Source organism: Mesocricetus auratus, unplaced genomic scaffold (genome assembly GCF_017639785.1).
Source record: "Mesocricetus auratus isolate SY011 unplaced genomic scaffold, BCM_Maur_2.0 Super-Scaffold_100676, whole genome shotgun sequence".
NCBI classification, from domain to species: domain Eukaryota; kingdom Metazoa; phylum Chordata; class Mammalia; order Rodentia; family Cricetidae; genus Mesocricetus; species Mesocricetus auratus.
In genome coordinates this window covers 180417360-180561538 of record NW_024429266.1, presented here as the reverse complement: position 1 = coordinate 180561538, position 144179 = coordinate 180417360, and the positions used below count along the sequence as shown (strand labels likewise).

Genomic DNA, 144179 nt, shown 5'->3' with positions numbered 1-144179 from the left:
AAGGGTAAAGAAGATGCCTACCCACACCCTCATACCAGAAGGGTGACCTGCCAGTAACAGACCCTGGCTAGTCAGCTCAGGTCTCCACATGGCTGTTGAGCTGCCTATGGTAGCATGTACTTATATCCTAGTTTCTCAGGAAGCCGAGCTGGTCTCTTCAAGGCCAGCCTGGGAAACACAGAAGACTATTTTAACAGGCCTATGCTCCTTCTTTTCTTTTTAAAGACTTATTTATCTTATGTATACATGACTGCTCTGTCGGCATGTACACTCTTCTGGTATGAGTGTACATGCCGAAGAGGGCATCAGATCCCACTGTAAATGGTTCTGAGCTACCCTGTGGCTGCTGGGGATTGAACTCAGGACCTCTGGAAGAGCAGCCAGTGCTCTTAATCTCTGAGCCATCTGTCCACTCCTGCTCCTTAGGTTTCAATGTGGCTGTTAGACCAGGTTTCCCACTCATATCAGATGGGAGGACCAGGAGAAGAAAGGCAGCCAGAGGCTCCTAGCCAGGAGCTGCTGGCCTCCTGCCTGCCTCGTCCGTCTGAATGGAAGGAAGGCCACCTGCGCACGCTCACCTGCACATGGTGGTGGCAGCACCAGCTAGACTTGCTTAGAGAGAGTGTGACGTTGACTCGCTGGTGGAACTCGTCCTGTTTGGGCTGGAGAGAGAGGTAGAAGCTGGGTAAGACCCTGGGGTTGTGCTGGGAAATGGACCAGTGCCCCATACAGGAGCCACAAAGAGAAGGGCTTTTCTGATTTCTGGTCCAGAAACCTGGTGTGTCTGCAGGGTGAGTAGCCTGTGGCGAGCTCATCTGCACATTTAGCAGTGGGCGTCTCCCCCTTTGCTCTGGCTGCTGGGGACTGGGGCACCAATCAGGTGTGCAGCCAACATAGCCTGCGTTCTGCTCCCGCCTGGCCTCTTCCTGCCTATTCTCCTTCCGTTCAATCTCCTCATTTCGTTATGCATTTCCAAATACATTTTTGAGAGAAAGTAGGATAAATACAGGACCAGGCAAGAATGTGAAGAACACGGAGTGGATAGGGTGTGGAAAATAAGGGAGGGAAGGAGGGAGGGAGGGAGCAATATCATCACTGCTTTACCAACCGAGGATTCAGTCACAAGGAGATCCTCAAATAGTTAACTATCAGGAATACAGAAGACAAAGGAGCAGCCTCAGCAGAGACAATTTTTCTACTTTCAATTGCAATCTGATATGAACTTCTCTGCAAGGCATGGTAAAAGAAGAACTTAAACTTCTGGCTTTAGATTTACAAAATGCCTAAAGCTTACTCAGTCATTTTACCTTTGTCATAAACTATTGTCGAGTAACTGCAAAGGCAGGTGGATCTCTATGAGTTCGAGGCCAGCCTTGTTTACAGGCTCCAAAGCTACACAGAGAAATCCAGTCAAGAAGAAGAAGAAGAAAGGAAGAGGAGGAGGAGTAGGGGGAGATACCAGACCCCTCTGCCTACTGAGAGGGAAAGGTAACAGCCAGGGGCACCTGAGTGAAGTGTTGGCCCCTGGCAACACGGTTAGCTAGGACCAGCAGGAAGGAAGCTGGAGGATTTGAGATATTTTAGTCTGTGTCTGAGGAGGTAAGAAAGACAACTTACCGCGGGTATTTGCTGGATGTCATCAAAGCAGTTTTGGTCTCCTGAGTGTGGAAAACTATCCAGCAGGATCTGGTAGGGGGTGGATTCATTCCACAGGGTGAAGCTCACTCGCAGCTGCTGGGTGTCTAAGGTCTCCACAGTGATGTTGGGATCCCACAGGCTGCCTGCCAAGAGTGCAGAGTAGGCTGGGAATTAGGAGGGTAAGTGTGCCCATGGGCATGTGTATCATACAAGTTAACACGCCCGGGTCAAGATCTCCAAGGCCAGCCAGTTACCTGAGCTCACACATGGTGTGGTCACCTTCATCCTGGGGTCCTCACAGTCTGTCAGCCCCAATAAAAGAGAAATCAGTAAGTTTCTGCCTCTAGCGAGTTTGTTCTGGAAGATTTGGGGTTTTCATTTTGTCTTTTTGAGACAGGCTCACTTTACATAGCCCTAGCTGTCCAGGACCTCACTATAGACCAGATTTATCACAGAGATCCACCTGCCTCTGCCTCCCATGTGCTGGGACTAAAGGCGTGTGCCACTACACCCAGCCTGTTCTTGCAGGGTTTTGACATGGGAGCCAAGGTTTCTGTGCCTCTGCAGATCCTGTTCAAAGACATACTTCACAGCCTGCTCCAGGCCCAGACACCTGGCCCTGGCCAAAGACCCCATCAAACTGGGGTAACCTAGCTCCTATCTTAGGGAGCTCCCCTGACGCAAGCACATTCCTCCCGAGCTCAAAGCTTGCTTCACATGGCCAGAAATCCCGGTTTACTCCAATGTTCTTCCATACACATCCTTCCAGCCAGAGTAGCCTCTGCCTTTCTGTTCCTCCTGTCCTCCACCTCGGCCTCTCTGACCTCTCCACACACTGTTACTAGGGTCTTGTTCAGGAGCCCTGGCTGGGTGCCAAAAATCAGCATTCATTCATTCATTCATTCATTCATTCTTTTCTTCTTCTTTTTTTACCCATAGAACTGAGGATCAAGCCCAGACAGGCACCTTGTCACTGAGCACTTGGGAAGTCCCCAGGGGCAGGGGAGGAAGGTAGAACAATCATTTAGTAAGTACTTATTGAGCTCCTGTGTGTGATGTGGCCCTGGGTACGGCGCATACAGTGGGAATTACTGTGTTTTGCAGATTAAGTCTATAGAAGAGACCACTAAAAGTGGAATGACAACATTCAGTGTCATGTGAGAGTAAGGGGATGTGTGTAAAGGAATCGGGAGCAGATGTAAGTGCACCTGTGTGTGTGTGGTTCTGGGTGAGGAGTTGTAGCCATCTTTAACAAACATTTCCTGGGCTGGGCTGTGGCTAAGTGGTGAAGTGTTTGCTCAGTGTGTGTAAGGCCCTGAGTTCTCTCCCCATAGTCAGAAAACGAACAAACAAGACAAATTATCCTGACTACTAGGTACAATGAGAAATGATGTCAGTGATGCCTAAGGTTCTGGGAAGGCAGAGACAGAAAGTGACGCAGAAGAAATGTTGGTGGTGCCCAGAGATAGACAGCATGGATTGGTGGGGCAGGAGAGTAGGATGCGCAGGGTGGGTGCCGGCCAGATGCAGGTGGGATGTGCACAGGCAGCACCTTCCAGGACCTGACATTTCTGGGATGTGCACAGGCAGCACCTTCCAGGACCTGACATTTCTGGGATGTGCACAGGCAGCACCTTCCGGGACCTGGCATTTCTGGGATAGAAGTGCTTCTCTGCTGAGAGGGAGGGACTCTGGCTGCCAACAAACCCCTGAGGTCTCTCTGCCCATTTTATGTTGTGAAAGGGTGGCAAATGCTGCCTTCAAGGCATAAAGGCGTTGGCCTCAGCTGGGGATCCCAGGACCTGGATCTGCAGCCACTGTGGAGCAGCTTGGATTCTGCTGCCTGAGGCCCTGCTGCTTTCTTCACGCAGAGCCCAGGGCCAGCGGACACTTGGACAGGCACTCTTACCAGGCACAGAGATGAGCTTGGACTTGTGGTTTGGGTCTCCATCAGGGATGGGCTTGGGCAGGTGGTGAACTGTCACCTCATACTTCTGGCCAGGATCTACCACAAAGTTGCTGAAGGAAAACCGCCACTAAGGACACAGGAAGAAGAGGGGATGGGTCATACAACAACCTCACCCACTTATATCCAAGGTCCCAACCTCACACCTCCCCACAATCAGCTAAAAACAAACAAAAGGATAATCACAGAATCCAAAATTAGAGACATGATATCTTTGACCTTTCTACCTGTTTAAAAAAAAATCCATCAGCTCAACTGAAGAGTGGATAGGGAAAATGTGGTACATTTACACAATGGAATACTATTCAGCGGAAAAAAACAATGGAATCTTGAAATTTGCAGGCAAATGGATGACACTAGAAGAAACCATCCTGAGTGAGGTAACCCAGTCACAAAAAGAGAAACATGGTATGTACTCACTCATTTATGGATTTTAGACATGAATCAGGGGAGTGCCAGCTTACAATCCCACTGCCAGAGAGTCTAGGAAACAGAACCTTCATCCAGCAACTGATGAAAGCAGAGGCAGATACCCACAGACAAACACTGAACTGAACTCCTGGAATCCAGTGTCAGAAAGAGAGAACTGATGGGCAAAGGAGTTAAGACTGGGCTGGTTTAACCCACAGAAACAGTTGACCTGAACAAGGTGGAGCTCTTGGACTCCAGATTGATGGCTGTGTGGAAGCATGGGACTGACCCAGACCCCCTGAATGTGGGTGTCAGTGAGGAGGCCTAGGCAATCTGTGAGGCCTTGGGTAGTATTTATCCCTGGCATACAAATAGACTTTGAGTGCCCATGCCACAATATGGGAGGCTCTCTCAGCCAGGACTCTTGGGGGAGGGCCTAGGCCCTGCCTTGGATGAAATGACAGTTACTGGAGATCCACCATGGAGTGCCTCACCCTCCTCGGGGATCGGAGTGGAGATTGGGTGGGAGACTGGAGAACCTGGTGGGGAGGGCGGGGGAGGAGGAGAGGGAGCTGGTATTGACATGTGAAACAAGAGTGTTTCTAACCTAAATAAAATAGTAATAATAGAAATTGTGTACATGTACAACAAAACCTTCCTTGGAGAAAAAAAATCCATCAGTAGACAACCATGCCATTCACATGCTGAAGAATGATGGGGGTATGAACACACACACACACACACACACACACTTTCAGAATGCCTGGGTTCCACTATGAATTTAAAGAAAGGAAGGAAGGAAGGAAGGAAGGAAGGAAGGAAGGAAGGAAGGAAGGAAGAAGGAAAGGCAGCTAGGTCCAGTGGGCATAATAATAAGCAAGGGCAGGTTCACAACAGGTAGCCATCTTGAACTCATCCTTTCAATTAGATGTACCTTTGGGGACACTGTACTGGTGTCACTTAGGAACACAGTTCAGTCAAGCTGCCTTCTTACCCGCCTATAGTGATGCTGCAGCTTGGTCAGAAACTCAAATTCAACACATAGCCGTTCGTTGGTGTTCAGCTGCAGGATGGACAGCTCTGCTCCTTTGAGGTACAGGATGCTGGCTGCAGGCCAGGGAGGAGAGGGGCACACAGATGCAGACCAGTCCCACCCCCAGGGTGGAGCACTTCCCCATCTGCTCTCTTACCTAACCCCCCACTTCCCCACTTGCAGAAAGTACCTTCTAGGGGGACAAGGACAAGGGACACTCTATACTAGGAAGTGCAACTATGTGGCCAGAGCCCAGGCAGCAGGACAGGGTCAACAACAGCCACCTCCTCGTCCTCCCAGAGACTGCTGCAGTGAACATCTGCACACCAGCTAGGGACCTACAGAGAGCACTTGCTGTCCCCTCATTCACAGATCTGGGGCTCGCTCTGTTCAGAAATTCTGTAGTCATTCACTCCTAAAGAGGTTTGGAGTATGTTTTAAAAAGTGCTTGGCTCCTAAGCTAAGAGAAAGAGCAGTTGGCAAACTACCACCATTTTTTTCTAGTACGTATTTGGAATTATTTATATAATTAACTACTTGCCTTTTCCTTTCCATGTAATAAAAAGTTGATGCAAAAGAAGGTCTTTCGCAAAGATACTGTGGGTAGAAGATACTCTGTGGGCACACATCTAGCACTGGAAAAGCTCTCGCCATGTCAATGATGGAGCTTTCCAGCACTAAACATGAGAGTTAGCAGTGGTGTCTTCCGAGAGCAGACCCAAGCCCTGGCTGCTGTGGCCACTCACCGTCCGTCTGCAGTGTCCATTCGACGTGCAACACAGGGACCAGGTCTCCTTGCCGGGTGGAGGAAAAGTTCAGCTGGACATGGACGTGCTTGGGGGAGGATGGGGTCAGGTTCTGATGGTGGATCCAGCTGTCATGCAGGCAGGTACCTGGCCAGGAGAACAGCTATCACAGACTGCAGCCTCTAAGACCCTGAGATCCTCAGAGGGTCCTGAGAGCTGCTACGAATTCCCACGTGGCTTTCTGTCTGCAGGTGCTCTCAACCTTACAGCTGTGACCTTGGCAAGCCCTCTGCCCAGCCTGCTCTTTCCTAATGCTGTCCGGGTTGCCCACAAAGCTGGGCATCTAAAGAATATTCGGGGTTCTGAAGAGAAGCAGTCATTGGAAATGGGGGCACAGGAGGGAGGGGCAGGAATGAGAGTTTCTTTGTTTTTATTTGTAATAGCCCCTAGTCAGCACTGACATTTGAAGTATGCACCCCATCACTTAAACAAACAAACAACCAGGGGCTGGGGATTGTGGTTCAGTGCTATTTGTCTATTGTGTCTGAGAGATTGAGTTCTATATCCAGCATAGGAAAATACGTCTCATAGACCAATAAACAAACAGATAAAAAACTAAAAAAATTTCAAAAAGCAAGCCATCACCATGGATGCCTGTGACAATCTGAATGAATGGATTGGGTACAAAGTCAGGTGGACTAGGGTACCACCCCAGGCAACATCTAAAACCCAGGTGGCAGCTGGGTACTGCCTGGCTTTTGCATAGCAAATCAAGGTTTTCCTAAAGAAGCACTGTGCCTGTATCCAAGATGGCCCCAGGATGGTGACAGCACCCATCCAGAGCACGCAGGAGGCCCCTGCAGAAGTGAGGCCCTCACTTCATCAGCAGAGCAGCAGTAAGTGGAACAAAAAAAGAGAACTTACTATTCTTGACTCTGCAGCTCAGCCCCTGTGGGAAGAAAGCAAGTGGTGATTACAGATGAGACAGAGCAGGCTCACAGTGGCCCAGCCCTCCTGGTACACCCCAGGACAGTTCACACAGCCTCCTGGTACACCCCAGGACAGTCCACACAGCCTCCTGGTACACCCCAGGAGAACAGTTCACACAGCCTCCTGGTACACCCCAGGAGAACAGTCCACACAGCCTCCTGGTACACCCCAGGACAGTCCACACAGCCTCCTGGTACACCCCAGGACAGTCCACACAGCCTCCTGGTACACCCCAGGACAGTCCACACAGCCTCCTGGTACACCCCAGGAGAACAGTCCACACAGCCTCCTGGTACACCCCAGGACAGTTCACACAGCCTCCTGGTACACCCCAGGAGAACAGTTCACACAGCCTCCTGGTACACCCCAGGAGAACAGTTCACACAGCCTCCTGGTACACCCCAGGAGAACAGTCCACACAGCCTCCTGGTACACCCCAGGACAGTCCACACAGCCTCCTGGTACACCCCAGGACAGTCCACACAGCCTCCTGGTACACCCCAGGACAGTCCACACAGCCTCCTGGTACACCCCAGGAGAACAGTTCACACAGCCTCCTGCCTCCTCACATCTCACTTTTGGGAGCACCTTTGCCCTCAGGTAACAGAAGTCTCCCATACGTACTTCTCGGTTCAGTCAAGGAGAGGGTTGTGGTGGACAGACAGCAAACAGAATTGGAGGCTTTTTTACTCATTTTTATTGTTTTGGTTTCTGAGACAGGGTCTCACTATGTAGCTTGGATGGCCCAAGGCTTGCTATGTGGAGCTTGGAATTTAAACCACAAAAACAAAATAAAGCCAAATAAACAAAGCAAAACAGAGATGGTTTTCTGGCAAAGAAAAAAATCCGAGGCTTCCAATTTTCCTAAGAGGTGAAGGACCAAATTTACATTTTGTTTGTTTGTTCAAAACAGTGTTTCTTTGTGTAGCCCTGGCTGTCCTAGAACTCACTTTGTAGACCAGGCTGGCCTTGAACTCAGAGATCTCATATGCTCACACACACCTTACTAAAGCCACCACTCAACATAAAATCAGAGTGGCCTAACACCAAGTTCACAGCATTGTTGGGAATGCCCCAGGGCAGGGTGTGGAGTAGGAGGTGGTGAAGGTGCCCCTTCACTTCACAAACACTTCAAACACCAAGCAGGGTTCTCAGACTGGGCATCCACACGCAGCTCACTGAACGTCCCCCTGGCAGTGTCTGACACAGGTGCTGGGGACAGCCTTTAGAGCTGCCATCTGCGGCTCCACACAGTGCTGCTGAGGCAACAAGGAGAAGCCCTGGAACTCAGGCTCTGCCCCTTCTGGGTCTTTGAATTGCTCAGACTGGCCAAGTCATCCTGTGGCCAGAGTAGGATGTGAAGGGGAAGGAAGAGCTGGGTATTGGGTACGGGAGTGATGTACTAGGTGTAGGATGGGTGCCTCCCTGGAGGAGGCAGAGTGCAGGACTCAGGGTAACTCCATGCCCCAGGGCTCACTCACAAAACAGGCCAAGGGACAGTCCTGATGTCATGTCATGTTAGGATCCATTCTGTGTCTCCTATTTCATCTGTGCCCTATGTGTTTGGGACACCAGTTCACATGCTCTTGGGTCCAGACTTCTTGTACCTGACCCAGTTCTTGGTGATTAATTGTCCTTCACTGTCCCTGGGCTCACACCACAGCCTGGCACATGTTCCTTGCAGGTTTACAACAAGACCCATCTGGCTGTCTCTGCTCACGATGGCAAATGCCACTATTTCCTGAGATTAGCTCCTTTCTTCCCATGTGCAACTCCTGTGATCTGGACACACAGGGACAGAAACTGGCCTGGAAATTGGGAACTCTTACAGAAATGGCATTTGGGGTAATTCCCTGCTACCCACACTAGCTACTTAAAACCCAGGGCAAGATGGCGCCCATCCTGACAAGAAGAGGAACTGGGAGGGGCTGGGAAACACTTGGTGGACAAGCGGGCTATGACTGACAGATTGGCAGAAATAGCTGTTTCAGTTTTGCCTGCTGATAATTGGATTATGATCATCTATGAACAGGAGTGGGGAAAAACTACCAGAAAAAGTTTTATCAAGGGGCTGGAGAGATGGATCAGTGGTTAAGAGCACTGACTGCTCTTCCAGAGGTCCTGAGTTCAATTCCCAGCAACCACATGGTAGCTCATGACCATCTGCAATTCAATCTGGTGTCTTCTTCTGGCCTGCAGATAGACGTGGAGGTAGGATGCTGTATTCATAATAAGTAAATAAATAAATCTTTAAAAAAAGTTTTATCAGAGCCCACCTGTTGCCTCACCAGAGACAACAGTTGCCTTGCTATAACAATACCAAGCAATGGTGAGGAGAGATCAGGAGGAGGTGGTGTTTCACTTGTTCCCAGTAGGTGAGTAAAAAGGAACATTACAAATCTGAGGGGGTCAAAGGAAACAAATGGAGCCATCAAAAGCAACTGCCTTTGGCGAGCAGATGTAGGTGTGATGCAGGGAGCTATTGTTTCAAATATCTCAGTAGAATTTTTAAAAAGGAACCCCTATATTACTTGATAAAAATGAATTTAACATGAAAGTTTATGATATTAATCTAAACAAACGATTCTAAAATTAGGTAAGCAAATTAAATTGTTATTTAGGGAAGGAAATAGGGGATTTTTTATAATTAAAAAGTTATTTTATGTGCCTGGGTGTTTTGCCTGCATGTATATCTGGGTGTCACATGTATGCCTGCAGCCTGCAGAAGTCAGAAGAGGGAGTGGAATCCCTTGGAACTGGAGTTCCAAGAGTTATGAGCCACCATGTGGGTGCTGGGAATTGAACACAGGTCTTCTAGAAGAACAGCCAGTGCTCTTACACTGAGCCATTTCTCCAGCTCCTGCTTGTTTTTTCCTTATAATTGAATTCCAAAATATAATCTACACTAAAGTGTGTGAGATTGGGGTATGAGTTTGCACATGCATGTGTGTAAGTGTGTCTCACTCTCTCTCCTTATTAATTTAATTTTAAGACAAGGTCTCTCACTGAATCAGGAACTCACTGTTCCAAGCTGGCCAGCGAGCCCTCAGAACCCACTTATTTGTTTTCTAGCACCGGAGTTATAGGCACAGCTGCCACACCCAGTTTTTTTATGTGGTTGCTAGGGATCTGAACTCAGGCCTTCATGCTTGCTTAGCAAGCATTTTACCCACAGAGTCATGTTCTCAGCCCCTGTAATTTTTTCAACTGTAGTTATTGTGTGTGTGAATGCATGTTGGCATACATATGAAGAGATCAGAAGACAACTCTCATGAATTGGTTCTTTCCTTTGACCCTGTAGATCCCACGGATGGAACTCAGGTCATCAGGCTAAGAGGCAAGTGCCTTTACCCACTGAACCATGACAGCCCCTGTAGTCTTATTTATTTGTTTGATTTTTGAGACAGGGTTTCTCTATGTTGCCCTGGTCCCTTTAATCTTCTTAATAATATAAAATGCATTTGATATCATCTTTGGACCCTAATAATATAAACCTTGTTCTCCCCAGCTGCCTCCTTAACCCTTATAAAGTTCCTATTCCTAGAAATAAGGGTATCATTCAGTAGGAAACATTCAGCACATGTACAGCCTGGTTCAATCCCAACAGCACACATGCAAGCATAGACGCCACTCCAGACACCAACACCAGCCAACCATTCATCCCCCCAGAATAGAAAAACAAGACTATCATTTATCACTGGGCAGTGGTGGCTCATGTCTTAATTCTAGCACTTGGGAGGCAGAGGCAGTTGGATCTTTGAGTTCGATGCCAGCCTGGTCTACAGAGTTCCAGGACATCCAGTACTACACAGAGACATCCTGTCTCAAAAAACCAAACTAAAATCAATACCCCCCAATCATTTATTAGCTACCTCCTCATGAATGGCTTTGTTAACCATCTTATAGAAATTAGAGAATATGAAGACTGATGAAGAGCTTATGATAGCAGTTAATACTCACTGAACTGCCCTTGTTTAATCATTGTTTTTAATCACTGTAACTTAAACTGTAATGCTGGCAGCCCCTTACCATATCTTTGGATGCATCAAGAGGCTACGCAAAGCCACTGATGGCACCATCCAAGTCTCTGTGTGTCTACTCGGTGATGTTCACATGAGGGTAGTCATCTACCAAGACATTCCTCAGAACATCTCTCTACTGTTAGGCGATTCATGCCTGTGGCACAGGGAAATTAGCCAGGCAGCTCCAGGTTCTAGAGCTACAGTAGGCTTGCTTTGCTCCAGAACCATGGCCCAGCACTGTTACCCCGACCCCCAGTAAAGGGATGCTTACACAAACAGGCCTCTCCTCTGTACTCAAAGCAGGATGATTAAAAGAAGTGAAAGACTGGTTAGCTCTGGGCGTTGAACAAGCATCACCAACAGCCTGATGCAGTTAGCAGACACCCCAGTGTGCAGTCTGAGGCCTTCACAGACAGCACAATGCTGACACCCATAGGGAGAGCACCACTTCCGTTTGAGGTGAGGACACAGGGCTGCAGTGGGAGAGATGCAGAGGCTTGCCTGGAGCCAGGTCTTCGGATTGGGCTCCCGGCTCCTGTTGGCCAGGGTCTTCTGCTGGCAAATTAGCCTGACAAAGGCAGTGGGCAGCCAGGGTAAGATGGGGTCAGCATGAGCAGGGACAGCTCCCTGCTGATTACATCAATGGCACAGTAGCTGGAGAACATGCACCATAGGAGTACCCACAGAACACAACTTTTTAACTTAGGGAAGAATGGTAAGGCTGAGCACAGCTTCCGGCAACCACAAGACAAAAGGGCGATGCCAGTCATTCTACTACAAGTCAAAACCACAAGCACTCAGGAAAACGGACTGATGATGGTAACATGCATACATCCTGTCTGTCGACTGTGAGTGCTCATGCTTGCAAACTCCCGGGTGCTGCTTGCTGGCTTTCTTAAGAATGGCAGAAAAGGGAGACCAATGAAAAGACATCCAGGGGAATATAACTACTCATGGTGTCTCCAGGGTTGGTTTCTTGGGAAAAGTAGTCACCCCGGTTTTGAGGTGCTAATTCCAGGCAGCCAAAATAAGAGCAATGGCCTCAGTTTACCACTGCTTGGATCTACCCTCTTTCTTCCTCTATTCTTTTGTACTTTCATGCAACACATATTTACCAAGCCTCTAGGCTGTGCTTCCAGCAAGGAGCAAGGAACAGAGCGGGTATGCTGAAGCCTCCTTCCTTCCAGTCATAGGAGAGAATGACTGAGCGCTAAATCAGTTAGTTTTCAACAGTCATTTTCTTATGTTTACAAAGTGGCAGGCTCCCTTTGAGATGTCTCATCCAGTCCTCTCATGATGGAAATAAACCACACTGTGTCCAATAAAGCAGTGTGTGTGTGTGTGTGTGTGTGTGTGTGTGTGTGTACAGTGTGGGTTTTCCTTTTTGCATTTGTGGAGATGGAACCCAGAGACCACTGAGCCACACCCCGAGCTCTAGTCTCTTTTAAAAATGACAAGCCAACAGGGAAGCTGGCAGACTGTGGGGTTGAGTTGTCTGTGAGCCGGCAGAGGGGAAGAAAAAGAAGGGGGCCACAGAGAAACGGGGCCACCAGCCCCTCTTCAATTAAAGTCAAACCCTTTAGGGGGCTGGAAAAGTAGGGGTTCAGCATGGAAAAGCAACTGTCCTGAAGACAACCAGGGTGAGAGTCCCAGCACCAACATGGTGGCTGTCAACTGTCTGTAACTCTAATTCCAGGACACGCAATGGCCGATTAGCTCCACAGCCACCAGGCATACATGTGGTACACATAAATAACACATGAAGGTGAAACACACACACACACATAAAGGAGAAAACAAACAAAATCTAAGTTAAAAATAAAAACCAAAAACCAAACCAAAGCAACAACAAAAACCAAAATGTTAGCCAGGCGGTGGTGGCGCACACCTTTAATCCCAGCACTCGGGAGGCAGAGGCAGGTGGATCTCTGTGAGTTTGAGGCTGGGCTGGACCAACAGCCTCCAACAATACAGAGAAACCCTGTCTCTAAAAAACAAAACAAAACAAAACAAAACAAAAAAACCAAAATGTTTTTGGTAGGGACAGACTAGAGCATAGATTCGCTTTTGTAGGCCTCACAACCCCTTGAGCTCAGTTCTCACCCCATCTCCCTTTTCTGCTCCACAGACACCCACATCCTCCAGCCAGACACTTAACTCTGCCTCACCTAGGGACATTGGCCTAGGCACCGTCCACCAAAAGGAATGAATACTTTAACCAAAGTTTCTGAGACTCCCATTCTGGAACAGAACCTCCCAAATGTCTTTTCAATGAGAAACAGCCCAGCTGGATTCTGCAACCTCACGGTTTGCACAAAGAGCATGTGCTCTAGGCTGCCTTGCAAACCAGCGTCTATATCCAAGACAACTCCACCCTGGACCCTGGAGCACCAGGGGTTATTTCTTTAGTTTCAGTTTACTTGTATTTGGAAGGTCCTTGGCAAATGACGAGCCACAAACAGCAATTCTCCATGGTGTGACACTTCTTTCTTGTCAAAGATGCTTTGCCCAATATGGGGATCACTAGGACATTTCCCAACAGCCCTGAGACTTTTTAAAAACACATTTTTCCCCCTGTAAAATAGTCACCCTCTCTCCACCCTCTTGGTAAATCTACAAAATTAGATATGGAGACCTATCCTTTTGTTTCACATCCTCTGACTCAGCTACTGAACAGTTTCTGGGGTCAGCAGTGGAAGTGGAGGGGAAGGGGCTGGGAAAACCAGTGGGGGAAATTTCGAGAAGGCTGGGAGGGGAGAAAGGGAGAAAAGTTTATTTGTGGAACAAGCAGTCTGTTTTTCACCGGTTAGGTTTTTTGTTTTCTGTTTTTCTTTTCGACAACTATCCGGTTTAACAGCCCTGTTCAGCCGACAGGGGTGTGTCAGTTTCCTACGAGCGCAGCGGGGGTCCTTCTTAGTAGTCACAAATTGGCAGCCTTCCAACTCGGCCCATCCCACGAGTTAAAAGTCAATTCTGGAATTCTCGGTTCTAGGACGCACATGGTGGTGAAGAGATGGGATGGGCGGTATCTGTCAGTCCTCCGCTGGTGGCCAGGCCACATCCTGTTTGATTCCCCTGGGCACCGGATTTGCCTAGACTACCAACCTAAGGGGACCCCCGGGGCCGGGCTGGTGCAGCTGAGCCTGGTACAGCTGGATGACTTCCCAGGCAGAATGGAGTTGGGAGCCGATCCAAAACCGGTCCAGCTCCTGCCAAGGCCCCTTCTCCAGGTCCCTGTCCATCCACAGTTGCCTCTGGTGTCTCGGTCGCCCAGTTCTGAGGCCCCGGCGAAATTGTCACTCCCGCCTCGCGCTGCCCGTGACACCGCCGCCCGCGTAGTTTCCCTAGAACTCCCTCTCATTTCGCGACCACACCGCGACTCCACTCCCGGAGGGAGTCGTTGCCAGTGCGCCTCCATGTCGCGCTCACGACCGGGGCCTCCTCTGAGTCCCTCCGCAGGCTCGCATCCCCGACGGCCCTCAGCACCTTCGACAGCTCTTTGCACTCGGGACCGCCCTTCCTACCGCCGCCCCTCCGGAACCCCTCCACCACCCTCCGCTGCCCTCTCCACCACCCCCGACGGCCCCAGCATCCTCGCTACTCCGCCGGGTCTCAGTCTCACCTCCTGCGCGCACACCGGAGCTGGGACGTCCAAGAGGCGCGGGGAGGCGCGGCCCGGGGCCAGCACGCTCAGCAGCAGAAGCAGCCGTCCCAGCGCGGGCCCGGGAGCGACCCGCGGCCGGCGGCGCGGAGTCCCCATGGCCCCGGCACTGTCGCGGAGCTCTCGCGGCTGGCTCTGCCGGACGGCAAGGGCCCGCGACCGGCTTTCCCAGCCCTGGACTCGCGCTCGTCAGCGGCCCTCTTCCCCCGGCTTCCGGCTCCTCCGGGGGCGGGAGGGCGGGGCTTGGGCGGGGCTTGGGCGGAGCTGTCCTTCCTCTGGCCCCGCCCCAGTCACTGCCCAGGTGCGCTCTTGGCCTCCTTTGCTGGGCAGGGACTGGAGCCCTTTACCAGCCCCGCCCGCTGCCAACTTGCTGTGGAGCCGGGACTGCGCTCGCCATCGTACCCTCCCCGTTTACTCTGTCTGATCCTGTGCCGATCTATTTCTCCATTTAGTCATTTTAGTCTAGTGCCCGAGTCAGGACTCAAAAGAGTCTTGTTTCCTCAGTCTCTTTCCACTCCACGTTTTGTGCCTTGTAAAGCTGTTAGTAAGGAAATGAGCCTGTCTCATCGTCGTAATGTTCATTTGTTCTCATTTTTCTGCACATCTTTCTAGTTTAAGCCATAGTTATCAAGTCCATGAAATTCTGCAGTTTCTCCCTTTAAGCGATGTATCATACATTCACACACTCAATAAACACTGTGAGACCAGTTTATGTGACTCACGGAGGATTCAGCGCTAAACGGTTGCATGCAGGTTTTTTTTCCACACTTGCGGTATGACTCACATACCATTTCTTGAAATTGCATAGTAAGTTAAACACGATTGAGCCAGGTTTTTCTATTCTTGTCTATCTAGAAATTTTCAGTCCAAGGACATTATGGTAGTTTAGAGTATGACCTATGACCTTAAACAATAAAACCAGAAATATTTGGAAAGTAAATGCACTATGAGCCCCATTAATGGAATTACTCTAACTGAATTTGGAGCTCTGAACTGTCAGGTGAGTGAAAAATGAAAAACAAACAAAAACCTGAACGGTGAGTTAGTCATCTCATGGTTTGTGTAAGGCAAGCATATCACTCTGCGAAGAGATGGGCAGGCTCTGACCTTGCTGACTGGGGAGGGTTAAAAGTGGGTCAGAGGAGGGAAGTGGAGACAGCTTGTGTAGACAGCCATCTCTGTCAAGGAGCCTTGCTGTGGAGCACTGCGGAGTGCAATATGGCTGGGTAGGGGCTGCAGCACAGGAGAGCTTGCTGCCACGCTGAGGTGCAGAAGGGTGGAGGCGGGGGGGGGGGCGGAGCGAGTAGTACCATGGACAGGGTCCCTGAGGATGCCTGGGATGTGCTCCAGAGCTCTCTGGAGAGACTGGCCTTTACACCACTGCCGACAAGAGGAGACAGGAAAGGCAAACACGGGTTTGTGGGTTTGGAAGGAAACAAGGGTCTTGGGTGATGATTTACATGCTTTCAGTTTTGAAGCAGAAGATGGAGAGCAAGAACCAGGCTGAAGGCCTGGAAAGAAAGGAGAGGCGTTGAAGCTGCTTGGTGAGCAGGCTAATGACTTCTCCCAGATCCAGACATTGGGACCCTGGAATCCAGGTGCATATTGAAGAAAAGGGATAGAGCCAGACAAGACTAGCACCAGGGCCCAGGGTTATTCTTGGAGCAAGTTCCTGACACCAAAAATCCTACCTTGTAACCTACAAAAGGCTTATCTTTATATTCCCTTTGGCCTGACCAGTCAGTGGGTGATTGGCAAAGCCCAGAAAGACACAGCCCATGGGGTAGCTTCCCAATAGAGCAGTTGGCAGAGTAGCAGTTGGTAGGCAGGAGAGGGTCCCAATACAGAAGTGGGCTTCTACAAGAGGCTAAGGGATTCAGCCATTGCCCCAGAAGCAACACAATCTAAGCACCAACTGGTTGGTTTAGAAGTAAGTCTTTTAAGCAGAAATGAGACGTTTTCTTATCTGTAAACAGTAACAGATGTGCCCAGTCTGTAAGGTCAATCTAAGGAGTGAGTCCATCACTGTTCAGTTTGTAGGAAAGTGCCTGGCACCAAGGTGCTCAGTGGGAGTGTTTCTCCTTGTCCCCATCTATCCCTTTGACCCTTCCTGACCATGCACCCTCTGGACAAGGCCATCAGCTAGTCTGGTGCTCACCTGTCTTGCTGCCTGTGCATAAACCACACCAGTGTCCCCTGACACATGGAGTGGTTTGCAATAGTCACACAGTGCATGTATGCAGAGACTCTTCGGTAGTGGCTTGCAGTAAAACTTTATTTTTTGCTTTAAAAATTATTCTTGGACAATCTGATACATGTATACAATGTAACTTGACCACACCCACCGCACTCTTGACTTCCTTTCCCCTGCCCACCCCATGTCTCCCTCCCATGCTCATATCCTGTGTTTTTTCCATTTATTTTTTATTCATTTATTTTTTTAATTCCAATCCCAGTTCCCCCTACCTCCTCTCCTTCCACTCCCCCCACTCCCCCCCACATCCCATCTGTTCCATGGAGAGAGTAAGGCCTTCCCTAGGAAGTCTACTAAGTCTGTCCCATCATCTCATTGAGGCCGAACCAAGGCACCTCCCCACCCCCACACCCCTGTGTCTAGGCTGAGCAAGGTATCCCTCCATACAGAACAGGCTCCACTAAGTCAGTCTGTGCATTAGGGTTAGATCTTAGACCCAATGCCACTGGCCCCGTATATTGTCCCAGTCTCATGTCCTCTGTCTTTAAAAATGACTCATTGAGTCCAGTCAGTCCTGTCCACGTGCCCCTGGGTGTGGGGCCATTCACTGGAGCATGGGCAATCTGCCAGAGGTCCCACACACCCAGAGAAAATCGACTCAAACCCTCCAGCAGTCATCGACTTCTCAGCTAGGGGCGGGGCCTTGTGAGCTCCTCCCCCACCAATGGGGGAATGCTGGTGGCTGCTGTGAGGTCATGAGGGCAACAGTCATGCCATGTGCAGAAGACACATTTCCCAGTGCTCCTCCCCAGCCTCTGGCTTTTCTATCCTTTCTACCCCCTCTCCACGCCTTGGTGGGGGTGGGGGTGGGGTATGTGGGTGGGGGTGGATACAAATGTCTCACTTAGGACCTGACGGATACTCAACAGCATTTACTGCTAAAGGAAGCTTCCTTGGCCAAGGTTGGGTGCAGCAGTCATCCATGGGTATAAACAAACATTTAGAAGGCAGTTTCAGAACATGTGCGTTTAGAAGAAGAAAAAAAATTAAAAGTTTTCCTAGAAGCTCTGACCTCCCTAACTGTGGGCTTTCGTGTTTACAGAACCAGGTATGAATCTCTTCCTGTGAGACAGGTCTCAAATTCAACCAGCAGCTTATGATTATTCCCGTAAGAGTCATAGAGTCATGTCACTATTGCTGCAGTGGTCACTGCACCCACCCCCCTAGCGGGGGAAAGCACTGTGAAAGCTAGCCAATAGCAAGTTTTCAGGTCAGTTCCAGATGGACTTCTCTGTCCTGAAAACGGAGTTGTGTCTTCAGCAATCCCGATGTGTCTTACTATCTAGTTTAGGGGTGCAGCCAAGATCATTGGCAATACACAATGTTGTTTCGGGAATCTCCAGGGCCTTCCAGACCTGACACTCATAGGGAAGTGTGACATACAGACACTGAGGTTTTTGTTTTTTTAAAAAAGCATGTCTTAAGTGTGGGAAGTGTAAACAAAATGTACTGTCTTTTCTATCAAAAGCCTAACTAACACAAAGCTTCTTTTAAAAGAAAATTCAAAGAAGCCACTTGGTGGGAATTCAAATTCTTCCAGGGCCAACACTTCTTGTAATCAAATATATGCTCACAGTTGCACTCTCTGATAAGAATTGCATTCTGGGTATCATCAGTATGTCACCTTAAACTTGCTGGTCACTAAGAATTTGAGGCCAACGTCTGACCACTCAGAGTGAGGCACAGGACCCCTTAGGAATAAAAACCCAGCAGGTTTGATATGGCTGTGCAGACATAAGACTTTTTTTTTTTTTTTTTTCGAGACAGGGTTTCTCTGTAGCTTTGGAGGCTGTCCTGGGACTCGCTTTGTAGACCAGGCTGGCCTCGAATTCACAGAGATCCGCCTGTCTCTGCCTCCCGAGTGCTGGGATTAAAGGCATGCGCCACCAACACCCGGCTTCAGACGTAAGACTTTTTACCTTGCTGAAATGCTTTGGGTTGTGTGGTCATTTTCTTGACATGCACCCCCAGACCCAACAGGGGGCTCTTTTTTTATTACCAAGGATCCTGGGGAGCAGATTCCCACCCTGGATGTAGAGACTTGAGTTCCAGGACTAACAGACACCCCCAAACAGAAGTAGACTAGAAACACAGAGACCCAGACAAGCCCCACCACAAGAAGCAAGTTAGAGCAGCACTACAGCCGTGGTGGCTGGGGGTTTTCAGAGGGTGACAGTGTGACTGAGGTGTCGTCAGTCATGAGGCTGAGCTGAAAATGGGGAAAGGATCCTGGGGGAGTAGGAGAACTGCCCTGTGGGCGGCGGTGGTAGAAGAGGGTATTGAGCAAATCCAGGGTGGGGTGTGAGAAAGGGGAGTGAAGATCACTGCGCCCACTCTCCTGATAGTCCGTTAGGGTGGATGCTGGCAGGACAAGCCACGAGGAGCAGAGGAAATTTGGTGTCTCAGTACTGCTTGGTGGCTGAGGCATCCCTGAGGGTGTGTGTGATTGAGATGTCTGTTCAAGCTCAAAGCAATTGCAGGCTCCCAATCTGAGGTTCCAGTCTCTCAAGAGACAGAGGCAGAGGGAGTGATTTGGGCAGGTACAGGAAACCTCCACGCAGAACTAAGGGGCCTGACCTGGAGGGATCTTCACACAGCATAAGGACGCTGGGGGCGACTTTGTCAGGAGTTTATACCAGCCCATAGGTAGCCACCAAAGGCCTCTGAGGGTTTCCACTATAGGAACAGGAGGGATGAAGTCCCTGATCCAGACATCACAACACAAGCTAGGCATGGAAAATCAGGCTTCCTTTGGTGAAAAGGAGAACAAAATATCAGCGACCAGTAAGAATGAGACCCTCAGGGCTAGAGAGATGGCACTGACTGCTGTCCAGGTTCAATTCCTAGCATCCACATAGTGACCCACAACCACCTATAACTCCAGTTTCTGTAACTCCAGTTCCAGGGGATGGCACCTTCTTCTGGCCTTCTTGGGCACCAGTCACACAAGTGGTGCACATACATACATACAGGAAAACACCCATACACATAAACTAAAAAAAAAAATTGCTCTCAGGGCTGAAGAGATGGCTCAGCATTTACAAGCACTGGCTGCTCTTCCAGAGGTCCTGAGTTCAATTCCCAGCAACCACATGATGGCTCACAATCATCTGTAATGAGATCTGGTGCCCTCTTCTGGCCTTCAGGAATACATGTAGACAGAACACTGTACACATAATAAATACATCTTTAAAAAAAATGTCATGGGACTGATCCAGACCCCCTGAACGTGGGTGTCAGTGAGGAGGCCTCAGCAATCTATGGGGCTTCCCTCAGGTAGTAGATAAGTATTTATCTCTGGTGTACAAATGGACTTTCCACATGGAGGAATGCTCTCTTAGCCTGGACACATGGGGGAGGGCCTAGGCCCTGATCCGGATGATATGACAGACTCTGGAGATCCTCCATGGAGAGCCTCACCCTCCCTGGGGAGCATAGGGGGGATGGGGTGGGGGGCTAGGAGGAGGAGGGGAGGGATCTGGGATTGACATGTGAAACAAGCTTATTTCTAATTTAAATAAAATATTATTTCAAGGAAAAAAAAGTCTCTTATATAATAACCCAGGAAAAGACGATTAACTATGCAGAGGTAAGCTAGGACTCCGAGGGGCCCAGAAGCAGCAGTGCAGAAAGCAGCCTCTGAGGCTCGCAGTGAAGATAAGAGGGAAGGTGGCTACCACAGAACAGATGACCTGTGGGGACAAAGTCAGAGCTTATCCGCAGGAACAGAGGGCCGGCAGAGCCTACCATAAGAGCCAGTCCATAACGGCTGCTTGGTGAGTGCTGCCAAGCCCCTGCCAATAGAGAACCAGCCAGGAACCAGCACAGGGGAAGGAACCACCTTCCTTCCTTCCTGGCCCCAGTGTCTCTCCAGGATTTCCTATTGACTGTCAACCACTAAGGCATCTGCCCCACTGCAGTGCAGAGGTCCTGATCTGTCTCTGTCACCAAGGCCACTTTGCTCATGAGTCCATGAGAAAGCAATGTGGTGGCTGGGAAAGCTGCCGGCGTGCACAGAAAGTACCATTTTGTCCACTTCATTGTCAAACCGGGGGCGAGCGGGGTGCATCTCCCTCTAACAATTCTGAGAGGCATCTGTCAGTCTAGCAAACTGGACAGCCAGCAGTCAACCAGGGTATTTGGATTTTCTATTCTCCCCTTTCCCCCAGAGTCATTCCTGCTTTTGTCGTTCTATTATTGTATGTGTGTTTGTGTAGATAATTTGGAGGCATACACATTGTACATGCCAGTTTCAAGTGCATGCGTGTGCAAATACACGTGGAGACCAGAGACCCATTGAGTGTCTCCCTCAATTGTCCTCCACTCTATTATGATTTTTAATTTAGATTTATGTGTATGAATATTTTGCCTACATGTATGTATGTGCACCATATGTGTGTCTGGTGGCCTCAGAGGTCGGAAGAAAGTGTCTGATCTCCTGGAGCTGGAATTGCAGCTGGTTGTGAACTACCATGTGGGTACTGGGAACTGAACTTGGGTCTCTTGGAAGAGCAGCGAATACTCTCGACCAGTGAGTCATGTCTCCAGCCCCTTTAAGATTTATTTCACCTACCCTCCCTCTCCGCCTCCCCCTTATGTATTTGATGATTGGTTTTTGTCAACGAACTAGAGTCACTTGAAAGAACAGACTCCACTGCGCTGGCCAGTGGGCATGTCAGCAGGGTATGCTGTGGACTGATAACTGACACAGGAGGGCCCAGACCATTGTAGGTAACGCTACTCCTGGGCAGGTGGACCTGAGTTCTACAAGAAAGCAGGAAGCCAGTGAGCAGCACCCTCCATGCTTCCTGATTCAGCTCCTGTCTCCAGCTTCCTGCTTTGGGTTCCGTGACCATGGACCCACAAGCTGAAGCCAAATGGACCTTTTCCTCTCCACACTGGGTTTGGTCCAACTGGTTCTTATTACAGTGACAGAAAATAAACAAGGACAGTGCTTGTATATGCATCTGTGTGAGCATATGAGCACATGCGTGTGCAGATGTGCACACTTCTGACTGTGCAGAGACCAGGTGTTGGATCCCTCGTAGCTTAGTTATAGGTTTTTGTGGAACACACGGTGTCTTAGGGTTGCTATTGCTGTGAAAGACACCATGATGACTACAACGACTCTTTTATTATTGTTATTTTTTTGAGACAGCGTTTCTCTGTGTAGCATTGTAGACCAGGCTGGCCTCGAACTCATAGAGACCCACCTGCCTCTGTCTCCCAAGTGCTGTGAATAAAGGCACACTACTACCACCTGGCAGACCACAGCGGCTCTTATGAAGGAAAACAATTGGGGCTGTTTTTACAGTTGAGAGGTTCAGTCCATTATCATCATGGTGGGACATGGTGGTGTGCAGGTGCTGGAGAGGTAGCTCAGAGTTCTACATCTTGCAGGGAACAGTAATAGAACTGAGACAATGGGTGTGGCTTGAGCATCTGAAACCTCAAATCTCCCACCCCACAGTGACACACTTCTTCCAACAAAGCTATGTCTCCTGAGTGCGCCACTCCCTCTGGGGGCCGTTTTCTTTCAAACACCACACAGGATTCTGGGGTCCAAACTCTGGTCCTGAGGATTGCTGGGAAAGTGCTCTTAAGTACTGAGCCACCAGATAGAATCTGTCACTATGCCTGAGCTCATTGATTCTGCTGACTGGCCAAGCAGCTTCAGGGATCTACCTGTCTCCATTCCCCTGGGGCTATAGCTACACTTGTGACAGACACAGTGTGCCCAGATTTTACATGGATTCTGGGCATCTCAACTCAAGTTCTCATTCTTCGTTTGCTTGTTTGCTTGAAACAAGGTTTCTATGTGTAACAACTCTGACTGTCCTGAAACTCACTCTATAGACCAGGGTGGCCTTGAACTCACAGAGATCCGCCTGCCTTTGCCTCCCAAGTGCTGGGATTAAAGGCGTGCACCACCACCTCCACCACCAGGCTATCAAGTTCTCATTCTTGTGCACACGCTTTACTGACTGAGTATTTCCTCAGGTGTCTGAGTGGGCCTCTTATGCTGAAAGTGTATACCTTTGTGTGGTCCATGTATCCTGCAGAACCATCTATAAATCAGCCTCCTAGTTCTTTTATCTTCGCGCAACGTATTTAACGTAACTCTGGATGAAGAATACAGTCTGGACTAAAGGAATTAATGTGGAAAGTGTCCGTGTCAAAGGAAACTGGTTCATAACTTTCTTGCGTTGTATGTTTTTATGAGCTTAGAACATATATGAATAACCTCTGCACTTGATGACAGATTGTTGAAATGCACACCTAACTTTATGGCTGATGCAATATGACACAAAGTTCATGGCAGGAGGCTCTCCACATTTTCATGGTTACCTGTTATCACTGACCAGATATATAATCTTTTAACATTTTAATTAAAGTCACGGTGCTCTGTCCCAGAGGGTTAAGGCACAGGTGATGCTTAATGGAAATGCATAGTTTGTGTACCCACAGCACACGTCCTGGCTCCTCCCATAACATATCTGGAGCCATCACCAGCAGTGGAGATGACCAAGGCTGTCACCAAGAGAGTGGACTAGCAGCTCTGGGAAGGCATATGACTCCAAGAGGATTGACTACAAGTGGCAGGTGACATTACCTTATAGACAGGCATTCCAAAAAGGAAAGCCAGACTTTTCCTTCTTTCTACTGCTAAGACCTCACTGGACAGGTAAGCTGTTTTCACTTAGAGAAACATGAGGCTTAGTATTTCTGTGGCTTTCCACTGTGAAAAACAAAGCTAAACCCTGTGTCTCTGGGACCCTGTGGGAATTCCCAGGAAGTAGAGAGCTGTATATGCAACGCAAAGGGGCCTGAGGGCCTGGAAAATGCACCCCCGTTTGGGTTTTTTGAGACAGGGTTTCTCTTTGTAGCCTTGGCTGTTCCATAGAGACCAGGTTGACCTGGAACTCACAGAGATCCGCCTGCCTCTGCCTCCCGAGTACTGGGATTAAAGGCTTACACCACCATCACCAAACTAGCAACAACAGTTCTAAAAGTTTATTCTAGTTACTTTTCTATTGCAGTGACAAACACCATGACCAAGGCAACTTGTAAAAGTATTTAAAATTGGGCTTATCATTTCAGGGAGTTAGAATCCAAGATAGTGGAGCAAAAGCATGGTGGGTAGCTGGGACAACTGAGAGTACACATTTTGATCCACAAGTAGGAGGAGAAAGAATACTGGGAATGGCCTGTGTGTCTTAAGGTTTCTGTTGCGTCACCATGGGAAACTCTCTTTTGAGACAGGGTATCTCTGTGTAGCTTTGGAGTCTGTCCTGGAACTCTTCTCATAGACCAGGTTGGATTTGAACTCATAGAGATCTGTTGGGAGATGTCATTCTGTAAAAATGTGTCTGATTGGCTTGAATAAAGCACTGTTGGCCAATAGGGAAGCAAGATAGGTGGGACTAGGAGTTGAGGAGGATTCTGGGAAAGAGAGACACCATGTAGGTGCCAGAGGAGTAAGAGGTCCGGGCCCTTTTCTCCGGTAAGAGAAATACTTAGATTAACAATTATAGGTTAAATACTTAAGTCAGAGATAGCCAGTAAGAAACCAAGGAAACTGCCAAACAGCTTTATAATTAATATAGTGTCCTGTGTGTTATTTGGGGGTTCAGACAGTGTGGCAGGGCCCAAGACGACTGGCAAGGAAGACTACACTCTACAGAGATCCACCTGCCTCTGTCTCCCAAATGCTGTGGATAAAGGCATGCACCACCACCACCTGGCAGACCACAGCAACTCTTACAAAATAAAACATCTAATTGGGGCTGTTTTACAGTTTAGAGGTTCAGTTCATTGTCATCATGATGGGTCATGGTGGCACGCAGGCAGACATGGCTCTGGAGAGGTAGCTCAGGGTTCTACATCTTGGCCAGGTAACAGGAAGTGGTCTGAGACAGTGGGCATGGCTTGAGCATACATGAGAACTCAAGCACTCCTCCACAATGACACACTTCCTCCAAGGCCATACCTACTCCAACAAGGTCACACTTCCTAATAGTGCTACTCCCTATGATATTATGGGGGTAAATTACATTCAAACAACACAGCCTGTGTCTTTTGAAACCTGAAAACTGGTCCCCAGTGACACACCTCTTCAACAAGGCCACACCTCCTAATCCTTCCCAAGTATTTACCAACTGGGGACTTAAGTATTCACACATATGAGCCTACGAGCATGGGGGCAATTCTCATTCAAGCCACCACAGAGGTATTGTTCTGTTTTTTCTTTTTTTGTTCTGTTCTTAATAACATTTTTATAGTTGATTTAAAACATAAGATTTTACATTTTGCTAAAAAGCTTTTGTTTTCTGCTGTTTATGTGTTGAGATTTTGACCTCTTAGAACATTATCTTCAATTCCACATTCACTTAAAAGTATCCGTTTAAGTCTTAATTTTTTTGTTATCACATTTATTTTGTGTGTGGGCCTATGTGTGTAGGTGGGGGTAAGGCATAGGGCTCGTGTCTGACCTCACACATGCAGAGGTCAGACAACTTGTAGGAGTCTGTTCTCTCCTTCCACCACGTGGGTCCTGTGAATCAAACTCACTGTCAGCAGGCAGTGTCCTGAGGATAAAGAACTGACAGGTGCCTGCTGGAGCAAGCAGGCCGTGGCAGGCAGAGTAAGCCTAGGCCGCCCCCTTACACTGCAAGGTAAGTTGTTGGTCCTACCTAATGCCTTCCTCTGTGCCCCTTGGTGCATAAACAAAGCCAGACTAAGTCATGTGGTGTGAATTTCCCATTCCCATCCTGAACAGAGTCAGAAACCCCTGTGCTTTCTGGATTTGAATGCTCTTTCTGTCATGTCCCTGCCAGGCCACACAGGCAGCTCTCTGTTCCTCTGCCCTGAAGGTCTGCTCTCCACCCTTGAAACTCTCACCTCCTAACACAGCTTTTTTTTTTCAGTTTGGAACATGGCGTTTGACTTTATTCTTGATAATGTTCAGGTGGTTTTACAACAGACTTATGGAAGCACACTGAAAGTCACCTAAATGTTCCAGAGAGCCTGGTGCTAACACAACTCTTTGAAGGGTGATCTCACGACATTGTCCCACCTTACCTGCCAGACGGTTCTTTTAACGGCCCTGTGAGTGCTTTCCTCTCTTTCCTACCCCAGATGAACACCAGGCTCCATCTCTTAGCCTCCAAGTTTTTGTCGTGCTACTGGGTCCTGATGGTCCTGCAGGCATCTGGTCTTGGACCTATAACGGTGGCCACACCACTTTGGGTGTGGCTTCAGGCAGATGGAAGCAGGAGAGAGGAGCTTGAGGCGTGGCTTTCCTCAGAACACTGTTTCTGGTGGGTCAGCGGATCTTTAGAAAGAGCAGGGAAACCCTCCAGAGGTTCTTTGTAGTTTTCTGTGTGATTGTTCCCCAATAATCACCCATTTATCATTTATCTTGGGTCTAGTGATATAATTACATCCTCGCCTTCAAATGGCACCCAATGTGCGCTTGAGTAGGAGACCACCAAGCAGCTGGCTGTACAGACTGAAACTTTTGCATTTTGCTCTGGTCACTGAGTTTGTTTTGCAGTTCTGAGGCTTGTCCCTGGAAAAGCCAGTACTTTGCTGTGTTCTTTGCATGCCGTGGATTTGCGGGCATGTACCTGGGGAAAGTAGCCCAAAGCTTGTTGCAGTAGTTTTTATTTCTGCTCGGATTTGCCTGTCCGGCTACAAAGTTCCCAACAAGCCAACCATCACCCAAATCTCCACGTCTCAGGAATCTACTTAAGATAAATTGATTACCCCATAGCAATGGCAGATAACATTAGTACACTGGAAGTGAAAATTCTTTTAGTTTCTTATATGGATGGGATTTTAGAAGAGGGACTTACCTGGAATATATTTATTATCCAGGGTGGCTATTAGCTTCATAATCCACATAATATCTTAAAAGAAATGGTGTGATAATAGAGTGACAAATGAGGGACTTATAGGAATCATACAGAGTTTACAGACTAATAATGAGAGCTTAGAATAAAGGATTCAGAACACTGAAAATGGAAATGGTGATTCGACAAACAGAATGCAAAATATGAAACATAAAAATGACCCTCTAACAGAAAAAATATGTCCCATGTCTGATGATTTGACAGAATGCAAAAGATGGGACATAAGATAGAAATACTAATAGAAAAAAATTGTTCCATGTTTGAGACTAATGGCAAGTTAGCAGATAGAACATTGTTTTTGGAAGGCAATCTACATGCCATCCAAATAATCTCTAAGGATGAGAATATTAAATCTTTAGAAATATATATAAGTGAGAAGAACAAGAAACTGACTGATTTAATTAAAGCCTTAGAAGTTTATACTGTCCAGGAAATTCAAACACTCTGATAAACAATGGTGAATAGATTACAGGCCGTAGAAAACCTTCAAACTGATACACCAGAAGCAGAGGTAAAATAATAGAGAACGAAAGGGATGTAAGATTACCAGTACTCTTCAGAGTCAGAGACGACTTACCAAAGGTCGTGACATCATCTCCTATAGTTTTCCCCATTACTGTTACTGAAAACCCAGTGACTAAAAAACACCCAAAGCGATTTGTTTAATGTCATTGGGAGCCAATACATATGCAAGATTTAAAAGGTATAAAGGAAGCAGTAGTCTCTTATGGCATGCAGCTACCATATGTGAGGCAATTAGAAGAATCATGGGCAACAAGAAATAGGGTGACCCCCTAATGATTGGGGTCAATTAGTCTCAGCTGTCCTTGAAATTGGGCCTCAAATTGAATGGTGTGTTTTATGGAGGTAAGAGGCAAAAACACTTGAACTTCAAGGCCAAAAGAAATGTTATAAGGCCCCCCAAGATAAAGTTCTTGGTGAGGGTCTTTATGTTGATACAGAGACTCAAGCTGTATATTATAAACACATCTTGTCCCTATGCCATACAGCAGCCTTGGAATAAGATTCAAGAACTAGGGAAAAGAATCCAGTCCTATACTAAGGTGTTACAAGACGTGAACAACATTATAGTGCATTTTTGCAATGATTGACTAGAGCAGTTCAAATAGGGGTAGCAGATCCAGAAGCTAGATGAATTTCTAGCTTATGAGAATGCTAATTAACAATGCAAAAAGGTTATTTGGCCCTTAAAGATCAGATCAGCACCATTGGATGAATGGATCCTGCATACAGCCAATATTGAGTCTAATGTTTATGACACTGAGCATTGGGTAGGAGAAGCCATCTCCAAAAGTATAAAACGACATCAAAATACCAAATATTTTAATTGTGGTAGAATAGGACATCTGAGAAGAAATTGTAGACAAGATTGTTACGGGATTCCTGCCTGGGTCCTGTTGCTACTTTAGTCCCCAAAATAACACACGGAGACTATTTGTTACAATGCTGTCGGCCAATGTCCAGGGCTTATCATTGGCTAGTTCTGTCTTAAGTATTAACTCATGAATACTAATATATATTTCTATAAGGTCTTACCTTGCCAAATACACTAGGCTTATGCATCCTCCCCTCCCATGATCACATGGTGACCCTTTAATCTTGACTACATTTCCCAGAATCCTCCTCAACTCTTTTTGTTGTTGTTGTTTTTCGAGACAGGGTTTCTCTGTATTGTTTTGGAGGCTGTCCTGGAACTAGTTCTGTAGACCAGGCTGGCCTCGAACTCACAGAGATCCACCTGCCTCTGCCTCCCAAGTGCTGGGATTAAAGGTGTGCGCCACCAACACCCTGCCCTCCTCGACTCTTAATCCCACCTATCTTGCTTCCCTATTGGCCGACAGTGATTTATTTATCAACAAATAATACACAGAAGTACTTGCCCCATCACAAGAAATAATGATTCTTCTAGGAATAACTCAAACAGAAGGCCCCAACCTTCTGGGTTATGTAGAAGATGCGGCAAAAGTTCACACTGGACCAATGAATGTAGATTAACCACAGACAAGCAAGGAAACCCTTTACCATTGGGAAACTCCTTTGGGGGGCTCTTGAAGGCCCCTATGGCAAAAGTGGTTCAGCCATTCCCAGTCAGTGTTGAGGACAATCCTCCCCAAAACAATTAGAAAATCCATTGCCTATTGTAAAAATTCATACTGCTCTAGATGGTAGATCAGCTTTGGAGGATGAATCAAATATACATGGAAGAAACAAAAAATGTATATTTTGGCAGACTTCTATAAAAGATCAAAGACAAAGATTAAGAGTACAAATAAATAACAGAATGCTTGTGGTGCTGCTGGAAATAGGAATGGATGTTACCATTATAACTCAAGGATCTTGGCCTTCAAGATGGCCTCTGCAGGAGGGAAATTTTCAAATCTTATGGATTGGAACCCTATTGCAGGTAAAAAAAAAAAAAGCACAAGATGGGTTGAATGTATAGGGCCAGAAGGACAAAGAGGAAATCTTAGGCCATATGTGGCTGATATATCAATACATAAATCTATGGGGTCATGATCCATTGCAGCAATGGAATACCCAGATCAACATTCAACATTCCTCCAGTATCAGATATGAACCATAAACAAACTCATGGTTGTGGAATAATATTTTAACGCACTACATAAAATAGACACCAACTATCCAGGCTGTACAAAAACAGAATATTAGTGCTAGATAACTGATGAGCCTGTCTGGGTGCAGCAATGGCCTATAACCTCTGAGAAGATAGAGGCTCTAGAAAGGCTGGTTCAGGAACAGCTAAATTCTGGGCATATTGAAGAATCTGCAAGCCCTTGGAATTCTCCTGTATTTATTATTAAAAAGAAATCTGGAAAACGGAGAATGCTTACAGACCTGAGAGTCATCAATAAAGTAATTCAGTCAATGGGGTCTCTACAGCCCTGAATGCCCTTGTTTTCTCAGATACCTAAAGAATGGCCTATTATAGTTATTGATTTAAAAGATTGTTTCTTCATTATACCTTTACAAAAAAGGGATAAGGAAAAATTTGCCTTCACAGTGCCTACTTAAAATAATTTTCAGCCGGTCAAAAGATATCAATGGGAGGTCTTGCCACAGGGAATGTTAAATAACCTCATCCTGTGCCAATATTTTGTGCAATAATTTGTAAACAGTTTCCACAATCTATAATTTACCATTCCATGGATGATATATTGTTAGCTAATTCTAAGGCAGGGATGTTAGAAAAAATGTTGGAGGAAGAAAAGGAAACTTTATCTCGCTGGGGATTACAAATTGCCCCTGAAAAAATACAAAGAGGAGATTCTATCAATTATTTAGTATATAAAATAGGTCTACAGAAAATTAGACCACAGAAAGTATAGATCAGGAAGGATTGATATCAGACTCTTTTTTTTTTTTAAGATTTATTATGTACAGTGTTCTGCCCGCATGTATGCCTGCAGGCCAGAAGAGGGCACCAGATCTCATTACAGATGGTTGTGAGCCACCATGTGGTTGCTGGGAATTGAACTCAGGACCTCTGGAAGAGCAGTCAGTGCTCTTAACCTCTGAGCCATCTCTCCAGCCCCCTGATATCAGACTCTTAATGATCTTCAAAAATTGCTAGGAAAGATTTCCCAGCTACAGACTATAATTGGAGTAGAAGGACATAATCTAAAAAATTTGAAAAAGACCCTAAAAGGGGACAAGGACTTAAAGAGTCCAAGAATATTATCAGATGAAGCTGAAAAAGAATGAGAATGGGGCCAGGCATTGGTGGTGCACGCCTTTAATCCCAGCACTCAGGAGGCAGAGGCAGGCAGATCTTTGTGAGTTCGAGACCAACCTGGTCTATAAGAGCTAGTTCCAGGACAGCCTCCAAAGCCACAGAGAAATCCTGTCTCGAAAAACCAAAAAAAAAAAAAAAAAAAAAAAAAAAAGAATGAGAATGAGTAGAAAAAAGAATACTAGCACATGTAGACTGTGTGGATCCAAAGCTAGACTGTATTCTGGTTATATTACCACCTAGGGAATACACTTCAGGGATTTTGATGCTGAGGGAAGATATCATATTAGAATGGATATTTCTAATATATAAACAGAATAAAAAATTAAAAACAAATATAGAAAAGATTTCTGATTTGATTTTAAAAGGAAAATTAAGACTTCATAGCCATGCGGTGGTGGCACACGCCTTTAATCCCAGCACTCGGGAGGCAGAGGCAGGTGGATCTCTGTGAGTTCGAGGCTGGGCCTCCAAAACAATACAGAGAAACCCTGTCTTGTAAAACCAAAAAAAAAAAAAAAAAAAGACTTCATTAACTGACAGGAATGGACCCAGCAGAAATCATAGTACTTTTAACTCCTCCTTATAAAAAGATAATGAATATTGGGAAAGAGCTTGCAATAACTTTTTGGGAATGATTAGCAACAATTATCCCAAACGTGAGAGAATAAAATTCATAAAGAAAACCATTTGGATCCTTCCACGCATTATAAAGAAAGCACCAATCTCAGGAGTCCCTAAATTTTACACTGATGTAAACAAATCAGGTAAGGCAGGATATAAATCAGGAAATATAAGTAAAGTGGTTCAAAGGCAGAATGTATGCCATTCTCCTGAAACTTATGGATTTCACAGAACCCCTCAATATAGTTATTGATTCTTGATATGCAGAGAGAGTCATTTTACACATTGAAACTGCTGAATTTATTCCTGATGATACAGAGTTGACTTATTGTTTATATAATTACAATAATCAGGAATAGGACTCATCATATATATATGGGATCACACATCAGATCCCATACAGGTCTAGGTTAAGGCAATGATGAAATTGATCCTTTATTAACAGGAAATATACTGAAGGCCTCAGAATTTCATAAAAAACACCATGTGAATAGCAAAAGTTTAAAAAAGGATTTTTCCATCACTTGGCAACAAGTTAAGGAAATAATAAAAAAAATGTCCTACTTGTTCCTTCTATAACCAAAGTCCTTTACTAGCAGGTAGTAACTCTAAAGGTATACATGGAAATGAATTTTAGCAAATGGATGTGTTTCACTTTGCAGAATTTGCTCTATAAACAGGCAAGGTAACCAAGACCACCCAAAACAGATTACATAATGCTTTACTAACCTTAGTGCTAATGATAAAGGAAAAACAGATGCAGAAAGACATTGGACAATAGAAAAATACTTCTGAGCTAAATAAGCTGGTGTACTTCAAGGATGTATTGACCTCAGTTTGAAAACTAGGATATACACAGAGAAACCCTGTCTCAAAAAAAAAAAAAGAAAAGAAAACCAGGATATGTGTTATGTTGGGGTAAGGATTTTGCCTTTGTTTCTACAGGAGAAGAAAAGCTTTAGATACAACATAGATTGTCAAGATCCGATCTGTTTTCTTGATGAAGAAAAACAATAGGTCATCCACCAAGATATATCCCAGGAGTTATATGGAAACCTCACAAAGGTAGGGGGAGTGTTCTGTTCTTGTTCAGGAAAACAGAAAACACCCATCTTCAAGAAGCCAAAAGACATTGGACATGTAGATGCCTAATGAAGAAACGAGAGCTATCCAGAGAGAACCATCAAACAAAGAAGAATCTGACTAATGGTACCAATATCTATTCTTACTATGGTCTTGATTGATATCTAAAAAACTTTCATCTCCTTACTTCCTAGTACTCTGGTAGTCCCGATTCATGTAAAATCAATGCTGGCTTTGGAGTTGGATTTGGCTTTCCTTCTCTAAATTCAAACATATTGTTAAAGTAAAATTCAGAGTTTCTGTGTCATATCAAAATAAAAGCCAATTGGTATAAGACAGAAGAAAACAAAATCTAGGGACTATTATTTATCAAAACTCTGTTATCTCTCTAAAATCTTAATTTCCCTCATTCTTATTTTCATCCTTATTGTTACCTTTCCCAATATACATACCTATAAAAGTTGAACTTTTTGTATTGATATTAATGTTTTAAGTCTTCCACAATGAACAATAACATTTTTTTTTTTTTTGGTTTTTTGAGACAGGGTTTCTCTGTAGCTTTGGAGGCTGGCCTCGAACTCACAGAGATCCGCCTGCCTCTGCCTCCCAAGTGCTGGGATTAAAGGTGTGCGCCACCAACGCCGGCTGAACAATAACATTTTCTAATAGCAGTCATTGAAGTCTCCGGGAAGAAGAGGGACCCCACTTCATTGATTCAACTTGTTGTCTCTGAACTAGTAAATACCACTCTAAGATCAGTTTAGGACTATAATGCTCTAGACAATTCCAGACTAGCTAGCTGAGACACTACACCTTCTTATAACACTCTGGCCAGAGTTTTAGATATAAGAACTTCAGTCAAGCATCTCCTGCTACTCAGAGACTAGCTACAAATGTTACAGCTACTCCTTTCTTTTCTGTTGTCTTATTCTTTTTTTCTACAGGATCCCATAGATGCCCCATTTCATCAGGAAGTAACTCTAATAAATACAACACCCCCTTTCCCTACAGTTGGCATTAAGGGAATTTTTTTCTCTTGTTGCGGAAAAAGGGATAATTATCACCTGCTTAGGGTTGGTTTTAAGTTGTGTAGGACTGGGTATGGAAACTGATGGTTAGTCTTGGGATATAGGTAGATTAACATATCTTCTTGTGAACTAATTTTAGCAACTATTAGCTATAGGTAACTTAAATTGTTAGATTCTTATATGTTGACTAAGTAGGGTCTTCCTTCTGTTTACGGTGTTTTGTACACAAATATAGAACTATCTTTATGTATATATTTTGTGTATTGATACAACTTAGGATATTTTATCATATTACACTTTATAGTTCTTTCTCTAGTCAAGACATTTCAGTTCTATATTATATATGTATTTGAGGTCATTGTCCTTGCTAAATTATTTTGGGAAGCTTCAGCCATTGAGCAACTATGTTTCTGAGAATTAGAGATTATAGTTACCCATGTTTCTTATACCTATGAGGTTAGTCAGACATATTTATCTTCAAAAAATTCAAAGTCTTGAGAATATGGCATTTAAATGTTTTAATATTAGTACTCCGTTGACTTGAGACACAATTGCTTCTGACAGCATCAAGGTATTCCCGAGAGTATGTTGGGCACTGATGACACTCCATCTAGAGTTCATTCTCTCCTTGGCTACTAGCCTCTTTGGCAAGGAACTACCCCCACCTCTACCGTTGACCTTGGACATGCTGTCCTAACTGAGCTTGCAGGAAATAAACTTAAAGAAGACTGCTGAACCCTGCCAAGTCTGGGTAAGACAGGTTTTCATTTTCCCTGCTTCTGAGATGGTCCATCTGATACCTTAGGCCTTAGCCAAAGTTGGTTGCCCCAACATTGCTGTGAGACCTTGGGTGACTGTCTAGGCAGCCTGCTGTTTCTGTCTTCACTGCACCTTTGGAAGTCTCACGCTTGCACTTCCTGCCTACCCTAGTATTGTTATCTTCCTCCTCAGGTCTTTGATGAGACTGAAGACTAGACAGTCATAGCAATAGCCTCTCTTATCTTAGACAAGATTTAGACTTTCCAGATTAGGACTGCTATCAGAGTAATCTCTGTCATGCCTTTACCCTGATACTGTACATGAATACTGGACATGTAGTATATATCTATTGTCAGTGCTGCTCTTGCTGATAGTAGGTTTTAATTAGTGTATGTTTACCATTCCTTTTCCTGGAGTATACTTGACATTTATTATCATTGTTTATAGTTTTTGCATCAGGCTTAAAACCTTCTTCTTTAGACTAAAAGGGGAATTGTAGGTGTCTTGTCTGAGGGGCTTGAGGTGTGGCTTTCCTTGATGCACTTTTTCTGGTGGGTCAGCGAATCCGTAGGAAGAGCAGGGAAATGCTTCAACAGTTCTTTGTATTTCTCTGTGTAATTGTTCCCCAATAAACACCCATTTATCATTTATCTTGGGTCTAGTGATATAATTACATCCTTGCCTCCGTGGTCCCTTTTCTCCTCCAGGAGGTATTATGCTCTTTTGGCCTGTGAGCCTGTTTCACTCTGCATTAGGTGTTAATGTCCAGGCCTGATTCTCTCCCACAGTGTGTGTTATGCTGGGCCTTGTCAACCTCTGGCCCCTCTCCCCAATCCTCTTCTGCCTATTGCCCTCCTCCACCAGTGGACAAGATCTGTAGCAGCCCTGTGGTAAAGTCAGTTTCCATCCTCTGCTGAACTCACCACTGATAGCATGAACATAGTTCAAATCCAAAGTTGGGTCTGAAGACTCTACTTTCTCAGACCAGTTGGTTCTTCAGGACAATGACCATAATCTCACAAGGAAAAGTAAAGTCATTAGAACGATCTTTTCTTTTATCAGGCTCCCTGATTAAATCCCTGCTCTGACCCCTTCCCCAACTCCTAAAAACAGGCCAGTTCAAGTTGGCACCACAGTCTAAAAGTCCCTTTCCCTCCTCCATAAAGATAAACCAGTGTTTTCTGTCCCTCTCAAAACTCGGCACACTTACTGATAGCCACTAGGCTTTCCTCTCTTCTCTCATTCTCCCTTTTGGCTGGCTTTTGTAAGAAGTAAATATGGCGGTTCATTTTCAAAGCAAGATTGCCTTAGATTGGCATAGACTTCAGATAAGCATGAGGCACTGGGTTCCCTGCCCCAACAGTTGGCACCTGCTTGTCTGACTTTTGGTTACCCTCCATTGAAACAAAAAGTTTATCTCAAGATGAGAAAATGCAGGCTGTATACTCTATTGCTAGGCATGGGGGGTTGGATAATAAAACTTGTGTGATGTATGGAAAGACTATATATCCCTCCACTCAGTCACTGATGAAGAGCAGGGAGGGACCTGCTGATTAGAGTCACAAGAATGATTGTTCTTCTAAGCATGGTGACCAAGGAGTCTCAGTACCCAGCAGAGGCAGGTGGATCTCTGTGAGTTCCAGGTTACCATAGTTTACATAGTGAGTTCTAGACCAGCTAGGACTATATAGTGAGACCTTGTCTCAAAGGCAAAGCAAGGGGCTGGAGCAGTGGCTCAGTGGTTAAGATGACCTGGGTTCAATTCCCAGCAACCACATGGCAGCTCACAACTGTCTGTAACTCCACTTCCATGGGATCCAACAGCCTCACACCAATGCACATAAAATAAAGTTAAATGAATTAAAAAAAAACAAACCAAAGCAAAATAAAACAACAACAAAAAAAGCAACAAAAACCTGTATCATGACTAACAGCTTACCTGCCCTTTTGACAGCAGACTTTGCAAGACCATCAAGTGCCTGGGCCTTCCATTCTGGGTTTCTGAGACTATTATGAAGTGCGGTCCCACTCCTCAAAATCAGGGACATCCATGATACTTCTGTGTTTAGAGAAAAAAACAGGGAGCGAGAGGATTCCTGTCCCACTTGAGAACCATCAGCGCTGCCACATCTTTGCCTCCCATGCAGGAAGACTTGGAGAACATTTTGTCAGAAAGGGCATCTTTTTTTTTTTTTAAGATTTACTTATTTATTATGCATACAACATCCTGCCTCTATGTATGTCTGCACACCAGAAGAGGGCACCAGATCTCATTATGGATGGTTGTGAGCCACCACGTGGTGGCTGGGAATTGAACTCAGGACCTCTGGAAGAGTAGCCCGTGCTCTTAACCTCTGAGCCATCTCTACAGTCTGTGTAGCTTTGGAGCCTGTCCTGGAACTCACTCTGTAGACTAGGTTGGCCCTGAGTGCTTGAGTTAAAGGTGTGCACCATCACATCTGGCTAGAGATGTTTTGAAAAGAAAAGAACCTGGGAAGAGAATGGGAGGTATTTTTGAATATAACACTAAAAATGTATAAAGGGGAGCTAGAAAGGTTGATTAAGCTCCCTTATTAAATTAATGATCACAGCCATACTGGTGAGGGATCCTTGCACCAGGATGGGAGAGGCCATAAACATAAAATGAGTGCAATATCCTTAATACTTAGACATCATTCTTAGTATGCGCTAAGATTGCTCAAAATGAATTTTTCTTTTTTTAAATTGTTTTTTGAGATCGGGTTTCTCTGTGTAGCTTTGGAGGCTGTCCTGGAACTCACTCTGTAGACCAAGATGGCTTCAAACTCAGAGATCCTCCTGCCTCTGCCTCCCAGGTGCTGGGATTAAAGGTGTACGCCACCAACTCCTAACCTGTTCAAAAAGAATTTAAAGGAGGCTGGAGAGATGGCTCATCAGTTAAGAGCACTTACTGCTGTTCCAGAGGACCCTGATTCAACTCCCAGCACCCACATGGCAGCTCACAACAATATGTTACTCCAGTTCCAGGGTATCTAGAATTCTCACACAAACTTACATGTAGGCAAAACACCAATACACCTAAAAAATAAAATGAAAAAAAAAAACTTCAGGAAAAGGCATCTAAGTTAAACTATTAAGAATAAGTTGAGGCCGGGTGTTGGTGGCACACGCCTTTAATCCCAGCACCCCGGAGGCAGAGGCAGGTGGATCTCTGTGAGGCCAGCCTGCTCTACAGAGCGAGTTCCAGGACAGCCTCCAAGACAATACAGAGAAACCCTGTCTCGAAAAAACAAAAAAAAAAGTCTTTTCTTCCTTATCTAATGTTGATTTCTCAAACCCTGACTAAGGGGAAGGCAGCCTGTGTATACCAATAAAAAAAACAAACAAACAAATGAAACATCCCACAAAACTTGCTTTATTAGTTCAGTCATGATAATTTGGGTCGGTGGTTTTTTCTTTTTTGTTGAGACAGGGTTTCTCTGTATAATTATGGCTGTCTTCTGTTGACCAGCGTGGCCTCAAACTCAGAGATCTGCCTGCCTCTGCCTCCTGAGGGCTGGGATTAAAGGTGTGAGTCACCACCACTCGAGTCCTCCCATCTTTGGGATTAACAGCAGATGAAAGTGTGGCAAATTCAATATGAAGAGTAGAAAGGGTAAGTAATGTTCAGGGAACAATGAGGCACCATCACTCACTCAATGGTATTCACAGAAATTAACTTATATGCATATCAATGTTCTCATTACTAGGTAATAATCTTTGAAACAAAGACCCTGTTCTCATGGGATGTACAAACAAATACATCATGTACTGCAACATCACATAAAAAACAGACAAACACTACCTACTGTAAACTCCTGTGCAAGAATAAAGCAGGTCACTGTAAGAGAGAACAAAAGGGCCTCTCGAGGGAGGCCATACTTGCACTGGCCTCTTAGAAGCAAAGCAACAATGGTCTAGAGGCAAGTATTGTAGAGATGCCTTTTCCTTGCCCGCCGCTTGGTTTTTCCCCACCAGTCGCTTGGCTCTGCTGCGTTGCAGTCGCCAAATAACACACAAGACGCTGTATTAATTATGAAGCTGTTGGCCTTGCTCGTTTCTTACTGGCTAGCTCTGACTTAAGTATTTATCCCATAATTGCTAATCTAAGTATTTCTCTTACCGGAGAAGTTTCCAGGCTTCTTATCCCTATGGCGGTTACATCTTGACTCCCTGTGTTTCTCCTATCCAGAGTCCTCCTGGACTCCTAGCCCCACCTATCTTGCTTCCCTATTGGCCAACAGTGCCTTATTGACATATACACAGGACTTCCCCAACATCTCCTCTTCAGAGACTAATTAACCTACTTAAGACTCTTGTTACACTAACAATTTCTTCCCACAGGTCCCCATGATTGTCATCATCCCACTTCAGCAGGAAGTAAAATTGAGAATTCCACGTCCCTTCTCCCTACTATTGATATTAGAGGATAGTTTACACCTGTTAGTGTTAATTTTCAATTATTTTAGGGTTGGGATTGGAAAGAGGTGTTCAGACTTAGGCATCCCTTTCAGATAAGTTTAGAATTTAGGTGGAATGGATATGTTTATCTTAGGATAAGTAGATTATAACTTAATTATCACCCTCTATGTATATATGTTGTATATGTTTGAGTTTGTATCAAATTTAAATTTTTTAAAAGATTTTATTTATTATGAATACAACATCCTGCCTCCATGTACATCTACACATCAGAAGAGGGCACCAGCTATCTTTACGGATGGTTGTGAGCCACCATGTGGTTGCTGGGAATTGAACTCAGGACCCCTGGAAGAGCAGTCAGTACTCTTAACCTCTGAACCATCTCGCCAGCCCCCCAAATTTAAATCTTCTATTTAGACTAAAACGGGAATTGTAGGAGTGAACCCCACAAAGCTATCCGCCCATGAGGGTGGGGGCAAGTAAATTAGCACAGGTAGAGATAAAAGGAAGTGAAAGGAAAAAGGACCTCCCTTTTTTGGAAGCTAGCCACGCTTCTAACTCCTAGCTTGTGTGACTCTCTCTCTCTCTCTCTCTGGTAAATAAATATATTGTATCCTCTATAGCATCGGCTATAATCAATAGAGTATGGCTGAGGCACAGTGACTGCAGACTTATATAGCAGCCAAGCTTATAGAGGAAAGCCAGCGGTCGACTCCACAGGATAAAACAGATCAGCTCTTCATTCACAGACCAAATGCTGATCCAGAAACACAAAGCCAGGGGAGAAGTGACACGCTCTTGAACATATTGTATCACAATGACAACAGAGGAGATAAAGATGAAAGATAAGTGAGTCTAAAGAATTTAGTGACAAGACTTGGGAATCATCTCATCAAAAGTAGTAATTAGGAAAACATAGGATGTAGAGAAAAATCTCCTAATTTTAACCAGGTAAAGGAAAACAAAACAAAAAAACCTAGTGACTAAGTCAACCAAAAGATTCTCAAAAGAGGGGTTGACAAATATCAAAGTTGGAGAAGAAAAGAACCAAATGTCCACTGACTTAGGAATAACTTCAGTGAAATATAAAGGTAAAACTCAGATTGCAATAAATGAGGAATGATTGGAAAGTGAAATAGTTTGGCTACATGGAAAGAGAAAGCAGGAAACAGAGGTAACACGGGTTCAAGACAGAATATTAACATAGAAACATGAACACACTTGTGTGCTAAAAGTGGGAGACGCCCAAGAGAAAGCGGAAACAATGGATTGAAGAGATGGTTCAGTGAGGAAAGTACTTACTGTGCAAGCATGAGGACTTCAGTTTGATCCCCTAAGAGCAGTAAAAGCTAGATAGAGTGGATTCCAAAGAGGTCTGTGATACGCTGTCTCAATAAGGCCAATTACACCATGGCAGAAAGAGCAGCAGTCTTGAACCCAGCTGACCTACTAGGCACCTGAGGTGGTGAGAGGAGCATCATGCACATTTTAGGACAACATGCCTGCTCTTAATTGATGAACAGAGTTGCAGTCTTGGGTCCACATGGAAATGCTTCTGCAAAGTTCAGAGCCAAGCAGAGGATGACTACCAGCAAGCTCTAAGATATGTCTTTCACCAACACATCTTTCTGTGTAAGTAGAATAGAGGTAGTCAACATGGGTTGAGAGTATGAAATCTTTCTACATTTCCTTATGACATCACCATTTACAAACGACTTCTCTCCAAGGTTACAGGATCATTAAGTAGGGATTTGTATCTTAAGCTATATTATCTCTTTTATACCCTATAATCTCTCTCTCTCTCTCTCTCTGGGGGGGGGGGTTGAGACAGGGTTTCTCTGTGGCTTTGGAGGCTGTCCTGGAACTAGTTCTCGTAGACCAGGCCAGTCTTGAACTCACAGAGATCCGCCTGCCTCTGCCTCCTGAGTGCTGCCACCACTATGCCACCATTAAAGGCGTGTGCCACCACTGCCTGGCTTATACCTTATAATCTCTTTTTTTAAATTTTTATTTATTTATTTATTTTTGGTTTTTATGAGACAGGGTTTCTCTGTATTGTTTTGGAGGCTATCGGTCCAGCCCGGCCTCGAACTCACAGAGATCCGCCTGCCTCTGCCTCCCGAGTGCTGGGATTAAAGGCGTGTGCCACCAACGCCTGGCTACCTTATAATCTCTTAAGGGAGTCACGTTCATTAAATCTGTTTTACTCTGCCAAGGAGAAAGATAACAAACCTACAAATGGTAGGAAATCATGCTTACATATCTAACATAAGGTCACATGTAGAGCTAAAGCCCAAATTATCTCATTTCTAAGTCATTTTTTATTCTTCATCTGTAAATCCCTGACAACTCAAAAAGGTTCCTTAGTAAAGTTTAGCACAGGAAACCATCTTCACATTTCTAAGGCTCCTCAGAGATTTTTTTTTTCTGAGAAGATACACAATCCAGCTTCAAAACTCACATCTAATTTCCTTTTATTGAAACATACCTTATGGAGCAAATAGATGAGAAATAGTAATAGTTGCACAATCAGGAGTTTATGCACATACTACTTGGTGATGTTCTTTTGCATTTTTCTCTATCATTTGGCCTTCTATTTAGTGATGAAAATGAAGGGAATCTAGATCTTCCTTTTTGCTGTCAACTACTGAGTGAAGTCTCCAAGCTATATATACTTCCTCTAAAATCAAGGAATACCAAACAAGTCTGGGGGCTCAGCTTATGAAATGTCAAATATCCGTCGAAATCATTTTACGTTAAGAGATAGCCAAGTTTTCCCCCATTGCCATACCAAATCCAGTAGATTCTGTGTGATAAGTTCTACAGACTGAGGTGATAACTTCAAAAGGAGGAGGTCTCCTGGAAACGGTTGTGGAACTCTTGGCTGGAGAAGAATATTGAGCCGTAGTTCTCATGGCAATCTCTGTTCTTCTATTCTTTTCTCTTATTAACAAAATGTTCCTGAAAGCCTATGCTGACATTTTAAACAAAAGATATAAATGAGAACCCTTACCTGAGATGTGATCACTGACCATGACCTCATCTCCAGGAAAACGGTGCTTTTGAATCATTCATGCATTCATATAAGTAAATAGTAATAATATTGACAAAAACTTTCCCAACAATAAAATTTCATATGGCTGTACATGTGTGAGCGAGAGTGGTTTTAATGTTTGGTAAAGAAAGTTTTTTGATAAGAAAAAAGTTAAAATTGCTCTATTTCAAAGACTCACAAGAACTAGGCAACAGAATCAACCAATTGTGACTAGGTAACAGATGTCAAACAATAACTAACCATAAAAATTTATTAACCTGATCCTAGAAATAGGTGGTTAGCTACGGTTAGCCTTGGATGATGTTTTATCATTTTTATTAGCATTGGATAAGTTGTGTGTTTGTGCCTAGTAACGATGATGTTATTTGGGTATTGCTTCACTGAACATAACCCCTGAGATATTTGTTTTCATTATAAAAATCTTTGAGAACTGCAAAATACACTCAGATTCAAACTGCCTGTTTTCTGTTTGTCACCGCCAAATTCTTACCCACCTAGTCCTTGAGAACCCTCATCCCAGGGACCCCCATACCCAGCTGGGGTGATCCGTGGCACCCCATCTTCTCACCAGCTCTCCTCCCAACACATACACAGAACTACACATTTCTTGAAGATACCAGAGATCAATACTACTGTAGGCATTAATGTTTTTAGCAATGATCTGTCAATCATACTTGATAATCTGGTAGCCGTGGCAATGGAGGGAAAGTGTCATTTACTTTTGTTTGCTTTTTCACATAGGGTTTCTCTGTGTAACCCTGAATGTCCTGGAGCCTACTCCTAGGCCAGGCTAATCTCAATCTCCAAGATCTGCCTGCCTCTGCCTCCCAAATGATGGGATTAAAGGTACCTCTACTCTTCTAAGGTAATTTGGGTTTAAATTACTTGTTAGCATTAGAAGGACAAAGGGAAAAAGGAAGTATTTTCTTGCTTTCCCCATTGTTGGTTCTCAGCAAAGGGAGTAAGTCCTAAGAACCAAAAGCAATAAAGGCCTAGTGGTGTAGGCTTCTATCACGAACTACATGGGAGCCAGAAGCAGACATAATGAAAGCACAAGGCTCGCCTAGGCTACAAAATAAATCCAAGGTTAGCTTGGGCAATTTAAATTCTAAAAGTAGAAAGGTGGTTGAGACTATTGCTCAGTGGTAGATTTGAGAGGGGGCAAAGGAAGGATGTATTTTGGTTATGATTTCTTGATGAAACATGACAGACAAGTGGGGAGGTACACGCCTGTAATGCAGGCAAGAAGATCCCAAGTTAAAGAACAGGTAAGCCTATGCCATAGGTCATCTTTTTTTTTTTTTTTTTTTGGTTTTTTCGACACAGGGTTTCTCTGTGGCTTTGGAGGCTGTCCTGGAACTCACTTTGTAGACCAGGCTGGCCTCGGACTCACAGAGATCCGCCTGCCTCTGCCTCCCGAGTGCTGGGATTAAAGGCGTGTGCCACCAACGCCCGGCGCCATAGGTCATCTTAAAAAACAAAACAAAAATAGACATGTAAACTCGTCAAGAATTACTTCTTTCTTACTCCATATTTCTAAAACAATCACACACCCCTTTTCTTAAGTGATAGCAGGCTAACCAGGCCACCAACCAAATCATTCTTTTTGGCTTAGCTCTTTATGTTATAGATAGCAAGTAAAGTTTTAGAGACAGCTTTGGCCCAGGTTAAGTGGTTCCCACTTATTGGCTAATTTTTCTCAGGATTTCCGATACTCATTCTCGGAATTTACCTTTACGTGGTTACCATTTGAAATGACACCAAAATGTGCTGGGGTGAGAATTGGGATGGGGAATCTGAGCATAGGCACATGAAAAAAATTAGATGTAATAAAATTAGGCTCAGCTTCTTAAAATACATTGTTTAGACAAACATATCATTGGAGGAGGGCGTGATGGTATGTCTTTCCCCAGTGCACATCCTATGCTGCACAGTAGTGGGTGGATCCAGGCCAAGAGAACACTCCAATTTCTAAGACAGTAATATCCATTTTTTCCCTTTTTTTTTTTCCAGACAGGGTTTCTCTGTATTTTTTTGGAGGCTGTCCTGGAACTTTCTCTGTAGACCAGGGTGGCCTCGAACTCACAGAGATCTGCCTGCCTCTGCGTCCCGAGTGCTGGGATTAAAGGCATACGCCACCAATGCCTGGCCCATTTTTTCCCATTTATGCTATAAATGCCACTTGGCAAATCCATATTCAAAGTAATGGTGTAGTTTGATTTAAAGGAACAGGAGGTTTGGAAGGTGCTGTACTTAAGGGCCTGAAACAGAAGTAACATTCTACACACATGAAGATAATTCACATGTGAAACTTTATTGGACTTGGTCTTAGGGTTATATTGGGTATCAACAGTTTAAAATTTCCACAATTTTCAAAATTCACCTCAAATTGTTGCTTTCTCTTGCAAGTAGACTGACTGTCCTAACTTTTTGAAAGGTGGATTTAACTTCCCCTTTTCAAAATACTTTACTGGCTGACACATAAACATACTACAGAATTAAATCACTAACAGTTTTTCTTACTTTCGAGACAGTTTCTCCCTATTATGCAGCTCTGGCTGACCTGGAACACACTATTAAAACAGCCTGCCTGTCTCCCAGTGCCAGGATTAAAGGTGTGTGCCATCATACCCAGCTGACAAGCAGTTTCTTTACACGAACTGCATCCAGCAAACTAAAAAAAATTGACATTTTGTGGACCCTTGAGGACAAAAGCAGTGATGGAAGAAAAGCTAACTAAAGGATCTAGCTGTATCATGGGCAATCACAGATTTAATGTTTGCCTTCCAGCTCTTTGAAGTGTGGCATGCAGTAATTCATATCTCACTGAGGACAAGTCAAGAGTCAGACAGAACATGCTGGTTTACAGCAGCTTACTGAGGGAGCCACACCTCTCCATCTCCACATGGCTTCTGCAGGAACACCAAAGATGAAATAACATTTGTGAGAGGATGACGACGCCTCTTCCCCTAACTAGGGACTAGTAACTATTGCTACCTTGTACTTCTGAATGTGGGGACTGGATAGAGTTCTAATGACTTGCTGCTGCTGCTGCTACTACTACTACTATTTTTTGAGACAGGGTCTTACTATGTAGCCCTGGCTAGTGTGGAACTTGCTGTGTAGACAAGGATGGCCTTGAACTCCTGCCTCTGCCTCCCAAGTACTGGGATTAGTGTGTATACCACCACACTCTGCAGATTTCAACTTTTTGCATTCATTTGACTTGTCAAAATATCTTAATAAAGGCAGTGCAAAAAGTTTTAAAAAATATCAAATGCTTAAGTAAGCTTAAGTTAAAACATTAGTAAAGAAGAACTGCAACTCTGAGGAGACAGAAAAACATAAATCAAGTTTTAATACAAAATGTAAACAATACAGAAGAATGGAGTTAGTTGTAATTTTCATGAAACAATGTTTTACATTAGAACATCTACTTTTCCTTAAATAGATGACTCTTATTTCATTAACACACAAACTATAGGTTTTTTTTTTAATTTGTGGGTAGAGTGCTACTTTTTTCTCTTATATCCTTAGAAGAATTGTTTTTCTATATCTTAATTACTTCTAGTTTATGTGTCTATTTTCTTGATATATTTCTATGCACCACAAATGTGCAGTGCTCTTGGAGGCCAGAAGAGGATAGGATGCCCTAGAACTAGAGCTGCTGATGGTTGTGGGCCACCATGTAGTGTTGAGATTTGAACCTGGGTCTTCTGGAAGAGCAGCCAGTGTTTTTAACTGTTGAGACATTTTTCTAGCCCCTCTCTTGTGTTCTTTTGAGTTTTGGTATAAATCTATGGTTAAGACAAACCAAATTCCTCAATAAGTACAGAAAGAGTCTATGAATCAATTAAATTATATATTTAAAAGTTTCAAAATATTAGAAGATGACAGGCAGCTGGTCACAGGTACAGACTGCCTATTTCTGAGGTCTCCAATGGACAAACATTGTACAAGGTACACAAATCATTCCCCAAACAGTCACCTTTCAGCATCCTCATGACCCTGTTCTGTTGATATTGGAAGGAAAATCAAATTATTTAAGTGCATTCTGGAATTCCATCACTTACATTTTAAATTTCTGAAGGGTGGGAGAACACTCAATTTTTAAACCACAAGTATTTCAAGTCTTTTACAAAGACAAAAATGTTAAAAAAAAATTGTGCTTTTTTTTTCATTATAACAACAACCAAATAAAATTCTTAAGTGATAATCTTCATAGTTTGGCCAAATAAAAATGTGCAAAATTAACTAATTACTTAATTAACATGTAACCGCTACTTACACCTACATGGAGATGGAAATTCAAGACACAAACACAGCACACATTCAAACCACATAACTGGTTAAGATATTCAAATGTTATCTAATAAGCGAAGAGACCAAAAAGTAGGTAGTATAAACCAGAAACTGGATGTTGTACCTACAGCCGTACCACCTGCATGTGTATGTCTCATCTGACCTCGGATGCTAAGCAGGGTCAAGCCTGGTTAGCACTTGGGAGAAGGCGTTTTGTAAGAAGACCTTTTCCCTTAAGATGCCTTTTGAGGTAACCCTCATACCCACACAGTCTGTAACTGGACAGTACATCTCACTTCTAGTTACTAGAAGACATTTCCTTAAGAGACTGGGGCAAAGGGGAGCAGAGACTAGAAACTTTCTAGGTTTGCTCAATGCCCCCTTTAAAAAGACAACTGATGAGTTTAAGTCAAACTTCAGATTTTTAAACCAAAATAAAGAACACAGGATAGTGAAGATAAATATTTTTAGAAAACATTTTTTGTCCTTTAAAATATATTAGTCCTCTTCTAGTAGGAGTTTACAGAGTACACCTAACACCTTTATAAGAACACAGAACACAACAGGGGAGAGGACACAGCACCATAGTTTCAAACATACAAAACATTCAGCACTGACTAGGTAAGACCAAGCTGCCCAACAGACAGGGACAAGTCCCAACACGGAGGAAATATATTATCTATTTGAATACAAGAAAAGTGGAAGATATGTTGAGGTGAAAATGGAGAAGGGAGTGCTAACTCCTTGTACTACAAGGAAGGAATGGGATTTCTTTATCAAAAAGCAGAAAGAGAATGCAAGCTCCCAAGTGGATTTTTGATGCTCAAACTTTGTCATACGCTGCTGGTAACAGTAAATATATATATATATATATCTATATTCATATATGTATATTAAAAAAGGAAAAATAATCTATAGAACAGTCAGTAGTCAGAGACATTTAGAAAAAAGTAAAAACAAGTCTTTCTTTCTTTTTAAAAACGGATTTACTAAAACAGCTTCACACCCAGAAGATCTATAACCCCACATCCTCTGATGAAGCCATGGTGTTATTAACATCTTCTGGGGCCATGTTGGAAACTACAGGCATTAGGGTTAGGGCTGCAAGGCAAAAGCTGTTATTTGCCAGTCTTGCTTATGGCCATGCCTGAAGCATGGTGGAGTCTGGAATACTTGTGAATGAGGGTTTCCCAGATAAGCATGCATCACTGAGGCTCAGTAAAAGGTTCTCATTAGTCATCCCTACTCCTTCCAGGAACCTGGATCCATGTACCTCTCCTCTAAAACAGACCCAGTCAAACTTCTCAAACCAATGGGCTACTTGCCTTGAAATATGAAAAAACCTTCTTCCTAGAATCCAGTATAGGCAGATTTTCTAGCCTGCTGACATCCTCCTGAGGAAAGTGAGGGGCTCTTTTGGAGGAATTTCTTACTGGTATAATAAGCACAAGCAGCTGACGTCTACAGACTGCACTGCCACCCCGAGACTTCTAAAAGGGATAACCTGGGCCTGCTCTTCCTAACTGGATTAGCAGAGCATAAATGCCAGTAATTATGACAATCAGGGAACCACCTCTAGGTTGTAACCTTCTACAACTAGTTTCAATTGGTCACAAGCCACATCTTATATGCCCAACAAGCATATCAAGGTGTTAATGCCAAACAGCCTTCCAAGAGTTCCATCAAGAACCTGGCCTTAATGCAGCAACCCATACTCAAAGGAGTCAAGAGCTGAAATACTGGCTGCTGTACCAAAGAAGACATCCTCTGCACAGATGATTGAGAATGTAGCCCACACAATCCATGCACAGAGGAAGCCAGAGGAGGACTTTCTCTGAAGTCCATTCATCTTTGGAAACAACATTCCGAGTGGTCAGAACCACTCTGCTTGATGAGTAAGGTCTCAATGTAGTTCACTTTCCCCCATGTTGCAAGCTAACCAAGCATCTGCTAACTGGTCTCTTTAAGATCCTCCATTGGTAGTTTGTAGCTCATTATGAAGGGAGGAGGTGGTGCTTGGCCTGGGCTATCTGGCCCCTGCTTCTTTGCACAGTTTATACAGATGTAATCTTCATTTTCAGCCATTTCTGGTGATACACCAACACAAACTTGATGAAACCACTCATCACAGCCACCATCACATTGCACCCAGTCTACCTGTAGAAGGTAAAGATTGGGAAATGTTTAGTATCATAACAGTAAGATCATAATAAAAGCAAACCAAAGAGCTTTCTTGGCTTAAAGAAGAGCAAACAATTGGGATATCCAGAGATAGATATGACTTCTTATGGGGTTATTTTTCAAAGAAAGAAGCTGATAAGTTAATACCCCCAAACTATATTTTACCATAGTGTGTCCACAAAATTAGGCCTCTTAGGTACTCTATTACCTCATGAATACCTGGGTTCCTTGCGAGGCAGAAACATGATTGGGGAATACTTGACAAAAAAGAAACTTCTAATAGAGCAGCCAAGTAGTTTTAGCTAATATTAACAATTTCTAGGCTCTAAGACAATGCAATTAACAATCAAGAAAGGAAGAGTACAACAATGTGAGGCAATCCTGTGGATTAGCTTTATTTCAAAGAGATAAGCCAAAGTACTAAGAGCATTAAATACCTTTTTAGAAAAGCAGTCACATAGGCCACTTTTAAAACTACTATTTTTTATTCTTCTCTTCTTCCGTTACAAATACAACTCCCTATAAAAAGTTAGCAAATATCAGAGGTCAAATCTTACAAGTTAACCAATTACAACAGTCAAAGACACAGGTCAATCGATTACTCTGAGGTTTAAAATTAGTCTGAAAAAAATGACAGGTGTCAGCGGCAGATGCCAAGCAAACACTGATCCTTCAGAGCCTTCAGTGACTACAGGAGACAGGAAAGGGTTTGGTGACTTTACACCTCGCATTTGTAGTAGAGCAAAAGTGTAATGTCAGGCTTTTCTGTTTGGAAGGTGACAGTGGTTCTTATATTTAACATCAGTATAGACAAGAATCTATCAAGATGAAAAGAGCTGCAGCCAGCTTCCATCACAACAAAAAGGCTGATCACTAGGGTGGCGATTCAGGAAGTCACTTAAAACTGAGTTTTACCAAACACTAGAACAAAGGAAAATGAAGTCCCTCAGCACAGCCAGAGAAGAAAAAAAGGAGGCCTTGGCTAGCAAAGTAAGTTTTATTTTGGCAAAGTGAGTGGTTTTCAAAATGTTTCCATAGCTTGTAAAATTTATGTAATAAAGGATGGAAAATTATTTATTAAAAATTGTTCATTTGGCTTTTATCATTTGTCTTCTAAATACTCTTAAATATTTGTATTTTTTTTTCTTCGTGTAATCAAATTCTTTAGGTGTTCCCCCAGGCATACAATCTTATTGTGTAGCCCAGGCTAGCCTTAAACTTCATTTTCAGTCTAGTTCTCTGCCAGGTTCAAATGAGATTAGCCTCTACAATGATGGGATCTTATTGCAAAGTTGTAAGCGTATTAAGCAAAGGAAAGTCCACACTTAGAACTGAGTGTGGACTTTAAGACATTCTAGATAATTCAGACCACTTTGTCTCTTCTTTGTGATAGTGCTTCCCGTAAGCTCAGAGCTACTTAACTACTCCCACCTAAACTAAATTCCATTTCTTTGTAACTACACGTATGTTTGCCTCAGAAGAAAGCAAAAGTATAGTTAAGAAACAGATCACAACGATCCTGATGCAACCAGAGAAAAATTAGGAGATAATAAGGTATAGAATAAAACAAATATAAAGGAGTTGTAGGAAAGTAAACATTTATAAACTGCTAACTATTGCAAGTGAATTGAAGATGAGTGCTTTGAGTACTTGGAACTTATAAAGGAATTAGAAAAATGACCTTCATTTCAAGGGGTTGCATTGATTAGAGATACTATGATCCCTGTACACCCCTTCCCCCCAGTACTTCTCTTTGAAGCCCTGGAACATGTACTGTAGGGCCAGGCTGGCCTCCAACTCAGAGATACACTTGCCTCTGCCTTCCAAGTGCTGGGATTAAAGGTTTGTGCCACCATGCCCAGTTACTGTGATGTTTTATGATGCCACCACACCCCACCCCAAACAGATTCCTCTAATCCTATTGATCCAACAAAGTCCTCAGTTATGCTAGTCCACAGTAAAACTGCTACAAATTTAGAAGTATCTGCTACCAAAAAACAAAACAAACAAAAGCCCACAACAAAAAGCAAACAAAAAATGGCATTCAATGTTTTTTTTTTTAAAGTTTTCACTGTACCCACTGGCTTCCAGTTTCTGAAAACTAAATACTATTTTCTTTCAAGTAAGAAAGTCATAGTCGGGGGCTGGAGAGATGGCTCAGAGGTTAAGAGCATTGACTGCTCTTCCAGAGGTCCTGAGTTCAATTTCCAGCAACCACATGGTGGCTCACAACCATCTGTAATGAGATCGGTGCCCTCTTCTGGCCTGTGGACATACATGCAGACAGAACACTGTATGCATAACAAATAAATAAATAAATAAATAAATAAATAAATAAATAAATAAATAAATAAATCTTAAAAAAAAAAAAAAAGACATAGTCAGGGATGGTGGCACACACCTTTAATCCCACCATTTGAGAGGCAGAGGCAGCAGACCTCTGCAAATCTCTGCAAGTTTGAGGCCACGCTAGTCTACAAAGTGAGTTCCGGGACAGACAAGGCTGTAACACAGAGAAAGAAACCCTGTCTCAAAAAACAAAACAAACAACTGTTATTTTCTCTTGTGTGGTTTTTGACTAGAAGTACCTTTCTAATCCTAGCTCTTTGACTATTTCAGAGAAAGATATCATTTTCCTTTAGTTAATCATTGATGCACAGATGCTATTGCAGTCTTTTGGTTATATAATACAGTAAGGAAAACTATACCCTTCACTTATCAATTCCTGTATGAACCATCAACCTGAATTCCACTGCCACATGAAAAGCCCCACAGGATCACAAAGCAAACTAAAGTTCCGAATGACAACTGAATCCACAGACAATTCTGAGAGAGGCAGCAACCTATGCAGTAACTTAAAAGTTTGTATGTATGGAATCTGGCTAACTGCATACTACATTCTAATAGTTAAACCCACTTTCATTCACTGTTAGGGAAAAGGGCTTCATCACTTAGTAAATTAAAAAAAAAAGAGAAAAAAAGAAAAAAGAGAACTAATTCCTCCAAAATGCAAGCATGGTGGCAGGTGTCTATAGTCCCATTATTTTGAGAGGATGAGGCAGGAGGATCCTTTGAAGACTATGGAACTTCTTGTAGCATAGCAATACCTTGGATCTTAACAAACAGAAAACCCACAACTGCCATGATCTGATGAATTAACTGGTAAAAATCTAATAATACAGTATAATACAGAAATAGGGTCAGAAAGATCTCTTGTACATAGGAGCACTTGTTGCCAAGCCTGACAACCAATGTGAGTGGACTCCATATGGGGAAGAGAAAACTGACTACTGCTCTCTTTCTGCCAGGTGAACACCCTCCTCACACACGTTAAATAATATATTGAGGGTGGGTGCTCAGTAGTAGGAATGCTTACTTAGTATTTTTAAGGATTTAAGGACGTGGGTTTCATGCCCAGTACAATCAACAGAGAAAAGAAACAGAATGTGAAGAGAGGCAAACAGAGTAGCAGAAATAATGATAGCCTGACATTTTTGTTTTGTTGTATGATTTCACACTCAGACTTAAGTTCTTGGCAATTTGTATTTTGTTCAGACCTTAAAGCATAATACTGTTGGGGGAGAAAAGAGAAAACTGTATTTAATGATCTTTTAAAATCAACGAATAGCAAACACTAAATATGTGAGGCAGGAATTTATAAATTTAGGTATTTTAATTTATTGTAACAATTCTTATATTAAGAAGTGACCAATAAAAAGTTCCGGAGAGAAAACCTGAATCATATGTAAAATGGTTATTCATTTTTCATTTTTTTGGGGGGTAGGGTCTTACTATAGCCTTGGCTGTCCTCAAATTCACAGAGATCTACCTGCCTCTGCCTCCCAGGAATTAAAGGTGTGTGCCACTACCGCCCACCAAGATTAACTCTTTTAAGCATGCATCACTGTTAACACAAATAAGATAGATATAGAAGCAGACCTCAGGAAGAAAAAGCTTCTGGATTTTAGAACATTTCTAAAAATTCCTCTATATTGTTTTAAAAGTTAATTTTAGCTCAAACTTTTGTAACTGATTGAAAAATAGTCTTTTTGAAACCACCATACTCTGGTGTTTTCTTTCTTTACTCCTGGTAAACTATTTTGAAATTAAGCTAGGGAGATTCAGTAAACACTTTTTAAAAGAATACTTATCAACCTTTCAGTTTTTAGAAAAAATAATAACCATTACTGATAAGAGAAATGATGAAGGGACATTCAGATAAAAACCAATGATCTCTAAGGTTTTTCTTTATTGCATATTTCCCTGAAAAAGTGTTTTTCTTATCTAAAGCTATACATCATTTGTTAGATATTTAACTACCAATTAAGAAAGTTGAAAATTCTTAAATTAGTAAAACTAGTGTCAGAAAAATTGCAAAATAGTAAAGGCAGATGAAATATTTATAATCTGAAATAATCTACATAGATTAACAGTTTAATATAGACATTTTCCCTGAATATGTAGTTAAATGTTTTATCAAAATGTACCCACACGCCGGGCGTTGGTGGCGCATGCCTTTAATCCCAGCACTCGGGAGGCAGAGGCAGGCGGATCTCTGTGAGTTCGAGGCCAGCCTGGTCTACAAAGTGAGTTCCAGGACAGCCTCCAAAGCTACAGAGAAACCCTGTCTCGAAAAACCAAAAGTACCCACATAAATACTAATTATTATAGGAGCAAATCTCATGGTTCATTGAAAAGTAATGATCACCTCTTTACACTTATACACTTCCTGTTATTAAGTGTTTTCACAGACTCTGTCCTCTTTTTTATATGTTAGTTTATATTTAATTGTATAGTGAATGGGGGGTGGTGGTGCCTGAAGTGTTGCTTGCTGAAGGAAGAGCATAGGGATAATAAGTGTATTTATATATTGCTAGCATTGAAATTATTAAAACTTAGCTAAAGAAGAGAGAAGAATGATCTAACAACAATGAGCTGCTAATATTTTCATAGCCAAAGGAAAAAAGCTAATCTTCCATCAACCATTTAAGTAAATAAATGAAAAATTATCCAGGAGTTGGGAACTTGATAGAGAACTTGAATCTGGAACAAAGAGCCAGAGTTAGCTTTTGGTTTTGGGGCTCTACCACTGGTTTAGTTCTGTAACTTTGGTCACATCATATTTGCAAATATGAGGAGCTAGAACAAGAGACTTCTTGGCCCCTTTCAGGCTCTAAAAATATGTTAAGTGGGGCACAACCTCCAAGAAACAGTGATACAGTTTTACTTATCTTTTTTTGGGGGGGGGGTGGGCTCGAGACAGGGTTTCTCTGTGGCTTTGAAGGCTGTATAGGAACTAGTTCTTGTAGACCAGGCTGGACCATCCAGAGATCTGACTGCCTCTGATTCCCAAATGCTGGGATTAAAGGTGTGTACCGTATCTTTTATATCCAAACTGAGGAATATTTCAAATCCGGAACATGAAATGGTCTGGGAATACACACTATAGCCTGTGTATGTGGTGGCAGAGGTCAACAGCAGGCATCTTCCTCTAGTGTTCCACCTTACTTTTGACATAGGATCTCTCACTGACCCTGGAGTTAAGCAAGAGGTAAGTTTGGAGGCTCCACATGTCTCCACCATCTGGCCTCCTTCCCCTCCTTTGCCTCAGGGTGCTGTTGTTACAGCCCAGCCTTTATATAGGTTCTTGTACTCAGAACCTTGCATGTAAGTACTTCAACAGCTGAGCTTTCTCCCTAGCCCTTTAAAATTATAAACTTATTGGTTTTAAAATTTATTGTTTAGACAAGGTCTCACTAGGTAGCCCAAGTTGGTCTCTAAACTGAAACCCTCATTTTCTGTGCCACCCAGGTGCTGAATTACAAATGTGCACCACCACAATGGCTCCTTATTAGTATTTATGACAGGAAGAATAAAAGATGTCACCTATCACTTAAATAATTTTCCCCCTCAATAGTCTGTCCGTTTCCCCAAGATATTAGCAGGACTATTGCCTGAAAAACATCCAACCCTGAATTACTGTACTTAAAATTGAGGGTTAAAAAAATAACTACATGTGGCCGGGCGGTGGTGGCGCACACCTTTAATCCCAGCACTCGGGAGGCAGAGGCAGGCGGATCTCAGTGAGTTCGAGGCTGGGCTGGACCGATAGCCTCCAAAACAATACAGAGAAACCCTGTCTCGTAAAAACCAACCCCCCCCCAAAAAAAAACAAAAAACAAAAACTACATGTATTTGAAATAGAGTCCGAGGACAGATGACACCTTGAGGAAGCCAGTTCCCTACTCCTATCATGTAGCCCTGGGAATGGACTCAGCTTGGTCAAGCTTGGTAACAAGCACCTTAAACCACTGAGTCATCTACAAGTCCAGGCTGGAAAATTTTAATTAACAATACCATTAAGAGTCTGAATTATTTGCTAAGGAAAAAAATCATATTCTACTTAAGAGAGTATCTTTCATCTAGAACGTAAGATAAGGATAGACTTTATTTTGAAGCTTTACCACATATTACATATGAAATACACTACTTGCCAAGAGTTTCAAGTAACTTTTCTATGCTTCTGTATATCTCTACGTAAAAGACTATTGTAGAATATTATTTTAAGGTGCTTAATTTTGTTTATGCCTGAAACATTTGTTTAATGATACAAAGAAGTGTTTGTTTAAATAAAATTCACCTGTAGTCAGAAGGCAGTGTCAGCAACTGATAGGAAGTTGTAGGGAGCAGCTAGGTGGAGAAGGGTTTATAAGGAGAGGCGAGAAAAAGCAGGAGAACTTCTTGGGAGATGAGGTGAGCTACGTGAGCTGCTATTCAGTCTGAGAAACAAGATTCTACCTCAACCTTTAAATCTTGAGTTCTTTAACAGTACAGAAATTTAAATGAGTTTCCTTAGCAGCTTTGAAAGAGTCCTCAGTGCCAGAGGGAACAGAATCCCCTCAGGCTTCTTGTTCTTGTGGCCTAACTGCTGCAGAGAAGTTGCAGTTGCTAAATAGGAGAGACGTAGCTTTAAAGACAACAACAATTAAAAAGAAAAACAAATGACTTTAAAAAATGTATTTCCTCCACTAAGTGGTGTCACTATTTAAAATGGTTCATAAAAACTGTAGAAAAAATTATGTTTGAAGTCCAAATCTGGAATCACAAACAACTGTTATCACACTGTTCATACATTTATCTCCACAAGCATTATCGGTCGGGCCCCTCACACCACCAGTCAATGAACCCTGCGCTCACCTTGTCCTTACACGGCCTTTGGCAGTTCTGTGCTGCGCACACGGCATTCTCATCATCGGATTCCTCTGCTCCTGACCAGTCATACTTTGAGGGGATATCCAGCACTTTTTTCTCTCTTTTCTTCTCAGTACTCTCTTTCACAGGCTCAACTTTGGCTGCAGCAGCCTTTTCTTTCTTTTTCTTTCTCTCTTCTTCTTTTGCTAGCTTCTTGGCCAATTTATTCAGCTCTTTTGATTTCTCCACATTTAATTTTAATTTCTTCTTTTTAGGTTTATCTATTTTCTTTAGCTCCTTGGTTTTCTGTTTTCCTTCTCCAAAAAACTGTTCCACCTTCTCTAGTTTCCGTTTCCGTTTCTTCTCTGAAGAATCCTTTCCCTTCATTTTTAGTGGTTTCTCTTCCATGCTATCATCCTTCAAAAATATAAAATTAACCAGCATTTTAATGGAAAGCTTAAAAAATGGTGTTATTCTTTTATGTGAGGTACTCAGAACAAATAAATTAGCAGACACAAAAAGTAGAATAGGGGCTGGAGAGATGGCTCAGAGGTTAAGAGCACTGACTGTTCTTCCAAAGGTCCTGAGTTCAATTCCCAGCAACCACATGGTGGCTCACAACCACCTTGAATGAGCTCTGATGCCTGCTGCTGGCATGCAGACAGAAGATTGTATACATAATAAAAAAAAAAAAAAAAAAAAAGTAGAATAGGCAGTGAAGGAGGGGAAACAGACTATATTGTTTGATGGTACAGATTTCTGTTTGGGATGATTATAGAGTTGTAGAAAACTGGGTATTGGTGGTATATATCTATAATCCCAGTACTTGGGAGACAGTGGCCAGTGGGTCGCTGCAGGTTCAAAGGCAGCTTGGTCTATATAGTGAGAGCATGTCTCAACTTCCCAACCCCCAAAATGAGTTCTAGGGACGGATTGTGTTGGTACTTGCATATAATATGAATGTAAATAATACAACTGAGCTGTCTATTAAAAAAAAAGTGATAGCTCTTGTTTTGTAGTCACTACATCAAAAAATTTTAAACTGCCACTAAGAAAGTTTGGGTTGCCAAAGTCCCTGTCTCACAAAAAAAAAAAAAAAAAGAAGGAAAATTAACTTTAACACCCCAGCACCCCAGAGGCAGTAGGTGCTCTCTTCAAGGTCAAAGATAGTTGAGGCTACATAATGAGACCTCTTTGAGACAGAATATTCAATGAAAAAAAAAAAAAAGAGTAGAAAATAATACCAACCCTATATTCAGAAATGGCATGCCTATGATCCTAGCATGATCAAAGGAGATCATGGATGTAAAAACACCATTATGTATAAACTGCTAATGTAAATGTAGCACATGACTGTGAAGTCTCCATTCTAACTAATCCAGTTCTACTTCCTCCCCTTTACCTCTTTTCCTAAGCACATGAGCGCGCACATGATATGTGTATACAAGTCGGAATGTGTGTGGAAGCCTGAAGTTGATGTCTGTGTCTTCCTCAATCACTCTCCACTTAAAACTGAGGTATGGTTTCTTTCCGAAGCTTAACATTTTTGCTAATGTTACTAGCCGGTTGGCTCCAGAGATTCCCGACCTTTGTCTCTCATACACTGGGATTACAGGAGGCTGGCCACCAAGATCACCTAGGTTTTTTGTTTGTTTTTGTTTTAAATGTCGGTGCTGGAGATGCAAACTCTGGTCCTCATATTGGCACAGCAAGCACTTAACCTACTGACCCATCTCCCCAGCTACACCTTTTAAAAACTACCACATTTACCCAATTCCCTACTCCTCCATACCCCAGACAGAGTTTCTGTATAGCCCTGGCTGTCCTTGAACTCACAGATTCGCCTGCCTCTGCCTCCTGAGAGTTGGGATTAAAGGTGTGTGCCACTAACCCCTGACCATATTTACCCAATTTTAAAATAACTGTTCTAAAATCATCTAAATTTAAAAACATAGAAAATTTAAATTGTATGTGTATGTGTGTATGTTTCTGTGTGGATATATGCATGTGAGTGGAGGGGTTTTTGGAGTAGAGAAAAGTGCTTCAGATCCCCTGAATTAGAATTAGAAGTGGTTATGAGACACCCAACGTGGTGCTAGGACTGGCCTACACCGTATACTGCAGTATATACTCTTAACCACTGATTCATCTCTCTAGACCCTAAACTGCTTGATTTTTTTTTGTTTTTTGTTTTTTCTTTTTGTTTCTGAGACAAGGGCTTCTGTAGCCGAGGTTGGGCTCAAAGAAGCCAAGGAGACATTGAATGCCTTATCGTCCTGCCTCCACTTCTGTTTTAGGATTACAAGCCTGTACCATACTTGGCTAAACTGTTTTTTTTTTTCCTTTGCTTTTTAAAAGCAGAAATAAAAGAACTATTACACAAATTTCAATAAAGAAAACAAAGGAACAAATACTTTTGCTTAAATAAAAGAATAAGACTGCCAAATTACTACCCACTCAGCCATCCCTTTGACAGCATCCACGGTACTACTAAGGACCTGTACATGTTAAATATCTTTTAAAATCACTATTGAAATTAGTAGGAAGTCCATACCTCCATGATATGTAAGAATCTGTCCTCTGAGGGTGGATGTGTGGCCTGCAGAATCCGCCATATGTGTTGTGTTTCATCCAGAGACACTTCTAGGAGGTCTCCAACCATCATGAGTTCTTCCAACTGGGCTTTTGCTCCAGGAGACAGCTCCAATACTGGAGGCTCCAAACTTCGGGGAACCAAAGGGCTCTTCCGAGGCTGCTTTCTTGGTGTGCTAGAACCTTTCCCCAAAGACATCATGAAACAAAGCAAAGAAGTGAAATTGATATACAAATGTTTTCAAAGTAAATGTTTAGGAAAGAAATTTACCTCTCCGCTCTATAGTAAATTTAGATAACTGAATTAATTATATTAGTATTAAAAGGGGGGCTGGGCAATGGTGGTGCACACCTTTAATCCCAGCACTTGGGAGGCAGAGGGAGGTCTGTTTGGTCTACAGAGCTAATTCCAGGACAGCTAGGACTGTTACACAGATAATCCTTATTTCAAAAAACAAAGCAAACAGAAAGAAACCTCCTCCCCAAACAAAGAAGTTTTGCCACTTGGAGTGGCCTCCCAAGTAGCTAGGATATAAGCACAAACTATCAGACTTTAAAATAAAAATGATGTAAAAAAATGAATACAGGAAGCTTGTGACATGGCTCAATGTGCATAGTATTTGCTACACAAGCATAAGGACCTGAGTTTGGATCCCCAGCATCCATCCACATGAAGCTGGGTGTGGCAGTAAGCAACTGTAACTGTAACTTAGTGCTGTGATATGGAGACAACCCAAAATCCCAGGGCCAGTCAGTCTAGTCCATCAGTGGGCTTCAGGTTCAGATGAGAGATCCTGTCACAAAAATCAAGACTGAAACTGACAGTGGAAGACACCTGACATCAGTGCAGAACTTTAAGCACATATACATCCAACCACCCACAGCTGCCCACACAGGAAGCCAAGATTCTAAGGGCCATCCTCAATAGCTGATTTAGAGTTTAAAACTGATTCTTTCAGGGCGACGGTGGTGCACATGTTAAACCCAGCACTAGGGATTGAAGGTAGGTAGATGCAGAAGGATCTCTGTGAACTAGAGGCCATTTTCCAGAGCAGTGAAGTAAAGTACTATTTATTTTCTCTAGGTAGAAGAAAAGTGAACATCATTGAGCAAGCACTCATCAAAAGAAAGAACTTTCTAACAATCAAGAATGGCAAAATCTAGAACTTGAGAGACGGCTCAGTGGTTAAAAACACTGCTCTCAGTCAGGCAGTGGTGATACACAACTTTAATCCCAGCACTCAAGAGGCAGAGGCAGGCGAATCTCAGTGACTTCAAGGCCAGCCTAGTATACAGAGTGAGTTCCAGAATAGGTTCCAAAGCTACAGAGAAACCCTGTCTTGAAACACCAAACAAACAAAACACTGCTCTTGCACAAGATACAGGTTCGATTCCCAGAACCCACATGGTAGCTTAAGATAGTTCCAAGGAATCCAATGCCCTCTTCTGACTTCCTCAGGCACCAGGCATACACACAGTGCACATATATACAAGCAGGCCAAACACTCATACACATTAAAAAAAGAAAAAAATCTTAAGACAAAACAAAACAAAACCCCCCACAATACTGAAGCCAAAACCAGAATGGTACATATTTGTAATTCCAGCACTCAGGAAGCTGAAGCAAGAGGATTGCTATAAATTTGAGGTCAACAAAGGCTACACAAAGAGAATCAGACCAGCTAAAGCTTTAAAATGAGACTCTGTCTCTAAACCCCAAAACAATAGTCTCCATAAAATAAAAGAACACCCAAGCCCAGTATGAATATTCTTTTTTTTATTCTTTTTTTTTAAATTTAGATAAGAAACAAGGTTGCTTCACAAGTCAGTTCCAGGTCCCTCTCCCTTTCCCTCCCCTCCTCCCGTGCCCTCCCCCACCCTCCCCCCCAGTATGAATATTCTTATGGAGCACTGAGTTTCTTGACATCTGGTATTGATCGAACAGAGATATGTAAAGGTCTGTCAGAGATGTTACACAAATAAGACACATGACCACCTGACTATAAAATTTCCCTAATCAGGATGATATAATTTTATTACCTTTTCATTCTATCATCTAATGACAGAAAATGAAAAGCGGATTTTGATTTTCCCCAACCACAATAGTATTTTCAAGTTCTTTTAGTAAGTGAAAACCATGTATGCATTCAAGAGGGATTGACAATCAGAATACAATGTCTTTTCTGTCTGTTTCAACTTACATTCTATAGATACATAATTTTATTTTGTTTTTCTCAGGGCTGAGGACCAAACCTAGGATTTGTACTTGCTAGGCAAACACTCTACCACTGAACTAAACCCCCAACCCTCATGTTTTATTTGGATACTTTTTAGTTATTGTGTGAGTTATAGGTGCACATGTGCCAAAGCACTCAGAAGTTCGACCACGGTGTCTTGAGTCCTTGTTGAGGGACTGGTTTCCCCTGCTGTGCTGCTTACTACAGACTAACTGGCCTGAGAATTACCAGCCGAATCTCCTGCTCCGACATGAGGATTCCAGATGCATGCCTGGTGCTTAACCATCTCCCAGGCCCATTTATATGTTTAGAAAGACAGGGTCTCATGTAGCCCAGGCTGCCCTAAAACCTGCTCTCCTGCCTTCATCTCCTAAGAGCTTGGATTACAAGAATTTGCCAGGATGCCCAGCTCCTACAGTCTTTCCAAGGGTAATTATTACCTTGAGAACAACTCTTAGAAGCAGAAGAATATGCATGCTCTGCACAGAATGAAGGTGCCGTCCACATGTGAGTCACTACTTCCTCAGACTTGATGGGAATTTCTTCATCACAAAAGAGATTGGGTTCTAGACTACTGGAGGACTTCACACTGGCTGTATCCTACGGAACAAAGAGAAGTTATCAGAATTATAACCACTTATTCTACAAAAACTTATAAATGAATGCTTTCAGGTTAAAAACTTCTGATATAAGACACTAAAAACATGAAATTAAGATTAACTATGATATTAATATAGAGAATTACAACACACACACACACACACACCTTAAATAACTTGAGCCCAAAAGGGAAAGTCAAACTAAAAATAATCTACAAAGATCCACATTAAATTACCTACCAAAATCTATTTAATTCCATATAAACATCCTTACTAACAAGAATCCTTCAATTTTTTTTATTTTTAGTTATGTATATGTGTGTGTGACTGTACATTTGATTACAAATACCAATTGAGGTCAAAGATATTGGTTCTTCTTGAGCTGGAATTACAGGTGGTTGTGAGCTACCCAATGTAGGTGATGGGAAACAAACTCAGGCCCTCTTCAAGAGAAGTATGTGCTCTTAACAGTAGAACCATCTCTCCAGCCCCAAGTTAGTAATTCATGATCTTTTCTTTTATTCTCTACCCAAGGCAGAGTTTCTCTGTGTAACATTCATAGTTGTCCTGGAACTCAATTTGTAGACCAGGCTGGCCTCGAACTCACAGAGATCAGCCTGTCTCTGCTTCCCAAGTGCTGGGATTAAAGGTGTGTGCCACCACTTAAGAGGAAGAAGGAAAGTTCAAATGTGAAATTTTAATCCCTTCTAAAGGTTTTCGAATCCACATACTCTTGCCAAGTGCCCTTATGTAATACAATGAAGAATTTGAATGGCAATAAACAAGTTATACAATTCTTCTATACAGTTCTAGCTAGGTTTCAGATGATTTCCAGGGACTTTTCTTCATCTTTATTATCACTTCAACTTTAAGTTTAACATCCGAGTTTCGGTAATTTTGGCCATTTTCTTTCCTGTGGTTGTAATAGTTTTCTTTAGTGTTAGTAAGTATATTTCTATGTTTGATTTGTCTAATCACAGAGTGCCTTCTTCTCTCTGAGTGGTACTGGGCACTGAGTTACTGCTCACTGAAAAAAGAAACCCCAAATAAAATCAGAAGAGGTATGTGAATCTATGTCTATTGATTTCAAGGCTAGCTTAGTCTAAATATTGAGTTCCAGGCCAGCTAGGACTTCATAGTAAAAACTCTGTCTCAACAAAAGAAAAAGGAGAAAAGGAAAGGGAAAGCAATGGATACAATAAGATAGGGCCGCGACTACCTCAGCAGGTAAGGGTACTTGTTACCAAGAATGATAAGTACGATCCCAAAGACCCATGTGGTGGAAGGAGAACTGACTTCCAAAAGTTGTCCTATGACCTCCATGTAAGTGTCATGGTGTGAATGAGTATGTGCACACAAACAAATGTGATTTTAAGAAATTTAAAATAAGGTGATGGCTTCTTGAGCAACCATATCCAAGATTAACTTCTGGTATCTACACACATGCATACTCAACCATATACATGACTGTACACTCACACATACCCACACAAGACTCCGCCACAGAATTTTTAGATTTGAGAGATGGTTAAGTGGCTAAAAGCACTTGCTACTTTTGCAGAGGACTGGGGTTTGATTCTCAGGCAAAGTACTCATACACATAAAAAAATAAATAAATAAAATAAACTTTTAGATATGGTAAATGCTTTAAGCAAGCAGTAGGACACAAAATCAACAGAAAAATCAGTAGCTTCAGCTGGGAGATGGGTCACAGTCATTAAAATGACTCAAACACAAGAACATTGAATCTGATCCCCAGTTTCTATGTAGAAAAATAAAGTCAGATATGGCAGCACACCAGTGCTCTAAGAGCTGGGGAGATGGAGACAGAAAAAGTCCTGGGGCTTTCTGGCCCTAGGTTGTGGAGATGGCTTTGTAGATAAAAGTGTTTGCTGCAGGGCTGGAGAGATGGCTCAGAGGTTAAGAGCACTGGCTGCTGTTCCAGAGGTCCTGAGTTCTGTTCCCAGCAACCACATGGTGGCTCACAACTATATGTAATGAGATGTGGTGCCCTCTTCAGGCCTGCTTGTATACATGCAGACAGAACACTGTATAATAAATAACTAAATAAATCTTTAAAAAAAAAAGTGTTTGCTACAAAAGCATGATGACCAGAATTTAGATCCCCAGAACTAATGAAAAAACCTGAGTAGGCAAGGCAACCATCTGTGTTTGGAAGAGAGACAGAATTGTTGGCGCAAGATAACTTGCTGGAATCTGAGAACTCCAGATTTAACAAGCAATCTTGAACCATCAGGAAAGTGGCCCAGAAAGGCCTCTCCACAACATCAATCTCAGACCTCTACATAAAAATGCTCGCACAAAACCACTGACCAGGTGGCGGTGGCACACATCTTTAGTCCCAGCACTTGGGAGGCAGAGCAGGCAGATTTATGTGAATTCGAGGCAGCCTGGTCTACAGAGCTACAGGACAGGCAGGACTACACAAAGAAATCCTGTCTTGGAAAAACAAAACAAAAAACCAACCAAAAGCAAACAAAAGCCAGTCAGTGGGCACAGATGCAATGCCTCCTAATCTCTGAAGAATGCCTCTATATCAGAGTACCAACCTCCCAGCTTAAGAGGCACAGATACTAAGAGAGCAACCAAGTTACACATAAAACCACCACCTACTTCTAGGTCTCTCTCTACATCCAGATGTTATCATGAGGCAAAACCCAAAGGGCTTACATCTAACACAGAGTGGCAACGAAAGGTCAACTGGATCTAACACAAAGGTGTTGAAGTCAGTGTAATGTCACTAACAAAACAATCGTACTAATGTTAATTTGTTCTGACCATAACTGTACCCCTGTAAATCCTAACCAGGGCAAAGTACTACACTGTATCTAGCACTCTCTGTGTAAAGAGACAAGAAGAATAGAACAGGTTCCTACTAGGGAACTACTAAAGCTTGGGCCAGAAATCCTCAAGCAGAAAACCTTTGCCTCCACCAAAATATAAGTACTGGAATGCTTCAACCTAATACCACAGAGTTGCAGCCCTGCAGCCTTATAATCCAAGGCTATGTCCAGAACCCAACACTGTTTAATCAGAACCTTTAACTAATTGCACAGCAGGGAATGCATAACTAGAAATTACCTGTACAGCTCATACTAACCTTCCAAGACCAACACTAGCCAATTTTAACTGTTTTTATTTATATTGTGGAAATTACATATTGGAAACTGAACACAAGTAACTACTCTAACTGCACAAGAATATCTTCTTGTAGACTGTCATCTTGTGTTACAGAAAGTCTGTTACAGCCTAACCCTTTGCCCCGTGCAATGTAGCTTTTTTAAAAAGATTTATTCTTTTTTATTTATGTTTATGTGCATGTGTGAAGGAGCCTATAGAGACCAGAAGAGTACCGGATTCATGGAATTTGAGTTATAGACATTTATGAGCTTCCATGTGGGTACAGGGAACTAAATCCAGGTCTTCTGTAAGAGCAGTGAGCAGTAAGCACTTGTAGCACCTATATCCACCAGCTCTCATTTCCCCAACTGCATAGTTTTCTATTACATGAAAGGTGAATTCATTCAGTCACCAATCCCTTTCCCACCAGTAGTATCCATCACTCTATGCAGAAAAAGAGAGACGGGAGCAAAAGACTCTTAGCACATCTAGGGTGGGATGGTCAGATGCTGGCTAACTAAAAAGGGTTTTACTAAGCAGCCTGTCTGGTCTGGAACTCACTATTTAGACTAGGCCAGCCTCTGCATCCCAACTGGTGGGATTAAATGTTAAATGCCTGGCAGGCCTGGGGCTTTTGTTTTTTTTTTTTAATCAGACACAATTTCTGTGTAGCCTGTCATGGAACACTGTAGCCCAGGGATCTGCCTTCCTCTGGGATTCTTTAACCCCACCTCTGGGATTCTTAAAACCGTACAGGCCAGGCATTGGTGGTGCACACCTTTAATCCCAGCACTCAGGAGGCAGAGGCAGGTGGATCTCTGTGAGTTCGAGGCCTGCCTGGTCTACACAGCGAGTTCCAGGACAGCCTCCAAAACAATATAGAGAAACCCTGTCTCGAAAAACCTGACCACTTGGGTGGGATCCCTGGAATCCACATAATAGAAGGAGAAAATTGAATCTGCCAAGTTGTCCTTTGACCTTATAATAGCCATAGCAGAGGCACTTCACCATAAATGTAAGATTTTTTTTAAAGTTTCAGGTTTTTTTTCAAGCTTTGAAAAACTGTTATCACCACATACTCAAGACTTTTATGTAAGTAGGTTTCTCTTCCACCCTCAGTCCTCAAGTATTAATGTTCAACAATTTTAAAATAGAACTCACCAGAAATGTATTCCTACCCTGCCCCTGTAATTACCTTCATGTCATAGCCATATGTCTCTCGAATATCTTCATCAGAATCTGTTTCCTCGTCATCATAGTCCAGTGTTTGGCGGGGAGAAGATGACACACTGCTTGCCACCCGGTTGAAAGCAGATTGCTGGAAACTAGGTAAATGTCCCTAAACAACAAAGATGAACAGACAAACAGACTAAAGAAACAGGTAATTAATATATACTTAACATCAATGAAATGTAGCTAGCTTACTTAAAAAGCAGCCAGCATAAAATAAATAATGCTACAGTCTACTTGAATATTTTCAGATAGTATTTTGATGAAATGACCTGAAGAGAAGCAAGGTCGTGTATGCAGAAGAAGAGGTGATGTTACTAGTCAAACTGACAAATACTACCACATGAAACACAAGGTAAATTAGAAGCTGACCTGTAAGTCTGGATTAGCAGCTGCTTTTTGGAGTTCTGCACTGATAATCTTTTCAGTTTTTTCTCGAGCTGCTTGTTCCACCATACGTTGACTTAACACAGAGAGTTTGGCCAGGGCAGAGGACAGTTCATCTGTGGCTAAAGCTTGCCGTGCTCTATCTTGCCAACTCATGGCACGTTCTGTCAAACACTGAAGTGCCTCTCCTTCAGGCAACCGTACAGGCAACTTCTGAAGGGATACCAGCAATGACAGAATAGTCTCTAGCCTGGGCCTTCGCGATCTCATGCAAAGAGGGCAAAGGAATTTTACATCTTTAGCCTGCCAGCTGGATCCCTTTTTCTGGGAACTTGATTTAGGAAGGGGAACACAACTATTATGGAACCAGTCTTTGCAGAGTTCACACTGTAGCATAAACCCACTGGCTGTCTTCCGGCAAATACAAAATTTTACTTCTTCTATGCGGTCCACAATTGTCATCTTGGCTAGGTTGGCTGCTCTGAGGGAATGCATGGCCTCAATCTCTTTTTGCTCTCGTTCTTTGAAAACTGCCACCTGTACACAACAAGCATTTAATTAAAAAGAGTCATTCTAAAAACCTACAAAGTATCCAAGAATGCCAATGGCAATTTCCTGAAATTCCCTTCCAGCATCCTCATGAAGATTTCTCATTTGTAAACTACTATAATACTTGACATTTTTACATTAGAGTACTTTCTGTAGGTAGGGTACAGGATAAAGAGGATATTTCCTGAGATCAAGCACTTGCACCAAGTGCCTAGTATCAAGGTACCAGGAAACCAAGCCTGGCTCTTGGACTTAAAGACTATTGAACTGCGGCACAACTTTTCAGATTTCATTTTTCTGAAAAGTGTAGGCATGCCACCTACCATATTTTATTGTTTAAAGATTAAATACAATAATGCACCAAGGCATCTAATCTGATATCCAGAACATAAAGAGTAAGTAATGGTTTCCCATTCCCCAAGGGAAAGTTTGATACAGATAAACATTCTTACTTTCCTCTGGGAGACCTCTACTTATCATTGGAAGAATAAAGCCTGATGGATGATCTACTACAACAGTATCTCTAATACTAACTTTAACCCAATAAATAAGAACAAACAGAATTTTTTAATGGTTTTTTTGAGACAGGATTTCTCTGTATTGTTTTGGAACCTGTCCTGGAACTCACTCGGTAGACCAGGCTTGGTCTCAAACTCACAGAGATCCCCCTGCCTTTGCCTCTGCCTCCCGAGTGCTGGGATTAAAGGCGTGTACCACCACCGCCCGGCAAGAACAAATAGAATTTAAAGATTACAAACAGCATTAGCACATATTCTTTTTAAATTACTGGTAGCTCTGAAGCAATTAAGTATTTTCTAGTTCTACCTGCTGATAAGAATGACTTACTTGGCAAGCTCTCTAGTAAGACCATTTTCTTTGGCCTCAAAATTGGATTACTTATAGGCAGAAAGAATGGTATCACATTATTCAGTGCACGCAAACCCCTACAAATATTATTTCCCAAACTAATTTTTATTTTCACTCTACTTCTCAGGCTCCTAATAATCCCATTCCTCCTGTAAGTTTTTAAACAACACAATTCTTGTAACCACAAATATTTTACTGAGCACTCACTCTACTGCAAGATACTAATAAAAGAATGTTGAGAGGTTTGTAATGGTTATCAATAAACTGGCAGTTTCTTTGAAAATCATGACAAACTACTAAGAACCCTAAAGTGCTAACTCAGCAATTCTATTCCTACAGATCAAGAGTAAGAAATTATTTTTCAAAAAGAAATGGGCAGCGAATTCATGGAAAACACCAGTGCCTTTTATTCAGCTTTCCTAGAAACTAAAACTGCCCCCCTCAAAAGGCCAAATTTTAAAAATGCATTTAAAAGTAGCTTCAATCCATATCCATGTAGTTGTAATAATGTAAGGTGTTATTTCAAGATCGGGGGGGGGGGGAGAACTTTATATATTCTTATCACAAATAAATGATAAATATTAGAGGCTAAAAAAAAGATCCTACAAAGAAATTTATATTCTTATCTATAATAGAATAGAAAAAGCTTAGTAACAGACAAAATATTAAACTACGGGTGACTACTGAGCAGACAAAGGGTATATAATTCAATAGTAAAGCACTCTAGTATTCAAGAGATCCACATTTAATCCCAAGAGCCACACGCACAAAACCAACGATGACGCAACGTTTTCTAAGTGTTAAATGGAATTTTATAACTATTAAAAGAACAACAATAAAGAATAAATGTGGAGTTTGGGGATATAACTCAGTGAGACAGCATTTGATCAGGATGTGTCCATCCTAGTTTGATTCCTAATAGCAGCCAAAAATTAAATAAATAAAAGGAAGAAGGAAAAAGAATATAAAAAAGAAAAATAAACCCTTTTGGGAAGAGAACAAACAGCAAACTTCTTATACTATGATACATACACATACATATATATCAATAAAAAAACACAGGTAAATAAACAGTTAAAAACCTACTAACAGCCAGGCGTTGGTGGTCCACGCCTTTAATCCCAGCACTCGGGAGGCAGATGAAGGCGGATCTCTGTGAGTTCGAAGCCAGGCTGGACTGACAGCCTCCAAAACAGAGAAACTAACATCTTTCACAAAGCTTTGCATTCACAAAGCAAATTCAAGGCCCATCACTTAGTTCCTTACCACCATGGCTGTATCTCTGGTCTCCTCCAATCCTTCCTCTAAGTCACTCAAAGGCTCAAGGTCTAGGTCCTTCTCCTTTTCTTTTTCTATTATTTCTTTTGCTTTTTTCCTCCTGTTTTTACCACTCCCATATACACCAATGTCAGTTCGGGGACTTAGCACCTGTAAAATTAAAAAAAAAAAAAAGAAAATACAACTCTAGTTTAAAAACAAACAAACCAAAAAATTCAAAACCCTTGAGAGTGAAAGTAACCATGAATGGACACATTCACCATGTCCAAAGTAACTATTCATTCTCATATTCTAGAAGCAGGATCTTATTTTGTAGTTCAGGCTGGCCTACAATGTGTGGTGATCCTTTCGCCTCAGCCACCACACCATGCATGTTATTTGTTTAAATTTTCATAACAACTATACACAGCACACATTGTTTCCCAGATTTTATTTATCAGAGGATAAAGGTTTAAATTCTGAAGTCTGTCCTCTTTAACTATTGTGTTCAACGGCTCAGGATAAAAAGAATTATGTTTCTGAGGGATAAAATACTTCAGTAGAGTCTAATAACAGAGGTTGAGATATATGCTGGTTACTTTTTCTGGATACAGCACAGATTAATGAACTTGCCTAAGACTTTAGGTTTCAATTCAACATCTAATACTACCTAATAGAAATTAATTATAGGGCTGGAGAGGTGGCTCAGAGGGTAAAACTGCTCTTCCAGAGGTCCTGAGTGCAATTTCCAGCAACCACATGGTGGCTCACAGCCATCTACAATTCAATCTGGTGCCCTCTTCTGGTATGTATGCAGAACACTGTATATGTACAAAATATATACATCTTTAAAAAAATTAATTATAATAATGACTAAATTAACTGAAAAGAACCTTTCACCGATACCACTACAGGTAGAGATCTATCAACTACTGTGAGAGCGCTGGAGAACACACACACGAACTACTCTTCACCTGTAACAATGTATGGCTAGAATTCTTCTTAAGGAAGGTTCGCCCAGTCCGTTCTCTCCAGGCCCGTGCTGCTGCCACCTGTGACTCCACTTGAGGCAAAGCATCAAGACGCACAGGGATAGGGCGTCCTTTAGCAGACAAGTTCTCAAGCTGCTCTAAGTAAGCATAGTTGCTGCCACTCTGGAAAAAGAAAAAGTACAATTGCAATTCTTTCATGGAGTCTGGCAATATACTGCTGGAGAAACTTGGTTTAATATTGACTTTTTTTTTTGTAAATACGAAGCATGGAATGAATCCCAGGTCTTGTACACCAGGCAGGCACTGTACCACTAAGGGACATCTTCAGTCATAGTGCTAAATTTTGTGCTAAATCAACAATTGGATTGCTTTAATGAATTTAATTTCATTAAAAATTAAATGAAAAATTAATTTCATTTAATTTTCAGAAAAAGTTAATTTCATTTAACTTTCAGAAAAAGTTTATAAAAATTAATTTAAAAATTTATTTTCGAGGCAGTGTCTCAATTATGTAGCCCTGAATGGCCTAGAACTAACTCACTTTGTGGGCCAGGTTGGCCTCATACTCAACAGAGAGTCACTTCCCTCTGACTCACGAATTAATTTATATTTTTTTTATTTTTTATTTTATTATTATATTTTATTTGGTTTTTCGAGACAGGGTTTCTTTGTATTGTTTTGGAGGGTGTTCTGAACTCGCTCGATAGACCAGGCTTGCCTCTGCCTCCTGACTGCTGGGATTAAAAGCGTGTGCCACCACCGTCCAGCTCCAAATTTAATTTTTATGGACATAAAACTAAAAGCAGTATCTTAAATTGGATAACCACTTACTGCTTAGGTTATACAATGAAAGCTATGAGCAACTACTTTCCTCCTAATTCATGGTATTTTAGTTTTCTATGAAATGAAACCACTATTGTTTTTTAGAACCATTATATTATATTCTAGTAAAAGATTATTTCTCATGTAGCAACTGACATAATTGCCTGAAAATTTTATTTTGAAAGATATACTGACATATCTGGGAAAATAAAGACAAGGTATCTATGAATTTACACTGAGAGTGGTAGTGCATGTTTATAATCCCAGCACTCAGACAATAGAAAGTAGATTCAGAGTTCAAGGCCCACTTTAGCTACACAACGAATTTGAAGTCAGCTCAGGCTATATGAAATACTGTTTTAAAAAACAACCAAATAAATCAATGAATTCTATAAAATAATAGTACAGACACTGAGCTGAAGAGATGGCTCAGTGGTGAAGAGGTTTCTGCTCATGTAGAAGGAGCAGGTTCAGTTCTCAACACCCACATGTGTGTAACTCCAGTTCCTGGAAACACAACACCCTCTTCTAGCTTTTGTGGGCTTCTGCATGTATGTGGTACACATACATGCAATTAGGCACGAGTACATACACATAAACAATGATTTTAAATAATAACATACTCTGTTACTATGAATACTAAAATGGCACAAATCACTAGGGTAACCAGGATAAGAAGAGTTAGCTAAACACACAGATAAAAATGCTCAGCCATGGAAAAGCCAAATTATTGTCCCTAGACTACAGAATATTATCTGGATAAACCAAGAAGTCACATAACCTGAAGAGGAGTTGCCCTACTCAAAACAAAAACAAAAACAAAAAACAAAACAGCAAAACAAAAAACCTGCTTGATTAGAGCCTACAAGTCAGCACTCTACCAAAGGGAAGGACTGACAGACACTCCTTAAAAATTATTAAGGAGGTTAAGTCAGAAGTGGTGACACATGACTATAACCTCAATACTGAAGTGGCAGAGGCAAGGTAGCCTGTGCTACACAGTAAGTTCTACTCTGAATTTCAGGCTAGTCAGAGCTACACAGTGAGAACCTGTCTCAAAGAACAAAAAATTAAAAACAAATAATTTATATGCCAACTCCATCACTTTTAAATATTTACTATTTATTCTGAATTATAAATCAGAGGAAAGAGGGATGGAGAGATGGGCTCAGAGGTTAAGAGCACTGGCTGCTCTTCCAGAGGTCCAGAGTTCAATTCCCAGCAACTACATAGTGGCTCACAACCATCTGTAATGAGATCTAGTGCCCTCTTATAGCCTGCAGGGATACATGCAGGCAGTATACTATACACATAATAAACAAATAAATAAATCTTAAAAAAAAAAAAAAAGAGGGAGGACAGGTGAACTTTAGGTACTATCACTTTTTTTTCTTCTCAAGACAGGGTTTCTCTGTGTAGCCCTGGCTATTATAGAACACCTCTGTAGACCAGGCTGGCCTCCAACTCATAGAGATCCACCTGCCTCTGCCTCCCAAGTGCTGGGATTAAAGATGTGCTACCCTACTGCCCAGTCAGGTACTATTAATTTATTATGATTATTCTAAAGAAGTAAGGTTTACACAGCTTAGTTACGAGAATGTATTATTACCTGGCAGAAAGGCTAAACCGAAAGTTTCCTTACCTGAATAGCTTCCACTTTAGCTGTCCATTCACGAGCCTTTTGTAAGGCTTCTTTTAAGGACAACACATTGGGTAGAAAGGCTGGAATGTTCTTGGCTTCATTCACAATATTTTCTAAATTTGCCATACTGTGTCGAGGTCTAAATGAATAAAATGTTAAGATACTAAGTAAAAGTCCAATTACTGTAAGAATTAAAGTAACATAATGTGTAAATCACTCATGTTCATGAACTTATTTAATTATCACATTCCTATAAGCAAACAAAGACGCTATCATCATTTTTATTCTACAGACAAGAAAACAAAGAGTCATTCCTCTTAAAATAATAAAATACATGACACACCTGGTGCATTGATTTAGAATGAGTCTTGGATCTAGGCTCCTTTTACTTAGTCCTAGACTACCTCCACACTACCTCTCTAAAATACCTGCAATGATCAGAGATGGGCATGGACTAGCAACATAGGGAACAATAAAACAAAAACCCATTTGTGCTGACTATATACTTTCCTTCGACTGTATTCATTAATACCTAATTATTCACTGGTGAACAAAACAAAGACCTCATTCTCATTAATCAAAATCCAAGAATTATACTGGTACTGGAAACTAGGAACAAATAAATTACTTTAGGTTCACAGCCATGGTGAGCAGTAAATAATTCTGCCTAGAGAATTGAAAGTCTTGGAAAACCAAGACCCTAAATAAGTACATTATCGAATGAAAGAAAGTAGACAAAAAGCATGGATAAGTTTTGTTTTTTAAGTTGGCAGTTTTAGCCTGAGATGACACAGAACTAGTATGTGCTTCAATGAGCATTTTGTACTTCTTATTTCCTAACTGTATCAACAACATAGACTTGAAACTTACACTATTTCCTATCAATAGCAGTTACCTAACAAAACCCACTACACAACAGTATGGATATATCTGAAACTCGCTACAGATAGCCCTATGTGATAGCTAGTGATTGGTCAAAAAGGATCAAGACAAGTAATGTAAGTTAATGAAACAGGCTTGCTTTATGTTCCTTCATCTCATTCTACTTTTTTACTTACTTTTAAAATTTATTTTAGGTGTATGGGTGTTTTCTCCTGCGTATGTGTCTAAAAGGAGGCCAGAAGTAGATACAGTATTCTGTAGATAAAGTTACAGATAGTTGTGTGCTGCCTTGTTTTGGGACTTGAGCCCAGGTCCTCTGGAAAAGCAACCAGTGCTCGTAACCATCTCTTTACTCCTTGTTTTAAGTTACTAAAGAGACAAATGTCACCAAATGTTTTTACCTTGCTTGTAGGCAGACCTTAGCCTTCTCTTCCCATCGTTCAGAGACTGTGAGGAGCTCCTGCAGTTCAGCCATTGCTTTTTCCACAGCATGGTGAGGTGCCAATCCTACCCCAGAGTCAATCAGTTTCTTCATGACATCCAAAGTGACTTGCTGTGGATCTGACAAGGTTAGTCTTACTTCATCCAGCCACCGAGCCTGCTGTAGCTCTTGCTTTAGTCGAGGCAATTCAGGTAGTTCTACATAGAGACTAGAGCCCATGTCTATCAACATCTGGAGTTTGGAAGAATCTGGGGTTTCATCCATCATGGCCTCCTGGGCACGTTCATGAAATTCTTCTACATCATCCAGCAAATTCTGAAAAGGCAAAAAATAAAAATAAAAACAGCAAATTTTGTTTGAAGCTATAGCTAATTAGTTAAAGAGTACTGGCCTAGCAAATGCAAGGCCTTGGGTTTGCTCCCCAATCCTAACACTACTATTAAAAATAAAAGAATAAGGGATAGAAATAGGTTTGGAAAACTATCAATTCTAGGCCCTCTTATAATCTCACTATATTAGCACAAATATTCAGACAAGTATGTTAGCTGGCATCTAATTTCTTTCTATACTCCCTTTTAAAAAGATTACTTACATGTATGAGTGTTCTACCTACATGTTTGTCTGTGTGTGCGCGTGCACGTGCGTGTGCACATGTATGCATGCAGACACATGCCTGGTGTCCTCAGAGGGCAGAACAGGACATCAGATCTGTAAGCTACCATGTGGCTACTGGGATCCAAACCTGGGTTCATCCTTTAGAAGAGGAACCAGTGCTCTTTACTGCTAAGTCACTCCCCAGTTCCCATCTATACAATGAAAATATGGCTGAATCAATGTGTCTTTTTATGACAAGGGAAATACAACCGATTCATTCAATGGATAGTAAATGCCTACTATCTTAGAGGCACTGTGTAGCATATAGTACAGAGCAAGGTGGTTTCTTGGAAGTCATTGCAATCAAAGCACCAGCTTATGTCCCCTTTTCCTCCCTTTCTTTCTTGGGGATGAGGGGAAGGGGAGCATGCCATGGAGATGAAAAGACAACTTGTGGGAGGTGGTTTCTAACCTAGATTACGTGGGGCTCGGGGATGACTCAGGTTGTCCAATTTGGTGGCAAGCACTTTTACATACTGAGCCATCTTGCTAGATTCCATACATTCTAATATTGGTAATATATATATATATCTAATATATATTTAGATACCTAATTTATCTAAATAAGATATTTCAATTAGTTACATATTCTAAACATAAAATAGGGCAACCTAGCTGGTCGGTGGTGGCACACGCCTTTAATCCCAGCACTCGGGAGGCAGAGGCAGGCGGATCTCTGTGAGTTCGAGGCCAGGTGGGACCAACAGCCTCCAAAACAATACAGAGAAACTCTGTCTCGTAAAACCAAAAAAAAAAAAAAAAAAGGCAACCTAATAGAGAATGACCAAATGTGAAAGGTGAAAAAAGGCATATTAGCTACCAGCAGTAACTATATATGACAGCAAATCAAAACTAAAAGGATTTAAGGAGATGGCTCAGTAGATAAAGTGTTTGCTATATAAATGTGAGGACCCACATAAAGGTGGGGCAGAAATGGTAGCCTGCTTGTAATACAAACACTTGGGAGTTAGAGAAAGGGAATCCCTAGGGCATACTAGCTATCTGGACCAGCTTAAGTTTCAGAAAGAAACCCTGCTTCAGTAAATAAAGTGGAAAGAGACCCCACCTCATCTGTACAAATGTGTGTCCACATATAAACATATGTATGTAAGTTCATGCACATCATAGAGGGAGGGAGGGAGAAAAGAAGAGGCAAAGATTAAATGAAGAACTGGGGTGAGAATGCAGGTCTCCATGTATCCCAAGGTGACCTTGAACTTCTGACTCTCTGTGATGGCTATTCATGGCTGCCAATTTGACTATATCTGGAATGAAGTACAGTCCAAAAACACAAAAGTAAATATATCTATTTCTATCTAGCCATCCTCAGCAATGAGAAGGAACAATGAAAAGCTTTAGTTTACATGGATATAAAGAGGCAAGTTCCTATTCTTTCTGATTGCCTAGAGGCCTTACTGGTCAGCTTTATTATGTCTCTCAGAAGCCTCAAGAAAATTTAATGAAAAATATAAGGTCAGAGAAAGAAAGATCCATCCCCTAAGCCCTATGAATCTAGAGAAACCTGACTAATATACCCTCCTATATCTACCTCTTAAGTACTGGGATTATAGGTGCTTATTACCTTACTGTTTTTTTGTTTGTTTTGGGTTTTTGTTTTTGAAGACAATGTTTCTTTGTGTAACAGCCCTGGCTGTCCCAGAACTAGCTCTGTAGATCAGGCTGGCCTCAAAATCAGAAATCCTCCTGCCTTTGCTTCTTGAGTGTTAGGATTAAAGGCATGCGCCACCATCGTCCAGCCCACTATTAAATAATAATAGTCAGAAATATCAGAGTCTCAATTTAAAAGTTTGATTCCTATCACCCACACGGATAACAACCACCTGTAACTACAGCTCTAGGGGAATATGATGCTCTCTCCTGGCCTCCATGGGTACTGCACATATAATGCACAGGTATACACGCAAGCAAACCAATTTAAAAAAAAAAAAGCTTACTAAAGAACATTAGATAGCATATGTATATGAGAAAAAGGAAATCAATGGACCAAACACTAGTCTATGCATACAATTCTCTTAAGTTGGAACAGAAGCTCACAAACAAAAGCCATTATTAAAAAAAAAATTTAATGTTTCACCTTTACTTGTCGAGTTTGGCTGATGACACACGGAAGACTAAAAAGTTGCTGGACAAAGGCCTTCAATTCTTCTACTGTCAGTTTGGTCCGAGTCTTCCCACTATCTGAGCTCTGCCTGATATGAAATAATATTGAGACATAGAAAAATACAGTCATTTTGGTATCGAATGGGGGTCCTGCTCTCTTTGGAATACAGAAATCTCAGCAGTCTTAAAATTCTACTGTTTAATAATTCCTCTGTAGATAATTAAAAATACATTTTGCCTAGTCACAGTCCTTCCAATCTATAACTGCTATACGTTTGAAACATTAAATAAATTCCCATGGTGGAATATTAAGTTCACTGAGAAAATGAAATCCCTATGTCTTAAAGAGGCTCACACTGGGACACAGGGTTTTCAGCTACCTTAGACCAATGAATCCCCTGAATCTATCCCAAATTCCTTTCTGTTTTAAAGAAATTTTTATTTTATGTGTATGGATGTTTTGCTTGCATGTATATCTGTGTACCACATGAGTGCAGTACTCAGAGAGTAAAGAAGAAGGCATCAGGTCTCCTGGAACTGGAATCATGCTGGTGCTAGGAATTAAACTTGGGTACTCTGAAAGAACGGTCATTGGTTTTAACCACTGAGCCATCTCTTCAGTTCTGAATATCTTTTACGTATATATATTTTTTCAAAAAGAGTCCTCAAGGCTTTACCAGACTCTCCAAAGAGGCCAGTGTCCTAAAATTAAGTTAATGTTCACTGTTAAACGTCTCTAGCAATGGTTCTCTAATTAGATTTAAAAAAATAAAATGAAACTTAAAATCTAATGAAAAGTACTATAGAAAAAGCCACATAGAGGAATATATTAAGTAACTATAATATAATACCACAGAAAATGTTTGTAAAAAGAGGAAGGATGAAAGGAGAAAGAAGTATTCAAGCCATCTAGATGTGGCAGGAAGAAAACTCCAAGTTCAATGAAGAGCAAATAGAAATCCCTAAACAAGAGCGTATATGACATGTATCAAGAACAGCAAGTCAAAGAGTGCTGCAGAATGGGACAAGAGTTTATCAAAGAATGTGAAATTAGAAATAGAACTTCTCCTTAATAAGTAAATCAGTTCTAATAAAAGGTAGAAAATAAAGTTAAGCACTTGAACTCAATTTTTTTTGTTTGGTTTTTTTTTTTTTTTTTCTTCCCAGAGACAGGGTTTCTCTGTGGCTCTTCTGGAACTAGCTCTTGTGGACCAGGCTGGTCTCTCAAAGTCAGAGAGATCCGCCTGCCTCTGCCTCCCTAGTGCTCAGATTAAATGCATGCACCACCACTGTCTGGCCTGAACTCATATGTTATTAAGTATCTTGACCCATGTTATTAAGAAACCTTAATCTGCGAGGTATTGTAGTGCACGCTTTTAATCCTAGCATTCATGAGGTACAAGCTGGTGGCTCTCTGTAAGTTTGATTCTATTTGTCTATGTTCTTAATTATTTCAAATAAAGTTGAATATATAGCTAGGTCTTTGTCCATAAACTTCAGTGTTATTTTCAGCATTGAAATAAGCAGGTCTACTTGCTATTTTCTTGATGTAGTTTACAACTCACTTAAATTTAAAGAGCTTTTTACAATTTATGAACATGGGAGAAAGGGATGGGGTGGAGAGGAAGAAGAGACATGACTATGGGATGAAAAATAACAGAGGGCCTCAAAGGCCACAGGGCCTCAAAGGGCAGTTAAACCTGGAAGAACAAGAATCCAGGGCAGAGCTATACTCTTCTTAGGTTTACCTGTGTTTTTGCTTTTTGCTCAGAAGCAACTGAGCCACAGAACCACAGGTCTCAGCTTCTTTCACTGCATCCCTGAGCTTTCGAAAGAGATCATTCTCTGGGTATTTCCTGTCCTCAGCATCTTCCAGCATTACTTTCAATTCAATCAAATCTGAAAGATAAATATGACGATAACTACAAAAGCCATTCTACAATAGTCACTAAACTTACTGAAGTCATTAAAATACAGTCTCCAACATAAAAGCTTCTGACCAGATGCTTATTCCACATAGATGACTTCACTCAAATAAGATACGGTTGATCTCTCTCCGCCATCCCTATTCCCTTCCACCCTCACCCTCTGTCTCTCTAACACAATAAAAAATTAAAGGCTTTCAGTACATTGACTCTCTAAAATACCTACTACAACTTATCTGTCTCATTCTATGTCTTTCCATTTAAAATGGGATTCTTACTGGGTGTGGTGACATAGGCATATAATCTTAGCAATGACACCAAGGGAAGAAAGGCCATGAAACTGGGGACAGACAGGACAACAAGGCACATTTCCAGATCAAAAAAGACTATCTTAGAACTAGGCATAGCCTACATTCATTATTACAGACGGTAATTTTATTTGGTCTGTTTAGTACACAGATGAAATAAAATAAGCATATATTCAACTATGACATTATAAGCTAGGACTTCATTTGTTAATGGAGAACAAAAACATACAATTAAAGTTTTTTTTAAGTTACAATTTTTTATAACGAAGGAGGAAACTTACCTTTCTTATGGTTGAAGCTAGCTGATAATGCTTCTGTAACACGATTGACCCAAGTGTCATAGGACTGTGCCCTCACTTTTACACCATAAAGTAGAGAAGGGAGGTCTTCTAGTGGATAGCGGTACCTACAAAAAAAAAAAAATATATATATATATATATATATATATATATATAAAGGTAAAAGCTTCAAATTATAACAACCTGAAATAAGAGAAAAATCAAAGAAACTCAGTTTCAGTGTAGAGATTGGCAAGACACGCCCAACATTAACTGCTCAAAAAACTATACAGTTAGGCTGGCTAGTCCTTCATTTGGGAAGTCAAGGAAAAGTTATTTAAGGTACAGAATAGAAAGCAAAGAATAGCATCAAGAAGTTGGTGTTTTTTTTTTTGCCAGGTGGTGGCACACACTTTTAATCTTAGCACTTCGGAGGCAGTTTGAAGCACATAACAAGTTCTAAGATAGCCAAGGCTACACAGAGAAAGCTTTTCTCAAAAGCAAACAAACAAAAGTATAATGTGCTATAACTTTTAAATACCTAAGACATTTGTTCTGCATGGGACAGGAACACAAATCAGCTGGATGGTACAGACATACAAGTCTCTCTGGATTACAGGAGCAGGTGAGAGCTGAGAGAAAACATGTGGTTCTGCATGCTGAACACTGTCGCTCATCATCAGGAACAAGTTCAAAAACCTCTTCTTCTGACATCACCACACCCTGGAATATAATTTACATCATCAGATCAGGTCTCAACTGTTAACAAAGCAGTAGATTAAAAAGAATTAAAAATTAGGTGTGGCAACACACTCTTTTAATCCTAGCACTCAGAAGACAGAAGCAGGCAGATCTCTGTGGGTTTCAGGGCAGCCAGGACTACACAGTGAGATCTTGTCTTAAAAAAAGAAACAGTATAAAAGATTAAGAAAAGGTCAAAAAGTTAAAACCCCAAAAATAGCATTTGAGGAAATAAGGGAGAAGACGCTCACCCTTACAAGAGTAGTCTGATCTGACAGTCTAGAATCCCACAACTTGGATGAAACAAAGGAAAAAAAAAAAAAAAGCCACTACCAACAACCCTGGATTTAATTTTTTTTGTTTAAAGTAATTAATATTAGGTGGCCAGCTAGATGGCTCAGTGGGTAGAGGTGCTTGCAAGAAGGCCTGATTTCCTTGAATTCAATGTCCAGATTCCACAAGGCAGCAGGAAAGAACCAACTTTTGAGAGTTGTCCTGACTTCCACATGCACCATGGAACATAGATGCTTACATTCACACACATTTATGCATAAAATCATTCCAGTCAGAAGGCTCACATCTGTAATCTGAGCACTTAAAAGGCCAAAGCAAGAGTGCTGCAAGGACTGCCACAGCTTCAAGGACATTCCTGGTTTCATAGTCAGCTCTAGGCCAGCCTGAGTTAAGGGGAAGAATCTGGCTCAAAATAAAATGAAAAAATGGGGGCTGGAGAGGTAGCTCAGTGATCAAGAGCACTAACAGTTCTTGCAGAGAACCTAGGTTCAGTTCCTATCACTCACCTGATGACTCACAATTGTGTCTAATTCTAGTTTCATATCTGACAACCTCTTTTGGCCTCTGTGGGTACCAGGCACAAATTTAGTGCATAGGCAAAACACTGACTGACATACACACTCACACATCAAATTTCAAATCAGAATGGCTACGATCAAGAAAGCAACTGGGGCTGTAGAGACAGCCCAGTGGTTAAGGATACTGGGTTTTCTTCCAGAGGACCTGGACTCGGTTTCCAGCACTGACATCATTCACAACTATTTGTAACTCTGGTTCCAAGGGATTCACCACCTTCTTCTGCCCTCCAAGGGCACTGCATGCATGTGCTGCCCATACATACATTCACGCAAAACACACATACACACCAGAAACAAAACAAACAAATAAACAAAACAATAGATGTGGGGAAAAGGAAAACCCTAACTCACAACTCACAGCTGGTGGAACTGCAAATAGTTCAGTCAACTGGAGAATTCTCAAAAAGCTGAAATAAACCTTCTCTATGACCAAGTTATACTACTACTTGGCACATGCCCAAAGGACTTGACATTCTTTTCTGTAGATATTTGCTCAGCCGTGTTCACTGCTGCTTTATTCACAATAGCTAAGGAATGGCAACAACCTAAATAACCTTCCTTCAACTGATGAATAGATAATGAAATTGTTTCTCATATAGACAACAGAATTCAGCTATAAGAAAAATAAATTCATGAAATTTTCAGGAAAATTGGAAAGAACTAGGAAACATTATACTGAGTGAGGAAACCCAAACCCAGAAAGACACTCTGTAAGTTCTCTCTTATTTGTGGCTCCTAGCTCTGAATCTTCAGATATAAGTAACCTAGACAAACCACAGAAACCAGGAAAATAAAAGAGGATCACAGTGGGGTGACGGTGTGGGCACAACTCTAGAGAGAATAGCAGTACACACGTGTTATGAAGGGGGAAATAGAAAATATGGGGGGAGAGGGGCAATACTGAGGGAGAATGGACAAAGAGGGATAAATAACAATGAGGGTATGTGTATAAGTCATAGAGAATCACACTATCTAAAATTATATAAAATATACACAAATATATATACACACATATATACATATATGCACGTATATACACACTCCCAATAAGACACACAGTTTAGGGCTGGAGAGATGGCTCAGAGGTTAAGAACACTGGCTGTTCTTCCAGAGGTCCTGAGTTCAATTCCCAGCAACAACATGGTGGTTCACAACCATCTGTAATGAAATCTGGTGCCCTCTTCTAGACTGCAGGTGTACATGGAGGCAGAGTGCTGTATACATAATAAATAAAATCTTTAAAAAAAAAAAAAGGCACACAGTTTAAATGTTAGACTGTGTGGCCCATGCCTTTAATCCCAGCACTCAGGAGGCAGAGGCAGGCGGATCTCTGTGAGTTCGAGGCCAGCCTGGTCTACAAAGTGAGTTCCAGGACAGCCTCCAAAGCTACAGAGAAACCCTGTCTCGAAAAACCAAAAAAACAATAGCTATTTAAAAGAGGAAAGAAGGTAGGAAAGAAATGTACCCAGCATACTCACCATTTGTACAACTGATTCCCTTAATTTTGTTTCTTCTTCAGTCATGAGAGTCAACTCTTTGCAAACCATGGCAGCCAGCCCTACATCTAAGCATTCTGGATCAGCTGCCATCTTGAAAATGAGTTCCTCGTGTGAAAAGACACAATGGCGCCTCAGCCGTCGGTAGTGATTTACACACTGACGTCCAATGGGCAACTGAAAAAAAAAACAGATTTCCAAGTTAAATTACTTATGAAAATATTCTAGCACAGAGCTTCAATTACCTCCAGGTACTCACTTTTACTATAAAGAAGAAAAGTTAATCCTATCTGAACATAAAACAACATAAATAGCAATTCTATGTAACCCAGCCAAAATTTCACAAATCTTCTGCTAGATGATACCCATAAGCTGAGATGCTAAGTTTCTGCCCTAAGATGTAGATTTTCTAACTCACTGTATATACCAAGAAAATGAAGAAGGCTGGGCGTACTAACAAATGTCTTTAATCCCAGGACTGGGGAGGCAGAGGCAGGCAAATTTCTGTGAGTTCAAGGCCAGTCTGGTCTACAGAGGGAGATCATGTCTTAAAAAGGCAAAACAAAACAGAAACTACAGAGCAGGACAGGGTGGCATAAAGTTATAATTCCATCATTTGTGATGTACAAGTAGAAAGAAGAGTTCAAGGCTATCCTTTGCTCATTTGAGACCAGCCTGGGACACACAAGACTCCATTAAAATCTAACAAAATAAAAAAAGGTGAAGTGCTTTGTTATACTAGGTAGAGAATTCAACAGTCTAACATAGTGCAAACAAAAAAGAAAATTGTAAAAAAATTTAAAGTTCAAACCATAAAGTTATTTATTAAGTAGTAGTATCAAACCTTAAGATTCCATAGGAAAAGAAAAGTATTATCAGAAAGAGCCAAAAATGAAAAAGAAGTAGAGTGTTATTTAAGCAATTTACATAATCAGATTTGTCTTTTTTTCTTCTTCTTCTTCTTCTTTCGGTTTTTCTAAAACAGATTTCTTTGTGATCTTTGGAGCCTGACCTGGCACTCATTCTATAGACCAATCTGTCCTTGAACTCATAGAGATCCTCCTGTCTATGTCTCCTGAGTGCTGGGATTAAAGGTGTGCAACACCACTGCCTGGTTTCACATTTTATTCTTAAACATTTACTTTTTAAGCATTTCTCACATAGTTATAATACAAAAGCAAGTAGAACCACCAAACTGGGGTTTCTGCAGTCCTTAATTATTGTAACATGTGAAAAAGCCAAAACTGATACGCACTGCAACTTACAAAAGTTAGCCCTATAACCCTAGAGACAAACCTGTTAAAAGTTTTCATTTGTATCATAATCTTAACCTTAAAAGTACCAACAACTCTCAACTATAACATTTAACTTGTTTAAGGTTAGTAAATCAATCTATTACAGGAGGTGTAAAAAAATGAACCAGGTCCTTGGGCTGATGCGATAGTTCAGCAGGTCAAGGCACTTTGCTGCCAAGCTTAATAATAACCTGATTTCAATCCCTGGGACCCACATGGTAAAGGAGAACCAATTCCTGCAAGTTGTCTTCCCACCTGCACATGCATGCTGTGGCACACACACTAAATAAATGTAAAACAAAGAAAAAAAAAAAACAAAAAAACTAAAAAATCTTAGGACCACTAAAATGAAAAGTTCCTCAAGATCAAATATTACTATTAGCTAGGTATTATGGTGCACACCTTTAGTACCAGCACTCAGGAGGCAGAGGCAGGTGATCTGAGTTTGAGGCCAGGCCCCCCAAAAAACTTAGCTGAGTCTTAATTATGCTATATTATGATTCCATAGCCAAATAAGGAAGAAATTTTAAATAATGAACCAAAACAAGACAGCTCAGAGAGTCCATAAGTTCAAGGGCAGGATACCCAACACAGCAAGGCTACATATCAAAATACTACCCACTGTATTACTATAGTTTCTCTGTATGATTAATCATGAAATTTAGTAACAATTAATAAGTTACCCACAGAAAATGAAAGATCAGTGTTACTAAATGGTTCTCTCATTAAAAATGTTAGAAGGCCAAAAAAGCCAGCATCACTGGGGAAGAAAAATAAAGCCACCGAGTATTAAGTATTAAATTTTTGGCAGTCTTTTCTCAATCAACAGGATGCAACCATAACTAGTTGCATTCTGATACAGCAATTGCTGCATTATCATTTATACATTTTAAGATTCAAAAGTGCTCAGAGAAAAAGAAGACTAGAGGAAACATATATTCCCCTCAGGAAAGACAAACAAATAACTGCCCATTAAACTGCAAACATACCAGGGAAAATAATGAATAAGCAATGTGATAAAAATTCTAAACTATAATAGCTACTCCAATAACCCTGAAATATTCATGGACCATACCCAAAACCCAGTTAAGTAAAATACTGCATTTTATAGGGGTGTTAGTAGACGTACAACAGCCACGTGTTATAGAACAGACCCAGTCAGCAGTACAGAAGTTCACAGCTTCAGCAAAGTTGTATCCCTGGTTAAATCCAGAGTGATAGGCACGAGGAAACGTCACAACAAACTCTCCAGCACACTGATTAGTCCTGTACACCTAAATGCAAATTAGGAACAGGGATTTAAAAAAAAGGAAGACAAGTTCACTCAGATAATTTCAAAGGTATTTTCTAAACTTGGAAATAATACAGCATTAACATATACATATCAGAAATAGCTACAACTGCCAGGAGGTGGTAACACATACCTTTAATTCCAGCACTCAGAAGGAAGAGTGGATCTTTGTGAATTCAAAGCCACCCTGGTCTACAGAGGTAGGTCTAGAACAGCCAGGGACACACAGAGAAACCCTGTCTCGAACCGATCACCCACCCAAAAAGCTATAACTGTTTTCTTAAAATTATAATATATGACAAGAATCAGCGGTCAAAAGAAATTCTCAAGCAGAAAATGGTACTCTCTTCCTAAGTGAAAATCCTACACTTCATGGTGAATGTCTATAATCCTAGCACCTGGGAGGTAGAAACAGGAGGAGCAAGATGAAGATCATTCATTGCTACAAGGTTGGGCTAAGTAAGATCCTGTTTAAAAATATTTTCTTCTGGCCGGGCATTGGTGGCGCACGGCTTTAATCCCAGCACTCAGGAGGCAGAGGCAGGCGGATCTCTGTGAGTTCAAGGCCAGCCTGGTCTACAAAGCAAGTTCCAGGACAGTCTCCAAAACAATACAGAGAAACCTTGTCTCGAAAAACCAAAAAAATTTTTTCTTCTTTAAAAGCTTAGAAAATTAAATTTTTGTTCCTGTGTTGTAAATAGAAATAAAAGATTAAATTTCCTACAATCACTGTATAATTTTTAGAAACTAAATCTATCAGTTAATGTCATGCAATATCTCCCAATCTCCAATCAGTTTTCCCAAATGTTACTTTCTTTTTTAAAAAATGGTTTCTCACGACAGTGTTTCTCTGTGTAACAGTCCTGCCTGTCCTAGAACTCACTTTGTAGACCAGATTGGCCTTAAACTGAGATCTGCTTGCTCTGCTTCCCAAATGCTAGGACTAAAGGCATGTGCCACCACTGCCCAGTGTTACTTTGTTTTGTGATAAGACTATGAGTACTATTTGATCAGTTTATTTATTTAGGTATTTCCAGACAAGGTTTATCTATGTTACGGTCCTAGCTGTCCTGGGACTCTATCTATAGACCAGTCTGTCCTGGAACTCAGTCCGCCTGCTTCTGCCTCCAATTGCTGGGATTAAAGGCATGCATCACCATGCCCAAATTAATACTAGTTTACTTAGGACCTTCAAAAATATATTCTGACAGTGTAACCAACTGATACACCTCAGTTTTTAATTCAGACAATTAGTATGCAAACATGAAAATTATAAGACAGTGGCAGTAACTGTTTTAAGTAGGTTTGATCTTAATACTCTTGAACCCTAGTATTAATCCACCTTTTGGAGACAGACAACGGTAATATAAATTATTTTATCTATCTTTGCGTTACCATTATATGAAGTGACTATGGTAGCATACTTGTAAACCCAAAACTGGGAGGTAGAAACAGGAGAATCACAAGTTCAGTGGCAAACTTGGACAAAATAAATAAGCTCTGAGGATATTTGGCTCAGTGGAAGAACAATTATATATTGTGCCAAAGCATTGAGTTCCAGCCTCAGCGGCTCAAAAAAATTAAATTATAACGAGGGCTTAGTGGTTAAGAGCACTGGCTGCTCTTCTAGAGGTCCAGAGTTCAATTCCCAGCAACCACATGGTGGCTCACAATCATCTGTAATGAGTTCCAGTGCCCTCTTCTGGCATGCAGGCATACATGTAGGCATAACACTGTATTCATAATAAATAACTAAGTTATAACAAATGCCAAATTGTATGTGGCAAATTTATATAGCAAGTTCAAGGCCAGCTACTTCCTGAGACTAGGTCTCAAAACAAAGTAATAAATTTAGTCACAAAGAAACAAAGGAAAAATAAATCTGAGCTAAAAGGAGATTCCACAATACATTTTTATGTCATTATTTTCGCCTTGTCCTCCTATTCTTTTTTTTTCCCCCCCCAGATGGGGTTTCTTGTACTGTAGCCCTTGCTGTCCTAGAACTCTGTATATCAGGCTGGCCTGGAACTCAGAGATCTGTCTGCTCCTACTTCCTAAGTGCTGGAATTAAAGCACCACCACTGTCCAGATATTATCTTCTATATTAAAAACTGAAATATGATGATATACACCTTTGATCCCAGCACTTAGGAAACAGGAGAAAGCAGGTATCCTTGAGTTTGAGACTATACTGTCAATATAAGTTCTAGGCTAGTAAGAGCTATACAGTAAGACCCTTTCTCCAATAAAAAGTATCTTAAGTATCCAAGTTTTCAATAAAACAAAAGGAAACATAAAACCTGAAATCTCCTGGTCAAGGGCTCCCTGACTGTCATGCTCTACCATGTCCAGCTTTAAAAAATACTTCAATCACATAATAAATAAATACATAAATGAACAATCATTTGCTAGTTAGCCTTATCTGTCAACTTGTCACAGCACGAGCCACCTGAGAGGAGTGCGTCAACTAAAGAGTTTCCTAGATTAGACTGCCTATGGAAGAGGACTATCTTGACTAATACAGGCTGGCCTGTGTACTGCCCAGCTCCCAACATGTGATGGTACCGTTCCTGAGCTATATAAAAAAGGTATCTAAGCATCAGCCTGTCTTAGCCAGCAACAGGTATCTCCATGGTTTCTGCAGTATTTTTTGGCTTTGATTTCTTTGGCCAGAAATAATGCTGTGCTGGAATAGCAGTGCAGGCCTGTCTTCAACGTCCTGCCTTGATTTCCCTTGATGAACTGTATATAACCTGGAATTTGAGCCAAGATAAACCCTTTCCTTAGGTTTCTTGATTAGTGTTTTTATTACAGCAACAGAATGAAACTAGAACAGCTATTACTTTAAGAACTTGATTATTCTAGTTAAGTAGGGGGGACAGAACAAGATCGGGGAGTCTCTGAGATAGTTCAGTAGTTATAGACCCTTACTACCATGCCTGATGACATAAATTCAATCTCCAGGACTCACATAGTTGTTCTCCAAACTATTAAACATTCACCATGGCACAACAGGGCTGGAGAAATGGCTCAGCTGTTAAAGGGTAGGCTCACAAACAAAAACACAAAAGAAAATTGAATTAAAAACAAACAAAAAGTTTTAAAAGGGGGCTGCTGTTGCAGAGGACCCAGGTCAGTTTCCACCACCCACACAGTAATTCACAACCATCCTCATATGCAGTTCCAAGTGATCCAAAGCCCCCTTCTGACTTCCTCAGTCACACAACATGTACATGGTACATGTACATACTTGCAGAAAAAATATTCATACACATAAATTTTAAAAATTCCAAACACTTGGAAAATATGCAACACAAATTTAAATGTGTATATGTAACAGAGAAACCTATCTCAAAAGAAACAATGTGTATGCGTGAAAATTGAATGTCTTAATGAAAAAAACAAAAATGTCTTTTAAGTTGAAAGAAAATGACCATACAAGATATTTCAAATAAAACTATTTTTAAAATAAAAAAGAGTTAATTGGGCATGGTGGTGTACACTTTTAATGCCAGCACCTGGGAAGCAGAAACAAGTGGATCTCTATGTGCAAAATCCAGCCTGGTCTATACAGCAAGTACAGTACACAGAGAGCAATACTCTATCTAAACCCACCCCCAACCCCCCCCCCCACCAAACAACAAAAGTTTAAAATGAACAAAGAATGAACAGTTTTTACTAAAGAACAGAAGCCTATCCAAATAGGTAGCTGTAAGGCATAATATATGATTCACACTTAAAGCATCCCTTCTCAATCAGACTCAGGATATAAATTCTAATTTGGCTACACTACAGGGCTTTTCACATATAGTTACAACCCCCCCCCCCCCCAATCAAAACAAAACAAAACCCTTGCAACTATATCCAATCAAAAGCTAGAAAATCTTTGAAAACGCTGAAAGAAGACACAAAAAGACTCACAGGCACACCATGCTCCATGAGCACGTTTGGGTTCATGATGGTTACTAACTGATGTAGGAGATCAGGCTGTGATTCAAATAACTCAGGGGCCATCTCCCTCATCACCTCCTCCAGTTGTTCTGCAGCATGAGATGGCACACCATACCATGTCTTTGGCTCGCCCCTAGTAAAAGAAATAACTGTTTAGCTAGGTAGAACATGGTATCAAAGAAGCCAACGTCTTTCATCAAATCTACTACATTATAATTAACCTTGTCATATTCCTGGTCATAGGTTATATGACTACAATCCTGGCAACCATACCATAAATATATGCTACTATTAATAACAGGAAACAATACAAAAATATATGAACTATTAAGATATACACTCACTGCCACTGGGAAAATAACACAAATTATATGAATTGGGGATTAGTAAAGGTGCCTTTCTAACAGAAAATTCATTACATGGAAATCACTGTTCAAAAGTATATGGACACATTCACTGCCTTGATTACCAGAATGAGTCTTTCCAATTACTATCACAATCGTTAAAGCAAAGAGTCAATGATCTCCAGAATACATATAAATAACTTCATTAAGTTCAATTTTTTATTCATGTAAATAAGCTAATACTACTACAAACTATTCAAACTTTAAATATAGTTGCTAACAAAAAGACCAAAACCCAGCATAATGAATCTATCGTATTTTAATGGATTAGAGTTCATTTTGAATACTAAATAATTACAAACTTAGGAAATAGTGCTGGCTAGTTTTACATAAACCTGACACACAGACACACACACACACAGACACAGAGAGAGAGAGAGGGGGGGGGGGAGGGAGGGAGGGAGGGAGAAAAGGCAGCCAGTTAAAACAGTATTGATATTAGAGAAGGAACTTGCTAAGTGAATGAAAATCTTTTGAGAGATTAAAAAAACTCATCAAAGGAATTTATTTACCTCTTAACGTTTAAAGTTCCAAGCACCAAATCAAATCTTTCAACTCTAAGTTTAAATATCACATTTTGCCTATCAAGATACATCAAAACTGGGGGAATGGAGATGCTTTCAGAGCATCCAGGTTCAGTTCCAAGCACCCACATGGCAGCTCAAAACTATTTAAAACTCCATCTGATGCACTCTTTTGATCCCCACAGGCTTATATATGCAAGTGGTACAGACAGACAGACAGACACACACACACACACACACACAGACACACACACAAAATGTAGTTAAAAATACATATCAAAATTTGGCTGGGAAAGCCGGGCGTTGGTGGCACACACCTTTAATCCGAGCACTCGGGAGGCAGAGACAGGTGGATCTCTGGGAGTTCGAGTCCAGCCTGGTCTACAGAGCGAGTTCCAGGACAGCCTCCAAAAAAAAACAGAGAAACCTTGTCTCAAAAGACAAAACAAAACAAACTGGCTGGGGATATAGCTCAGAACTTCAATACTAACATGAATAGGCCTTTTAATCCCTAACATGCAAAGTTGAGTCATCATTAATTATTTCCTCATATACCACAGAAGCATCATTTAATTTAAAACTTGGGGCTGGAGGCCGGGCGTTGGTGGCGCATGCCTTTAATCCCAGCTCTCGGGAGGCAGAGGCAGGCGGATCTCTGTGAGTTCGAGGCCAGCCTGGTCTAAGAGTGCCAGGACAGCCTCCAAAGCCACAGAGAAACCCTGTCTCGAAAAACCAAAAAAACAAAAAAAAAAAAAAAAAAACAAAAAAACAAAAAAAACTTGGGGCTGGAAAGATGGCTCAGTGGTTAAGAGTGATGGCTGCTCTTTCATAGAGTATCTGAGTGAAATTCTCTGAATCCATGTGGCACTTCTGAACTGTCTGTAACTCTGGTTCCAGAAGATCCAGCACCCCCTTCTGGCCTCTGTGGCACTGCACACACATGGGTCCATAGACATACATATATGCAGGCAAAACACCCATTCACATAATATAAAAAATAACAAGTAACATCTCAAAAAACAAACCAAAAAACAGTCTAGGTTCAGGTAATTATACATATGTTCAAAGAGAAGATGGTCTGAGACAACTCCTTTCCCCTCCTCACGTTTATGTAAAAAATACTTTTGAAGCCAATTCTCTCTAATATACTAGCTAATACTATTACATCTTAAAAATAAGATACCAGACATAGTGAGGTGACACATGCCTATAATCCTAGCACTCTGGAAGTATCAGAATCAGGAAATCCAGAAGCTCAAGTTGAGCTACACCCGAATTTCAGAGTAGCTTGTTTCAAAAGAAAATTAAAAGCTAAACAAAAAAAAACCAACAACAACAACAAAAAAAATCAGGACTCAGGATATACCTCAATGTAGATAAATACTTGGCACATATGAGTCCCTGGATTTAATTTCTAATACCAATGCCCCTCCCACAACAAAGCCACTAAATACATGTGGTATAACAAAACTGGACATACCAATGTAAGTAGTTAATGGAATAACTCCAGTGATCTTCAATATGCCAGCAAAAAGAAGAAAAACACATCCCCACATACAGCCATGGCACCTTCATACCAGAAATGTCCACATTAATATGTGCAAGAACAGACTGCTCCAGAACAGGCATGTTATTCAAATTCCAACCAGAAAGGGCATATTCCTATAAAATAAAAGTTAAAACGAAAAATCAGTTTACAATACTAAACAAAAATCTTAAAGAGAACCTCTCTAAAAAGGCAAATATTTCATAATACGTATTACTATCCAGTGCATACAATTTGCTCTTTGGAACCCACAGCAAATATACAACTCATCTACTAATCTAATGTACCTACATCTAATTTAAATAAATATTTGATATCTAAGTATCTACATAAACTTTTCTAGGTTCTGCTGATTTTTCTTTTATTTCTCATATTTCTACTTTACTTTCAAACACATACGCAAAGTTATAGTTAAAAACTAGTGCGGCACATGCGAACAGATTGCTTTTCTATTTCTACTGTACCCTGCAGTGGCATCTTCCATATTTCATATCAGAGTATTCCAGCAGCATAATGACTATTACAATACATAAAGCACAGTGCTAGACATTGTCAGGACACATAATCAAGAATTTATAGCAATACGTTAAGTTGATGTAACACAGAAAGTCATACTACCTTTCTTCACCAGAAATACATCAGGAAAAACTGGCTAAATTTAGAATAACAAAGTAACTTATGGGGCTGCAGAGATGGTTCAGCAGTTAAGAGCATCACTGGCTGCTCTTCCAGAGAGGACTGGGTTCAATTCCCAGCAACTCTAGTTCCAGGGAATCCAACACTCTCATACAAATATGAATACGGACAAAACACTAATGCACAAAAAGTAAAATTAAAAAAAAAAACACATACACAAAAGAAACTTGATTCATAGAATTTGAACATGAAAATTCCTAGTTCCTAGACACAGACATGAAGCAAAAAACAAACAAAAAAAAAAACAAAAAACAAAAAACAAACAAACAAAAAAAAAACAGAGAGAATGTAAAAGGCAGGCACTGGTGGCATATGCCTTTAATCCCAGGGCTCAGGAGTCAGAGGCAGGCAAATCTTTGTGAGTTCAATGTCAGCTTGGTCTATACAATGAGACCTAGGACATCAGGGCTATATACAGAGACTCTTTTTTTTGTTTGTTTGTTTGGTTTTTACCAGACAGCTCTGTATTGTTTTGGAGGCTGTCCTGGAACTCACTTTGTAGACCAGGCTGGCCTCAAACTCACAGAGATCTGCCTGCCTCTGCCTCCTGAGTGCTGGGATTAAGGGCGTGCATCACCACTGCCCGGCTGAGACTGTGTCTTTAAGAAAAAAAAAAGTTGATAACTGAACATGAATATATGTAGAAAGTTTATATATATATATATATATATATATATATGCTTATATATATATATATGCTTATATATATATATATATATATGCTTCTACACTATAAGAACAAAAATTTAAATTCTTGCTGAGTCAAGAGGTATATGCCTACAATCCCAGCATTTAGGAAGGTGAGGCAAGAGGATCACAAGTTCAAAGACAGGCAAAATTATATAGTGTAACCCTGCCTCAAAGAGGAAAAAAACTTCAAACCCTTAAAGCTGACCAGAAAACAAGTCAACTATAAGACAGATATCAGGAATTTACATATAAAACAACAGCAAGAATAGAAACCAGTATGCAGGGCCGGCAGTGGTGGCACACGTCCCAGCACTCTGGAGGCAGAGACAGGAGGATCTCTGTGAGTTCAAGGCCTACAGAGCTAGTTCCAGGGCAGGCTTCAAAACTAGAGAAACCCTGTCTTGAGAAACAAAACAAAACAACAGTAACAAAAAGTATGTGGGCAGTGCATACCTATAATTCCAGCAGACAGAAAGCACAGACAGGATGATTAGTAAATCACATCTACATGGTGTGTTTTAAGTCATCCAGAAGTACATATGGAGACTGGTTCCAAATAGAATTTTAAATGAAGATTAAGCAAACTATGGAAACTACAGAAGTATACTTAAGGATCAAAGGGGATAGAATATGGAAATCCTATACACATTTAATAAAGAAGAAATCTCAGTGAGAAATATCAAAGAAGATGGGCAGTGGCACCCACACACCAGAGGCTGAAGCAGGAGGATCCTGAGGTTGAGGAACTACAAAATGGTGAGAAGGGAAAGAGAAAAGACATTTCTCCAGCACCAGAATAAAAATTCTAATATGCTAAAATAAGAAATTGAGGCCAGGTGGTGGTGGTGGTGCATGCTTTTTTCTCTTTAATGATTTGTTTTTTTGCATTGGTGTTTACCTACAAATGTATCTGTATAAAGGTGTTGGATCCCCTGGAGTTCACAGATTTCCCTAGACTATCTGAACATCAAACCCAGGGTCCTGCTCTTTCCACTAGTGGTAGACTTATAATCACATTGAGCCATTTCCCCAGTCCTAAATTACTTCCTTCTAACTGAAGGCAATATGCTAAATTATTGCCAACAACAGAGAAAAACAGAAAGTAAGCAGGAAAAAGAAAAAATAATTATCTCAGCTTTATGAATCTTTATGGAACAAAGATCTAAAAAGTAAAAGCATACATGAAATCCTACCTAGTCAGCTTTATTTTATTTTTTTGTTTTTTGAGACAGGGTGTTTCTGTATTGTTTTGGAGGCTGTCCTGGAGCTCGCTCTGTAGACCAGCCCGGCCTGGAACTCACAAGAGATCCGCCTGCCTCTGTCTCCTGAGGGCTGGAAGTAAAGGCGTGCACCACCAACGCCCGGCCTAGTCAGCTCTTGAAGAAAACTTATTTTAGAAATTACTAACAAAACTAATTTTAAAAAGTATCACTTAATTTTTTTCCTTTTCCTTTTGATTTCTTGAGGCAGGGTTTCTCTGTGTTAACAGCCCTGGTTGTCCTGGAAGTAGCTCTGTAGACCAGGCTGGCCTTGAACTCACAGAGATTCCCCTGCCTCTGCCTCCCAAGCGCTGGGATTAAAGACGAGCATCATTGCCACCCAGCCTTCACTTTCTTTTTTATAAGATGGTATTCTCACTATATTGCTGAGTCCAAACACAAACTCCTAGGTGCAAGCAATATTCTTTTTTCATCCTCCTAAGTAGTATTATAGGTGTGCAACATGTACCCAATTACATACATCAAACTTTCTAGGTTTTATTCATGTATGTGTGCCTGCATGTATGTATGTATACAATGTACATAACTGGTACCCTCAGAGGCCAGAAGAACAGGATGGATCTCTGGAACAAGAATTCTTAACCACTGAGCCATCTCTCTAGCTCAGTTTCTAGACTGTGGAATAGAAAAAGCTAGGCAAAATCTTAAAACTCGGGCCAGTGAGGTGGCTGCGTGGGGAAAGGTACCTGCTGCTGAATCTGACAACCTGAGTTAGATCCTTGAAATTCACTCTACAGAAGGAGAGAACTGATTCTCACAAGTTGTCCTTTGACTACCCCACACCATCCTCTACCATGTGGCACACACGAATACAAAACAGTTTGGTTTTTTCTGGAAATCACTATGTAGATGAGACTGGCCTCAGAAAGATCTGCCTACCTTTGCCTCCTGAGTGTTATAATTTTTTAAAAACAACTTTCAAACTAGATTAAACTTTTAATTAAATTAGCTTTAAAATTTAGAGATAAAACAATTCTTTTTTTTTTAAGATTTACTTATTACATATACAATGTTCTGCCTACACGACAGAAGAGGACACCAGATTGAATTGTAGATGATTGTGAGCCACCATGTGGTTGCTGGGAATTGAACTCAGGACCTCTGGAAGAGCAATCAGTGCTCTTAACCTCTGAGTCATCTCTCCAGCCCCCAAAATATCTTTTTTTTTTTTTTTGGTTTTTTTTGGGGGGTTTTTTTTTGTTTTTTTTTTTCGAGACAGGGTTTCTCTGTGGCTTTGGAGGCTGTCCTGGAACTCAGTTTGTAGACCAGGCTGGTCTCGAACTCACAGAGATCCGCCTGCCTCTGCCTCCCAAGTGCTGGGATTAAAGGCGTGCGCCACCAACGCCCGGCTCCCAAAATATCTTTTTAAGAATTGTTTTATCTCGGGGCTGGAGAGATGGCTCAGAGGTTAAGAGCACTGCCTGCTCTTCCAGAGGTCCTGAGTTCAATTCCCAGCAACCACATGGTGGCTCACAACCATCCATAGTAAGATCTGGTGCCCTCTTCTGGCGTACAAGCATACATGGAGGTAGAATGTTGTATTCATAATAAATAAATAAATCTTAAAAAATAAAGAGAGGCCAGGCGGTGGTGGCGCACACCTTTAAAAAAAAAAAAAAAAAGATATTTTGAGGACTGGAGAGATGGCTCAGCAGTTAAGAGCACTGACTGCTCTTCCAGAGGGTCCTGAGTTTAGTTCCCAGGAACGACATGGTGGCACACAACCATCTGTAATGAAATACATGCAGGTAGAACGCTGTATACACAATAAATAAATCTTTAAAAAAAAGATATTTTGAGCCAGTCGTTGGTGGCACACGCCTTTAATCCCAACACTCGGGAGGCAGAGGCAGGCTGATCTCTGTGAGTCAAGACCAGCCTGGTCTATAATTTCCAGGACAGCCTCCAAAGTCACAGAGAAACCCTGTCTCGAAAAACCAAAAAAAAAAAAAAAAAAAAAAAAAAGAAAAAGAAAAAAAAACAAACAAAAAAAGATATTTTGAGAACTGGAGAGATGGCTCAGAGGTTAAGAACACTAACTCCTCTTCCAGAGGACCTGTTCAATTCCCAGCAACCACATGGTGACTCACAACCATCTGTAATGAGATCTGGTACCCTCTTCTGGCCTGCAGGCATACATGCAGACAGAACACTGTATACATAATAAACCTTTAACAACAAAAAAAGATATTTTGAATTTGCTTTGTTTCTGACAGTCTCAGTATGAAGCTCAAGCCAAATTAGTCCCAACTATTCTACCTCAGTTTCCAAAGTACTGGGATTATAGGAATGTATACCCATGGCCAGTTCAAAATTAATTGTTTACAAAATCAGACATTATTTATATTATCTAAAGCCTACATATATCATATTTTAAAATGGCATGGTGCCAATATTAGAGAAAGAACTTTTTTTATGAAAATGCAAAATCAGCTTCAGAGTAAGAGTTCAGAGAACAGTATCCATACCTCTTCTTCTGGCAACATTTTTCTCTGACCATCTTTTACAGGAAATCCACTTCCAAAATCTTTTGAAGAAATATCAGCTCCATACTCTACAATAACATCTTCTTCAATACTACTTACTAGCCTCCAGAATTCCTTTTCTACTAGTTCTGTAGGAACCATCTATAAAAAAAAAACCCAAAAATAATTAACTCATTATAACTATAATCCCCTAAAATATAATATACAGACCAACTGAACAAAAGCATGATAAAAACAAATAAATCACCACATTTCCCAGAGCAAAATTAATTCTTGTATTTCTCCACTAGAAAAAAAGCTAAAGATAGCTAAAATAACTAAAAAGGTAAAAATAACTAAAATTCAAACATCAAGATGTTTCTCATAACGGTTTAGGTGGTGCACACCTTTGATCCCAGCACTTGGGATGAGGAGGCAGGCTGATCTCTTTGAGTTCGAAGCAGCCTGTTCCTCAGAACAAGCTCACGAACAGGCTCTTAAGCTACAGGGAAACCCTGCCTCAAAAAAATCAAAAAACAATAAACAAACAAACAAACAAAAGAGAGTACAATTAACAAAATAGATTATCAGGTCCATATTTTTAAGATTTAGTGTTCTCTAACCTCTTTTATATTGTTCCTGATTTCTATAAAACTTGACAGAAACTTTGTTTCTCTCTAAACCAACATAAATGACAGCTACTCACATGGACTGGCATATTGAAATAATCAGATTTAAAATTATCTGCCATCTCGCCAAAGCTTTGAAGTGTATATTCTCTTATAGCTTGCTCAAATCCAAAGGCTTCTCGAGGTTTGTTACATTCCTGGGGGGAGAAAAAGATATTCATGGTAGCTCACTGGTATAATGCTCTCAGGCTCTGTGTTCAATATCCAGCAATAAAATAAATAAAAGTCTCAAATATGGCTTTTATTGATCATTTCTCTAGCTTAAATCTAATCACCCTTACACAGTAAAACAAGTATCAGTTATTTGCAATTCATTAGTTGAAACTAGAATCTCAACTGAATGTTCAATATTCCAAAACAATGAATGAAACAGCTTTAGGGGGCTGGAGAGATGGCTCAAGGTTAAGAGCACTGACTGCTCTTCCAGAGGTCCTAAGTTCAATTCCCAGCAACCACATGGTGGCTCACAACCATCTGTAGTGAGATCTGGTGCTCTCTTCTGGCCTGTAGGCATACAAGCAGGCAGAATACTATATACATAATAAATAATTGAAAAAAAAAAAAAAGAAACAGCTTTAGGTACTGGAGCTAGTATCATCCTTTGCCTCCAAGACAAACCCCAAGAGGAATACTAACTTGAACTCACACATAAGGATGCTGACATTCTTCGCATCCATAAAGTAAATAAATATTCAGAGAGGAAGGAAGCTGAGTCTTATTTCAGTAATTTGTTGTTTAGTTATACAATTTCAGGAGATTTTGTATTTTATATTTGTGGTTTTGTTAACAAATACACAAAGGTTTGATAATCACTTTAAATATTTGCTAATCCTTGATTTTAAGAATTGGTTGTGGGGGCTGGAGAGATGGCTCAGAGGTTAAGAGCACTGACTGCTCTTCCAGAGGTCATGAGCTCAATTCCCAGCAACCACATGGTGACTCACAACCATCTGTAATGAGATCTGGTGCCCTCTTCTGACGTGTACATGAGGCAGGGTGTTGTATTCGTAATAAATAAATACATTAAAAAAAAAAGAATTGATTGTAAACCAGGTAGTAGTGGCTCACACCTTTAATCCCAGCACTCAGTCGTTAGAGGCAGGTACATCTCTGTGAGTTTGAGGCCAGCCTCATCTACAGAGGGAATTCCAGGACAGCCAGTCTCAAAAACAAAACAAAAAGAATTGGTATCTTCTAAAAGTGGTTACTATGTCAGAGACTACTTAAATGTAATGCAAATCACTGTTTCAAGTCATCTACCATACAACTAAAAGATTAATAACTTCAAGTAAACCAAGGGCTTTGGCTCTTGGTAATTTAATTTTTTAAATTTTATGTGTATGAGTATTTTGTTGGTATATATGTCTATATATACCATGTGCATGCTTTGTGCCTGAGGACAGAAAACAGTGTATGAATTAGAGATGGTTGTGAGTCACTATTTAAGGTTCTAAGAATCAAATCTGGGTCTTCAGGAAAAGCAGCAAAAACTGATGAGCCATCTCTCCATCTCCTTAAATACCTTTATATCTCTGCTTAATTCTGTTCACATTTAAACTGTTGCCATTTATATAAACAAGAAAATTATCTAACCAGCCGGGCAGTGGTGGTGCATGCCTTCAATGCCAGCACTTGGGAGGCAGAGACAGGCAGATCTCTGTGAGTTCCAGGATAGTCTCCAAAGCTACAGAGAAACCCTGTCTCCAAAACAAACAAAAAAAAAAAAAAACCCTCAAACAAACACAAAAACTATCTAACCAACAGTCAGAGAAGGAAAAAAATAAGCCCACAAAACAGCTGTTTCACATTCATTCAGAATAGTTCTTTAAAATACTGGTTTTTCAACAATAATAAACAAGAAACTGGGACAAGCTTTTGAGAACATGTTTACAATATAGCATAGATTAGTCTCTTTAGTTTTAAATGGATCTATAACATTAAGTTTGTACCTCAGCAACACATTTAGGACACCTCCAGTCTCCCTTGGGCACGTCAGGTAGTGGTGGAAGTAGACAAAACGTATGATAGCTATCATCACATCCGTCACACAAAAGCAATTTGTCCTCATTGTTTCCCCGACCACAAAACATACAAACATAGAGATCAACCTATAAAGATAAATAAAATAATTAATTTTCTACAGTATAGAGTATTGCATTTTTATCATGAACTATTCAAATAAATACAATGAACACTAAAAATTAAACAGAGCTTAATCCTTTAAAAATATATTTCAAGACAGACAATTCTCCCCAGAACTTCTACAGGTAAATTAGTGAAAATATAAGCAGGAGTCAGAATCCCAGAGGTGATGGCACAAGTCTTTAATCCCAGTACTCAGGAGACAGAGGCATGGATATCTGTGAATTTGAAGCCAGCCTGGTCTACAGAGCAAGTTTCAGCATAGCCAGAGCTACACAGAGAAACCGTGTCTTAAAAAGCAGAAAACAAACACATAAACAAAAAAGAAGCTGTTAGAATCAAGAAACACTATAATCTAGGGAATGGAAAATAAATTTATACTTAAATACTATAATACAGAGTGAATACTGAAAACTGCCTATTAAATACTGCATACCTCAATGAGTTTTAAGAATTCTTGGAGAGGGAGCTAGAGAGATGGCCCAGTGGTTAAGAGCATTGGCTTTTCTTTCAGAGGACCCAGGTCAATTCACAGGACCCACATGGCAACTCACAACTGTCTGTAACTCTAGTTCCAAGGGATCTGGCATCCTCACACACACATACATACAGGCAAAACACCAATGCACATCAAATAAAAAACAAAAAGTCAAACCTTGAAATATGCCGGGGTTATCCAACCACCATTAACTACCCCAGTAGATAATAAAACCCACAGGTGCTTAAATCCCTTACATAAAATGGCTTAATATTTGTCTATCTTCTACACATAGCCTTCCCCAGAATAAATCATCTCTAGATTACTTATATTAATTGTATGTAAATGCTTTTGAAATAGCCACACTACGTTGATTAGTAAAAACTGCAAAGAAAATAAAAATGGTTATGGTGGGCTTTCTGATGTATACCCGTGGTCTCAGTACCCAGGAGGTTAAGGCAGAATGAGGCACATGTTTAAGGCCATTTTAGGTTTCACACTGAGTTCTAGGCCAGTCTGGGCTATATAGCCAGAACCTTAAAAAGGAAAAAAAAACAAAAAACAAAAACAAAGGAAAAAAATCTCTATGCTATTCAGCACAGAAACAATGTTTTTTTTTTTTTTTTTTTTTTTGGTTTTTCGAGACAGGGATTCTCTGTGGCTTTGGAGGCTGTCCTGGAACTCACTTGGTAGTCCAGGCTGGTCTCGAACTCACAGAGATCTGCCGGCCTTTGCCTCCCGTTGCTGGGATTAAAGGTGTGCGCCACCAACGCCCGGCTGTATTATTATTATTATTTAAATGTGTGTGGGGATTTCTGTTGTGCACCACATGCATGCCTGGTACTATCAGGCCAAAGGCCAGAAGCAGGCATCAAAATCCCCTGTAACTGGAATTTCAGACAGTTGTGAGCTACCAGGCGGGTGCCGTGAGTCAAACTCAGGTCTTCTGAGTGTGCCTAACCACTGAGCATCTCTCCAGCTCCAGAAACAATTTTTTTTTCAGAAACAATTTTTAAAAAGTTTTCAATCAGGCTGGAGAGATGGCTCAGAGATTAAGAGCACTGGCTGCTCTTCCGGAAGTTCTGAGTTCAACTCCCAACAACCACATAGTGGCTTACAATCATCTGTCAAGAACTTGTGCCCTCTTCTGGCCTGCAGGCATACGTGCAAGTGGAACACTGTATACATAAATAAATAAAGTCGCTACTGTTAAAAAAAATTTCAATCTATGTTTAGTTGAACCCATAAAGATAGAACCTGAAGATACAAAGATAACTATATACAGATTTATGTTCACTTCTTTAACTTGGTTACCTATAGGTATATGATTTATGGGAATGTACAGGAGACAAAGCAAAATTAACATTATATAAACCAAAACCCCAACCTGAAATTTTCTACCATGTCTTCTAATCAAACATGCTAAATGAACACCATGTATCAAGACAACAAGATAAAAATATATCCTTTCCCTCCTGAAATTATCCCAAAGCACTTACAAAGTTAACAGAGAGAGTTCCTTTCCGTTGTCTCATTTGCATGTTAAATGCGTCTGACTTGTTGGTAACTTTTCGTCTTCGGGTGACCTCATCTTGAAATAAAAAGTTATATAATAAAAGTAAAAACTAAAGTTGAGTGCTTACTAATGACCACACACTACTTAAAAGTATTTAAATTAGATAAAGTCTCACAACATTATGAGGTAGATTCTTATTGTCTGCAGCTGAAAATAAAAAACTTAAAAGCCTAGAGAAATTAGATAACTTGCTCAAGATCATATAGCCACTATATAGGTTTGTAAACCTTCAATGACTGTCTACATTCAGTACTTACGACATACTGTCTATATGTATGCTTTAGAGTGGCTCTCAAATTAGTCATAGCTTTTTCTTTAAGATCACCACAGACAAAACAGTTAAGTATAAGAATGGCACAAGGTCAGGAACGGTGTTCACACCTTTAATTCCAACACTCAGGAGGCAGTGGCAGGGAGATTTGTATAAGTTTGAGGGCAGACTGGTCTACATAGCAAGTTCTAGGACAGTCATAGCTACACAGTGAGACTGTATAACAAAAAAACAAAAGGAGAGTAAAGCTAGGCATGGTGGCTCACATCTAAATCCCAGATGTGTGAGGTGAAACAGGATTGCCAAAAAGAATAAAGAAAAAAAAAACACACAAAAACAAAACAAAGGTTTTTGTTATTATTGTTTTCTTTTTAAACAGGGACTCACAAAGATAATTTTTAAAAGCATGTCTGGTAACTATTATTACACTGATTGTATGTTGTTTATCATTTTTGCACTATTAAGATAGATTTTGTACATGGTAGGCAAATAGTCTACCATTGAGCTATATCTCTAGCCCCTTTTAAATGCTACTTTGTCTCCACATTGCCCAAATTGGCCAGAAACTCACTCTGTAGTCAGGCAAGACTCAAATCTATATTCTCCTGTCTCAGCCTTCTGAGTAGCTGTAATTACAACAAACCTGTCACCAGGACTGGATATCCCCCAAGTTTTGAGAGTGGAACAATATTATCTGATCGCTTACAATTTGGGCCACAATCTACATTATATTATACATTTCATAAATGTAATGTGTGACTTTAATATTTCATTAAATTCTTAGTCAGGGGGCTAGAGAGATGGCTCAGCGGTTAAGAGCACTGTTCTTCCAGAGGTCCTGAGTTCAATTCCCGGCAACCACATGATGGCTCACAACCACCTTGAATGAGAGCTGGTGCCCTCTGCTGGCATGTAGGCAGAAGACTGTATACACAATAAATAAATAATACAGAGACACCCTGTCTAGAAAATCCAAAAAAAAGATAATTTATTTCAATGGTATCATAACATATAGAGGAAAAATTATTTCAAAAATTTAAATGAAATTTAAAATTCTAACTTCTTCACAGTACCTTTTCATACTAAAAGTCTGAGAATCCCTTCGATTTAAAAATAACTTTTAGAACACTGTGACAACCAGTAATCATTACTGAAACTTAACTAGGAACTAAATGATATTTTCATGTATGTTAGAGATGGAGTATGATTCTTCAAAAATTAAAAAAAAATGCAATGTAGTATTTGTTTTACACACTGAATTTAATATTTCTACCATTAAAAAAGCCAGTCTGCCTAAAAAAACAATGTAGCAAGTTTACAAATATTAAGAATTCTCAGCACAGAGTGAAATTCAAATATCACTTGAGCCTTTTAACAACCATGTCACTGTACTTCATTTTACGCAAGTAACAGATTTTACCTTCTTTATGCTTTGCTCCTACTGCCAGGCCCACAACTTTGGGTCCAGCTCCAAAAATCTGAAGTTTCTTTAGTTCCGTGTTCCTGTTTACTTCTCCAGAGTCTGACTAAAAATAAATAAACAAAATGAATATTAGCATAATTACTCTGAATCATACAGTTAGTTTTCTTTAAGATAGGGTATTGGCCAGGTGGTGATGGTGTATGCCTTTAATCCCAGCACTTGGAAGGCAGAGGTAAGCCAATCTCTATGAGTTTGAGGCCAGTCTGATCTACAGAGCTAATTCCAGGACAGACAAAGCTGTACAGTTTTTTTTTTAATTTCTAATGAAACAGAAAAGTTCCTAGGCTATTGAGATGCTTCAATGGATAAAGATATTTGCCGCCTACCAAGACTCACAACCTGATCTCAATTTCCTGGGTCCACATAGTGAAAGGAGAGAATGGACTGCTGAAGTTGTTCTCTGACCCAACACAAACACTGAGCACAAACATACACACGCCCACACACACATAAATACATGCTTCAGAATGTTTTTTTTCAGCAGGGTGGTGGTGGTACACGCCTTAGACAGACAGACAGACAGACAGACACACACACACACACACACACACACACACGATGGGAATGAAGGGCTAGGGAAGAGCAGGGAAGAGTTTACTATAACTAAGGATGTATGAAAACGCCACATAGAAATATTATTTTGTAAGCCAACTCAGAAAACTACAAACATATGAGTTTGAGAGGAGGTGTACTACATGGGTAGATAATACAGTTCCCAGAAGCCATAAGTTATTAAACAAAAACCTTAGTGCTAGATGAAAGGTACTGATCTGAGTGACACGTTGGTCAGAGAGGCCCCAGAGTCTTCCAAGACAATACAACCTATTGTCTATACTCAGGCGTATACACAAGCATGCCTACATACATATACACACATATACAAAAGCATAGAGAAAGAGGAAAGCTATGCACAGAAATTTTTTTAATTTCTTTAAATACATAGTTCTATATGGCACAGGGAATCTATATCTATAAAGTAACACAAACAGCTCTGATAAAAACAAACCCTGGCAGTCTAAACCACAAGACAAGCCCACTGTTCTCCCAAGCCCTAATTCCAATGTGACCATATGGTATCCCAGTGCAGGCAAATATTAGAGAAGAAATCCAGTTTGTTATTCCTCACTATCTTGAATGCTATATAGCATGACAACCTGAGTTGTGTCCTGGGATAAGAGAATTGACTTTCAAAAATTATTCTGACTTTCATATAAATACTACACACACCCAGGCAGGCACACAAAACTTTTAAATGGCCTATGAACATTGAAAAGTACCTGAGACTTGACACGTCTTGTTCTCTTTGGCGGGATATTCATTCTTGTTCCCCTGTCTGGTAAAGGCTGGATATCAGTGCTGAGAACCTCAGCCTCAACTTTTTCTTTAATATCTAAGTCAGGCATTTGTACACCCTAAAAGAGAAGGACACAAAAAGAGAGAAAATTCACTAATAAGTTTGAGAATCAGTGGAAAATAGGAAATTTGGTGCTATAAGTTGCTAACACTACATAAAATCAGATGGCAGTCCTGACCCCAAATCCAAGTATAGGCTCAAAGCAATCCCTGACAAAGTCAACTTCTGTTTAGTTTTACATAGTATCTTATGTCTTCCATTAAGGCACTGGAACTGGCCTGGAACTCCCTATATAGAGAATGATTCTGAAGTTCTGGTCCTCTATGATTATAGGCATGCACCAGCACAAGCTACCAATGGGTTTTGTTTGTATTTTTTTTATATTTTTCTTATTTTAGATTTTAATTTAAATTAGAAACAAGGTTGCTTCACATGTCAATCCCAGCTCCCTCTCCCTCCCTTCCTCCCACACCCCCCCTCATCATCCCTCCAAGCCTCCCACCCAATCCCCACTCCATTTCCCAGGGAGGGTGAGGCCCTCCATGGGGGATATCCAGAGTCTGTCATTTCGTTCAAAGCAGGGCTTAGGCCCTCCCCCGAAGAGTCCAGGCTGACAGAGCATCCCTCATTGTGGGATGGGCACACAAAGTCCATTTGTATGCCAGGGATAAATAATGATCTCCTACCTAAGGCCCTATATATTGCCTAGGCTTCCTCACTGACACCCACATTCAGGGGGTCTGGATCAGTCCCATGCTGGCCTACCAGCCATCAGTTTGGGGTTCGAGGTCTCCCCCCTTGTTCAGGTCAACTGTTTCTGTGGGTTAAACAAGCCCAGTCTTGACCCCTTTGTTCATCAGTCCTCCCTCTCTGTCACTGGGATTTGCTTGTATTTTTAAACATGCCCAGCAGGATTTCTCTTTATGGAAATTGAAAGCAAACACTAAGATATATGTAAAGATGTAAACTGTTTGAATATAATGAAAAGGAAAAATAAATTAGAGAACTTATACTACTAGGTATCAAAATTTACTATAAAACAATACCAAAGATAATGTACTAGGGGCTAGAGATGGCTCATTAGTTAAGACCATGAACTCTAACAGAGGACCCAAGTATATTTCCCAACACATCAGACAGCTCTCAACCGCCCATGACTCCAGCTCTTGGACAATCCAACCTCTCTGACCTGTAACCTGTGTGGGCACCTGCACTCATTTGCACATACCCACATACAGATATACACAAATAAAACAAAACCCCAGCAGCGGCTGGACAAGGTGAGAAGATAGGAACAGGTGACTACTTAGGGCTTGTTGGCTAGCCACTTGGAAGGCTAATGAGAAAAAAGAACATTTAAGATTGAACCATTATACCACCCCCAAAAAAGTTTTAAACTTTAAAATATGTGAGAACTCAGCTAGACACTTTCTTCAGATTTGCTAGTTTTCACAGTGCTGGAAGGTGCTGTACAGGTTGCTGCAGGGACTTACCATTAACAATCTTATGTGTAAATCCTGCATGTTTCACTACCAACTTGCCAGACATGATGGGCCTACTAATATAATAGTGGCATGACAGCCATGCTGGTAACCAATAACTTCATGCTTCACTTTGAGGACTGTTCCACAGAAGGGAAGTCACCTTTGACATTATACACATAATCAAAAAGCCTATGTCTGGAAAGGTGTCAGACCCTACTGAGGAATTTACTGTTGTTGTTTTGTTAAATGGTCAGAACATGCCGGGTGGTGGTGGCGAACGCCTTTAATCCCAGCACTCGGGAGGCAGAGCCAGGTGGATCTCTGTGAGTTCGAGGCCGGGCTGGACCAACAGCCTCCAAAATAATACAGAGAAACCCTGTCTCATAAAAACCAAAAAAAAAAAGAGATCAGGATATGCCTGTCACACTGAAGATCATATATTAGTGCTGTGATCAGAAAAGTTTCTTTTGGCAGTGTGGTGGTTCCTGCAAAGACTCATAACTGAGAGCCAGGCGTTGGTGATGCACACCTTTAATTCCAGCACTTGGGAGGCAGATCTCTGTGAGTTCAAGGTCAGTCTGAACTACAGAGTGAGTGCCAGGATAGGCTCCAAAGCTACACAGAGACATCCTGCCTCGAAAAACCAAAAAGACTCATAACTGGTCAAAGCACTGAGAATAAGAGGCTGTTTGTTGGCTCAGCTTCAGAAAGAACCTCTGAAATGACCACTCTGAGATCTAGACAACATTAGAAAAGAGGCTAGGCATAGCAGCTCACTTTTAATCTCAGCACTCAGCAAGGAGAGGCAGGTGGACCTCTATGAGTTGGAGGTCAATCTAGTCTACTAAGTGAGTTCCAGGCTAGTCAAGGCTACACAGTGAAACAGAGAGAGGGAGGGAGGGAGAAAAAGAGGAAAGGGGGGAAGGGGGGAGGAGGGGAGGGAGAGAGAGCGCAAAACAAAACCCAATTCTGAAATCACGAAGATCTTTAAATATCCCGACACCCTTCATTCCCATTATCTTTACCCTGTAAACCACTAGAAATAGCTCTAATTTTTCAACTTTGTGTTCTCAAATTTTGGTGCTTAGCGAAAGCTATCCTCACTTTGCTATGCATAAACGTACCACTTACAGTAACTATCACTTGAAGTTCATACTTGTCAAAGTAAATTTAACCACTCTAAGAACAATGATGCATCTTACCATAAGGCTGACACCAGACTGGAAAAGCTCATATGGGTAGAGAATTCTTTCATAGTGTGACTTCAAAAGAGAACCAGTTCCTTTTCCTGGCAGATATCCCAAGCGGCTACCTACTTTAGACCATTTCTTCTCTTTGGTGACTATTTCAAAACCTCCTTTGCTGGCAACAATCTGAAAAGGAAATAGGAATTCTTTAGGGAAAGATGTTAGTTGCAAGCACACTAACTTCTATAATCTCAAAAGATAAAAGTTCTCCCCTCTCTCAGCAGCTGGTAGAGTGTTTGCCTAGTATGCATGAAGCCCTCAGTTGATCTCCAGTTCCAGAAAACCTGGGTGTGGTAGTACATCTCTAATTCCAGTTTTCAGGAGGTGGAGGCAGGAAGACCTTTGACATTCAAGGTCATCTTGGCTACACAGTAAGTTGGAGGCCAAATTGGGATACATGAGATCCTGACTTAAAAATAAAAATGTGGCCAGCAAGATGGTTCAGCAAGTAGAATTTTACTAACAATAATTTTTGTTCCATCCCTGGAACCCACATGCTAGGAAGAACCAGTTCAACAAACACTTAAAAGTCCAAGATTGGCCGGGCGGTGGTGGCGCACGCCTTTAATCCCAGCACTCGGGAGGCAGAGGCAGGCGGATCTCTGTGAGTTCAAGGCCGGGCTGGACCGATAGCCTCCAAAACAATACAGAGAAACCCTGTCTCATAAAAACCAAAAAAAAAAAAAAAAAAAAAGTCCAAGATTGTGCATGCACATGCTGGGAAATGAATCCAGGTTCTCTAGAAGAGCAGCCAATGCTGTTAACCACTTTGCCATCTCTCCAGCCCCCAAAAGAGAATTCTTAAAAGAAACTTTTTGGGCCAGGCATTGGTGGCACACACCTTTAGTCCCAGCACTCGGGAGGCAGAGGCAGGGCGGATCTCTGTGAGTTTGAGGCCAGCCTGGTCTACAGAGCAAGTTCCAGAACAGCCTCCAAAACAATACAGAGAAACCCTATCTCCAAAAACCAAAAAAAAAAAAAAAGAAGAAAAGAAACTTTTAGGGGCTAGAGAGATGAGAGATAGCTCAGTGGTTATACTCAATTGCCATGCAGCTGTGAGGACCAGTTTGCTACTAGCACCCATGTAACAAACTAGGTATGGTTTCCAGTGTGCCTGTGACTCCAACACTGTAGAGAACAGAGACAGAAGGGTTGCTAGGGCTTGCTGGCTTCCAGTCTAGTCACAAAAACTAAGTTTCAGGACCCTGTCTCAAAGGAGTCAGGCAGTGGTTCTCAACCTCCCTAGTGTGGCAACTCTTTAATACAGCTCCTCACGTTGTGGTGATTCCCAACCATAAAATTATTCCATTGCTACTTCACTACTGCAATTTTTCTACTGTTATGAATTATAATATAAATATCTGATGTGCAAGTTATCTGGCACAAGACCACTGTGGGGGTCTGCCCACTGGAGTAAGGCACAGAATGATAAAGAGGAACACTAAATGCCTCCTCTGGCTTCCAATGCACACACAAAAGAAATTTTATGGGCCAGACATGCCTTTTTATGCCTATGTAAATTGGTATCACTGACGGCAGGGTAGGGGACACAGCTCGGTGGGATGTCATCTCACCTCCACACATGCACTATGCTGCATGCATGTGTACAGACACACAAAGTCTGAGGCCACCATGATTGAAGTAGAAAATCTGAGGCCAGCCATATAGGGAGACTCTGTCTCCTAAAAAGAATGAATGAATTGATCTTTAAAAAATAGCCAGGTGGGCCGGGCGTTGGTGGCGCACGCCTTTAATCCCAGCTCTCGGGAGGCAGAGGCAGGCGGATCTCTGTGAGTTCGAGACCAGCCTGGACTACCAAGCGAGTTCCAGGACAGCCTCCAAAGCCACAGAGAAACCCTGCCTCGAAAAAAAAAAACAACAACAACAACAACAACAATAAAAAATAGCCAGGTGGTAGTGGGCCATGCCTTTAATCCCAACAGACGGGAGGCATGGGCAGGCCGATCTCTGTGAGTTCAAGGCCAGCCTGAACTATATATATAACATGAGTTCCAGGACAGCCAGGGCTATTACAGAGAAACCCTGTCTGAAAACAAACAAAACAAATTAAATACAAAGGAAAAATTATTTAAAATTCTTTGTTTCATGAATCACAAACCTCTACTCAATTTCTTCATGGGTGGACCTAGCACAAACTACTACTGGGCTATATTTCAGCTCTTGTTAACTTTTGAAGCCAAGCATTGGCCTCACCTTGCTTAAAGCATACAAATCCAGGATTTTTCTCTCCACCACAGGAATCTTCAATGTAGATCCTTGAAGCTCCCAAAACTTTGCCAGTTGATCCAAGAAGTCCAATCTCACTCTAGTCATTGCCTAAAATTAGTAAAATACAGAAATCAAAAACACAGGGCTGGGGATAAAGCATGGTGGCAGATCATTTGTCCAGCATGCTCAAGGCTCTAGATTCAATTCCCAGTACTTCGAGAAGAGAAGGAGAAAGCAAGGCCAGCAAGAGGGCTTAGCAGATAAAAATGATTGCCACCAAAGTCTGATGACCTGAGTTCAACACTTAGATCTCACAATAAAAGAGGAGTAGGATCTGAGTGTTGAACTTGGGTTGTTTGGCTGAGGTGTTTGGCTGTCTGAAAAGATTTGGTAAACTGAAGGTTAGCAGGCTTGGACATAGAAAACAGTCAACACAGCAGAGATTCTACTATGGAAGCACAATAACAACTGTGAATAATGATAGAGTATATCAAGTTGTAACACTTCCACACCTCACTGATCAACAAAAGGCTGGAAACCCTTTGCTTTCTTTGCCTCCAATCCAGAGAAAAGTTATCAGTGCCCAGTTATCCCTACTCTTTCCCCATCAGCTGTCCATGGTGGCCGTCTCTCTTACTTTAAGCTAAATATTTTGTTTGTTTGTTTTTCGAGACTGGGTTTCTCTGTACTGTTTTGGAGGCTGTCCTGGAACTCGCTCTGTAGACCAGGCTGGCCTCGAACTCAAAGATCCACCTGCCTCTGCCTCCTGAGTGCTGGGATTAAAGGTGTGTGCCACCAACTCCCTGCTATATTTTTGAAAGATTTAGTTTTATGTGCACTGGTGTTTTGCCTGCATGTATGTCTGTATGAGGGTGTCAGATCCTCCAGAACTTGAGTTACAGACAGCTGTGAGCTGCCGTGTGGGTGCTGGCAATTGAACAAGGGACCTCTGAAAAAGCAGTCATTGCTCTTAACCATTGAACCATTTTACCAGCCCAAACGATCTTTTGTTAATAAAGTTCTTTGCTAGATGTTAAAAGAAAGCCTCTCCTTCCATTTAAGGCCCTGGTATGCTGTTTTTGGTTCATTTTTATTGTTGTTTTTAATGTGAATGCATAGTATGTTTATGGATACTAGAAGAGGGCATCTGATTCTCCTTGAACTGGAGTTCCAAATGGTGGTAAACCACCATGTGTATGCTGGAAGTTCAACTCAGGGCCTCTGGAAGAGCAACAAGTGTTCTTAACCACTAAGCCATCTCTCCAGCCACTGTTAAGCCATTTTAAATGTAATCCTGTTTCCTTCTAAGCTCTCCTACCTAAAGGCACAATCAGGATCTACAAGCGATTTCTCCTAATAAACTTCATTCCTAAAGAGTAATTATTTGGGCCGGGCGTTGGTGGCGCACGCCTTTAATCCCAGCTCTCGGGAGGCAGAGGCAGGCGGATCTCTGTGAGTTCGAGACCAGCCTGGACTACCAAGCGAGTTCCAGGACAGCCTCCAAAGCCACAGAGAAACCCTGTCTCGAAAAACCAAAAAAAAAAAACCAAAAAAAAAACCAAAAAAAAAAAAACCAAAAAAAAAAAGTAATTATTTGTCAGCGCCTTTCCTGAACCAACCATTGCTGCCTCCATTTTTATATCTAATATGAAAATGCCATAATGAAATCCATTATTTCGTAAGCTAACATAAATTTAATTAGGAAAACAAATCTGTGAGTTTGGAGCTGGGCATCATAGCAAAAGCCTTTTGTAATCCAAGCACACTCTGGAGACTGAAACAAGACTACCATGAGTTCAAAACTAGCCTGGGCTACACAATAAGTTCTAGACCAGACCATACTGACTACAAAGAAAGACTGGCTCAAGAAAGTGAGAGAGTAGGAAAAGGGGCTGGGGGAAGTAGTTCAGTTGGTAGAGTGCTTGCCTAACTTCTTGAAGACCAGGGGTCTACTCCTAGCATCATATAAACTGGGTATGGTGCTGCACACCTGTAGTTCCAACACACAAGAGGTAAAGGCAGAAGATTAGAAGGATCAGGTAGTCCTGGGCTATACATATCCAGCTAAACGACATCTTGGGCCATACGAGACCTTTTTTCAAGGAAGGAAAGACGGGAGGGAGGGAGGTAGGGAGAAAGGAAGGAAGGAAGGAGACTGATAGACTTCCATTTCTCTATAAGCCCTGGATTTTCTATTCTGAAAATATGTTTTGCCAATCTGGGCAGTGATGGGGCAAGCCTTTAATCCCAACTCTCAGGAGTCAAAGGCAGGTGGATCTCAGCGAGCTCAGTGAATTCGAGGTCAGCCTGGTCTACAAATCAAGTTGGAGAACAGCCAGCGCTGCTACACAGAGAAACCCTGTCTCGAAAGAAAGAAAAAAATACTTATATAATATATAATTATATATATTCTATTATCTTGGCTAAATGAAGGAAAAACTGTAACAACTACTTGAAAGTCTTAAAAGACATTTTCATAAATATCAAGTAACTATTAGTTTATTAAATCCCACTTAACACGAACTCTGGGCCCTATAATACATAAGCTTTTCAAAGTTCTATTTAAAATCCCAAGGTAAACAATCAGGAGACTGGTGGCTGGGCGGTGATGGTACACGCCTTTAATCCCAGCACTCAGGAGGCAGAGGCAGGCGGATCTCTGTGAGTTTGAGGCCGGGCTGGACTGACAGCCTCCAAAACAATACAGAGAAACCCTGTCTCATAAAAACCAAAAAAAAACAAAAAACAAAAAAAAAAAAAACAAAACAAAACCAATCAGGAGACTGGAGCCATAAAGCCATGGTAGAGCATTTGCTTAGTCTGTCTGAAGCCCTGAGAACCAAACACCACCACCACTTAAAAAAAAAAAAAAAAAAGAAACAAAACAGTAGAAAGATTGGTCTAATACTTACCTCAAGTTCATTCAGGCGCTGCACTCTGGGAGTGAATCGGAAAGTTTTTACTTCACATGCAAATGGAGGTTGCCAATCCTAAATGGAAAGAATTACTCTGGTAATTTAGAATGCATTTGCCACGAATCACAATAACAATACATTAGAGAACTTAAACCTTCACTATAAAGACAGAGAAAGAGTTAATTTTTTTTGTTTGTTTTGTTTGCTTTTTCAAGACAGGGTTTCTCTGTGTAGCTCTGGCTTACCAAGTTTAAAAAAAAAAAAAAAGGCCGGGTGTTGGTGGTGCACGCCTTTAATCCCAGCACTTGGGAGGCAGAGGCAGGTGGATCTCTGTGAGTTTGAGGCCAGCCTGGTCTACAAGAGCTAGTTCCAGGACAGCCTCCAAAGGCCAAGAGAAACCCTGCCTCGAAAAACCAAAAAAATAAAATAAAATAAAAAAACCAGAACCCCCCCTGATTAGGTCATGCCAGTAATCCTAAGAAATAGAGGCAGGATCAAGAGGTCCAAATCAGCCTAGACTACACAGCTTGACCATCTCAATACTTCTTCATACTTGCTAGAAAAGAAAAAGAGATTGCAAATGTCCACATTCAAAAATTGGTTCTACTCTTCACAGGGCATAGGAATCTCGTTTCAACAATATCCAACTGACCCTGGTGCTGATTTTCCAGCAACAACTGAACAAGGTTTTTCTCCCATGTAGCTAGGGATTGAACCCAGGGCCTTGCAACACTCTCCCCATGCCAACAACATTATCTGGAATGCACTGGTCTAAAAAAAACTTTTGACCTTGAGCATATCACTTATCCTCTTAGGGAATTAATTCCACTCACCAAGGGGTATTATCTGCTTTCCTAACCTTAAAAAAAGTGAGGATAATTGCCAGGTGGTGGTGATACCCGCCTTAACCCCAGCTCTCAAGAAAGGGAGGTCTTGGAACTCTGAGTTGGAGGCCAGCCTGGTGTACAGAGTGAGTTCCAGGACAGCCGGAGCTACACACAGAGAGACCCTGTCTCGAAAAACAAAAAAACAAAGTGAGGATACTTAACCAATTTATAGGCAAACTTGATTATTTATACTACAACTCTGAAATCTTTGCCCTTTACTTTCTCACTGTCAGGAGATTTCAACGTTTCCCTCCATGCCCACTTAGTGGCCAATTCTTCTAACACTTCTATTTTTTAAAAAGTAACTCATTAATGCTCTTTTATCCTCCCAATGATGCCTTTTCTTGTTGCAGTAGAAATTAGCTTGGGGTTCTAGTCTAGTGACATCATCCTGGCAGCAAGGACAGCTCGGATTACATCTTAAGAAAACCTGAGGAAGGCCTGCAAAGGTCTGACAAACTGAGCATTAGCAGGCTTGGACACAGAAGCAGCCCACAGAAGCGGAGTCTTCAGTAAGCAAACACAATGGTCGTGCATGAGCATAAGGCGTGACACGCCAACCCAAAGAACAGTATTCGTGCCCAAGTAAGTTCTGGAAGGAAGAGGTCCCAGAGCCACGGCTTTCTCTCGTTTGAGGGTGGTAAGGTCCAAGTCCCACAATCTGAGTTCGAACCCCGAGACCCACAACGCAGGGGAGAATCGACTCCCACAAAATGTCCTCTGACCTCTCCGCGCGCACGCACGCGCGCACCCACGCTCCCCCCCGCACACGCTCACACTCTAAAATAAATGGAAAAGTGGACGTGAAACTACGTAAGAAACCAAGGCAAAACACCCCCAAACGTGGCCTCTGAGTTAAAAAAAAAAAACAAAAACAAAAAAAACGAGGGAGGGGCTACTGAGAGCACCCGGGAACCTCAACCCGAGAAGCTACGGCGAGAGCGCGCCCCTCCCGCCGCCCCGGCCCCCACCCCCGGGCCCGCTACCTTGGGGGGACGGATTTTGCAGATGCCAGTTTTCTCAGCCAAAGGCCGGATGCGGCCGATAAAACTGAGAGGGTCTGAGAACTCCTCCCAGCTGGGCTCGAAGACCGGGCACTCGGGTGGCGGCACGAACTCCGCCGCGTAGCCCCCCGGGCCCACGCCCGCCATGGCCGCAGTCAGGGGCCCCTGAGGTGCACAAGCGGGGGAGGCGGGGTGACGGCCGCCAAGCCCTCTCACGTCCCCTCACAGGGGCCGCAGAGCATCTTCTCCGGAGAGACCCGTGCCTCACAGAACGCCCAGAAGCGCTTCCTCCGGCCGTTTGTTATTGTTTCCTTCAGGGCTTTTCCTCTCAGGGCCAGGACGCTTCCGGAAGTCAACGTACTGCCAAATCCGTCCGCGCCGCAGGAATCAGAATCCCGCCGCCGCGACTTCTAGTCCGGCCCTTTCTCCTTGCTCCCTTTCAGGACAGCGCGGCGTGGCCTTTCCTCGACTTCCACGACAAAGTCCTGCGCCCTCCGTCCACCGGCTGCGTGGCCTCTGAAGGCTCCACGACCTCTCCTGGAGGAAAGGCGAGGGAGAAGCTCTCCCGCAAGGTGGAAGGCGCGCTTCCGGCGCGCGGAGGAATGTGTAATGCCTCGGAGAGCAGAGGTTCTGTTTCCGGTGAGGAGGTTCCTGTTCCTCTTTGTGTTGGGGACACGAAAACAAGGTGGCCCTGGTGCAGCCGGTCTACCTTTCCTGACCTCCGAGGCCGGTTTCTAACGCAGCTGTCTGCCGTGTGCGCAGGAGCGCACTCTCGTCAGGGTGTCCGCGGCTCTGTTTTGGTTTTTGCGACTGCCCTAACTTGGTCCCCGTTGCACGGGGCTCTGCTTCTCCGTGACCGACCGGGCCCAGCCCCTCTCAGTCGTCACTCTGGCCGCCCCTAACCCCCACCGCGAAAGTGCTTTTCTCGCCACGCAGGGCTCCCGGCTGTGCCTTTCTAGCTGTCGGGAATCTTCCTCAAGCCGTCTTGTCCGAGAAGGAAACTCGACCTGAAAACACCCGCCCTGCTGACTTCTCTTTAGTTTGCTATGGAACTGGTCACCTTGTCAGAGCCTCTCCGTGTGAGGCCGGGCGTGATCGCCCACGCAGAGTTCCGTCCGACCAGCAAGAGCTGCATAGTGGCAAACTGTCTCAAAATCAAAACCCCTGTTGCTGGTTTGCTCCCACAATTACTCTATATACGTTTAAGCTTGTCTCAACAAGGCGGAAGGCAGCAACCCGCTCCCAAAAGCAGTCCCGTGGCCTCCGCATGCGTGTGCGTGTGTGTGTGCTCCCAAAAGCAGTCCTGTGCGGCCTCCGCGTGCGTGTGTGCATGCCTGTGTGTGTGTGTGTGTGTGCTCCCTAAAGCAATCCTGTGGCCTCCGCATGCGTGCCTGTGCGTGTGTGTGTGTGTGTGTGCTTGTGTGTGCGCGCGCTCCCAAAAGCAGTCCTGTGTGGCCTCCGCGCGTGTGTGTACCTGTGTGTGTGCGCGTTACACTCACACAACAATGAAAAATAGTTCAGGAGCAGCTCGAGCTGCAATGAATTTGAGGCCAGCTTGGGCTGCAGGAGACCTTGTCTAAGTAAGAAGAAAGCCTGTGTGGTGGCACAGGACTATATCAACGCTGGGGAAGGAGATGTAGAAAGAATGCCACAGCTTCAAGGCCATTCTGGTATGCATACTGGACTCCAGATACATGGCAAGGGCTCGGCTGGTAAAGACAGTTGCCACCAAGCCTGAGAATCTTGAGTTCGATTTATTGAACCCATATGGTTGAAGGAGAGAACTCCTGAAAGATGTCCTCTGACCTCTACACAGGTACACACACACACACACACACACACACACACACACACACACATACATACACATTCAATTAAATAATGAGGGGGGGAAACTAATGGTAAAAATCCTCTCTCAGCCGGGCGTTGGTGGCACACGCCTTTAATCCCAGCACTCGGGAGGCAGAGGCAGGCGGATCTCTGTGAGTTCGAGGCCAGCCTGGTCTACAGAGAGAGTTCCAGGACAGCCTCCAAAGCCACAGAGAAACCCTGTCTCAAAAAACCAAAAAATAAAAATAAAAATAAAAAAATGTACAAACAGATGTAGACACAGGAAGGTATGACATTGTACATAAGTAATAGTTTATCACAGCTAGACTTAGAGTGTTTAGTACTTAATCTGGAAAACCAAACTGTGCACATAAAAAGAAATAAAGGAGTTCAAAACTCAAAAGTTATCAAAATAATTTTTTCATTAAGCATGCAATCAAAGTGCATAGTGAGCTGGGGCTCCTGAGTTTATCCCCAGCACCACATAAACCAGTGGTAGAGCATACCTGTAGTCACAGCACTTAGGAGATGGTAGAGGCAGAAGGTCATAATTGCAAGATCAACCTCAGCTATCTAGGGCAAGGCCACCCTGTGATTAAAAAAAATGGCAAGAAAAAAATTTGAGGAGAAATAAGTAATTTCAAGTATATATTTATCTGTAATATATCTTGTTAGTGTTAGAGTAGAGTGAAATTAATACTTAATCTGGTAATGATTTAATAATAATTTAGCTTTGAACTTGCTATGTAGACCAGGCTACCCTGGAACTCACAGAGATCCTCCATCTGCCTCCCAAATTCTGGAATTCAAGGCATAAGCCCAGCACATAAGACGCAGAGGCTGGCAGATCTCTGTGTTGAGGCCAGATTGGTCTACATAGCAGGTTCTAGGACAGGGCAACGCAGAGAAACCCTGTCTTAAAAAACAAATGAATGTAAAAAAATAATTAAAAAATAAGTAAAAATTAAAATGAACAAACAAAAATACATAGCCTATCACCTCTGCCCCCAACACTTTTTAGTGGCTATTTGCTTGTTTGCTCGTTGGTTGGATACAACCTGGGACTGACCTTAGGACTTCAGGAATGATGAATACTAAAGAGTAAACAAGAATTCTGATTATACTGCCATAAAAAAAAAACCAAAACAAAACAAACCCAAGTTTTCTGCCTCTGAACTATACTCCGCACTCCAGCCTGATTCCAAGAATTTCACAGGGACTAATCAAAATAGCATAACAAAGATGTAAAAACTGCTAACTTTCCCTTTATGACATGACTAGGAAATGTCATTTGAAATTTGTAGCTCCACTTATCAGTGAGCCATTTAGCTTGACATAGACACGAAAGCTTCGGATTTTAAGCGTTCTAAAGTTTAAGGCAATGCTACCATGCGTTGCAGAATGAATCCTTTTGTACATTCTCTTTTGTTTGGTTATTGAGAACCAACCCCCCCACACACACACACACAGTCCTGAGATTAATCCCAGCATGAGCCACCACTCTCAGCTCTTCATGTATCCTCCTGAAGTTTAAATGAGCCTGGCTGGATATAACATTTGAATATATAATCCTTTGACTGGAGACATTGAACCCCACAGCTAAGCCACTAAGTATAGAAATTTCTTTCTCCCTCCCGCCTGTTTTGGCCTCTTGAGTCAGGTGCTTCGGTAACCAAAGGTTCAAAATAGCTATTTGGCCGAGGATGATCTCGAACTCCTGATCCTGTTTGTTCCCCTTCCCACGCGTTACTTGTACAACTCCTTAGGGTTTGTGAAACTTCTTAAGCTCACTTTAAACGAAATTGAAGGTGATATCACATGACAATATGTACAAGACACTGATCCACTCCGTGATTATGTATGTCATTTATGCAACAGATTTCATTAAAGAAAAACAGTTAAGTGAGTTTAGACCAAGTTATTAAAATCGGTGAGTTCTAACCGGCAAGAGATACTTGCCCTCCACCGCCCTAGCCCCACGTCCTGCTTACACGCAGTGCTACGTGCAGATGAAAAACTACACTTCCCAGGAGTCTCTGCTCGGCGAGGCGCAAGGCAAGATGGGAAGGGCTGCTGGGCAAACAACCGTCCTATTGGTGCGAAACCCCGAAAGGCCGCCTAAGCTCTGAGCGATTGGTAGGATTTTGTGGACCCTCGCTGATTTGAGTTGGTTTTCGGTTGCGTTGTCGGACGCCAAGGATTGGCGCTTGGTGAGTGTGGATTTCAGGGTAAAGGTGAAGGGATTTTGGGACAGACGTTGGGAAGAAAGAAAATCTGGTGGGATTAAAAACTTTGTAAACAGTACGGAAGAGAGCAACAGACGACTAAACCCGGGGACCTTAGGTGATGGGGGACCGGTCATGGAAAGTGTGTCTGCGAAAGCAGAGGTCTCCGGGACGCCGAGAACGATAGTGGTGAGGGAGCTGAGATCTGGTCAAGAGCTGGGTAAACTTGCGAGAGAAAATCCAGACGTCCTGGAGATGGATGGAGTTCCGGCTCCCTCTGCCTCCCGCTTCTGTAAGCTTCGACTTCCTCGTTTATAATATAAGGGGTAATAAATTACTTCAGAAAGTAGTTATGCAAGTAAATAGAACATTTTTCGGGGGGCGGGGTTGTGGCCAATATAGAGTGTTTTCTTAACATGCCCATGGCCTTGAATTCGACCTCTACACCTCCAAAAAAAATAGAGATTTGCTAACTTTTACATAAACAAAGGTATTCCTGCCTTTGAAGGTAGTGTTGAGATGGCTTCTGTCTGTCAGGAAGACGGGTTATCATAGTAGAACTGTAAATACAACCACTTTCCAGTGAGAACGTGTTTTTAATTTTTATTTGTTTATTTTTTCTTTTTGAGACGGACTGGATCCAACTGCAGCCCAGATAAGCTTGGAATTAACTGTTTATACCAAACTGGTCTCATGGCAATACTCCTGTCGCAGTCTTCCAAGTGCTGGAGTACAAGTGCACAAGCTATGGTTATATCATCCTGACAGATCATTTTGTGGGTTTTGTTGTTGTTTGAGACAAGGCCTCTCTCTGTAGCCCATGCTTGCCTGGAACTTAAACTGTAGTCTAGGCTGCCCTCCATTTTGGATGATCTTCTCCACTGCTAAGTTTTACTGACACAAACCACCACAATTGACTTGATAGATCATTTTGAATGGAAAAAACTCAGGAAAGAGGGGCTGGAGAGATGACTGCTCTTCCAGAGATCCTGAGTTCAATTCCTAGCAACCACATGGTGGCTCTCTATAATGAGATTTGGTGCCCTCTTCTGGCCTGCAGGCATACATGGAAGCAGAGTACTGTATACATAATTAATACATAAATAAAAATCTTTAAAGAAAACTCAGGAAAGAGATGAGGGGAATAATATTTAAGGTAAATTTTATGTACAAAATAGTCTGAATTAAGTGAATTTATTGTAGTTCTGGAAGGAGCTGATTTTTCAGCTGCCAGGGAGCTCATGAACAAACGCATAGAACTAAGAAAATTATGCGGGTCTGGCATGATGTATAGGCCTTTAATTCCAGGTCTCAAGAGGCAGAGGCAGGCAGCTCTCTGTGAATTTTATTTTATTTTTTAAAAATGTGTCTATTTACTAATTATAATACCACATTCTGCCTCTGTGTGTATGCCTGCAGGCCAGAAGAAAGCACCAGATCCCATTACAGATGGACATGAGCCACCATGTGGTTGCCGGGGATTGAACCCAGGTCCTCTGGAAGAGCAGTCAGTGCTCTTAACCTCTGAGCCATCTCTCCAGCCCTCACTATGCGTTTTAGATCAACCTAGCTTACATAGTTCCAGGCCAGCCAAAGCTGCATAGTGAGATCCTGTCTCAAGAACAAACAAAAAGGAACATTTTATAGAAACAGAATTTGTTTAGGGGAGATAGAAATGAGTGGGGAGACAGAGGTTTGACTCTTAAATAGAAAGTTCTGAATTCTAGGCTTTATTTAATGTAGCCACAATCAATTTATACTGTTTTTTGCTTGCTTTTTTGAGACAGAATTATCTAGCATCATGTAACTCTGGTTGTCCTGGAACTCATGAGTAGCCTATCCTCTCTCTTAAACAATCATTAGACGGGCTGGAGAGATGCTTAAGAGCACTGCCTGCTCTTCCAAAGGAAGAGCTTCCCAGCACCCACAAGACAGCTCTCAACTGTCTGGCCTCCTGGGCACCAGCATACACTTACCTGGTGCAGACATACTTGCAGGCAAAACACTCATAGACATAAAATAGAATAAAATTATTATATATATGTTTTAAAATTATTAAATGGCTCAGCAGGCTAATAAGGTGTTTGCTTCTGGGCCTGAGTTTGACCCTGATATCTGAGTAGTACAAGAAGAAAGTTGACTCCTTATGTTATCTTCCAGACACACACACACACACAATTTCTTTTCAAATACTAAGTGTATAGTGGCACCCACCTATATTATCTCAGCACTTGGGAAGCTCAGGCAGGAGGATGGACAAAAGTCCCAGACAAGTTCAGATTGCATAATGAGTCCCACACCAGCCTTGGCTACATAGCTAGATACTTTTTCAAACTAACAAAATGAAAACAAACAGAGCCCACAAGGTTTAGAGAGACAGCTCAGTTGGCAAAGTGCCTGCCCCACAAGCATGGAGCCCAGAGTGTAGACTTGAGCCCCCATGAGAAAGCCTTCACAGCTGCTTGTGACAGTAACCCGGTGCTGGTTGGGTATGAGGAAGTAGAGGGAGGGAAGGATTGGAGAATGGGCTTTTCTGAGAAAGGTGGGTCCTTGAAGCTTATTGATTGGCCAGCCTAGGGGAACTGATGGACTCCTGGTTCATTGAAAGACCTTGTTTTTTTGTTTTTAAAGTAGAGGTTAGGGGGTCGGTTCAATAGTTAGGATCACTTGCTAACTCTTGCAGAAGACCTCAGTTTGACTCCCAGCACCTATATGGTGGCTTAAAACTACCATAACTTCAATTCCAGGGTATGTGACACCCTTTTCTGATCTCTTTGGGCACCAAGCACCCATGTGTTGTACATATACAGACACAGAAATACACTCATACACATAAAAATAAGATAAATCTAAAAAAAGGTTTTGGGTTTTTTTTCCTTTAATTATAAGTTGGAGAGGCAGTTAAAGAAGACACCCAGTTTTGGACTAAATGCTATGTTCCCTTCAAGAGTCAAATATGGTAATGTTGAGGAGGGAACCAAGCTGTGTAGCATATATGTGTATATATATATATTTTTTTTTTAATTCTTCCTGGCCCTCACTATCAATTTTGTGTATTTGATAGATGCGAATAAGACAGAATGAACTTTACTCCGACACACACACCTGTCTGCAGAAAGTAAGATATTTACTTATTTTTGAGTTAACTAATCAGTGCTTCTATAGGTTTCATCCAGTCAGCCTAGGAGCTCCAGGAACAGCATACTTCCTACATCTCAGTTCTCTATTCTTATTCCGAATCTAGAGTTTAAGTAGTTTACCAATGGGGGTGGCACACACCTTTAATCCCACAAGGCAGAGGGCTGGTTAGCATATTGAGCTCCAGAATAGCAAGAGCTACATAGAGGGGCCCTGTCTCTGTGGAAATCCCAGGCCTCATTCAGAGTGAATGGGGAGCCACAGTGATGGTAAATCTTGGGTCATAGGGAGCAACCAATATATAAACATGAGATGGATTTGCTGACAGTACTCATGCCTCACAACCATACCTCCCCTCCATCTATAGAGTGTAACAATTGTTCTGTTTGTTTTATTTTTTATTTTATGTGCATTGGTGTTTTGCTTGCATATCTGTCTGTGTGAGACTGTTGGATCTTTTGAAACTGGAGTTACACACAGTTGTGAGCTGCCTTGTGGGTGCTGGGAATTGAACCCACTGCTCTCAACTGCTGAACCATCTTTCCAACCCAATTTGCTCAATTTTTTTTAGCCTCTTTCCCACTCTTTGAAAATAAAATAGTATTTCTGTCATGAGCTTTTGTGTAGGCTGCTAGGGATGGATGTATACACTATAGTGTTGGCCTTGTGTATGCCAAGCATGTGCTCTGCTGCTGAGTTTCAGGGTTTCAGGTCCAGCTTTGTAAGTCCCACCTGGTCCCATAGCCGTTCAGTCCCAAATAAACACACAGAGGCTTACATTAATTATAAACTGTTTGGCTAATGGCTCAGGCTTCTTATTGGCTAGCTCTCTCTTAACTATGAGCCCATTTCTATTAATCTGTGTATCTCTATGTGGTCTTGGCTTACCAGTGATGCCTGGATCTCTTGCCCCCTTGACAGCTACATGGCATCTCCTTCACTCTACCTACTACCTTTCTCTCTCCCTGTTTGGATTTCCCACCTGGCTAAATCCTGTCTGTCCATCGGCTGAAACAGTTTTATTCATCAACCAATAAGAGAAACATATTCACAGCATACAGAAGGACATTCCCCATCAATATTTCAATATTTGAGAAAGTATCAGGTTTATTTCTTCATGCTAATTGAAAATAGTGGTGTGAGTGTATGTTGAGGTTTTAAACCAGCAATATGTACACATGCTCTACTGTTGAGCTACACCCTCAGCTGATAGTTTATTGTGCACGCTTGCTTACTTAGAAATGATCACTGGGGTCTGGATAGATGACTCAGCGCTTAAGAGCACTGCCTATTCTTCCAAGGTCCTGAGTTTAATTCCCAGCAACCACATGGTGTCTCACAATCTCCTGTAGTGAGATCTGGTGCCCTCTTCTGGCCTGCAGGTGTACATGCAGGCAGAATGCTGTATATATAATGAATCTTAAAAAAAAAAGGAAATGATCATGTATATTATCCATATTCATTAGCTCTAACTTGGGCTGTCTTGTGCAAAGTTTCTGCACTCTGACATCTATTTTGTTATGTTACAGATTTTTGTGTATATAGCTATTTTGCCTACATGTGTGTCTGTGCACCTTTTGCACAAGGTGTTAGATCCCTTAGAACTGGAGTTACAGGTGGTCATGAGCTGCCATGTGGGTGCTGGGAATTGACCTTAGGTCCTTTGAAGAGCAGCCGGTGCTCTTAACTTCTGAGCCATTTATCTAGTGTAAAGGGAAGCCTTCCCGCCAGCCTGGTTCCAGAGCCGCATGAGTCCCAAATAAACACACAGGAGGCGATGTTAATTATGAAGCTGTTGGCCTTGCTTGTTTCTTACTGGCTAACTCTGACTTAAGTAATTACCCCATAATTGTTAATCTAAGTATTTCTCTTACTGGAGAAGTTTCCGGGCTTCCTACCCCATGGCGTTACATCTTGAATCCCTGTGTTTCTCCTTCCCAGAGTCCTCCTGGACTCCTAGTCCCACCTATCTTGTTTCCCTATTGGCCAACAGTGCTTTATTGACATATACACAGGACTTCCCCCATCAATCTAGCCCCATATTTATAAATTTTAGAATGCCAAACTATATTGGTTTTCATAGGAGGACCTCTGCTCAGTTTCTTTTTTTAATTAACTTATCGTTTGTTTGCTTGGCTCTGAATGGGGGTGGCACTTGGTTTTGACATAGGATCTCCTATGTTCTAGGCTGGCCTAGAACTCAATACAGCTGAAGATAACCTTGAATTTCTGATCCTCCTTGCTCTACCTCCTGAGTGCTGCAATACTTTTATCATTTATGCCATCTTTTTTTTTTTTTTTTTTTTTTGGTTTTTACGAGACAGGGTTTCTCTGTATTGTTTTGGAGGCAATCAGTCCTGCCCAGCCTCGAACTCACAGAGATCCGCCTGCCTCTGCTGGGATTAAAGGCGTGCACCACCACGGCCCGGCCATCTTTTTTTTTTAAAGATTTGTTTATTTATTATGTATATAGTGTTCTGTCTGTATGCAGGCCAGAAGAGGGCACCAGATCTCATTACAGATGGTTGTGAGCCACCATGTGGGTGCTGGGAATTGAACTCAGGACCTCAGGAAGAGCAGCGAGTGCTCTTAACCTCTGAGCCATCTCTCCAGCCCCCATTTATGCCATCTTGTCTTTTTTTTTTTTTAAAGATTTATTTGTTTATTACAAACACAACACCCTGCCTCCATGTACATCTACACACCAGAATAGGGCACCAGATCTCATTACAGATGGTTGTGAGCCACCATGTGGTTGCTGGGAATTGAACTCATGACCTCTGGAAGAGCAGTCAGTGCTCTTAACCTCTGAGCCATCTCTCCAGCCCCCTTTTTTTTGGTTTTTCGAGACAGGGTTTCTCTGTGGCTTTGGAGGCTGTCCTGGAACTCGCTTGGTAGTCCAGGCTGGTCTCGAACTTACAGAGATCCACCTGCCTCTGCCTCCCCAGTGCTGGGATTAAAGGCGTGTGCCACCAACGCCCGGCCATGCCTTCTTGTCTTATCATATGCAGTTTCAGAAGCTGGAGATTGGGATCATCTGATGTGTTCCTGTTGCTATGAACCTATCTTATATTAGATTTTTCTGATGGGTACTATGTAGTATCCATTCATATTGTTTTTATTATTTATCTATTTTGGTTTTTGGAGACGATGTTGTAGACCAGACTATGTAGACTGGTTATGTAGACCAGGTTGGATTTGGACTCACAAAGATCTACCTGCCTCTGCCTCCCAAGTGCTGGGATTAAAGTCCTGTACCAATACAACCTGGCCTTTTTTTTTTTTTTTTTTTTTTTTCGAGGCAGGTTTCTCTGTATTGTTTTGGAGGCTTTCCTGGAACTCGCTTTGTAGACCAGGATGGCCTCAAACTCACAGAGATCTGCCTGCCTCTGCCTCCCGAGTGCTGGGATTAAAGGCGTGCGCCACCAACGCCCAGCTACAACCTGGCCTTTTAAATTGTTTTTTTCATATTGTTTTTAAAATGCTCTTTTATAGTCTCTAACATTTATTTTAAATAATGTTTTAAGCCATTGATAGAAAACAATTCACAAAATTTTTCACTAACCTTTTGAATCAAACTTTCAATACATGTAAGCACCTTAATTATCAGCACTTTAAGAGCATAAACCCTCTGTAATCCCAGCACTTAGGAGGCAGAGACAGGTAGATCTTTGTGAGTTCACATCCAACCTGGTCTACATAGCCAGTTCTAGACCAGTCAGGGCTACATAGTAACACCCTCTATCAAAGCAAAGCACTTGCTGGTGGGTCTGGATCAGTAGTTGTTCATGCCTTTAATCCCAGCACTCAGGAGGCAGAGGCAAGTGGAGCTCTATGAGTTCAAGGCCAGCCTGGTCTACAGAGTGAGTTCCAAGACAAACAGGACTGTTTCACAGAGAAACCATGTCTAAAAAAAAAAAACCAACAAAACAACAATAGAAAAAAAATCCATAAACCACTTTTATTAAATAAAATATGTTTTACAAGTATTCAGAGGATTTAATATATGCTTTCTGATTTCACATAGAATAACAATTGCCTACAAGCGTGGTGCTACCTCTGGCTTCAGTGATCCCAGCAGGTGGAAAGAAATGGCAGACTCAGTGGAGTCAACTCCCCTGCCTTCAATCGAGGATCGGCTGGCTGTCCTTTGTCCTTCTCAGGAGCTTCTGGAGTATTATCAGAAGAAGATGGCTAACTGTGAGGCAGAAAATGAAGACCTGTTGAAGAAGTTAGACCTCTACAGAGAAGCTTGTGAAGGACAGGTAAAAAAAGAAAAGAGGGAAAAAAATGGAGAGAATTCCCACACTGGGAACAGAAGGGTCCTGGAGCTCACTGACCAAGCCTTGCTGAATTGCTGCGCTCTCGGTTTAATGAGAGACCAGGTCTCAAATAATAAGTGGAATAAGAAAAGGAGGAAGACACCCAACATCAACTTCTGGGTTTACACGTACCTGCATAAGCATGCACGTGCGCGCGCACAGACACACACACACACACACACACACACACACACACACACACACACACACACACACACACACACGGAGGATAGGCGAGGCATATGGCATTCTTGGTGCTGTTGTGTGTGAAGGGAAGACTTAAGGGTGTGAACTTTCCAATCACACTAATCCTGTAGCTTTGTCCCTACCTCTCCTCTTCCTCTTTCCTTTCATTTAGTGTTAAATATCGAACCTAGGGCTTCCTGCCTGTTTACCGGATGCTCTACCACTGGACTACACCTCCATTTCATCCTTCTACTTTTTAGCTCAAATGTGTGACTAGCCTACTGCTGCCATTTGAAATCTGTATTGGTGAAACCGTCAATTAGGAATGTTCCTACAAGAGCTGACTCTACCATATCCACTAAAAGATTTCCTTTGAAACTTAATGTGTTTCAACCACTCTACTGGGTTTTTTTTTTTTCAGCATAAACTTGAATGGAATTTGCAGCAGAGGGAGGAAGAGATTGCTGAATTGCAGAAAGCCCTGAGTGATATGCAGGTCTGCCTCTTCCAGGAACGGGAACATGTTTTACGACTCTACTCAGAAAATGACCGACTAAGAATCAGGTAGTGAATAGGAGAAGGGAAATGTTAGAATTATAACTCTGAGTTACACTAAAAATGATGAAATTCATCTATAGTCTTTCTCTTTGGTTGTGTCCCAGGAAACAAACTTTCAGTAGAGATTTACCTAACAGGCAGTTACTGGGGAGGTTCTTAGAAGATGAGCAAATTAGAACTATGGTAGGGTAGTTACAGAGGCATGCCCCACAGCAAACTCTAGGACTAGGGTGGTCTTTCAAAGGCAATGGAATCAAACTTTTGTATCTTGATATTGACCAATTGTTGGGTACAGGCTTTGCTCATGAAGAAGTCATAAACTTGGGGAAGAAGGCCTTTATCCAATCATAATTCCTTTAAAAATAACTTATTTTCTATTCTTGTGTGTGTGTGTACCTGATGTTTGTGTCTGGGGTACACCACTGCAACAGAGCTCAGTGTGGAGGTCAGAGGACAGCTTGGGGCACTTGGATTTCTCCTACATGGCAAGTGCCTTTAATCCCCCAGCCCCTAATGATTCTTGAAGAAGGCATTAGCTAATGGGAGATGGGTGTCAAGAACAGATGGATACACTCCTACAAAATTTCTGGAGGGGGAAAGACTTACTTCCTTTATGTTTTTGTTTATTTGGTTTATTTGGGGCTTGTTGTATGTTTTGTTTTAATATTGGGGGTTGAATCTGGGGCCTCACACATACTAGACAGATACTCTATTGCCGAGCTATCCCTGGGCTCTTTTTTTTTTTTTTTTTTTGCATTGGTGTTTTGTCTGCATGTATGTCTGTGTGAGGGTGTCAGATCTTGGAGTTACAGATAGTTGTGAGCTACCATGTGGGTGCTGGGAGTTGAACCTGGGCCCTCTGGAAGAGCAGCCAGTGTTCTTAACCACTAAGCCATCTCTCCATTCCACCCCCCTAACTCTTTTTAAAAATTGCCCAGACTATCCCCAAACTTTTTCTGTAACCCAGACAGACTTTCAACTTGGAATCCTCCTGCCACAGCTTTCAGAATAGCTAGAATTACAGGCTTGCCTCAGTTAGCCTAGCCCATTTTAAGTATTTAAGTATTAAGTATAAGTGTTTAATAGAAGTAGGTACATTTACATTGTTGGACAACTTCTGGAATTTTTTCATATTCCCACACTGAAACTCTGACCATTAAACAATACCTTTTATGTTTTTTTCCCAGGCCCTGGCAACCACCAGTCTCACTATTTTATTAGCTTTTTTAACATTTTTTTAGATTTATTTATTATGTATACAGCAGCTGTTTGTATGCCTGCAAGCCAGAAGAGGGCGCTAGATCTCATTACAGATGGATGTGAGCCACTATGTGGTTGCTGAGAAATGAACTCAGGTTTTCTGGAAGAGCAGCCAGTGTTCTTACCCTCTGAGCTACCTCTCCAGCTCCTATTAGTATTTTTTTAGCTTTTATTTTTTGGCTTTTTGAGACAGGTTTTTTTCTGTGTAGCCCTGGCTATCCTAGAACTCACTCTGTAGACCAGGCTGGCCTTGACTCACAGAAATCCTCCTGAGTGCTAGGATTAAAGGTGTGTGCCACTACCCCCCAACTAGAAAGGAAATCTTTTAAATGGGAATGGTTATTTATCTTCCGTACATAATGTCTACTTTTTATGAGAATTGCAGGGAGCTGGAAGACAAGAAAAAGATTCAGAATCTGTTAGCTCTTGTGGGAACAGATACCGGTGAAGTGACCTATTTTTGTAAGGAGCCTCCTCACAAAGTAAGTAACCTTTGCTGCTATGATATGAAGAGCATGACCATTTAAGACACAGCTGAGGGTCCATAGTCAGAACATCTCTATTTGTTAGAGATGCCACTTGGAGAGTGGCCATGGAGTTAGCTAGTCAGTATCTACTGGAGGTTTAAAGCTTTTTTCTGAAAACACCTCTTGAAGCTGGGGCGCTGGAGAGATGACTCAGGGGCTAAGAGCACCGGCTGTTTTTCCAGAGGACATGAGTTCCATTCATAGTATCACATGGTGGCTCACAACAATCTATAATGAGATCTGGTGCCCTCTTCTGGTGTGTAGGCATACATTCAGGCAGAATACTGTATACATAATAAATAAATCTTAAAAGAAAAAAAGAAAAGAAAGAAACCATGCTGGGTGGTAGTGGCACACCCCTTTAATCCCAGAACTTGGAAGACTGAAGCACACAGCTCTGTGAGTTGAAGCTCACAGAGGTTTCAGAGGAGAAGAATTTTAGTATCTTGCCTAGAAATTGTTCTTGTGCCTGGCAGTGGTGCCTCACGCCTTTAATCCCAGCACTCGGGAGGCAGAGGCAGGTGGATCTCTGTGAGTTCGAGACCAGCCTGGTCTACAAGATCTAGTTCCAGGATAGCCTTCAAAGCCACAGAGAAACCCTGTCTTGGAAACCCTCCCCCCCCCCCCAAAAAAAATGTTGTGACATTTTGGTGTAGAATGTGGCTACTTTTCACCCTTGTCCAATGAGTCTGCCTGGGGTCAAAGTGAAAAGTTTTGGATTAATTCTTTTGACAGAGGAAATCTCAAAGCAGCCCAGTATAGAATCTGTCATGTGGTTATTTTATTAGTGTTAACTCTGATGAAGACTTACGATGAAAAGGAGAAAACTGAGCAAGTAAAAATACAAAATGTAAGTGAGCCACTCCAATTAAATGTTAACTTTTCTAAGAGTTGTCATGGTCGTGGTGTCTTCTTACAGCAATAGAAACCTAACTAAGACACTGTGTAAGCACTCTACATCTAAGCTATATCCCCAGCTTCTGGTGTTTTAAAAATGATTATACCCACAAATTAAAAATGAAAAAGATAAATCTACACCTCAGCTCCAGCTATTAAAACATTAGGTATTTCTATTCAGGGATCCAGATGGGGACCACAGGGTACACCGTCTTGCTTGGCTGACTTTTCACTTTGTAAAAAAAATTTCTCTGTATCTTGTACTATTATCATATATATATATATATATATATATATATCATATTTTTATTTTCATGTCCTTGTCAAAGAACACCTGACTTTTTTTGTTTTTTATTTTTTGGTTTTTTGAGACGGGATTTCTCTGTGTAACAGCCCTCTCTAGCTGTCCTGGAATTCACTCTGTAGACCAGGCTGACCTCGAACTTACAGAGATGTGCCTGCCTCTGCCTCCCATCTTCTGGGATTGAAGGTGTGCACAACCACATCTTCCTCAAAAAGTACTTTTCAAAGTATATTTTATTAAGTAGCCATGTGGTTTTATTTATTGTTAGTTTGTATTAACACTGAATTTTATCCAAAAAATAATTACTTTGTCCATGTTCCCTCTCATATAAATGCAATGTGTTTACATGATTATACCAGTTTTTAGCAATTTAACTTATAAATATTGGATCTGTAGAACTAAGGCTAAAAACTGTTATTTCACACATATTGATACTACTTCTATACCTTTTCTTCTTCTTTAGGTAAGCATTCTCCAAAAGACTATCCAGGCTGTAGATGTGTGTGAACAGTATGAGCCTTCAGTGTTCAAAGCAGGTAAGCATTACTCTAGAAATCTTCACTGATGTTGAATAGAAAATCCCAATGCAAGCAATTAGAAAAATTTCCCTTGTAGACAGAGATAGTGGTGTTCATAATGATGCTTCTGGCAGTTCAATACCATACATGTCTAGAACTTTGCAAAGAATGAACTATTGTTTAATGCAAGGTGTTTTTGTAATTTTACGTGTGTGTGTGTGTGTGTTCATATGGAGGCATGTGTGTATGGGTGTGCATTTGTATGGATGCCAGAGGTCTATGTCAGGGGTCTTTACATTTTTGAGACAGAACTTCTCATTGAACCTGAAGTTCACTGATTTGACTAGACTGACTGTCCAGTGAGTTCTAGGGATGCTCTTGCTTCTGCCAGTCTGGTCTGGGGTAATAGATATAGATGTATAGACATGGCTTTTTACATGGGTGATGAGGATCTCAACTCAGGGCCCCTTGCTTACACAGCACGCACTTTACTGACTGAGCCATCTCCCTGGTCCGTAGTACAAGTTTCTTTTGCTTTGTAAAAAATACATTCTTGCCGGGCGTTGGTGGCGCACGCCTTTAATCCCAGCACTGGGGAGGCAGAGGCAGGCGGATCTCTGTGAGTTCGAGGCCAGCCTGGTCTACAAAGTGAGTTCCAGGACAGCCTCCAAAGCTACAGAGAAACCCTGTCTCGAAAAACCAAAAAAAAAAAAAGAAAAAAAATACATTCTTGCCAGGTGGTGGTGGTGCACACCTTTAATCCCAGCACTTGGGAGGCAGATTTCAGTGAGTTAGAGGCTAGCCTGGTCTACAGAGCAAATTCCAGGACAGCTAGGACTGTTACACAGAAAAACCCTGTCTCAAAAAACAAATAAAAAATCAAACAAAAAAACCGTATTAATTAACCCGACAGTTATCCATATTTGTGGAGTACAATGTGACACTGAAATGTGTATGTATACATTGTGTCAGTGATCAGGGTAATTGGTAGATAGCCATCACCTCTTGTAAGTACTCTGTGGCCGGCCCTGTCTGCTTCTAGCTATTTTCATGTATACAGTTGTCAACCACAGTTACGCTGTTGTGCCAGAAAACATTAGAAGCTGCTCTAGCTGTCTAGCTGCACCCTTGCCCCATCAGCCATCCTCCCATTTTCCTCCTCCATACCTTCCCAGGTGCTAAGTGACCTGGTTCAATTTTTGTTGTTGCTAGCCAGGCACGCCTTTAATCCCAGCACTCGGGAGGCAGAGGCAGGTGGATCTCTGTGAGTTCGAGGCCAGCCTGGTCTACAGAGCGAGTTCCAGGACAGCCTCCAAAATAATACAGAGAAACCCTGTCTCGAAAAACAAACAAACAAACAAAAAACAGTTTTTGTTGTTGTTACCTTTTCTTTTGGAAATTGTGTGGTATGTCATAACTAAAGTATCTAAATTTAACTTTTTTTTTTTTTTGGATTTTTTCGAGACAGGGTTTCTCTGTGGATTTGGAGGGTGTCCTGGAACTAGCTCTTATAAACCAGGCTAGCCTCGAACTCACAGAGATTCGCCTGCCTCTGCCTCCCAAGTGCTGGGATTAAAAGCTTGCACCACCACCTCCTGGCAAATTGAGCTTTTACTAAGAAAATACTCACAACTCCAGAGGAACATCCTGCCAAAAGATGAATATGATTACCCAGGTGAAATGCTACACCATTCCCTTAAGAGATTTCTGCCTGGGAATCAAGCCCTGTAGGTCTCAAGTGTGCTACTTTTCCTCTTGCAGGTAAAAGAAGCTGAATTCCTGCAGGGTTAGTGTTGATGCTTGAGAAGCAGAAACAAGAGTTGAGCAGAGTTTTTGATGAACTTCTGTTTTCTATTTTAGATCCTAAAGTAAGCAAAAAAAGAGTAACAATACAAGAAAAGGAAGACATATCTGATCGTTACCAGAGGGACGTACAAACACTCATCCTGCAGGTGATGGCATTTGTCTTAGACCAAAATGGTTTCTCGCTACACATTTAGCTGTGTGTAATGCACCTTTGCTAATATATGAGAACTATCTCTTTACACTTGCATTACATTCGTTGCTAAGACAAGACAGACAGTCCTCCAAAAATTTCCTGCTTCAGACAACTTTGTCAGATATTTTAGGCTAATAGGCCAATTTGGATGCCCCAACATTACAAAGGGACCTTGAGTGACTGTCCAGGTAGCCAGCTGTCTCTGTCATTTCCTGGTTTTGGAAGTTGCTTGTTCTGCACTTCCTGTTAGGTAATATTATATCCTCTAGGGTCTTTGATGGAGTTGAAGACTAGATAGTTAATTTTCGCATAACCTCTTCACCAAAGCAATACATTTTCTGACTTCCATTTTAAAGTTAAAGTATTTCTAAAGTATCTAGGCTGGCTTAATTCAGCAGTCTCTTTCTTTAAAAACTTTTTTCTGTGACTGCCTAAGCCTATGCACACTTAAACACATATCTTTTTTTTTTTTTTTTTTTCGAGACAGGGTTTCTCTGTATTGTTTTGGAGGCTGTCCTGGAATCGGCTCTGTAGACCAGGCTGGCCTCGAACTCACAGAGATCCACCTGCCTCTGCCTCCCAAGTGCTGGGATTAAAGGCATGTGTCACCAATGCCCGGCCATATTATATCTTTTTAGAGGTTTAAATGTGTCTGTACCTGGCTTTACTAAGCATCTGCAGTGTTCTCTGATCGTGTGAGACAAATCTTAAAGTGCTGTGTCGGTTGCCAGTGTGTCTCAGCTTAGCGCATGGTGCTGGTGACTGACTGCAGCCCACAGGCAGCAGCAGGTAGCCGTATCTCTGTATGCCACCAAGCCTTTCTCGGGCCTTATGTGGATATACATGGCCCCATGTTGGCTGCCACATATAGATGGAATTTTCTTTGGGCTACCAACTCACAAAAAAACAACATGGAGACTTACTATTAATTATAAAAGCTCAACCTATACCTTAGACTTGTCCCACTAGCTCTTATAACTTAAATTAAACCATATTTCTTAATCTGTGTTCTTTTACATGGCTCATTGTAATGTCCATCCTGTTTCCATCTAGCTGGTGATGCCACCATTTTTCTTCCTAGAGTTCTCTCTGTCCAGAAGTTCTTGTTTTATACCTTCTGCCTAGCTACTGACCATTTAGCTTTTTATTAAACCAATCACAGTGACATATCTGTATACAGTATAATCAATTACCTTGCAACAACTGGGTCCTGGTATGTCATTTCAAAAGTTCCTATCCTTTCTGGGGCAGCTTACATCGATTTAAAAATTTCTGCCTTTGACCAGTATCTCAAAAGTCATAACAGCCAGACCCCAAGAAAAAAATTTCATTTCATCCATTTTGCCCTATATTTTGAAACTGGAAGTCTCATTGTGTTTCTGTATAACTAGGGCATCTGTCTTTCTGTCTGTCTGTCTGTCTGTCTGTCTGTCTGTCTGTCTTTTGACACATGGTTTCTCTGTGTTGCCTTTGGAGACTGCCCTGAACTCAATCTGTAGACCAGGCTGGCCTCGAACTCACAGAGATCCACCTGCCTCTGCCTCCCAAGTGCTGGGATTAAAGGCATATGCTGTCATTACCCTGCCAAGTGCGGCATCTTAAAAGGAAGACAGACAGTCCTCTAAGCCCGGAAGGAGACAGTGAACAGTAAGGATGATGGGGTAGAGAGAGGTAGATTACAGCTCTTACTTTGTGTGGTATCGATGAGGGGCAGAGTATGGATGAGAGTTGGTTCTAGTGTAGACCAAAACCATTTATAAGGCACGAGATAAAGGGAATTAGGAGTTAGTGAGATGGCTCAGTTGTAAAGTGCTTGTCAGAAAGCATGAGGACCTGAGCCCAGACCCCTAGCACCATCATTAAAAAGCTGGACTGGGGACTGGAGCAATGGCTCAGCAGTTAAGGTCACTGGCTGCTCTTGCAGAGGACCCAGGTTCAATTCTCTGCACCCACATAGCAGCTGACAACCTCCTATAACTCTGATGCCCTCTTCTGACCTCTGTAGTAGGCACCAGGCATACATGAGACAAACATAAGTGCAGGTAAAACATTCATACATACAAAAAATAAATAAAATTAGAATATATATTACAAGAAAAGAAAACTGGGCTGACAACACATGTCTGTAATCCCACTGGGTGAGTAGGGACAGGGTGATCCCTAGAACTCACTGGCCATTCAGCTTAGGCAGTTGGTGAGTTCAAGGTTCAATGAGAAACCATGTTTTAAGAAATAAAGTGGGCCGGGCGTTGGTGGCGCACGCCGCCTTTAATCCCAGCACTTGGGAGGCAGAGGCAGGCGGATCTCTGTGAGTTCGAGGCCAGCCTGGTCTACAAGAGCTAGTTCCAGGACAGCCTCCAAAGGCCACAGAGAAACCCTGTGTCGAAAAACCAAAAAAAAAAAAAAAAAAAAAAAAAAAGAAAAGAAATAAAGTGGGCGCCCGGTGTTGATGGTGCACGCCTTTAATCCCAGCACTCGAGGCAGAGGCAGGCAGATCTCTGAGTTTGTGGCCAGCCTGGTTCAGGACAGGCTCCAAAGCAATACAGAGAAACCCTGTCTCAAAAAACGCAAAAAAGAAAAAAAGAAAAAAGACATGAGGTGGGGAGTGGTTGAAGGAGACACTTTTCTTGATCTGGTGTCACAGCACAGGCATATGTAGTGCACATACACATAAAATCAGAACTGAGATTCTGTTTGTTTTGCTGCTGTTTGGGTTTTTTCCACCATCCATTTTACTTTGTTTCTAGGAAGGGCTCACCTCAGTGTTATGAGGTAATAGAAGCAGGGATGGATAACTCTTTCCTCTTGACCCATGTAGGTAGAAGCACTCCAGGCACAGCTGGGAGAGCAGACAAAACTTTCTAGAGAACAACTTGAAGGGCTCATGGAGGATAGACGGATTCGAATCGAGGAGATACAAGTTCAACACCAGAGAAATCAGGACAAAGTCAAAGAGCTGACCAAAAGGTGAGGACTCAAGAATTGTGGTCCTAGCCGGGCGTTTGTGGTGCATGCCTTTAATCCCAGCACTCGGGAGGCAGAGGCAGGCGGATCTCTGTGAGTTCGAGCCCAGCCTGGTCTACAAGAGCTAGTTCTAGGACAGCCTCCAAAAGCCTCGGAGAAACCCTGCCTCAAAAAATCAAAAAAAAGAAAGAAAGAAAGAAAGAAAGAAAGAAAGAAAGAAAGAAAGAGAGAAAGAGAGAAAGAAAGAAAGAAAGAAAAGGACAAGAATTCAGCTGGGTATGGTGGTTATGCCTGTAATACCGCTGCTCAAGTGTCAGGGCAGGAGGATTGAAATTCAAGGGTAGCCTAGACAATTCAGCAAGTTCCTAAGACAAAATAAAAGATAAACATTTAAAGAAGGGAGAGATGGGGACATGTTAGAGCACCCTTCTCAAAAGAAGATTTTGGTATAGGCCATCATACATGGGGACAGCATAAATGCAAGTGAAAACAGCATGAGCACAATTTGTCTCTGATATTTAAGAGCTGGGACTAGTGTGCAATCAGAGTGCTGTGGCTCGGGTCTTCCTTGTAGCACTCCTCGGGAATAGTTCATACTTACTTGGGCTACGTATACACAGTTCTGTCATCTTTTCTAACCCCAACCCTCAAATTCACACTCAGGAAAGTTTCTGTAAAGTCCATCCTGGACTAGGGAGTGTGGTGTGTACAACTCACTTTGCCTAATAGAGTCTGTGAGACTGTCAGACTGTATGCCTTTTAAAACCGCTACTATTTAGGAGTTCATATCGTACAGTCTTTTTTTTTTTTTTTTTGGTTTTTCGAGACAGGGTTTCTCTGTGGCTTTGGAGGCTGTCCTGGAACTAGCTCTTGTAGACCAGGCTGGGCTCGAACTCACAGAGATCGGCCTGCCTCTGCCTCCCAAGTGCTGGGATTAAAGGCGTGCGCCACCAACACCCAGCATATCGTACAGTCTTAAAGAAGCTGTTATTTCTCTTTTGAAATAACCCTGTATTTCAGCTAAACAGTGTGAGCATCTTCATGCTCACAGTTGTTCCTTTTCTCATAGTCTCCATCATACCCAAGAACTGCTCTACGAGAGCACCAAAGACTTTCTACAACAAAGATATGAAAACCAAAATAAAGAGAAGGAATGGATGCTTGAAAAAGATCACTTGATGTCAAAGATTAAGCAGTATAGAGTGCAATGTAAGAAGAAAGAAGATAAACTTGGAAAAGTTATTCCAGTTTTACATGAGAGTCATCATACTCAAAATGAATATATTAAGGTAACATTATTTTCCTGGGAGAGTTGAAAAGAATTCCTTGAAGTTAGAGTTAAGGTTCAGTTGTTAGAATATTTGCATAGCATACAGAGAGCTAGGGTTTGATCTTCAGCATTGCGTAAAACCAGGTGCAATGGCTCATGCCTATAATCCCAGCACTTGGAGATTAGAGATAGGAGAGTCACAAATTCAAGGTCATCCTTGGATGAATAGTGAGTTTGAAGCCAGCCCAAGCTACACAAGACCCTATCAGAGACTTGGAGAATTTCAAAGAACCTATAAATTGTTATATGAGATCCATTTAGTTTATGAAGCTAATGTAGCATTAACGTCATGGAATAGATAACAAAGAGTAACTAACTGATAATGGTGGTGTTTGAGGATTTGAGATACTAAGCTAGACAGAATTCAAGACCAGACTATGGAGTGAGACCCTCTCTCAAAAAGAAAGCAAAAATATTACACTTCATTTCCTGGTTCAACAAATGGACCAGACTCTGGAGACAGCACTGTATCAGTTAGGGCCTTTTCTCATTCTGTTTATATTTTAGTGAACAAGGAAAATCATGATTTAGTAAGTAATTTTAATTAACAAGAGGATTACATAACAGTTGTTTTACTTGTTGGTACCCCACTAGAAGGGGGCATTGGGAACAACCTCTTTAAGTCTGGTGCTTTTGCTGAGTCCTACAATATAGATTAAGAGGAGGGCATTCCTGGCAGAGGGTAAAAGTTTAAAGTCCCTGGAATATGTTTGAGGAAAAGGAAGGACATTATCTTGGTTGTGAGGTAAACAAGGAAAAAGGAGGGCTGGCAATGTAGCTCACAGGTAGAGATCTGGTGAACACAAGGCCCTGGGTTTAACCCTTAGTGCCACAAGACAAAAAAGGAGCACAGTAAGGCGTAACTGACGTGCAAGCCCTGGAGGGCTGGCAGAAGCCAGTCACAGATGGCGGTGGCGGCCAGTGTAAGGGATATAAACAGTTGATTGTGTCCTGTAAGGGTTGTATATTGTCTCCTTTTGGCCTCTAAGAAACAGGGTTGGAGGTAGCCACGCTGTGTAGCTGAACATGGCCTAGAAATTCTGATTTTCTTGCCTCTGCCTCCTGATTGCTGGGATGAATGTTGGGATTCTGCGTATGTGCTACCACACCAGCTTATTTTTTAAGGGATAATTTATTTTTATTTTATTATTATTTTTAACCACAGCAGCTTATTATTTTGAGTGGTAGGTTCATTATTTTTCCTAGGCAGAGCTTGAACCCCTGGGCTCCAGTAATCTTCCATCTGCCTCCATAGTAGCTGGATTGATTACAGGGGTGTATGTGGATCTGATTGAAGTTTTTTGTTTGTTTGTTTTCTAATTTTAAAAATTGTATTTATTTGGCTGGGTGGTGATGGTGCACGTGGAACATGCTTTTAATCCCAGCACTTGGGAGGCAGAAGCAGTAGGATTTCTGTGAGTTTGAGGCCAGCCTAGTCTACAAAGCTACACAGAGAAACCCTGTCTCAATGACCCCCCAAAAATTGCATTTATTTATGTGTTATGTGAGAGAATGAGAGAGAGAGAGACTCTTGTGATACATGAATGTATATCATAATAGGAATGTAGAGGTCAGAGAACTTGCAGGAGTCAGCTCTTTCCTTTTACCATGTGGGGCCCAGTCTTCATAGCAAGTGCCTTAATTCTTAATTGCTGAGCTGTCTTGCTGGCCCCAGTTTAAGGGTTTGAAGATCTGTTTTTTGTTGTTGATGTTTTTTTTTTGTTGTTTTTTTTTTTTGTTTTTTTCAAGACAGGGTTTCTCTGTGGCTTTGGAGGCTGTCCTGGAACTCGCTTGGTAGTCCAGGCTGGTCTCGAACTTACAGAGACCCCACCTGCCTCTGCCTCCCGAGTGCTGGGATTAAAGGTGTGCGCCACCAACGCCCGGCTCCTTTTTTATGTTTTCAAAGAGTTGAGACACATGTCTTACTTAAAACAAATTCTGAGCTCCATTTTGTGGTTCTTCTCAGCCAAAAATACTTTTTTTTTTTTTTTTTTTTTTTTTGGTTTTTCGACACAGGGTTTCTCTGTATTGTTTTGGAGGCTGTCCTGGAACTCTGTAGACCAGGCTGACCTCGAACTCACAGAGATCCGCCTTCCTCTGCCTCCCGAGTGCTGGGATTAAAGACGTGCGCCACCAATGCCTGGCTAATACTTTTATTTTTGACTGTTAATTGACTGTGTAGCTGAGGATGACCGTGAACTGCTGGTCCTCCTGTCTCCCTCCAGAGTGCTAGGGTTACAGGGCATGAGCACCAGAGCTGGTGTGCTGGATAGTTCTATGTCAAACTGACACAAGCTGGAGTTACCAAATGGGAGGAGGGGAGCAGAGGGGAGCCTCAACTGAGAAAATGCCTCCATAAAAATTGACCTGGAGGCAAGCTGACAGGGCATTTTCTTAATTGTGATTGATTTGGGAAGGCCAATCCCATTGTGGGTGGTACCACCCGTGGGCTGGGTTCCATAAGAAAGCAGGCTGAGCAAGCCATGTGGAACAAGCCAGTAAGCAGCACCCTCCATGGCCTCGGCACCAGCCTATACCTCCAGGTTCCTGCCCTGCCTGAGTTCCTGCCCTGACTTCCTTTAGTGATGGACTACAATGTATGGAAGTGTGAGCCACATAAGCCTTTCCTCCCCCAGTTGCTTTGTTCATGGTATTTCATCATGACAATAGGAACCCTAACTAGGACACCTGGGTTGTTGTATCTTAAAAATGTATCTACTTATATACACTTGAGGGGAAATCTACTTATATACACTTGAGGGGAAATCTACATAAGTGTATATAAGTACACTTGAGGGAACGTGCAGAGGGAAAATGTAGACATGGCAGGGACTCGGGTGTCTCTTCAAGTCTGTTCCTGCTCATTTGCTCTGGAAATCTTTCCCTCTCTTCCTTACCACAGTGTTATTTTCAGTTACCTAATGGGGCTGGAGAGATGGCTCAGCAGTTAAGAGCACTGGCTGCTCTTCCAGAGGACCCAGGTTCAATTCCCAGCCTCCACATGGCAGCTCACAACTGTCTGTAACTCCAGGATCCGACACAGACATACATAAAGGCAAAACACCAATGCACATAAAATAAAAATAAATGAATTAAAAAAAAGAATTACCTGATTATTATAGTGCTGAACATTAATCATTTTATCCCTTTGACCTACAGTCTCTAAAGGATAAACTGATACAAGAGAAAAAGTTGTCCAGCATGTACCAGGAGCAGTGCATTTCCTTAGAAGAGGAACTTGCTCGAATCCGGGAGGAAGAGGGAGTGAGGAGAGAGATCTTCAAGGTATGTAGTGCGTCACACTTGAGACAATGGACATGCAGACAGCTCTGGAGACTGGTTCTCTCTTCATAAACTCCCCATCACCTACTTTTAGGATCGCTCCAACAAGATGGGCAAGCGCTTACAGATAATGACAAAACGCTATGAAGCCCTGGAGCATCGACGCATCCTGGAAGTAGAAGGCTTCAAGACAGACATTAAGGTTCTTCGACAGAAGCTGAAAGACTTGGAACAAATGCTCTATAAGGTACCTTTGCCCCTGAGTTAGGAAAGGGAAGGGGTGGGAGTGTAGAAAGATTGTCAGGAGGCTTCCTAAGAAGGATGGCCAAGGGTGTGGTGTGGGTTGCAGTAAAGCATGCGTAACAGTGAGAAGGATGTGCTGTGTCCTTAGTTGGACACCAACAGGTAAGTATCCTTGAATCCTCTGAGCATCAGTTCAACAGGAACACCCTGCTGGGAAAACAGACTTAACCTTACAACCAGATTAGAAGAATTAGGTCTGTTTGCGGGGAGGGGAGCTGGGCAGATGGCCCACTGAGTAAAGTTGCTGGCTGTGCAAGCATTATGACCTGAGTTCAGATCCCTGGCACCCATGTGAAATCCAGGCACAGACACACATCTGTAACCCAGTGCTGAGAGGAAAAGACAGGAGGACTCCAGGATATGCTGGCAGGCGGGCCAGCCAAAGCAAAGACTCCAGGTTCACTGGAGACCATCTCTCAGGCACTCACCTTTATTCCAGCACTCAGGAGGCAAAGGCAGAGGCATCAGGATCTCTGTGAACTTAAGGCCAGCCTGGCCCTCATAGCAAGTTTCAGGACAGCCAGGGCTACATAGTGAGACCTTGTCTCAGGTACAAAACAAAACAAAAATGGTGGAGAGTGACAGAGGACAACCTGATGTCATTCTTTGACCTTCACTTGTATGTGCATACACACTCTATTAAAATAATTGTCTGGGTTTTTGTTGTTTATTGCTTTTTCGAGACAGGGTTTCTCTCTATCGTTTTGGAGGCTGTCCTGGAACTCACTCTGTAGACCAGGCTGGTCTCAAACTCACAGAGATCTGCCTGCCTCTGCCTCCTGAGTGCTAGGATAAAGGTGTGCACCACCAATGCCCAGCTAATTGTTTTTAAAGTGGGGAAAATAATCAAGTAATAAAGTTCTTTCCCAGACATCTTTTAGTGTCTATTATCTTAAGAGCTTTGGTAGAGATTTAATAATCACCACAGGTCCTAAATAGTATGTTCTGAACAAAGTTGATAGAAAAAAAAGAAATGCTTTCTATTATTTTTTGGCAAAATTAATGTTATTTATTGGTCTTGTCTTTTTTTATTAGCATTAATTATTTTTGTGTTCGGGTACAAATGCCATGGTCCGTGTGTGGAGGTCAGAGGACAACTTGTGGGAGTCAGTTCACTCCTTCCACCATGTGGCTCCTGGGGTCCTACTCAGATCGTCAGGCTTGGTGGTGTGTGCCTTTACCTACCCACTGAGTGATCTCACCAGTGCTGGACTGGCCTTTTTATCTGTTGTTAGTTGTTTATTAATCTCTGTGCCAGAGCTTCATTGCCCTTGTGTTAGTTTTTGGTTTTGCTTTTGAGATGGTTTTGTGTTGCCCTGGCTGTCCTTAGACCGCATATGTGGCCAAGGATGGCCTTGAATTCCTGATGTTCTGCCTGCTTTTCTGAAATACTTTGACTAGTTAAACATTTTCATTTCACTGGAGAATCTAGGGTTGCATTTATCACATGCAAAAATGGAGCCAACCAGTATAGCATGTTCCTTATGACTTGATTTCTCTCCCTTAGCTTATACCCTAATTCTTTCTTTCTCTCTCTCCCTTCTCAACTCTAGGCAACAGTGGGTACCCGAGGAAACCAGGACCTTGCCATTCTGTGTGAAGTTCGTGACAGCAATAGGCGAGCATATAAGATACAGGGAGAGCTGAAGGACCTCAAGTCTAAGGTGTTCGGTCTGGAAAATGAGCTCAGGCTGTGTTGATGTCTACTTTCTGGGGCAGTCAGTTTCCTGAAACCTGAGGCATGGTCACCTGTTCCCAGGCAGTGGATATGGAGCTGGCCAGAGTAGTGGTATTTATTCTCATAAAGATGGTGTTAAGGGCATGATGGCTCACATCTATAATCCTAGCATTGGGAGGCAGAGACAGGAGGATTGCCACAAATTGAAGGTAGAGACAGGTAGAGCTCTGTGATTCAAGGCTAGCCTGATCTACATAGTAAGTTCTAGGCCATCTAAGGCTACTTAGTAAGACCCTGTCTCCAAAAAACAAAGACAAAACATCAAAACCAGAAAAGGAAACAAACAAAAAACCAAAGCAGTGACAAATTGGGTGTTGAAAGGCTGCACGTGCACTAATCTTGCTATTTCACTGTTGGGCTATCTGAACTATAGCCTGAATTACTTTGAGACATTCCTACTTTTCTTTTCTATATTGACAGGCTTTTCTGTCTTTAAAAAGACAGTAATGGGGGTGTTAGAGAGATGACTCAGTGGGTAAGAGCACTGGCTGCTCTTCCAGAGGACCCGGGTTCAGTTCCCAGCACCCACACGACAGCTCATGACTGTCTGTAACTTCAGTTCCAGAGCTTCCAACATCCTCACACAGACATGCACACAGGCAAAACACCAATGCACATAAATTAAAAATAATTTTTTTAAGAGGACAGAGGTGGGATGTAGGTTAGCTGCTGAAGTGTTTATCCAGCATACAGAACCCTGGGTTCTGTCCTTAAAGCTACATAAATTCAGGCTGGTGACTCCTCTATAATCAGCACTGGAGAGAGGCACAGGTGGGAGTGTCTGAAGTTCACATTCACCCTTGGTTGTATGGTGAGTTCTAGGCTAACCTGGGCTACAAGAAGCCATGTCTAAAAATAAACAAAGATGACGACAGCTTAGGAAGAGATGTTTTGCTGAGCATGGCCAAGTGTCAGTGGATGGGCGTGTTTCCTGCAGAAGCAAAGCATTCATTGAAGTGGATTCCTTCTTGGCAGGGAGGGAAGGAGGCAGCAAATTTCATACACAATGACACTTATTTAACTGTGTAACTGTGTTGTGAGCATGTTCCAAGTGACCGATCACCAGGAGGCAGTACAGCCCATGCTCTTAAGTAAAAAAGGTCATCAAGAAAAAGGTGCTATTGTATCTAGAATGGGCAAAACCAAAATGACACTTACGTGAAAAAAGCTTGATATTTTATCAATTTTTTTCCAAAAATGTGATTCAAAGTACATACTTTCAATAAAATGTGCAGTTTAAAATATTGCAGTGCTCTACAATGTCTTATGCTTGTGTGTTTATCTTGGTTTACTTTCTTTTTTAAAAATGATTTTTAATTTATTTAGAGTAGAATTGATGGGTGCTACGGCATGTCGGAGGCCAGAGGACAACTTGAGGAAGTTAATTCTCTTCCTTCTACTATGTGGGTTTTGGGATCTAACTCAGGTTGTCGTCAGGCTTGGCAGCAAGTGTCTGCCTGCTGAGCCATCTCGCCAGCTCTTATTTATATCATTTTTAATATCTGGTCTGGTACCTGGAGTATCTACTGTCTTCTGTCACCGTTCAGCAGCCTGCGACCCTCTGTGAGCCACACTCATAGGAAACTAAGTGTAAGTAAGATGCTGCATGCTAGAGCCTGGCAAATAGTATACTGCCAAAGAGCCAGCCTTCGTGAGCTGACCCCGGAGACACCTGAAGGACACACCAGAGCTTTCACAGACTCCAGCACGACCCAGACTAGAGCCCCAAGGGGACCCACAGGCCTGAGCAAAGCTGTGTCCCTCTTGTCTGCAAAGCACTGCCCACGGACTGGACAGTGCTGACGATATTTTTAAGATTTTATTTATCTAGCTGGGCATTGGTGGCACATGCCTTTAATCCCAGCACTCGGGAGGCAGAGGCAGGCAGATCTTTGTGACTTCTGAGGCCAGCCTGGTATATAAGAGCTAGTTCCAGGGCAGCCTCCAAAGCCACAGAGAAATCCTGTCTCCCAAAAAAGAAAAGATTTTATTTATTTATTTATAATGTATACAACATTCTGCCTCCATGTCTGCCTGCAGGCCAGAAGAGGACACCAGATCTCATTACAGATAGCTGTGAGTCACCATGTGGTTGCTGGGGATTGAACTCAGGACCTCTGGAAGAGCAGTGCTTTTAACCTATGAACCATCTCTCCAGCCCCCACGAGTCAGTTTTTATATCCTGTATCTCTACCCAGAAATTTCCCTCTTTAATACCCAATGTTATTTTAGCAGCCTGGCTCAGCCCTTCTTGCCCTATCTTGATTTTGTCTTTTTATCCCTACATCTACACCTCCCCTGCAAGAGCCTTCTCTCATTATTCCTTGCCCTGCTTTTTCTTCCTCCAAAGAACTCCATGTTAAAGGCATAGAAAATGTTTTCAATACAATTATAGTAGAGAATTCCAAAATCTAGAGGGAAAGAGGCCCATTGAAGTAAAAAAAAAAAAAAAAAAAGCATATATAACACTAAATAGACATGACTAAAAAGAAAGTTCATATTATAGTTAAAACACTATACAGGACAAAGAAACACCAAGTTGCTTTGCTCAAATAAATCTCTTATACTTTTTCAATTTGGCTTGATTGTTGGTAGAGAAACCAATTATCGGGGGACAGAAAACCTATTGCCTTGGTGCTGCGCCCATCCATTTTCTTTGGTGGAGATGGGGTGCTGCCAGGAGCTGGCATGTCTTACTGAGGATTAGATCAGGATCGCTGCAAGGGAGAACAGGTGTGTGCTGGGCACACAGTAGCTAGCCTCTCTGGCTCTGACTCCTCCTGCATTGCAACAAATGTATGGACCAGGTATGTACGAAGTTTAGGGTGGGAAAGCAGACAGAAGCAAGCAGGGAGATCAGATCTGTGTGGGTGGAGTGGGCAGGTAGGATCCCAGCACCGGCAGACCAAATACCAGGAGAGCCTTGTAAGTCTTTGGCACCAATGTAAAGAAAAAAGTGAGGTAGGTACCTGTGGTGGGCCACTAAGAGAATGCACCACGTGCGATAGAGTTAGTACAAGGGGTTTATTGGGGAATGGGGAGAGTGAAAAGCAAAAGGCGGTCTCGGAGTGGGGACTTGAGAGAAGCAGCAGACAGACAGACAGACAGACAGACAGACAGACCAGGTGAGAGACGGGGAAGGAGAGGTGGAGGGGTGCCCAGTCACTGTGGAAGGCTCAGAATCAGTCTCTGGGTGAAAAGACATCTGGAGGCACCACAACCCTGGCCAAGAAAACCTGGGCAGCCGAGCACTGGCTACAGAGGGAGGGGTGGAAATGCAGATCTCAAAAACCCTGGACTGGGCTGGAGATGGCCCAAAGGTTAAGAGCACTGGCTGCTCTTCCAGAGGTCCTGAGTTCAATTCCCAGCAACCACATGGTGGCTCACAACCATCTGTGATGAGTTCCGGCGCCCTCTTCTGGCCTGCAGACAAACATGCAGTAAACAGTAAATAAATCTAAAAAATTTAAAACAAAAAAACCCAAAACCTGGACATAAGGGAGCTCAAACCATTTGTTTTGGGTGTATGGTGTGAGACAGTTCCAATTTGGATAAATTTCACAGCAGACACCCCAGGGCTGACTGAGGATTGAGTTTAGACCTGATGTTGCCTATTTCCAAGACTGTGCTAAAGCGGAAGACTAGGGCAAGGCATCCCACGAGATAGCCTGGGGTGGAGCATTGGGGGCTTAGCCTTTGAGAATGATATCTCCTTACACAGAGCACCCCCACCAACAGAGACCATCTCTGCACAGATTGGGCTTGCCCTGGAACAGCCATGGCTTGGTAGGGG

The 144179-nt window shown here is 42.0% G+C and overlaps 3 protein-coding genes across 6 annotated transcripts in view; 1 reads left to right on the top strand and 2 right to left on the bottom strand.

Annotated features, from left to right (window-relative positions):
* Positions 1-14686, bottom strand: part of Il17ra (interleukin 17 receptor A) — a 21471-nt gene extending 6785 nt beyond the window's left edge. The window contains exons 1-8 of the mRNA XM_013110513.3: positions 14429-14686; positions 6719-6743; positions 5795-5941; positions 5010-5122; positions 3548-3674; positions 1893-1940; positions 1618-1781; positions 579-662 (exon numbers count right to left, since the gene is read on the bottom strand). Of these exons, the coding sequence (XP_012965967.2) occupies positions 579-662; positions 1618-1781; positions 1893-1940; positions 3548-3674; positions 5010-5122; positions 5795-5941; positions 6719-6743; positions 14429-14566 (846 nt within the window). The 5' untranslated portion in view covers positions 14567-14686. The remainder of the gene's footprint in view (positions 1-578; positions 663-1617; positions 1782-1892; positions 1941-3547; positions 3675-5009; positions 5123-5794; positions 5942-6718; positions 6744-14428) is intronic.
* A 29003-nt stretch (positions 14687-43689) lies between these two features.
* Kdm5a (lysine demethylase 5A) lies at positions 43690-113618 on the bottom strand. The gene is made up of 28 exons (XM_040737443.1): positions 112988-113618; positions 111112-111189; positions 108185-108307; positions 105926-106096; positions 103163-103297; positions 101823-101928; positions 100055-100146; positions 97885-98043; positions 95953-96072; positions 95250-95408; positions 90050-90231; positions 87612-87774; positions 83554-83673; positions 81087-81281; positions 78537-78718; positions 77999-78123; positions 77233-77383; positions 75459-75573; positions 72669-73024; positions 71386-71524; positions 68904-69083; positions 67939-68100; positions 65242-65793; positions 64835-64978; positions 60340-60499; positions 57625-57845; positions 55077-55487; positions 43690-47855 (listed from the first exon to the last, which is right to left on the bottom strand). The coding sequence occupies exons 1-28, from the start codon at positions 113150-113152 to the stop codon at positions 47649-47651; spliced, it is 5073 nt and encodes a 1690-aa protein (XP_040593377.1). The 5' UTR covers positions 113153-113618; the 3' UTR covers positions 43690-47648.
* Positions 113619-116923: 3305 nt separating this feature from the next.
* On the top strand, positions 116924-140907 carry Ccdc77 (coiled-coil domain containing 77). Of its 4 annotated transcripts, none has more exons than XM_040738540.1 (12): positions 116931-117045; positions 120125-120178; positions 124226-124463; positions 125128-125270; positions 126910-127006; positions 128716-128788; positions 130631-130722; positions 133588-133736; positions 134803-135022; positions 138223-138348; positions 138440-138592; positions 140202-140907. In XM_040738540.1, the coding sequence occupies exons 2-12, from the start codon at positions 120141-120143 to the stop codon at positions 140346-140348; spliced, it is 1476 nt and encodes a 491-aa protein (XP_040594474.1). In that variant the 5' UTR covers positions 116931-117045; positions 120125-120140; the 3' UTR covers positions 140349-140907. The 4 variants fall into 4 exon arrangements, with proteins under 4 accessions (XP_040594475.1, XP_040594474.1, XP_040594473.1 ...); XM_040738539.1 differs by lacking the exon at positions 116931-117045 and adding an exon at positions 117062-117352; XM_040738541.1 differs by lacking the exon at positions 120125-120178 and having other exon boundaries at positions 116924-117045.
* Positions 140908-144179: the final 3272 nt, after the last annotated feature.

What these genes read in the sequence shown, in the direction of transcription:
- Kdm5a (XM_040737443.1), bottom strand. Translation starts at nt 113,152, where the DNA reads ATGGCGGGCGTGGGCCCGGGGGGCTACGCGGCGGAGTTCGTGCCGCCA. An exon ending in GCAAAATCCGTCCCCCCAAG is followed by an intron (nt 111,190 to 112,987) that starts GTAGCGGGCCCG and finishes CTTTCCATTTAG; the next exon opens with GATTGGCAACCTCCATTTGC. An exon ending in CCAGAGATACAGCCATGGTG is followed by an intron (nt 65,794 to 67,938) that starts GTAAGGAACTAA and finishes TGTTGTGTACAG; the next exon opens with GTGGCAGTTTTCAAAGAACG.
- Ccdc77 (XM_040738540.1), top strand. Translation starts at nt 120,141, where the DNA reads ATGAACTTTACTCCGACACACACACCTGTCTGCAGAAA. An exon ending in GTAAGGAGCCTCCTCACAAA is followed by an intron (nt 127,007 to 128,715) that starts GTAAGTAACCTT and finishes CTTCTTCTTTAG; the next exon opens with GTAAGCATTCTCCAAAAGAC. An exon ending in TACAAACACTCATCCTGCAG is followed by an intron (nt 130,723 to 133,587) that starts GTGATGGCATTT and finishes TGACCCATGTAG; the next exon opens with GTAGAAGCACTCCAGGCACA.